The following is a 120,690-nucleotide window of genomic DNA, read 5'->3' on the forward strand; positions in this document are numbered from 1 at the left end:
TTTTCTTTTGATTGTTGTTTTTCACGCTCCAGAGCTTAATGCTGTTGTCATAATGACGGTCTTCATATCATAATTAGATCTAAACAGCTGAGCTCGCTCCTAGCCACAATGTGGATCTTGTTCTGAGGTGTTGAAAAACATGGAATAAATAAATAAATGGACTGCTACTCTCATGCATGGTGTATCCTGCTCAGTGCAACACAAAGTTACGACTCAAGGACAGTGATATGATTTTCATTTTTTGGCAGCACTCCAACACATTGGGTGTGTTTTGAAGACACGGAGTCAAAATACATATACATTTTCTTCTTTTTTTGGTTCATAATTACAAACTGATAACTTAGCTGAATTATTAGACTCATTTTTTTAAACAGGTTGTGATGCACTAGCCTGCTGACTAATCCAAAGACATTTCTGATTAAGACTAAAAGGTTAAATCAAGTCCAATTCGTTTCAAAACCTTGTCTGCAGAAAAACGGTCAGCCACAACCGCAGATCTTTTCCTGACTTTTGATACTGTTTAACAACTCAGTGAATATGTGACTGTCGAAGATATAATTAGAATTTTGAGGTGAGTGTATGACATTTGTGATCAGCTGTGGCTACCTGTTCACAGCGTTATGAAGACAGACTGCGAGTGAAAGAGGGAGCATCTGTGTAAATCTCAGAGAGCGTGATGAAGAGTGCACACAGCTGTTTGTAGGGGGGAGAAAAGCATTAAAATGTCCTCAACATCCCACTGGTTTTGGATGGTAATCTCTCTGCCATATTGTGTCTTCCATTTTCTTTTCCAATTCCCTCTATCTGGGTTTGGATCATGTGGGGAGGCTCACCTGTTTCTCCTTACTCCGTATGTGCTCAAATCCGGCCTTATCAGTTATTCTAAAGGCAGCTGAGCGATTTCTTCATGCTAATCAAGAGCATGTGTCACTTGCCACCAGGGTGACTGGGATTCTCCGTAACAAGACAATTTGGCTCGCCACAGCTCCCTGAATTAACAAAATGTTGAGTGACACTGCCAGGACTCCTCAGTGGATTCATCACAATGTCACAATGTGGGATACTCAGAGGATTCCTCAATTATTCAGACGCGGCCAGCTTCACCTTGTTTTTGATATCAGGATCTCGGTGATGTATTAGCTCATATTCATTGACCGACCAGCCACAACATTAAAACTACTGACAGGTGAAGTAAACAACATTGATTATCTCACTGCAGTGGCACCTGTCAAGGTGGAGGACATATTAGGCAGCAAGTGAACTGTTGGTTCTTTTTGCAAATGAGTTGGAAGCAGAAAAAAATGGGCAGCATAAGGATCTGAGCAACTTTGAAAAGCGATGGTGATGGTTACGGTACAGTAAGATACATCACAATAAGCCTTTATTAATCCCACAGCAGGGAAACTGTACTGTTACAGCGGCAAAAGCAATAGTGCAAACATGTGGGGAACATCAGTAAAAAAATAACGATTGACAGATTATATAAATATTAGTTCAGAGTGTCCAAGTTCCTCTTTATGTGGGAATAACAACATAACATATATCAATGGTATTGCACTCATTCTTTCATTAGTAGAACTAGTGATGGAGTAGTATTAATATTGTGCAGGGTAATGATTGTATATGTCAAAAAACTGATATTCCACAAAGTATTTAAATGTACAAAGTATTCATAATGCACAGGTTTGCATGTGTTGATATTGCACAGAGTACGGCCTACTGGGAGCAGTGCTGGTTGTAGAGTTTGACAGCAGCAAAAAGGAAGGACCTCTGCATTAGTCGACTGGGTCGGAGCATCTCCAAAACGGCAGGTCTTGTGGCGTGTTCTTAGTATGCAGCAGTTAGTACTTACCAAAAGTGTTTCAAGGACAGACGACCGGTAATCTGTCGTTGGCGCCTAAAGCTCATTGATGTGTTTGGGGAGCAAAGGCTCAGAGAAAAATGTCAAGGAGGCAGTGTGATGCTCTGGGCAATGTCCTGCTGGGAAAGCTTGGCATGCATGTGGATGTTACTTCAACATGTTTGACCTACTTCAACATTGTTGCAAGCTACATATGGCAGCAGTACTCCCTGATGGCTGTGGGCTTTTCAGCAGGATAATGTATCTGCCGCACGGTAAAAATGGTCCAAGATAGGTTTGAGAAACATTACAAAGTTCAAGGTATTGACTCGGCCTCTAAATTTACTAAATATCAACCCTGATCTCAATTTAACTGAACATGCATTGAAGTGCTAGAAAAACAAGTCTGATCCTTGGAGGGCCCACTTTACAATTACCATGAATTAAAGAATCTGCTGCTAATATCTTAGTTCCTGATACTAAAGGACTGTGAAGTCCCTGCCTTGATTGGTCACAGCTGTTCTGGCAGCACAAAATGTACCTACACAATAATACAAAAGGTGGTTTTAATGTTGTGGCTGATAGGTATACAGTGAAAATCATTATTTGTTGAAGTCTTTATGCTACTGTCACTCAATCTGTCAAGTTTTCCAATCTCTTGCATGGCATAAAATGCCATTTATAATGATAATCTTGGCAGATTTACCAGCTGAAACTGTTCTTTTACTGTGGTTATAACATGTTTAGGTGGTGGCCTAGTTAGGAAGAATAAGCTTGATGAAGTTGTTGTTGTCTCCATGTGACTTTTAATGTTTCCACCTGACACATTCTAAAGCAAGAGTCTTAATATGCATGCTTGACTTCTAAATGTGTGATATTCTGCCGCAACACTGAAGCTCAGTTTGTATGTCACAGACAAAATATCAGAATGCTCACCAGTTGTTGATCCATGTAGAAGACACAAAAATGAAAATGAAATAGAGTTGGTTTTGTATTGCAGTGTAGAACTACTTATTCCAGCATTAGAAGTTTAATAAGAAAAAAATACCATTGTTATTTTTTCTGGGATAATCCTGTGGGACTGATTATCTTTGGTAACATTGCTGGTGTTACTGAATGAAACTTGTCTAAATGTAATAAAGAGCAGCACACAGCTGTTAATGCTCCACTAAAATCTGATAATATCAAGAAGCAGCTAGCTAATTAACAAAGTTTCATCTTCTTCTTACACTCTTGCTCTTGTTCTTCTTAGTTTTGTAAGGGCACCACTAACCGAACCCTTTAAATGTACCTGTCATAGTAAATCTGCATCACTTTGGCACAAGGAGAAATTTAAAATGCTGACAGACTTGCTGCAATTGATTGGAAACGTGTGTTTGATAAAGGTCAAATTTGATCTTCTATTATGCAGCAAAAATGTGTGTTGTAGTGTTTGCAGTAAATTTCGTAATACTAGTTAGTTTATTCCTTGTTAAGCGTCGAGACAAAAGTTAAAAAAGAACAAAGTAGACAGAAGCGTCTTTTGTTTTAGCTAATTTCAGTTGCATTCAGAAAATCCCCTACATTATCTGTTTTATGTGGATTTTTCGACAGACTGTTATAGGTTTAAAGGACGCCCTGTCTCTGATGAAGAACTTGCAGCTGCATTAAAGCTCCTGAAAACAGGGAATGATGAATTTGTGAGTGTTTTTCTCCTGGGATTAAAAACTGTGGATTTAAACTTAGCACATGCAGAGATGGAATTATACTTTTCTGCCTTCGTTTTACCTCTATCTTGAAACTGTTAAACTCCCTGAGGAGACTCCTTTAGTTGTCTATAAAGATTAACTTCTGAAGCACAGACATCTGGGGAGACTTCCTCAGCAATTCTGATGAGAGCCGTTTGCTTTTGACTCTGCCTATACACAGCAAACACTCGACTGCATGAAAGCCAGAGTTTGTGAAGAGCCACTTATTATGCTGATCATCACCTATTGTAAGTGTGAAAGTCCAGACATGTCGCTCCATCTGTTGGGAGGGAACAGTGATTATTAGCTTGTGTTGTGGTTCTGATCACGGCGAAAGCTGCTGACCAAAGAAAGCCATGTGTTCAAAGATGAACCTTCAAGCTGGAAGGGTTTATGTGCCGGTATGAGGGGAGAAGAGGTCCTGCATGTGCTGTTCAAAAAGAGCAGTGATTTCATCCTCCCAAAAACAGCGCCACTGACCAGTTGCTCTACTAAAACGCTGTTTGTTTGATAGTGATAACAGCATTGAGAAGAATCAGATAACAAGCAGGGGCGCCAATACAGTCTTCTCGTCTGTCTCATTCCCGTCTTTTTCATCCCTCGAGTATAACTGTCACCAGTGGAGCAAGCTCAGTTTTGTAGCTTCGAAGATCTTCTTTCAAACTGTGCTGCCGTTTCATCTTTCACTCTCCGTCTGCACAGCCCTGAACCGGACAGCCGCTCAGAGATTTGATTCTTTATGTTACGTGGGTACAATTGTAAGTGTTCTCTACGGAGAGCCATGAGTAATAGTAACCTTCTATTGTGTCTTTCACTTTATGATCTGTCCTGGGAAAAGGAAAACAGAACGCTGCATTTATTCTAAGCAGAAATGACTGAAACGAGATTGACTATGTAAAGCTTATTTTTACGCTGCTGTCACTCTGCTTCTTTTAAGCCGTCTTGCTCCTCGTCGAGTTCTTTCCATTGGCTAAAAGTTCCCCAGTTTTTGAGCAGTATCGTTTTGCTGCTTACCAGTCTCAGTATTTTCATGGAGATCTTCCAATGATTTAATTTTTTTCTGTGGATGGCTTAAGGAGAATATAACACTCCAACAGACTGTGGCAAAACGCTCTTTCTTATTTACATACATAATATGTAAAATGCACCAGAGAGGAGAAGGCGCTCCAGCCCATTGATGCATTTGCAGCTTTTAATGGTGTAAACTCCTGCTTCTTCATCCAGATGAAAAAAAGGTGTTGCCTGCATTGAATTTAATTGAATATTGCCAGTCTTACATTACAGATGGAGCTACATTATATAAAGTAATACACGGATGAGCTGTGTAGTGCACAGCTTTGTATTATATTCTCTTGATGGTGAAATAAATATATAACTCCCAGAATCAATTTTCCTCAGAAGTGTATGTCACAGAGTTCATCATGTTCCATCTCTGACCTCAGAACTAGAAGTGAGTGAGCCCACTTACATAAATAAATGTGGCACAGCATTGTGCTTCAGCTGATCAGTTCTCCTTTTCTGTTCCTGTCTTTACATTTCTAATTCCTTCTATTTATCTATTATTTATAAATCTATCTATTGTCAAATGTGGCAGAAGCACTCTTAAGTTCTGCTGCACAAAGACAAAAAAAAAAATCAGCGTAATCTTCATTTATTTTTGCATCAAACTAAGCTGACTAACGGCAGGGATGTCATCTGAGATGTGGAAATCTTCCCCTTTCAGCCTGTAACTCGTTGTGAGCTAAAACCTGATCCCGCTTTTTTCTTCCCCGTGCTACTGGTAGCTGCTTTGTCTGCATTTTCTCAGCTTCAGGCCTCTACAGTGACTCAGATCAGTTCTCCTTTTATCCTGTCAGTTGTATTGATACCAGAGCTCTCCTGCAGTTTGTCTGGAGACTGCCTAATTTTAGTCGAAGGATTTGGTGCTAACAAATAAGACTTGCAAACAGGCTCACTTGAATAGCTAAGTGGATCACTGGCATGTAGTGGTAAATAGTTTGCTGATAATATTAGATTACTGGGATGTCGTCTTTACAACTTCATTATAAGTCAAGCCCAAGTCTTTAAGGAAACGCTGGAGGATCCTGCATGTACGGCCGAGAAAGTAATGATAGCACAAGCTGCAGCCTCTAAATGGTCTCTTGCACAATCCTGCCAAGACCACATGTCAAGCTGTATCTTTGACAGTTGGAGCAGCAACTCTCAAGGTATTTCCCTCACACGTTCAAATTTTCCTCATGTACTCGGATCTGTGAAAAAAGCTGGGCTAGTCTCTGGGCACATGGTGCTCCAGAAATACCTGCAAGTGATAACTAGCTGAGGTTTTGTAGCAGGTGTCCCGTCACCTTCACCATTATATATGTATCATACGTGTGGGTGGAGGTGGTAATTAACTGTTGTTTTGCCATTTTTAGAATGTTGCCATGGCAGCTCTTCCCCTCTCTGTTTTTTTCTCACCTTTAGTTTCTCAATAACTGTCACTGACTTCCCGTGTCTCTGTCTCTTCCTTTTTACCCCGCAAGCTGTGTGTTATGTTTTTTCTTTCCATTATCTCTATTTAGTTAGCATGCAGTGTTTCAATAATAGATAGTAGGAATGTGGCAGGCATAGAAACCTCTCATATTTAATACCCGTGTATATGTTTGTGTATGTTTTTATGAGGTCAGGGTGGTTCTGGTGGGCTGACAGTACCATCCATCATGGTCAGATCTGGTCACAGGCTCTATCCAGCGGGCTATGACCTGCAGGTAGCAGCAGCTGCAGCACAGTGTCTCAGCTGTCATCCATCTACAGAATGTCAGGGTGACGGGTGCTGTCCATGTCAGTCTGCTGCAGTTCACAGCCCATTGCTACACATAAAACCTCTACTCTTGTTGTGCTTCAAACCTGAAAATAAAAACAAATTTGTAGTTTAGCTGGCACTGATACCCAGGTCTATGACTATCATTTACATTTTCGATTAATTCATCACTTTATTTACCATCACATTTTTAAAGTTTTAAACCACAAAAATATTATGGTCCTCATTTTCTCCAAGTTTAACATTGTTAAGAGTAATTTTATAGTTATGTCTTATTCATGAGATTTGAAATGATTAATAATGATTTTGCTTGTTGATTAGCAGAAACACAGATCTTTTGAAGCACAATTCTTCACTTCAAGCCATTATGGAGCCCGAAAGGAAAAGAAAGGTTTCCGCTGTGGGAGCATTTTGATTTTATATTGGCAAATAAGGTGTTCGTTTTTATTCCCTTTTTGTTTCATCCTCTTCCTCTCAGTTCCACTTGATCTACCAGAACTCAAATCCTGAATGCCAAGACCTTGGAAAAACTTGTTTTGTTTTTTTTAATTAAAAAATATATTTAAAAAAAAATATCCCCTCCCTGCCTCAGAGACAAGTACATAAGCATCATGCCATTCACAACACTTTCACTTTAATTTTCATTTGCTTGCACTCATTCTGGTTGCACTATTCTGTTCTGGGAAAATGATGACAACCATTTTTGCTTGCTTTTTTTTTTACTATTATTATAATTAAATTTTAAATGTAAAATTTAAAAATTATTTAATTAAATTTCAATTTTACCTGTAATGATTTTAAGAGCCAGCAGGTGTCAGTGTGGAGCGACACAGTACCATAGACTGTATATAAAGATGGACGTAGCATCTGGCTCCAAAAATGAAGCCCACCCAGAAGTGTCAAAAACTTGCAATATCACGCCGTCCGCTAGGGTTGGCTCCAAAATGCTTTTGCTCCATAGACCCCAATTCATCACCGGAAAAAATAAAATTTGATACACTGATTTTCTACAGCTCAGGATTTTTTTCCCGTTAGTTTTCATGGTCAAAATGAGAGATCAGGTGGCCGATCTTAAAATAAATCAATACTGAATTTTAAATAAATCGTTAAAGTTGGCGGAGCCAGGGGGCGTGGCTATACTTGATAGACAGTCTTGTCTGGAATGATTGACAGATCCTTAGGGCGAGGCTTTCAGCAGCAACAGAAGCCTCTGCGGTAAAATGTGGGCGGGATAAGACAGTCTTCAGCTCTCAGTCTGGCCCACCCATAGACTGGTCCTGCCCCTAGTTGCTCTCCGGTCCAGCCTGTTTGATGACGCTTTTTATGTCACTGGCTCCAAAAAATCCAAAATGGCGACCAGGAAGTAGCAAAATCCGGGCTTCATTTTCTCGGCATTGAAACCAACGGGTGACATCACGGTTAGTTCACGCCTGCACAGTACCGACAACAGCATCCGCACGGCTGGGGGGGGGGGAGGTGCGCCGCAGCACCTGGTTAACCCACTGTTGGTAACACCAAGGCAGGAGAACAAAATAACAAGGGAAATCTAACTAAAAAAAACTAAGCAACCAGAACTCTGCACTAAAACCCAAAAGCTCAACCCAAAATGCTCTTGACTATAAGGAGCTAACACAACCACTACGCTAACCTAGAGAGACAACAGATGATTTTCCTTGACCCAGCCAGAATCCAAGGAGGACCAGGAGCAGACCAAGGAGCCATAGGAGTCATGTGACCAAAGGCCAGCATGGAGGGACAAAGACAGTCTGGCATCAAACAACGACTGACGACGGTTCTTATAGGATGCCAGAACCTGATTAGCTGGCCTCCACCTGCACATGATTTGCTAATGACAGATGACACACACCTGGACTCCTCATCAGCACAGCACACACCTGCAAAGAGAGAGAGAGCAAGGCTGAGGGAGCTCACAGCTCACAGCCTAAGCTGTGGCTGTAGCAAAACATGTGACTTTGCATGTTTTAACATGTTTTGCAAAGAAATGAAAACATTCTTGCTATCTGCAGATTGCACTTTAAAGAAAAGAGCCTTTATTTGTCAGGTTGAGATAAAACAGAATAAAATGTTACCTCTCCAGACTTTACAGTAGAGCCTGGAAGTTGCCTGATCTCTGTGTCCCAGCAGGGCCATACATTCATCATGCCTGTTTGCCTGTAGTGGAAAAACAAAATATATGTACACATGTTCCTAAGTGTTGTATGTCTTGCAATAGGAGCAAAAGAGAGCAATCATAGGGCTCTGATTCTTCTCTGTTTTTTTATTCTGTAAATTCTTCACACTTTGTGTTTAGTCCTGAAAGGTGCAAAATAAAATTCTTGTTAATAAAAATGAGACATAATCATCCAGAGGGAGCCTAGTGATGGGGTGTGGAGTGAGCTGCAGTAGTTCAGACAGGAGATGACGTGCCTGGATGAGCACCACGCTCTACCTCCCAGTGAGGAAGAGGTGAAGCTGTTTGCAGAGTAATCTGAGGGTTGCTGTGATGCGTGCCACAAATGACAGTTTATCATTGAAGGTCACTCCCAGGTTTCTTGCTGTCCAATTTGACACCACCATTGTGTTGTCTGTAGTGATGGACAGCTTTCTGTGACGGGATTCTTCACCCTGAAGGACCAGAAGCTCAATTTTGCCCAGTTTGGGTGGTTCCTTGACAGCTAGGCACGTATCAACATGTTGGAAGTTCACTGTATACAATTTACTAGACTGGTCCAGCAACACGAGGACAGAGAAAAGATGGTTGGCTCGGACGGAATGAAACGCTTCAGTCACAACAAGAAAGGACATCTCTGTTGTGTGGTCGGCTTTAAAGCCAGATTGCTGGACGCCCAGTAGATTGTTCTTTGAGAGGTAAGCAGACAGGTGGTTAAATCAGCTTGATCAAATGTCTTGGAAAGAAAAGGGAGAAGAGATACTCATCTGAAGTTTTTCAGGTCTGAGGAGCCAGGTGTGTGAATGTGTGTGCGTTGGGTTTTTTTCAGAAATGGGGTGACAGTGGCAGCTTAAAAGGAGTTAGAAAATGTCCAGTGACTGGAGGTGTGCTGATAAGGTTGGCTAGGAAGGAGAGGAGGTCAGAAGTGACAAAATAGACGAGGTAAAGGCAGCAGGTGGTGGGATGGCTGGAAGTTATCAGGTCCAAAGAGAGGGCGGGAAAAGAAGATTAGATAATATTATAGAGGTGTTATTTAATGTTCCCCTCCACTGTATGTAACAAGTATAATTTGTCACATTAAAATGATGATTGCCCTCTCTACTCCACTGCCACCACTGTCTGACAAATGAAGTAATAAAATGAAAACACTGCCAGGGTGAAATATTTAATATTTAATAACCAGAGTAGCAGATACTAATGTTTGAAAGTAGAAGCATGATAGCATCAAAAGGTGAGCAATAGTTTAAGAGGGAGATGACGGTTGAGTGATGATTCCTAAGATCTGTGGAAGCTCTTCTCTGTGTCTGTTATGACACTGGAGATGGAGAAAAGAGTGGATGTAGACCAGACATGCCAACATTAGCATGCTACTGTAAATCAATCATGCTTCTGCCTCTTTTCAGGTCCCATTTGATGATTGCATACGAGGTTCAGTCACCTGCTATCTATACTGATTTTCCACAACTTACAATGCACGATTGTATCTTCTGTATTTCATCTTCAAGCAGCTGCTCGGAGTTAATTTGATGTTATTATCCTCTGCGCTGAAATGAAAAGTGATCAGACGCAGGCCCTTTTTTAGATGGAAGATAATATTACAGCATATTCAGCCTATTTTTTTTTTGTTAAACGATCACACAAGCAGAACTGCAGCACATTTTTTTATTGTTACACAGTTGTCTGAATGTAGATGATCCACTCTACCAATAATAGATGCTTTTGTTTAATTAGACACATGGCACCTCGAGAACTACACAGTGACCTGCTGTCCTCACAATATGCAAACTCTAATTCTGCACCTGTTAAAAAGGCACATGTTGTTTCGAGTGGGGCTGAAAAAGCTGACTGATTGACAGAAAATGAGTCATAACAATTGATGACTATGTATCTGCAACATGAAAATAGCAAATACTCAACAACAGTAGCAAAACTGACAAATATTCTCTCTCCAGCTTAGAGATAAAATTCCCTACTTTTTGTCTTATATGATAGCTGTAGAGGTTTGTGAGAAATGTATATTCATTCACTTTTCTACTGACCAATGCACTGTAACTATTAAAACAAACACTCTTCTAAAGTCACTGAGAATTAATCCACAAATTCAAGTGATCACTTCTTTTGTTGTACAATCTGAAATGCAAATGGAACAAACTTCAGCCAGTGTTTTGGAGAGCTGGTTTTGGATGTAATACAGTACATGTGATGGGCAGAGCAGATAGCAAGGATTTGTTCATACCACAGGCAGGCTTAGAGCTGCAGCCTATTAGGTTTCTATTGATGTCTCTGAAGATTCAATAACAGATAAGGCGCCCAGATCCAAAGCAGTGCTTGCCTCTTTTCTTCTCTGTCCTTGGAACAGGCTAATTCTCACTTGTGTTGGCATATTTATGGTGTGAAACACAAGTCGGCTGCCAGGTTACAGTTTTTACCTCTGACTTTGGAAGCGTTTGTGTTTGGCAAAGCGAGTTCATACACCACTTTGCTACATGGTTGGGTAATCGGACAGTGTATGCTGAGAACATATAAACGTCAGTCATCAGAGATTTTTACTGCACATACTGTGGTAGCTATCACTTTAATATCTTTAGATGTAGTGGGTCTTTGTGGGCAATGTTATAAATTACTGAGCAGGCTTGTTTCATGGCAATATTGGATTTTCAGCCCTGCTACTGGCATGACTCTAGGAATGTCAAAATTGCTCAGCCTCCCACTTTGTTCTAGATTAAAATCTCAGAGCAATTACTGGATAGATTGAAATCCTGTGTAGAAATTCATGGTTCTCAAAGGGTAAATCCTAATGATTTTGGTGATCCGTTGGCTTTTCATCAAACCAATGAAATATGTAACTGCATTTCCCTTCTCCCTTCTTCATCTTCTGACTTTCTTCAAGCACCAAGTTTTCAGCGCGTGCAATACTTTGATTTGTGAGAAAATCTTTGCGGCACTGATGACATTCTCGTCAGATTCAGTCGTACGACGTGTTAATGAGCTACAGCAGCGAGTACCAAGTGTCTTACCCTGTTAGCATGTCTGTATGGTGCTTCATATGTGCAAGATGGCACATCAACACCATGCTGAGCACTTTAAAACTGCAGTGCACGAATGTCAGTCTCGCAAACATGAATTCAGACTTCCAAGGTTTTATATGCAACAAACTCACAGGATCAGCCTTGTTCTGTTTCTGGTTCAGACGTGTATGGCTGAATTGCTCCAATATTACAACTTGTCATTATGTAGCGCAGAATAGATTTACAGTGTTGAGTCCTTGGTGAGCTGGTGTACTTGAGCTGCATGAGGTTGAAAAAGATGCTTGTTACTTGTCCTTTCTGTATATAAGTCACTATCTGCTAATGGGTAAAATTAGATTTAGTATTTCAAAAAGTCATTTCTTCAGACTATTTTTCAGAAAATGTGCCTTAAAAATTGTTTAAACAAAATAATAAAGTTATAAGAGATAACAGAAGCAATTCCATGTGTCAGTTCTAATGATTTCTCGAGAAAAATAAGGTTTTATTTTCATAATTGACAAATAACGGTGGTGGTGAGTGTAACAATTCCGATTGAGCCACATTTGGAGTTCACCTGCTGCTTTACAATTTATATTTGCCACAAAACAAACTTTATTCTGAAAAACATAGATATTGACCTACTAAACTAGATTCATGAGCATATTTATTTCATAAAAAACGAAAGGAAATTACAGCCCTTACGCATGTTATTGCGTCCGTCAAAAAATCAAGTCAGCTGTCAGTCTGGATATCTCAACAAAAAACAGTACAACGAAACATTCTCTGCAATCGATCAACCCACTGAAATATTTCCGACTGAAAAATAAATCATTTGTGGCTAACAGCCCGTCTGTGATCAAAATATATCGATCATATGATAACTAGATCCTGTCTGTCAAAGAATAATGTACATAAGACGTGGTGGTATCTGCTAGATGTATGGGTCCATGTTGATAGGCCATTTGTCAAAAACGTGCCTAGTTTACTATCTTTTCATATGTTTCTATTGTTAAGGCAATCATCAAAGTGTAATAAAATGTCCTTTGATTAATCAATAAAAGAATTTGAATTTCTTGATGATTTGTTACACATTATTACTCCTTAGCAGATTTTGACTCTTATACTACAGCTGCCCTTAGCATACAACTGGGATATACTACTTTGTCATAATGTTTCTTAAGCTTTGATTATCTTAATCAACTGTATCTGTGGCAGTCTAAAGTGCAAAGTGAGCTATCGTCTGTACTCTCACGCTTGTTTATACTGACACACGTGCAGAGGATTGTGGGTCAGAATGGCCCAAAAAGCATTCAAGCTTTGTTGCTGCAAGATATGAGCAGATGTATGAGGACATCCTGGTATTTTTGGCGCACTCATTTTGACCTACTATGCACTGGCACATACTACATCTTTTTCTGGCACTGTGGGTATTTGAACACAGTCTGAGTTTAAAGCACTGCAGCCTCACAAAGCTGCTGACGAGGTGGTAGACTTTTTTTACGTTGTTTTATGACTCCCCTCCGTTTTTTAACAATCCATTAACGTTTTCATATTATTTTTATAGCATCTATACTATTATATCTTATGATATACTGTATATCAAAGCCTAAAATTACTCTAGTAGAGATTTAGTCCTCACTACCCAACCCTACTTTGTGAATAATTTAAAAACACTGCATACAAACACATGCTGCCAGCACACTACACTCACAGTCACGACCACTGACATTCCCTTTTTAATTCATATGTAAATTGCTCGGTCCTGATTGAGTCAGGATTAAGATAATGAAATTAAACAGCAAACATTCAGAGATAGTAATAGGTTTTGGAAGGAGCGTGTACGGCACCTGTAGGAGTTTGTTAGCATTAATGCCTGGCTGTGTCAGAGCAGCAGTATTATCAATAACCTGACTTATTAACCTTCTCTGCGTCTTCTCGGGCTTTTGTTTAAGATATTTAACATTATTATATAGATATACCCTTCGTCGATGACTAAAATAGTTTCGCACTGCACAGTCAAGTTTCAAACTCTGTTAGACACTTTCCAGCAGTGCAGTCAGTTGGGAGCTTGTTAACTAGTCCATCATGTATTATCATCTCATTATGTGCTTGTGTTTGTAACTCTCAAATACAAGCATGGCCTCATCTTGTAATGATCATAAAAAGCATGTCATAGCCCCAGTAGTGTAACATCTGCAGTGGGTGTCACGCCAAACCTGATGGCTTCTCTGTTTGGATGAATTAGCCGAGTGCATAATTGCAGATGTTTATTGGTCTGCTGACACCACTGCGACTCAAAGTGCACACAAAGGCTTCAGAGCAAATAAGAAGGCAATAACATTTAATGAGTGTGTAATGCTGACTTAATGAGAACAATCTAATTTATCTTTTAATTCACCATAAATTATGTGAACAATCACTAAATAATTTCCTGCAGACATCTCATTTCACCAGAATTGTATGACTCCCTATAGGATAAATTTAAACTTCCCATTCACACTCAGTGGATCACTGGAGCAGAATGCGAGCAGTCAAGTGTCTGATTCTGTCTGATGCCTCTCGTTGTCTCTCTCTGTCATGTCTTGATGTGTCATTAGTCCTCATTACCTGCGTGCTCCAGGGCTGTTGATCTCTAGGAGACATTAATTGGGTTATCAGAGCCTGAGTTGTATCTTTCAATATAGTAATCACAGGAAATGAGGATATGAAGCTGATTGTGTGTACTGTTTTCAGTCATGTACTGACTCGAGCCTTAGTCTGAGTATAATTGCTCAGAAAATAATCACTTAATGAGTGGACAGTAACAAAATCTCACCGCATCATATTTTATGACCATCGAATCGGCTTTCTTTTATTTTCATTATACAGTATTAAAAGTGGCTCCGAAAGTTATCTTCTTTATAGACTAATGTATAGTTATGTTTTAAAATAATCTTTCAGCCTGTTAGTTTCTAAGAATGCACTAAATCGACTTATTCTGTCTGAATACCACCTTACTCAACCCTGTATATTTGCCCTATGTGCCTATTGTATCTGAAAGCAGGTAAAATCTGTAATGCACAAAAACAGAATGCTGTAATGTTTCATCACTTCTTAATTACCTCCGCCAAGGAGGTTATGCGATCGGGTCCGTTTACTTATTTGTCTGTCTGTGTGCGTGTCTGTGGACAGGATTTCTCGGAAACTACTTGTCGGATCTTCATGAAATTTTCACCAGAGGTGGATCTTGGCCCAGGGAAGACTCCATTCAAATTCTGTGTTGATCCGGTTAAGGATCTGGATTCTGGATCCGGATTTAGATTTTCCAACTTCGTATCATCTTCCCTTGGTGGAGGTCAGAAATCTTGGATTGCTCTTGTTGTAAATGTGGCTGTTCATACACCAGACCTTTTTAGATTTGTGCAAGGATATTAACAAAAATATAACTGTGTGCAAATGTTCTTGGTTTCTGACTTTGACAAAAACTTAAACATCTCACTCTAGTGCTTTAATGCAACTGTGCACAACAACAAAAAAGAAAATTGTGCTGTTCAGTTGATGACAAAATTCTCAGGTCAGGTGTGTTTCTAAAGGACAATTATTTGACAATGTGGTGAGCACACAAGCAGTCTTTGACCAGTGACTGTATTAGACCACCTTAAAATGCAGCTTTCTTCAAATGACAAGATGCCACAGATGACAAGATGAAAGATCAGAATGGACTGTTGGCATAGTGGATGCTGGCTGTCAGTTCAGGCCCAGGAATGTCCAGCATTTGTTGCCGAAGAAATCATTTCAGACAGAATGGCAAATGGAATCAACAATACACAATCTGCCACATGACCGCAGACCACGTGCCACCACCCATGATGTGCACAACCAGAGAATGTCTGCTCTAACTGTGAGGAATCACCTGACAGAAGCTGCTTTGCAATCTCATCACCCACACCAGAGGCTTCATCTAACAGAACAGTGTCATAATCAACTCCAGTTGGCAACAACTCACATTTACTGGACACTTGCAAGATGGAGGACAATCCTTTTCACTGATGAATCCTTTTCTCAGCTGTACAGAAAAGATGGGAGACATTTGTTTGACGTTGTGCAGGGGAAGGCTGTATGAATGTCAGACTCACCAGAGAGAGGAGCATGGAGACAGAGGAGTGACGATACGGACAGGTATGAAGAAAGAACACGCATCCATTTTATGTTCATCACAATGATTTAGAGATGAAATCCTCACAGCAGTAATTATCCCATTTTTTTGCTGCTATTGTTTAATGATCCATCAAGAAAAAGCACGGTCTCATGTCAGCAGAATATGTGCTGCTCTTCTTTAGCAGATGAAAATGTTTCAGTCCTACCATAACCTGCACGATGTCTCCAGACACAGCCCTTATCCAACATCTTGAATGGTGTGAATGTCCTCCAAAATGTCTGCCAGCTTCTACAATTCCTTCAGGATGAGTCAGACAGCATTCCATAAGCAGCATCACATATATAACAAAAGAGAAAAAAGTAAATAATGAGTTAAAGAAGCTGTAACCAGCGTTTTTTTTTTAGTCATACTCGTGGTACATCTCTGAGGATGGCAATGTCAGTGTGTCTGGTGGTCCACAGTGTGTCCAGGTAGAGTCTGGATTTTCAGAAAATGTTGCTGTGGTTCATAGATGATCTTAATTACTTTGGTGATCCTCTGACTTCTCGTCTACACCCCCAACAGATCAAAGTTTTTACTTATCCTGGGGAGTATCTCAACATTTTATGGATGGATGAATTCTAATGACTTTAGTGATTCGCTCCGTGTTCATCGAGCTGACATTCTGCCATGAATGCTTGATAAACAACTTAAATGATGTACTGATTGTCAGAACTCTTGCAGATTAATGTTCTATTGAATTCTCATTGTCTAATCATTTCTACTTTGTGCGATATTGAGGAGTCAAGTCACACAGTTGTGACAAAACCTGGCCAGTTGGCCAAAATAGTCATTTGGAAGACGACAGAGCACAGACCTGTCTGGGATGTGTGTTGACTGCATTAGCTACTATTGTATATAATCCAGGGCAGCAGCTATGCTCTGAGCATTAGTGTGGATTAGTATGACACAGCAGTTGTGTCCCCAGATTCTCTCGAGCTTTGTCTGACTCTTAGGTGATTTTTGTCCTTTCGGCTATTCTGTTGTTCAGCTGTCAGAGCAAAGTGCAAATTCTATCAGCAGGAGTTTATTCAATCCAGCTCTCTCTCGCCTGAAACCTGTGGACCAAGAAAATGGAATGATTTTCCCTCCTTTCACAGTGTTCACACACCATCCAATTAGAGCTCCGAAACACAAGGGAGAGAGCAATAGGCTGGCAGAGATGTGGGCAGTATAAAAGGACAAACGAGGAACAGTAATGCGACAGGTTATAGAATATAGTTGGAAAAGGAAAGAGACAAAAGAGGAGCAGAATGTGCTCTCTTTGAATACCGTCATACGCGCTGGTGTAAAGACTTCACTGAATGCATTGTTCATTTGATTTCATATAAAACTATCGCTCTCTTCAACCAGTACTACTGCTGAGTCCACTCAAAATTAAAATGTGTTTTTTATTTTGTGCAGAAATGAATGCAGAACTATATCTGGTCACCTCTACTGGAGCCACATGTGGAACAACATGAGCCTAATACATATATAATGGTATGTGTATGATAAGAGCAACATATTTCTTTACTTTCTTAGAAAAACATATATATGCTTGAGGTCACTTACAAAGAGTGTCTCTATTACATTGTTTGTCAGTCAGTGATTCTATGGATATTAGTGTAAAATAAACTCAGCTCGGGTTAAGCTGCATGTGTAAACAGAAGTACAACTAGATGGATACTAAGAAGTGCGTTTTGTTGTGTCCGTGTTTGCTTGTGTTTTTAAATGGCAGCGCCTATATCAGATTCAGGAGCCTCTTGCCAGAATTTAAAGATGGTCAGTGATTGGCTTTTTCAGTGAGACCAGTCTGTTTTTTCAGCTGCAAGAAGAATGAGTGAGAAAGCACAGCTAATTTATAATTTATATTCAACATATCCACTACCGTCTGCACTGCACACATCTTGTACGACAATAATAGTGACCCGTCTTAAAAAATGGTCATGTATCCATAAGAAAATGCCAATTAGACATAGCTCAAGTATCAAATGTCTGACATAGATGAAAATCAGACCCAGACTAATGTATAGTGATATACTATTGTACCAATATTATGAGCTGATATTGGCCTATCACAGCATATGGTGCCCAGTGTGGGCCGTTTATTATATAGAATATAAGGCAGTAAAAAGGTTTATTCATAAATGGTGTCATCTCTTAATTGGTCTGTCAGAGTGCAGATTCCTTTGTTTACAATCCTTTCAGAGTCCTTTTCACTGTCTGCAGCACATGTAGCAGAGACGTATCACAGCTGAGCAGACGCTGCTCAAAACAGTGCCTTCACCATAAGTCTCTAGTGACCCCAAAATTTTATATGTATTTCTATAAAGAATATTGGCTGAATTTGAATCAATTTTTTTGCTGTCTAAAAATCTGTATTGGCGTCAAACCCCCAAATTGGGTCATTATTAAAAATGGCTGCTTTAAAAAAAGGTAACAGGACATATTCAGCTGCAATCGGTAGGTCAGTTGGGAAACAAAACAGTCATGTGAAGAATAGGTGGTTTGTAAGGTTGAGTGTTTTTCCTCTTTGCTTGTAACCTGCACTTCAGACAGATCTCCACCAGCATCCTGCCGCTGCATCAACAGCTCTCTCCTGAATGAAGGTTAACCTCAGTGAGCAGACATGATAGGTGTTGGTCCTTCCCACACAGCTGTGATGGGGAGGACCAACACCTTGCTCTCCCTGCAGTCGATTTTATATCACCGGGTGGCTGAGTTTCTACTTGAGTGATGAAAAGTGACAAAACAACCATTCACTGCTCTTTGCTGGCCTCTTAACAGGTCGAATGAAAGTGAACTATTGACAGATATTTTTTTTTAGGTTGAGCGTTTGGCTGTCCATCATTTTCGTACCTGAGTTGCCAAAAATCTCTGTTCTCAGCAGCAGGATTATGATTTACGTTATTATGCGTTTCAGGTAAACTTAAAATTGAACAAAGCACTGACTCGTCTCAATAACCACTACGGTGTTGCTTTTCATTTTTTGCTATTTACATCTTTATTGAATTTTTCAAGGCGAGAGCTGGTGCAGCATCAGAAACACTTCCACATCACTTAAAATAGATGAAAAATAAGTAGCACAGACAGAAGTGAGAAATTTAATCTGCGATAAAGGAAAAGAAAACATGCTCGGCACAGAGGATTTTTCATTTGCTAAAATAAACAGGATCTCCGTCAGTCTTTATATAGGTCAAACAACAAACAAACCAGGGGAGGGTCCATCTTCCAAACTGCTTTTTAATCTATTAAGCACAGGATGCAATCTCCACTCTTCCCAATCAATCTTACCCTTTCTTTAAAGCCCACAGCTTTAGCTGGTTGCCAAGTCAGAGGGCTTCTGTGTTAGCATTGCATTTTAAACCAGCAATCACAATTAGTGACAACACACACAAGTATATTCCAGGAAAACAAGCCACCATAGAATCCAAGCATAAGAGTTAGACTGTAGGACATAAGTGGCAAAAAGGACCCTTTTGTTGTTCACCCCTCTGCTACAAACTTCCTCTTCACCACTACTGACATCCCAGGGAGCCTCCAAAAAGCTTCAGCTCTCTTCAAATGTCATAGCAAAAGGGAGCTGCCGGTGAGGGCTGAGAAGGAGGGGGGAAAAAAAGGTTCACTTATCTGCCTCTCCTGCAGCCTTCTTCGTGGTGTCAGTGCCTTCCTTCTACTTTGTCACAGTATCTTGCACAGTGAGTTGGGACAAGTGACAAATGGACACGCTACGGTTCTTGAAGTAATGGGTAATATACTGACATTAAAATGAAGATAGCTACCGTCTGCACTGCACACATCTTGTACGACAATAATAGTGACCCGTCTTAAAAAAACGGTCATGTATCCATAAGAAAATGCCAATTAGACATGGCCGTCAGACACAAACATTTTGTGCTTACAAAAACATTGAGAGTCTGCTGTCTCTCAGCGCATTACCGAAGCTAATTGCCCCTAATTAGAAAGCCTTGATTAAGGTGCAGCTTCTGATTTAGGAGGAAGGCAGCAGTGATGTTCCCTGTCTTTGTTTCTCGCCATTCTAATTGTTCATTTTAGTATTCATTCCATCTTTGTTGTTCCTGTCAAGGGACCTTATGCATAAATGCAAGTCATTTGTCCAAAAATAAGCTTCTCCTGGATGGCTTGCCGTGCGAATTTCAGCTCAGTGACCTCAAATGAATTAGGTGATTACTTTACTTTGGCTATACTTAAATGCTCAATATAATTCTTTAAAAAAATTGCTTTCACATACTTTAAAATCTAACTTGCCACAGCTGGGATTAATCATTGCTTGTCTCTGCATCTTAATATGTTCTCTAGTAATGTTCACTGAGGTGACGTTAGTAATATATTTTTACATTTTTTAATACTTTATTAAAAATCAGCAGAGCAGCCATTAGAAGTCAGACATTAGAACTGATGTGTTTTTACTGCACTTCCCTGCATCTACACAGCAGCATTCATAAGTAAGACAGCTCCGCTTCTAGATGGTGAGATCTGCCTCCTCTGGCAGAGACACATTGTTTTAATTTACAAAACGGCGACAAGATTTGAAAAATGCTCTTAATTTCCAACCGCAATTACGGTATTGGGTATTTTTCCATTTAAACTCGCAATAGCGTTCAGCCAGGAGCACGTCAGACACAACTTCTCATTTCCCCCCCACCAAAATCCCATAAAGTATTAAACTTCGACCATTTTGGAGAGGCCTGCTGCCGATATGCTATAATTAGATTCCTATGCTTGAAAGGCTTGCAGGGTGTTGATCATTGTTATTTCATGAGGCATGCAAAGCTACAACGCTCATTCCTTCAGACTAGCCACTTTCTACAGGCAGCCAAGGATGGCTTTAAACATGGAAATAACAACTTCCCCTGCCTATTAATCATTTGAGGAATGGTCTTGTTTTGTTAGCTTACAGCAGGGTGAAAGCACAATTGTTTCCTGCTACCTTTCATGCAGCTAAAACATGGTGTACCGCCCTAACCTTAAGATGCTGTACCATCAGTTATATCTTTGTGTTGACCTTCATAATGACAATATCTTTTACAAAGGGGCATCGAGACGGGGGAGGTTTATGTCATGGGGAAAACGCATCATATCTGAGGAAAAATGGAGTGATGGCACCCTCTGGCTGTAGCAAAGTATGTGGCATCATAAAATTATTGGCATATGATGAGCAATTTTGTTTTCATAATTTATTAAAGCCTGTCAAAAGCTCTTAGCCAGAGAACTTTGGCAAATCTTACACGTCATTTCATCACCCTTTGTCCAGTTAAAACCTTATAATAATGTGTTCTTTCATTTTCATTTCCTTTGAGATCGTTTTGCATCTCCAAGAAAAGAGGCCAGGTTCCAGTGAGTTCAACATTCAGTTAAAATCTTCAACGTTGCTCTCATTAAGCCCAAGAATGACTAATCCTGTTTCAACACGATTGCTTCATGGGAGGCAAAAACAGAAGAATAAAACACACTTCGACTGTGTTGTTACCTGGAAGCATCAGGCATTACTGGTTGGACATTAAGATCAGTGGATATCAAGAGCTTTTAAAGCTTGATATAAAAATCTTCCTGTTTCACCGTTTCATTCAAGGACGCGCACTTGTTCGTGTGACAAACTGATATTCGTACAAAGCAAGGGGCAGAAAAGGGCAAAGACATGTCAACATATATTCAAACACAAAGCCAAACATCCCCATGATTCATGATTACAGTTTATGAAAAAGAACCAAACACTGTGATGAGAAGCTTAAAAAATTATTTATAATATGATACAAGGATATTTTGTGCAAGAGGTTGTTGGGGCTGTGAGACCTGTACATTATGAACAAAGCACTTAAAATTCATCAGCAACCTGAAAGCAGAGCATGGCTGCAGGGCCATGATTGTGCCAAACGGCAAAACTACGAAGATACTAGGTGTATTATACAAATGGTTTCCACAAGTATACAATGGCTGTATAGGATTAGATTACATATTTATATAAAGTGCAGGAGAAATAAACACTTGCAGTGAAACTCTGAAGTGCTTTGTGACTGAGCGTAAACCCACCACCACATGCTGAAAGCCTCCTCATCATATGGCCTGGTGGCTGGACAAAAACAATCGAAAGACTTGGCAGGACAGTATCACAAACTGTTGGCCATAGTTCAGCGGAAGATATATACTGTAATACAAAATGTATGAAAGGGTTACCAATCTGTGCAATATGTCGGATCTTACAAATATCAACTGTTGTGAAAAAGTTATTGAAAATTCCCCTTTTTACAGTTATAAATACAGACTTGTTTGCTGCTCCTACTACGCTGAAGCATAGCACCACAGGCTGTCTTTTTTCATTTTTTTCCACCACTGAATATGAAACAACCTGAAACAAATGAGAGGGTCATTCTTATTTCAGGGGAATAAGACGTCTTTGACATTAAAGATATAAGAAAATATATGCACTGTTAGTGACTAGATTACATGGTTTTGTATACATTTTATAATTCTGGTTTGTCACTATAATGTTTCAAGGTTATAAAAGCGAGTGAATTCAGCATCACAGTTGAGTCTCAAGAATACAGGAGAGCAAAGAGGCATCAAGCGGTCCATTAGACTCTGTCCAGCACCTCTCCATGCTAAAACACCAGCAGCTGGGGATTCTGGGGGATTATCTAGGTCTGCTGGGAACCCTATAGAAAGAGAACAAGAGTGCATGAGGGTGTGGTCACCTGTTGAATGTGTAAGTTGTCTAAAAAAAAAAAAAAAAAAAAAAAGCTACTGGATGGTAACATTGACTGAATTTGAGCCTTACTGAGTTGGTTCTTTTACGTTTCCAACAGTCTGGATTGAGTCTTTTCTGCTCCTCAGCCAGAGCCTTGGCCTCCATGGTGTACATCCTCCTCTCCTCACTCTTCATCTTCTTCCACTTGTCACCCAGGATGACACTAATGGCTCTAGAGTGAAAGGTAAGAGACAGACAGAGACTTAAGTTTTCAAGATTTTTGCCTTGATACAATCTGTCTTCCTTCACCATTTGATCCATTTCCTTTTGGTCTTGGGAATATACGGAAACACAGCCCTACAGATATTTAAACTGAAGCTCTGAAGAAATGACAAAGACAAACAACATCTAGATTATGATGGTGCAGGAAAAGGAAACTGCACTTAAGGTTTGATAGACTGTACCTGGAATCACTCCTGCTTTGCAACAGCTTAAGTTGGTAAGCCGAGTGAAAAGAAAATAAAGTTCAGGAGGGAAATCTTCTATCTTATGTGCTGACAGGGCTAACAAAATTGTCTAAATCTTGTTTAAAGATGAATGCATTGTTCTTGGCCCCTTAAATCTAGGTTCTTAAAGGAGGAGAGCATTTGTCCTTCAGGTTTGCTACCACTCCAGGTATTAGAATTGGTAACCCACTAGTGTAAGACCCGTTCTCTATCAATACATTTTTAATATAATAGCAGTACTGAAAGCATGGCCCAAAGAATCCCAATGTACTTTTTTTCTTGGTTACAGTGTTCTGCTTCTCCTTGCCCTTGGGCTTTCAGGGGTTCATGAGGAATTCTCTTTGTTAGGAACTACAAAGCTTCACATAATGTGTCATGGACTTTTAAAACATACTCTGGGTCTGACAGCTCTAGCCTGAACCACTCAGCAATTTTCAGCACAAGAAGTCCTTCATAGTCTTCATACTTAAAAACTACTTTTGTACTTGGCAGATTTCCAGATAAATAGTAAGCGTCCTTAAATTTCTTAACGTCCTTTCACAACAGTAAATGGATCCGATAAAGAGAGTTGTTTGCTTCATTGTACTGTTGTATAAATTTTCATTCAAGTTTTTGTCAACTGCTGTAATAGGGGCTGTGAATTGGAAGCTAACTTCGTGCACAATTAGCGTTTTTACGACAGCGAATGATCATCGAATGGTACGAGCAATTCAAAACAAAAGGGGATTTGGGTAAGTCCTGCATTCAACAGTGTCCTTTAATTCCATAAATTACCACACCAGTACAGTGTAAGAAAATGTAGGCTGCAAAGCTAATCATAGTTGATGTGAGTGGTCGACAGTCCCACTGTGGGTACCACTATGCTGGACACATGTTTGTGCAGGGCTGCCTTTTATATTCTCTGAAGTAACGGTGTTTCTTTCATTTACTTTGTGATGCAAACTGATGACGAGCTCCACACAAAGATTAACAGCACTGGAGCAGCATCTCTAGGTAACTTTAGATTTCATAATATCATTCTAGCAATTTTCTGTGCAATTGCTACGTTCATGTTCACTCATTCATGTCGGGAAAAGGTTGCTTTGTAATCGCTTTGTGCGATGTGTGTTACTGAAAAGGCCTATTCCAGCTGAGTCAGGGCGAAGGCAGTGTACAGGTCGCCAGTCTATCACAGGGCCACACAGAAGACAACCAAGCCATACCTATTTACACCTATGCCACCCCTCAAAAGTGCAACAAAAAGAGAAAAATTGAATCACAAATATCTGGCGGCATCACCTGCACGACTGCCTCTATGCAGTCACATCCTGATTCAATGATAGTGACATCATGGCTCTGTGGGGAACATAACATCTGCTGCAGGACTCCTTCATCGTTCTGTCACTGGTGATAGTGCTTTAGGTATGACTATTTGGGACTGTTTTCAAGCTGCAGAATACATTTGGAGCCAATCAGACTCCTCCCTTATAATACTGAATGATGGATAAGAATTTACATCTCTAAAGTGCAGTAAAGTTTTGCACATTAATGTATATTTTAAAGGAGAAATCTACAGAGAAGAATGCGTTAGCTTTAGCTCATGATTCCCAAATGAAAAAAACAGCTGTATGCCATGACCATTATGTGAAAAGGCCCAAGAAAATGATTCCTTAAAAAGATAAGGAAACCTGAACATTATACAAAACTGTTATCATCTTCTGTTTCCAGTCTGGCAACTCTCTGCTCAATATTTATCTATTACACACATCAGAGGTAAGACATCCATCCACTCTCAGGGCTAAATGTGGGGCAATTGTGTGAAACACATGGCGAGTATGACTCACTCCTAAGATGTTACAGAGAGGATCACTATTAAATTAGACCATCTGACTCGCTTATTGACTTTTGCGCACCTGTTGTCCTTCCCAGGATACATCTGCGTGTACTCGACTCTGTATTTCTTGGCAAAGAGCATGAAGGCATTCATTGGCCGCTTGCATTTTGTAGGCGTGGCACCACTGGCTGTCCCTGAGTTGTGACTCCGGTTTGATTTGCTACTGGAGGATTGTGGGGAGCACGAGCGCTCAAGTTTATCACAGTCTGGACTGACAGCACCACCGCTGGACAGGGAGGCCCTCCGCTGACGAGCCATGCTGCTGAGAACATACACTGCTGAGGAGTCTAGTGGGGTGAAGTCATAGCTGCAGGAGACAGGACGGAAAAGTGGGGCGTAAATATTAGATGTCTTTATTCTGTCATATTTATATAATACAATTAACTTTTTCTGGTGTCTACATTGACTGTTTGGTACCAAATGTGTCTAGAATTAATGTGCATGTAAAATATTGTGAATGTGTTCTTACTAAATTAATGCAGTGTATAGCTATTTTTGTTTCATTTAAGTGCATTTATATACAGTTGAAAGATTTTCACTTCTCCTGTGCGGCACAATTTTGCTCTGTAAAGTAATACTCAGGTTAAGAATACACCGGGGGTCTATAAGCTAAACAGGAGATGTAAGGGATGCATTCTGTATGTTAGGTAAAGATGTGCACAGTAGCAATGTATAGATATTTAATATAAGAAATATAAAGTAAGTTCTTTTTTCCAATCAACCCACTGCACCCCCACCCTCTAATCCCATTATGAGTCAATCCAACGCACACAAAAAAAATACTAAGTAATACTAAAATAACTTCCATTACAACAACTCAACACATTCCTTCCCGCCCCACCTCCACTGCTGCCTAGGGATCACATGACCATTACAGACATGAAGCAAAAACGGTGAGACACACAGGAATTCGATAATTATGCTAAGAGTGTACCTTCTGAAAGTGTCAAAGACGACTGAGTCGTCACAGTTAATGGCATCTGGGTGGTTTGGTGGCAGACACACATCTCCCAGCTGCATCTCATAACAAGGGATCCCATGATGCACCACAGTAAGGCTTGGATAAAAGGAAGACCACCCTAAAAGACAGATGGTGTACTACGGATTAGTTTGGGCCGAAAGCTGTTCATTTAAATACAAACCAGATGAAATGTTGCTTTGCTCCCATGCTACCAAAGCTTTAATGTCTGCTCTTCCTCAAACAACATGAAATCCGAAAGTCTATTTACATGAGTATATTTGTGTACAGACAGGAGTCAAAAGGTGTTATTGTACCTTTATTTTTGACAAAAAATGGATGATCCAGTCGGCATTCAGCAGTGAGAAGGCTTTCATCTGGTGAGCCCGGGTCAAAGGTCAGTTTAAGAACTGCCTGACCAAAAGATAGCGTCTCTTCGTGACTCACCAGCTTCAGTCCATCTAAACCGTATCTCTGTGAATAAAGGAAAAAAGCTAATAAAACAAGTCTGCATTCACCAGCAAGAGGAGCAAACAGTGGAATTGGTATAGAAACAGATTAGAGTCTGGTTGTGTGAAAACTCAGTTTCTGTTGTATGTCATGAGACCACCAGTGGAAATCAGTGAAAGAAATCATTTAAAACGTTAGGACTATTTTTGTTGTAATTTATTTGGCCACCAGTGGATGGCACTCAAGTTACATCTAATACACGGAGTTTTACATTTTAGATGAACTATCAATCCTGTATGTTCCAAATCTCAGAACATAAACATGTTTTCATAAACTTCTCTCTTGTCAGTCAAATATATGGCTATGGTTGGAGCTGGTGTAATGACTACTTCAGTAACCCAGTCACTGAACTATACTATCAGACTGTCACCACCTTGTGGCCAATCCAAGCCATTGTAATGTAATGTATATTATATACACACACGCAAACACAGAATCTTTTCTTTCTCTTGTCAGGTGAGTATGAATTATTTTAAGACATGCTCAGGCCATTATTGGTTTCCTTACTTTGGGAGAGGGTGAGGACGGCATCATGGTTTCATCATCTGAGTCATCATCTGAATCCCCAAGTTCATCAGCTTCCTGCCACTCCACATTCGGACCTCTATGGAAGCGCAGGCGAGTTCCTGAATATCAACACAACAATGTAACAGCGTGGATAAGCAGACTTGTGTTGATACGGGTAAGAGAATGCTCGTAAATGGATGCAATACTGCAGTTTGGACACCAGAGGAAAGATGTGCTTTTCAAGTGTTTTTGAATTCATGTTCATTCTAGTTGCTAAAACACATAAACAGTAGTTCCTGTCCATCCAAAAGGATTTTGATTGAGTAGTAGATTACACAATCAGTGTTTTTTCGGTCAGTAAAAATTAAAAATTCTATTCAGCTACATAACTGAATAGTCTGACTTATCAATAATTATAACATTGTGTGTTTCTCAAGTGATCATATTAGCAAAAAAATCAGCTGTCTTTCGCACTGATGCTTAGATGTCATGGAGAAAACATTAATGAATGATGTGACTATTTCTTATTGAAGAGTATATGCTTACACTAGACTTTGTGCCATTATGCTGCAAAGCATGAAATCTCAAAATAATTTTTCCAACATATCCTTCAAAAAGTTGTTTCTGCGTGCCTGCCCATGTGTCTGTATGCACACTGGTGGATGCTTATGGACATGAGTGTGTATGTATGCACCTTTAAGGAAGCAATGCCAGGCTGTGGAGGGCCAAGAGTGAGACCAGGCCATGTCTTCATCATCAGAAAATGAAGAGGACATTGAGAACACCCCAGACTCTGATTCACTGCTGGCCTGTTGTAGATAATAAAGAAAAAACATGTTACAATGACACTCGTAAAATAATCAGCATGCTATACAGAATTTACCAGGAAAAAATAACTAGGCCTACAGGAATGGATGATTCTTAGGTTTTGAGAGGCTGAGGTTGGAAGTGAAAGGTTACCCTGACACGCCTGCGCTCCCTGAGATGGCCTCTGGACGGGTTGGGTGCGCTACTGGCCAACGGGGGCCGAGCGTAGGAATGTAAACTATTACTGTTGCCAAAGATGTGAACTGGAGATGATCTGAAAATAATGACAATGTCATAAATATGAGTAGTTCCTTTGTTACTTGTAAATCAAGTATAGTTAGAGTAGTGATACATTTATCAGACATGAACAGAATGTTATCGTGAGCAAATATATATATATTGGAATGGATATTTGAAAAATAAACAGTTTAATTTAAGCCTATTAAAAAATGTAGCCAGCCAGTTTAGCCTGGTCATAATGATCATTAACAGCTGAATTTCTGGGGATATTTCACAACACATTTTTTAAGTTGTGTCTCTATCTTGCCAAGCCTGCTTTGTGAAATACCCCCAGGTGTACTGGTCTGTGCTTCTGTTTTCACGCGTGTCAGTTTTGCCTTTGTATTTATATTTATTACACTTCACTGATTTTTAAGCTGCTATGGATTTGCACAAACCTCTTGTGAGGGGCATCCTTTACCAGAGGACTCTGAGGACTGGTGGCAATGTTGGCCAGCTCAGCGAGCCAGTTGGTGTTCGGGGAGCTGCTGAGCTCCTGATGAGACACAGCTCCAACCTGAAACAACCCCGGAGACCTCTGGTCCTCCTCCACTTCCTGCAGCTCTGGCATGTCATCTTGGAAGAAATTGCAGTAATACTCAAATTAAATATCTAAAAATCTCAGATTGCGTAATTGTAGGTTGCTAATTCTTGCAGATCTTACCATAATCCATGTGGCACCCAGGTGAGGAAGGCAGGTCCTCATTACATTTAAGGGGATCAAAGGACTCGTCCATTCTCACAATGCTTTCCTCTGTTTTTCTCTAAACAGGCTGTAGTTCAGCTTACTCAGCTTCCATCAGCAAACTCTGACACATCAGCTGGTTTAGGCAAAACAAAAAGTCAAAATTAGAGCTTTCACAAGGTGAAACTGTGGCTGAGTTCTATTTACAATGTCATTTCAGTTAAATTATACAGTAACCACTTTTGATTAATGATGAAGACGTCTTTTTAATCATATACATACGTAGTATAGTGGTTTGTGGAGTTTTGTTCAGTAATATGTATTATTAAGACACTGCAAAATGATCAATGAAGAAAAATAACAACAATGTAATACACTTAAACTGTCAAAGGATACTAAACACGGCAAATAAAAATACTCCAAAAAGCATGCATTCATTGAATTTCACGTAAGGCATCAATATGATGGAAAATGTGGGCAGGCTTTAGGGAATCCTTTGTCTCTGAGTCGACACAGTAAACCTCTGTGACTAGTCATGTGACTCGCTGCGTGGAGGCCTTGTTTATAAACTTAAAAGGGCTTGGCGCATGCGTACCAGAGCTCATTCATTCATAACTGCGCAGTAAAAGTGATAAATAGCAGAAATCCGTCTTGAAAAGTGGCCAACGAAAGCTGGAAAACACGAAGTTCGAAAAAATATGTGAAAGAATGTCGATGACAGAATTAAATACTTCAAGCTCATTTGTTTTTTTTTAAGTTGTCTTTGGCAAATTACAATGGCAGAAAAATCGCTACAAACATAAAAGAAGCTGCTAAGAGCAAATAATCAGATTAGAAGACAAAACGAACGGTCATTTTAGTTCTGACAAACGATCCGCCGTCGCTGCACGTCCAGACAAACCGTGGCTTTGACTTCGTCAACGCGGATGCAACAGCGACATATCGTTAATAAAACGCTTCAAAAGTGTTATTTCGTGTAAAAAGACGGTTTGAAGGGCAGGCCTAGTCTCCCCCTACTCCCCAACAGCAGCAGCAGAACCCTCCGCTCAGACCCAGAGGCTGTAGGGTCTAACACTGTAAACAAAAGAATGTCAACAAGTTGAGGCATGACGCAACCTCTCTCTCCCCCGTTCAAAATGAATGACAGCAAAACCTATGGAAGCCTTTCGACGACACGCTCACATTAATGTAAGCATGCTTTCACCCATTTGAAGACTTGTTTTAATACATAAAACTGCTGTCGGGTGGGTTTGTTATCACCAAAACAACGAGCGTCACAGCGAAAAAAACATTGTCGAGCTAAACCTGCCAGTCGACGTCAAATTAACGCGTGACAACCTCGCTAAAACACAACAATAGAACTGCAAATGCACGGATCACACGACAATTAGGTTAAAAAATAGTTTGAACCATTATTTTTTTCGAAAAAAGTAGTCAACTTCCCACTTACCAGTCCTGTCGCCATCGAGAAACTCTGTGGCATTCAGTCGAGGGGTGGGAATGAATGTTTCCAGAGGAAGCTTCCTATTGGTGAATGAGTACGTCGATAACAACAATCTTAATCGCCTATTGGTCGATAGGTTTGAGAAAAACAAGGAAGGCGGGAGCTAGTTTGTTTATCATCCTATCATTGGATGAAAGTATATGCCTGTTACTACCCAGTAACAGCTGATTGGCAATAACAGTAACAATACATGATTATTTTTTTTCTCTGCAATGTTGCAACTACATAAGAACTACATGTACACTTTTTTTTTTAGATTATTTCCTCACCATTGTAAGTGAGTCCTTGTTTTAACTCTCTAAGTACAAGATCTACTGAATGAACATCTAATGAATGACTCTTAGGGTAATGAATGAATGAAAGAATGGTGAATGAGTGACCAAATATTGAATGAAAAGCCTTGAAAGTGTGCCTTTGCTTCATTGAAAAAAATAATTATGTGACACACAGATATAAAATGTTCTTTATTTACATGAAAAGTGAAACATACAGTACTTTTAGCCAGTATTGTGGTTTTGCCTTCAAAAATTACCAGTACAACGAGGAGGGGGAAATAAAACCAGCATGTTTAAACCGAGTTTTTAATTTAAATTTAAGCTGCAGACAAATACAGAAGACTTCAATTGTTAATTTAAAAAGAGAGAGAGAGAAGAAGAAGAAGAAAGAACCCACTTTATATTTCTGTTGAATGGAAACATTATATGTTGTTGGCAGAGGTAGACAGCAATAATGAATGTCTTAATAATGTATGTTTCACCCACACAAAAACAGTATGACCTAAATTTTACATTAAAACACAGAAAAATCAATTGTCTTCAGACATCGCATATAATGACTACAATCTAGTGGGGCAACTTATTCAGTTAAAAGTGGGCCTATATCGTAACAGTAAATACTCAGTTTTAAAATTGTACAGCAATGTGTTGTATATTCTTACAAAACTATCAGCTATCTCTCTGAAGTCTGCTTTGTTGTAAAAGCATAGTATTAGGCTAACAGCCACAAACACTTACCAACAATGAAATAGTTTATGAGCATGTATTCAAGGGATTCAATGTCACACTAAACAGAAACGTATTTTTGTAAAAATGTTAAGGTACTGCCAAGTCTACATTCTGTTGTAATCAAAATGAGAAAGATGTTGTTCATTTAAAAACTGTTTGTCCTTTCTCAGGTCGGGGCTCTCATACCAGTGCACAAGAAAATGTGACATAATCGCTCAAAATTGTCCAGTAAGAAATTAGCTTTGGCATCTGATTTGAACAAATGATGTTTAGAAATTTACAAACGATATCATACTGTAGGTGTAGCTATAACACTGTGGAGAAAAGGTGAAAAGTTAACAAAAGTGTTCAATTTACAAACAAATAATGCACCTGACACTGACAAGTAAAATGCACAGTTACATTTTTAAGGTGAGAGTCGTGAGAAATGTCATTTAAACAAGCTTTAAGCAACTCCGCTTTGGCTTACTTCAGTCTCAGCGTTCTGTGGCAAACTCTACTAAACTGAACCTCGCCTCACGTGGGAATCTGACCTAGTCTGTTTTAAATATCTGACACTCAAATGTTGTAGTGTGGTGGATATTCACATTTCTTGTAAGAAAAGCTGTTTTAGTGATTATGGGGAAAACATCCATACAAGCCTTTTTTTTCCCCATTTCAAGGTCCATTGGAATCACCTCATGCACTTTGTTGCTCAATCTCAGGGCTACTTCCAAACAGGGTCACCAGCTGCTCCTCGTAGTTAGCAATGTTTCTCTTCATGATGTCCATGCACGGGCCTAGCAATCTCTCGAAGGCTTTGACGTCCATGACTGTCAAAAGAAAACGAAGAACAGAGGCGGACATTATTTAGGGAGAATAATAACTGGTGCACTAGGAAAGGGTTGATTGAATGTAAAATTGCACAAAATGTACCCAAGCATTTGACACTCCCCACAGCGTAGGCAGATGCAGCTCTGGGTTTGTTTGTGACAAGAGCCAACTCCCCAAAATACTGGCCCCTTGAGCATGTGGTGATATCCACCTCCTCTTCCTCCTGGTCTTTTTTTGTCTGGCAGGAAAGAAGCACGCATTAAAGGATGTGAGAAAACGCCAATGTATTCTGGTATCATAGGGTTGTTTACACCCTTAAAAAATATTTAAGACCAATTTAGCAAACATACCCGGCTTCTTTTCATGGTGATTCTAACTTGGCCAGACTCAACAATGTAGAAGCAATCTGCTAAATCACCCTGTAAAACAAAGCGATAAGGTAGTTGTAAAAGACGAAAAGTGGATAAAAGGAGACAATTTTTAAAAAGCTATCAAAGAACCGATTCATCACCTGAGCAATAATCTGCTGTGAATCACTGTACACCCTGGTGGATAGCACGTCTACTACCTTCATTCTCTCTGACAGCTGTGGATGAAAGGATATTTGGTTGGCAACTTTTTACTGTAAATGTATCATGCACTTTGTTTATGCTGGACAGTGAAGCAAATCTTAACCTCTAACGATGTAAGCAGCGGTAGTGTTTCGATGAACGCCTCGTACATCTTTCTCTTCTTGGCATTATTCTTCACTATGATCCTCCTGAATGTCAGACGATCCTGAAACACAGATTTATACTTAAGAGCAGAAAGTCCTGTTTAAAGATACAATTCTTCCCCCTCAGTTGCGACATGTATCGGCGTAAATGTCAAGGAAACATTTTTGAGTATCTTTTATATCAAAAGCCCTCTCTTTTCTCCTGTATACTCCAATAATTTGTTCCTGCTATCTCTGTTGCCCAACCGAGCCAAAGTCAGTCTGATCAAACTGGTGCTTGGTGGAATCTCCTCTCGGGACTATTCGGTGTCACCAACAAGTAAAACCGTTTTTCTGATGACACATCATGAGCCTTGGTATCAGAGAAATAATAACAAACATCACAGATGAAAATCAGGCACCATCAGGATTTTTAGGTTTTAAATACAGTTCCAGACTGTTCTGGCATCCATTCACCAGACAATAATTCACATGAAACAACATTTTGCAGCAGGAGTCACTGTTAGCCAGATTTTACTAAGCAGAGCAACAGCAGCCAAGTGGCATTCTGCTGCTTTCAGAGACAAACCTCTAGAAATCGCTCAGTGATATATAATTTTGGAAGAAAACACAAATGATGAACGTACATAATGTGAGCTGACAGCATGCAGTGGCACTGTTGGGGACATATGCAGCTGACTACAGCGCCCTCTAGCGGGCAAATCTTTTCTCTTTTCCTAAACAAGCAAACAAGGCCCTAATCCCACAGCGAAGTGGTCAGACTCACACTGTTGCAGATTTAATATCCGACCAGGCTGTCATAAGTTTAACTACTTACACGTTTAATTACAATCTTAAAGACCCACTCCAGTCGACTGTTTGCTCAGCACAGTGCCTCCTCTGCCTCATCTGATTGTTGGTTGAACAGACCTTCCTGCTTGTTCACAGACCTAAACGCACATTACAAATGTTCAATTCAACAGGAGATACAGCAGCAACCTAACCCGTCTGCACAGAGACAACATAACAACGCTGGTACCCACGTTTTAAGGACACGACCCTCACTGAGTCATCAGCTAATAAACTGCTTCACAGAACCAAATCCAGTAGCAAAGGAATATTCACAGCAGCTGTTATGGCCACTATTTATAAAGCAGTTTTGTGCTGTTGAAACAAAATACCTTTTAACTGAAATTTTATTTTATTAGGATCATAGCCATGAAATGTTTTAACCTTGACATGTGTCTGCTCTGGGATGGTGTCAGCACATCTCACATTTTGCTAAAACAGACAAGTTTGTTTGTTTGTGCTGAGCCACAAAACCCAAATACTTTAACAATCATAAATATACATGTTTTTGCACTCACTAGTTTACTATAAGCACTGAAGAACATGCTTCATCATATCCAGAGGTATGATTAGTGTCCTCTAAGTTTTTGCTGCATCCAGTGTGTCCCACTTGGATATTGTGATCTCACTCTGCCACAGACAACCTGTGTGTTTATTCAAATCTCAACAACTGGCAGCACAGCATGTTATAAAATCCGAGTAAGGACCCAACTGTGCTCTTACAGGAGGATGTGACAGTTTACTCACTAGGCACCAAAGGGCTCCAGGCGAGGTGGCGATTATTGTGGCTGCCCTGGGGGTGTTGTACATCAACGCCAGTTCTCCAAAGCTGCCTCTGTTGTCATAGCAGCCTACCAGCTTGTCCGTGCCATCAACCTTCACGAAAATGTTGAACGTCCCACTGAATGGAAAGTGAAGAGAAAAAAAATAATCAATCAGAAAAAAATATCAAAGTGTAACAACTGCATATTGGTGTTTTCAATGATCTTTAAGAAAAGCTTTAGGGTTTACTTTACAAAGAGTCTCACATAGCCACACTATTCTGCAACACAGAACTCTGCAACACAGAATGGTCTGGCTGCACCTCTGTCTCATTCTGTTATGGGAGAAAAACACTCCGGCTCATTTGTATTTCTTAAAATCAATCATCCTGAGCACAGCTAAGCAATGGATGTAACAACAGTGCCACTGCAAAATAGCCACAGAGAAATTGTTCTGGCAGAACATTTGCATGCAGAGAAGCCAGTACTGTCATTAAACTGGCTAATTCATTACAGAAAAAAAACACAAAAGACAAGCAGTGGTGCTTAACAACCATCCAAGCCTTCATCAAAATTCAAAATTTTCAGCATTGAAGTTGTAGTCTGGTGTCTGTTGTTATTGTTTCCCCATGGCAAGTGAGGGAGTAACACAAAAATAGCAAAAAGGGGCAGAGAAAGCAGGCTTACATCTGTGATCTACATCTGTCAGTCAGACTATGTTACCGAGTTTAATTTGTAACAATCTATGATCTGATTTCTTTCTTTAAAAGAGTGAGTAATATTGTGAAAGCAACATGAATCATTACCTTTCAATAACATAAAAGTTGTCCCCATCGTCATCTTGATCAATGATGTGCTCCCCTTCTGTGCAGAACTTCTCAAACATGGCGTCCAGCACCTGAGACATCTCTTCCTATGATGGCAAAAAAAAATAAAATACAAATAAAAAAATGGCAGTCAGACATCTGAAGCAATTGTCCAGAATCCACCATGTTCTGTTTCAGCTACTGAAAACTCTCTACAAGTCATGCATAGCACACTGAGCATACAGGGGGAAAAAGCTGCTGGCTGTAGGCCATGTTCTCCTTTGTGTAATTGAAGAGATGGCAGGGCAGAAACCAAGGGAGTACAGAGTGCTTATGGAATAAACCACTCACTGGATCCAAATTCTTGAACAGAAGAATGTCCCTACATGCTTCCTGTAGTCTCTGTCTCTGCTCATCAGTTTTTGGGTAGGTGACCTGCAAGATAAAACACAGTCCTGTGAAGTGGTATAATCTCTCAGAAGGTGTCATACTGTTCAACGTTTTATTCCGATTCAGAGCTACCATCTTTAATGTTTGTCAGATTCAACTGAAACTGTAAACTAGACAATTGTGACAGGTGACTTCGTTTACCCTTGGCTCTTTGTCCTCATCATCTTCATCAGGATTGAACGCTTCAGCACAAACTGCAAGATAGAGATCAACAAATGAATGGCGTTTAAACTTGTCATTTTGATGAGCAGCATTTACTGTGTCTATTGTCTGTCTGTGTCTATTGTTTTTGTCTTTGGTTGCATTCTGAAGATATTTGAATATCTTGCATGTCTCATTTTATTAATGCAACTAGCGACAGTGTGAATGTCGAACGTGTCTGATTGGTGGTTGCAGCCTGTTGTGTAAGATGGTGTTCATAAAAATGCTTATTACTGTGTGAAACGTGTGTTTTGTTCAGAGATGGTGCAGCTGTCCACCATGTGTGTCACACAATATACACATTTATAAATACAGATTTTGGGGAAAAAAACAGACATCGTACACAAAGTCTGAAAAATAAATGTTCATATTCAGGTGGCCCACAGCACAGAATTTCATCTCAGTCAAAAAAAAGAATGATTTAGCACCAATTCATGGGATAAATCTTTCAAAAATACCACTTTTCTCATCTTAATAATGGGGATTTGAGGGGTTCTCACATCACATTTCCTTTCTATTGTTTAACATCAAGATATGGTAACAGTAACAAACTTACATGGAATAACCTAGCCATAAACTGAAAAAAATAAATGAACCCTACAGTGTGCAGTGTAAGCGAAGCTTATGTAGTTGTTGAGAAAAGGTAAGAAATATACTTAAATTATAATGGATAATTCTCACACTTTCTATATAAACAAACATGCATCCATCAATCCAACTACAGCAAATGTTTTCTTGTGAAGCTAAAACCTTACTATTACAATAAGTAAGATGTGATTTTTAGCAGCACCATTTGTCCTGATCTGTCTCCCAACCTGCATCGCTGACTGACTTTATTAACCAGACTCGTGACAAATGCTTTCACAGCTCCAATAAATCAGCACTGTTATAACATGAAGAAGACAGTAATGAAAGACAGATGGAAAAATACTTTAGTATCACTCCTGCTGGAGCAAATGTGACGCAGCCTCAGAGTTCATCTATCAAATAAGTTTTTTTGTGTTTTCAGCATTGACACTGTCCAGAGATTTCCTTTGGACAAAAGATGTTTTTAACAGCCAACTCTAATAGGCAGCAAATGATAACTCACCTGATGCTCTTCTGATGAATCTGTTTATCACTGGGGCTGCAAAGCAAAATGAAACACGCATTAAACTGACAGAAGCTCAGTTATTACTGGAAAGGGTCACTGTGTTTCTGAATCTACAGCAGTAGGCTCCATGTGTAGTCCTCTGCGCTCATTAAGGATCCAAATTAATCTGTGCAGAACCTGAATAAGGACAGCTGCTCTGAAGTGGATTCGAATGAAATTTAAATGAGAATAAAATTCAAATGTAAAACAGAGCTAAAAGTGCCAAGCTCCTACACAATAGGTCGGTATAAAATCTACATTAGAAAGGAGGTGTCATCCATTAATAGCTGCCAGAGACTGTTGACTGGGGTGCTCACTGAAATATCATAGAGACAGCAGAGGTGTGATGGGATATGACCCAACAAATAATTTAGCAATTGAATGTGGCATAATTGTCCTTATATAACCATTGCAGCCAGTCTTGCAGACCCCACTTCTCATTGGGATGCTGTGTCACAGCTCTGGGATGATGCTGCTGCTGCTGCTGCATCTCATTGCAATCCTTCACCGGCCATTGTGTTAAATACTTTAGGAAACACTAAATAATGTAGGGCTGTCAAAGTCACATTGTGCATTGCTTGTACCATACAGCAGAGCTTTTACTCTCTACCTTTGTCTGCTTTGTCATATTTCTCCTATTTGAGCTAATAAGGGTACAGGCCCGACAGGCCTACACCTGCAACAGAAAATATTCAAATGAGCCAAATGTGCTGGGATTTTTTTAGGGAAAAGAAGCAAACAGAACACTGTCGTTTGATTGTGCAGCCGCTGTCCTTTGAGGCAGTCTTTATCACAGAAACGTGTGTTGAGATGAAGATCAAGACATGGAGCATCAGTCAGCCTCTCTGACCATATAAGGAGAATGACAGAGTTGCTGGATGCAGGCAGGCGAGCGGCGGAGCATCACTGCGACCACTGTGGTCCTCATCCTCCGACACACAGCAGCCATACATGCTTAGAATCACAAATACATAAAAATCACCCGCATTCACGCTCACTGTCTGCCTGACGTAGTATAAATCTCATAGCCCACCTATGAATTCCTCGTCATCGTCGTCCTCCTCCTCCTCTCCGTTTTCCGAATCGATCTGCATGGCTTCGTCAATGAAATTGACCGCTTTTCCTGGTCGTGGGGCCGAATTTTGGTCATTGCCAAAGGAGGCCTCTTTGGTCTTGCTGTCCTTCAGCTGGGTGAAGTACTGTAACGCAAACTCGAGCAAATCCCTGGGCTGATTCCTCAATACTTCCACGGTAAAGCTCTGTAACAGCTCCGTCAGTCCTTCAGGAATTTCTATACTCATTCCTGTGATCAGTCTATGGATGTGAACAAAACCGGTTTGCTGCGAATTTGAAATGATCAAAAGAGGACACAGGAGATTTTGTTGTTTTTTTTCTGGGGGAAAAAAAAAGCCTGAAATGAGCAGACGGGTGTAGCCAGTCCACCCAGTCAGCAAGTAATCCACAGCGGATCCTCTCTTTTTCTTGAATGAAAATGGCTCTGGATTTTTGGTCCAAGCATCTTCTGCTGCTTCTGGCTATAGGAAACCCACGCATGTGACCCAGGAATCCATGGCAACCACCTATCCAGGGATTGCGTATGAGCAGCAGCAGCGCAGAAACTGCAGTCAGTCGCAAAATACAAATGATGGGAAAGAGAAGCCCTCCGGTAGGCTCAATCAGTCAGAGATCGATTTTCACTGAGAGAGACGAGATCAAATATCCTAAGAGCATGTCTTCTGTCTAGTAGTAAGCTTCTATTTGCACAGAATGACTTTACAATATTTCACAATATCATAATATAATAAAATGAGGATATACAAAGAAGACATATTTTTTAAAAAGCTGCATGTAATAATGTATATACAGACAAAAATGTCCTAACACAGATCAATTATGATAAAATATGGATCATATATATGATAATTATAATCTTATAACCACAGTATTCAGGATATATATACCATATACTACTCTTTGGATCAAATCATATTACAGCCTACTAATTTCCAAATTATTAATGAAATAAAAGAGCAATTAATAGCTTTCAGACAAAAGCTCATTATAAAGTGACTGTCCCTTTAACGGCACCAGCCCATTTTTCCTTCCAGCGGGAGAAAAATTAATAAATCTGCTGCATATTTTAATGTCATGGGACCTTTCAGAACATTGTGACTCTCGGGCATGTTCTGTACGCCAAGAGAAAGTTTCATTACAGAATGACATATTCAGTAAAAAAGATTGTGTGATACTCATCAGACTTCATATCTATAGTGTGTGTGCCTCATATGGAAAAGCAGTGACAAATAGTCAGATCATACATTTTTTTTTGAAAATAATGATCTGTGAATAGCAGCTAAAATTTAGACCTTAAACACTACAGTTCTCACAATACACTCTAAACACACAACAGAGTTGATCCAAAGCGCTCTACAGCACAAAGAGAAACAGAGCAAAATAAGGGGGGAAGGAATGATGAAATTAAGACCATGTGTTCGTGGCAAGACATACAGAGATAAACTGGCACAAAGAACAAATGGTATGTGGCTTCAGAAGGAATAACAGAGGACATTATGCCGCCATCATTTAGTCGTGGTTTGAAGGACAGACACGAGCCTTTGTTTGGATGATTTGAGCTTACAGTGTTTTGATCAGGACACACGGTGCTACAACTGCTACTGCATGCAACACCCTCCAGACTGTAAAACAGCCCTCCTGTATGTGTGCCATGTTGCACAGATTATCATGTTGTGTTGGAATTTGAAAGCAGACAGCAGAGGGCAGGTTAGCAGGAAGGAATCACTTGAGGAAATAAGACCCAGTGAAGGAGTACAGCTACTATCTGCCATGGTTATCAGTCCTCTGTGGCTCCACTATGAGACCCCTCCCCCTCATCTGGCCCATATCTGTCACCCTTTATTAAGAAGGCACAACATTTTCTCACTCTGGTGAACATAGGGGACCACGCCGATGAGATGACCTGTAGCTTTGCACTGCTGCTGGTTAGCTGCTAGCTTTCGAGCTCACCATTCAGCAGCGCTATGAGACTGTGTGTCGCAGAGGTTTTATTTGAATGTGTGCAGTGCAGACTCGTCATGATAGCTACAGTAAGAGTCAGCTGCAGAAAATATGCTCTGTGCATCAACCCTGCCCTCTGAACCATAGATCCTCAAGATTGTTTCTGCCCAATGCTTCTCAACAGACCAACGGAGCCTGCAGCTGATTACACTTCAAAATGCAAAGAATTTCAAGACTGAAGAGTGTAAAATGTAAAGTTGAACAATGTACACATGTGGTTCATATGCAAGCAGGTACTGGCCTCTGCTGTTCACCTTGATTTAACCCCTAAAAACTGATCTGTGTAGCAAAGTTATGCATTTGAAGGGTTTTTCTACAATGGAAATAATAACATTCTGGCTTAGATGTAACTCTACATTGTTGGTCGGCTCAAAAACATAAAATTAGTCTTAGCTGCACAGTGACAGGTTGTAATGTTGGACCAGAAACAGATTCTGAATAATGAAACCCTGCAAGCTGACAGGAGTTGCTCCTCAGGTTTGTTATGTATGAAACCGTAAAATCTGTTTTTGAGGCTGTCATCAGCACACTCCGGTTTCAAGGTGGAAATGCTCGGTGATGGCGCTGACTGCTTGTTTTGCTCATGATATGTCTTCCAGTAGGTTAAAAAAAAGCACCATATGGACATGCTAACAATGTCAAGAACTTGATTTTCATTGCAGAGGGTATTTAAAGGAGGATGTGTGGATGGAAGCGATGAGGTAACTGAAGTGTGCAACATGGCACACTGTCGCTGCCACTACAAGCACAGGGACAAGGCTGACATCTGTTGAGAGAGAGCAACAGATTTGTAATTATTTTTATCTCCATTGCATAGCCTTAAATAATGTGTGCCGAGTAAGTGGATATAATGCCGTGTTGATCTCTAAATGAAATATTCTTTGTTGGGTTATAGTACAACAGATGCACATTATGATCCAAAGGAGTTTCTGTAGCTGCTTCCACTAAAGATGTAGGTGTAAACTTTGGAAGTCTTAAGATATAAACCAAAATAAAGCCATTGTGTCAGCATTCAGAAGGCTGTACAGATTATTTTTCATACGTTTACAAAGCTTTAAATCTGTACATATTGTACTGCTGATACATGGTGAGTGTGCATTACTTTAAAACATTAACTGCTCCACTCATGTGCTCTAAATGTGGGCGGCAGTGCCACCTACTGGACATGAAGTTGTATTACAATGTATTGTTGCAACACTAAGATACAGTTGGACGTGTTTTCTCTTTACATGTTTAAGGTGTGATAAATCATTCTGATCTTCCATTAAATATCAGAGCTATGTACATGATCTGTGTTATTCAACCTTGTTAGAAACATGGAGAAACATGTTCCCTGTGAGCTTTTGGCCAACATAACATGAGATTAGCCCATGATGTAAAACGAACAATTCATTAAATCACTGCAGCAGGGAAGAGTAAAACACCATCACTCTTAAGGAGATGGTAAAGAGATAAAACATTTTTTTTCTCTCGGTATAAAAATGCAGTGTCTGGAGGTCATATTTCACATAACTAGCAAACGTGTGAAATAATCTTTATAGGTAAGTAATTCTGTGCTTCTATGTGTTTTATTGTAGGAAAGACATTATGTAAACCATGATAACACTGTTCTCTGCTGAGCTCTGCCTTTCAACTTTCAAGCAGAGAGATACTGAGATAAGTCCAAACTATTTGCTCTTATCGGATTTCAGAGTTGTTAACAAACCACACAGAGGCACTGCTGATAAAAGATGTTAACCGTACAGTTTCCAGCACGAGTAGAGATTAAACCTTTGCCTTTCTTTGAAGCTATGTTGAATGGAAAATAATCAGGTCAGTATAGTAACCCGAGTGATTCAGTAGAAGGGAACTGGACTTCACTTTCTCGTTCTTAAAGATGTTTCAATTCTCATCGAACAGGTTTTCTTAGTTTTAAGAGAATGAAGGGGAATCACATTTATATATTGTCACCCTCAAGTGTCATTGCTAATACCCCATTTATGGCCTTACATGCCTTGAGGTATGAATAGTTGTGAAATTGCCAGGCCAGGGATTAAAACAAGATGTTTACGGTGGTGAAAATTTCTGGGGAGAGATCTCAAGACTGCATTGTAAGTACGTGGTAAGCGGTGTCGATGCCCTGATGTGTTTACAGATGGTTGTTGCAGTTTAACAAAGATGGCTTCATTCATTTTTCTCTAAAACCTCCTGTCTACTTTGTCTACAATCTATTCATTGCTGTACTCAAAAAGTGTTCCTTATCTTTTAGATGCTGCTGAGCATTGTCTTGAGGAGCCAGCTCCCCCTTTTGGATCAGAGGTGAAATGAACTGAAAACCAAAAGGAAATGTCCAATTGTTTTCTACTGCACCTCTAAGGATTACCTGGATGACTGTCAATTTTCACAGACTGGTAAAGATAATCACTCTCTGTGGATAACAAAAACATGAATGGGTTTTGGGTTTCTACTATAAAGACAGATTTTTGGATCCACTAAGGCCCCATCCTTTCCTTCTCCCTTGGTTTGTGTTCACCGCCAGCTCTCCCAGTAAACTACTGGGTATAGCCAAAGTACTACTGGGAGCAGTTTGTGTTCTTTGGCATGAGAGCAGGTCTGCTCCCAGACTGTGCAAATAGATTATCCCACTAACACCTGGCTCCAGACTTAAGAGTTGTAGTCAGACATTCTCTGTGACTGACATGCAACAGCAAGAAAAGTGAAACCGCAGCATCCAACAATTCTGTCAATAGCTGAGTGAGTCTTACCTGGAGAAACTGCCTCCCCACTGGAAACAGTATTGATTTTGCTCACTTCCTACAAATGAAAGTAAATGTGTTGCTAAACTGCAACAGTCTCAGTGAAGACATATTGTACAGTATGCACTTAGAAAACATTCACTGTATGAAGCCTTAGCAGCAAGATTGCTCTCTATAGGGATGCTGTAAAGAAACCACAGGTGCAGTCTTCAGTTCTCTCTGACATGTGAGGGATTTTTATGCACATTTTCCCCAATTAAATCTGTGAAATAGAAAAGTAAATAGACAGTGGGACACAATAGAATGACGCGCAATGTCCTAAAGCATGTATTTTCCTTAAAAGCACCTCCGCATGAATCCTAAATCATTTAAGTCTGAACTCACACAAAATCACCAACGAAAAATTCATATTTCCATACAACTAAAAAATGGTTTACAAACTTACAGCTCTGCTTTTCCATCCTTTTGTGCAGGTCAGGAGCAGATGCATAGACACCTACAGTTGGGAGTCCAGCAGGTCAGAACAGCCAGCAGTAGCCCCAACTACTGGTATAAATTAACTGTATATACTTAACACTATAGATAAAGCAGGAGACTTTACTAGGGATGTTTTTGCTAGGTTCAAGCACAGCTGATGGAATAATGGCTTGTAGTAAGAATTCTGTTTAAAGTGAATGAGAATGAAGTGATATCTATGGCTAAATATATGGTTTTCTGTGGGGAGAGGAAAATTCAATGGAGGTGTACTGATTCAAGGTTGAGTGATTCACATAAAACATGTTCTCAAAATCCATTTTCAAAAAAAAAAAGACTTAAGAAAATCTGCCTAAAAGTAGGAAGGGTTCAGAGCACAACAAAAAAGGCAGCACAAACCACTCTGCAGTATTTTGCTTGTTCTCTTTGGCATATTAATCAATTCTTCAGTGGTTTTGAATCTGATCAAAAAGATTCTGTGTCGCATTAGGAGAAGTTGACAAAAGTACTAACTGAAAGTACTCCGTATCTGACAATCAGTTGTACACAGATGTTAGTTATCATCCAAATGTATCAAATCTAATTCACTTACGCTCAATTAAAATCCATTAATTAAGGATCACTGTGTAGCTAATGTTTGTTCCTAATTTACTCATCCAAGTCAAAGATCAATGTTTTTCACCAAACAGACACTGACAGATGTCGTTTTCCCAGGAAACATTTATTTGATCAATAGACAGGTTCGCATCTTTCCATAAACAGGTCAGTTAAATATTAACAAATTTACAGTCATGAGGAATGTAATAAAAAAACAAAAACAAACAACGTTCGCCTTAAAAAAGCCCCAACCCAGGATAACGTCGACCACGGTGGAACTGCAACAAGACTTGAGTCCAGGTTCCAGCTCCAATGTTGCACGCTCCTCTATTCAGTGCTTCACAGTTCATCCTTGTCTGTTGTTGCCTGCAAGAGAAGAAAAATAAAAGAACAGCCAGAGGAGTAAGTACTCCAGATATGAAGCCTCCATTTTGCATCCTCATCATGCAACAGTTGCAAAGCACTTCTTACCGTTTCTCCATCATCATCCTCATCTACAATTTCATCTTTGTCTTCAGAGTCGTCCTCTGCTGGCTCCTCCTCTGGCTCTTCGGGCTCCTCCTCTGGTTCTTCTTCAATCTGTAGAGCAGTCATGTGATGTTTAATGAACGTCTCCACACAGTCTTCAAGCATGACTGAGCTTATGGTTGAAGTGTTTAAGAATAAACAGAAAAAGGAAGTGGAACTATTTCCAAAGTAAAAGCAACATGTTAGATGGGTTCACCACTGCAATGAAACACACAGACGGAAACTGACAGTATTTGCTATGCAAATTTCTCCAAAGTAGTACAGTATGTGAGAGCTGACGTGGACTTGCCTGTTCGTCCAGGGGTACATTCATGCTGAGTCGGAGCATGCGCTCTATCCTGTCTCCATAAGCCTTTGTGTCAGCTAGCTGGTAGCCTGAGCGCAGCGTAGCCGTCTCAAACAGAACCACAGCCAGGTCTGATGCAGTCTGGTCCTCAGCATCAGCCTGAAGACAGGAAGAAAACAAAGTAGTAAGCTCAGTGCTCTGACCATTTTATTTTCAGTGTAGTCCAGCACTAATTTATTATTTTTAAAATGAGCAATTTAATAAATTACATGATATGACATTGTTACAAAAGATGTTTATATGAGTGAGGTGATGGTGGCTAAACTTACACTGACTCTGCTGAGCATCTGCTTGATGAGAGGATGTTTGGGGTTGATTTCTAGTGTTTTCTTCTGGCTGGCATAATAACTAAAGGAAGAGAGGCGAGTTGACATAAGTATATAGTAAAGCAGTGTTTGTAATAGACACAAAGCAGAGCATTATTACTCACTTTGTGGAAATGTCTTTGCCTGTCTGGTAAGCCTGTGCTTTCATGATCCTCTCCATGTTTCCTGACCAGCCGTACTGGCTGGCAACCAAAGCGCAAGGTGAGTTTGTTAGCCTCTGAGACAGAACAGCCTTCTCAATCTGTTAGGGGGAAAAAATCCAAAAAAAAACCAAACAGCTTCATAATAAATAATTTGACTGACAGAACAGACATAACTTGGCAGCTGCATCCAAAATTTATTGCTTCTGGTGATTTTTTTTCCCTCTTGCCATGAATATTACAGGACAACTGGCTCTCTACCTTGTCTTTGAGAGCCTTGTCCTTCAGCCAGGTGGTGAGAGGCTCATACTCCTTCTCCAGGGTTTCCCTCTTCTCCTTGGCCTTCTCACTCTCGTCAAATTTGACACCCTCCTTCGCAACGTTCTGGAAGCGTTTTCCGTCAAACTCAGGCAGTGCCTGGATGCAGTATTCATCCACAGGCTCTGTCAGGTAGATCACCTCATAGCCCTTCTTCAGCAGCCTCTCTACGAAGGGAGAAGACTCAGCCTGCAGAGGGACGATAAGAGATATGATGGGAATTTCAGCACAATTTGTATGTGACAAGGTTTAAACACAATCGCACATCTCAACTGGCCAAACAATGCAAACACGTTCACTCACCTCCTTCTTGCTGGTACCAGCCATGAAGTAGATCTTGTCCTGCTTCTCCTTCATGCGCTCAACATACTGCTCCAGGCTGGCCAGCTCTGTGTCACTGTTGGAGGTCTGGAAGCGCAGCAGCTTGGCGAGACGGGTCCTGTTGGAGTGATCCTCGATGACACCCAGCTTGATGTTGGTTCCAAACTCCTTCCAGAACTTCTCATTGTACTGTTCCTCTGCGATCTTCTTGATCATGTCCAAAGTCTTACGAACCAGCTTCTTTCGGATAACCTGAACAGGAACAGGAGAAGCAATGACTTCTTCCATCTTGTTTTTCCTTGTATTTGTCACATTCCTTATTACTAAACCTGACTATTGATTTTATAACTTTCACTTGATTCTAATCACTTCTATGTTCCCATTTTTCTGAACATACTCCCTTCTACATTATAAAAAGCCAGATGTAAATTATTTTCTTATCTTTTTGTATCAAATTAAATTCAAAAAAGCCTTCACAGATACAGCGAGGATCTGATTTATTATGAACTAAATATTGAATACAATATTAAACTATAGCAGCTAGAAATGCGGCATCAAAAGATATAAAAAATATATATAAAATCTTTGTGGTGAATTAACATTTTACTCATGCTGAATGTTGAACTGACCTTGAGCAGTTTGTGCTGCTGCAGAGTCTCTCTGGACACATTCAGAGGAAGGTCATCAGAGTCAACCTGGCAAAATAAATTTCATTTAATCACAGCGCAGAGGATATTAAAGCAGAGACCAAGCAATTCATATTAACACATGGAGGTCTCTTAATTATGATTAATAAAATAACTCACCACTCCCTTGATGAAATTCAGGTACTTGGGCATCATATCGTTGAAGTCGTCTGTGATGAAAACTCTCCTGACAAACAGCTGGGCAAGAAAAACAGCCATTGTCAAACCGTGTTTAAGAGAATCATTGAATAGCTTTTCTTTCAAAGCACATAAAATCCCTTAGAATGGATACTACATTCTGCTGCGAGAACACACCTTGATGTAATCGTTCTTCTTGGAGCCGTACTCGTCGAACAGGCCACGGGGAGCTGAAGTGGGCACAAACAGGATGGACTTGAAGGTAACTTCACCCTCAGCTGTGAAGTGGATATGAGCCAGAGGGTTGTCTGTGTCCTGTTGAAGAGTAAAACACAGTAGGAATTAATAACATGAAACATTTGGTGGAGCCAAAGCAAAACTCACACATTCTACACTGCTGCCGATGTGCCTACCTTTGAGAAGGTCTTGTAGAAAGCCGTGTACTCATCCTCCTCAACCTCCTTCGCTGGTCTCTGCCAGATGGGCTTGATATCATTCATCAGTTCCCAGTCCCACACCGTTTTCTCAACCTGCAACACATGGAATGAAGACTTTCACAAATCACAAAAAAAAAAAAAAACACCTCTTTTAAACAAACTACTTTATTAAATAAAGGCTGGGTAATCACCGTTGTTGCTTACTTTCTGATATTATCTTAGTGTAATAATACTCACACATATCTAACAATTCATGTCTGAATGTACTTGTGAACCTTTAAGATTATAACTTGTATATTTGGAAAATACTGGACACAATATGTGCAGAAGTCTTAATGACTTTAACACAAACATAAATGCAAACATAGTCCATCTTAACTTCTACAGTGACCTCCTACCTTCTTTGTCTTTGGCTTGTCTTTGTCTTCCTCTTCCTCCTCTACCTCGGCCTCGTCCTCGGCAGTCTCTTTCTCGGCTTCCTCTGCTGCCTCAGCGTCTTCCTCGATGGGCTCTTCGACTGTCTCAGTCTTGAATGTTGAGAAAGAAATTATGCAATTGGTCATTTCCATAATTCTCAGTTGCATAATACAAAAATAAAGTATGGAAGGAAATGTCGTGAGTAATCACCTTGCTGGCCCAAACGTAGATGGGGAAGTTGATGAACTGAGAGTATTTCTTGACAAGATTCTTGATGGTCTCCAGCTCCAGATAGTCAGAAGCCTCCTCCTTTAGGACTAGTCTAAAGTTGGACAAAAATTAGGGGGAGTTTAAAAGTCAATACTACTCTAACATTTGACAGTATTGTAGTAACAGGAATACCACTTTCCTAATTCTATAGTAGAGCCTGTAGTTAAACAACTTCTACATTCCAATAAACAGTGCTATATAGACAGTTGTTTGATAATTGCAATTTTACTCTAAGGAACAGTACATCTAACAGCAGCTGGCAACATTAAAAAAGAAACAAATGTGTGGGTGATTTAACATGCAAATAACTTACGTGATGGTGGTTCCTCTGCCAAGTGTGTCTCCACGAGGGTCATCAATGACAGAGAACTGATTTGAGTCAGACTCCCAGATGTGCTGGGTGTCATTATTGTGCTTGGATGTCACAATGACCTTGTCGGCAACAAGGAAAGCAGAGTAGAAACCAACACCAAACTGTCCAATCAGCTCTGAAGTAGACTGCCCCTCAGACTGCATCTCTGTCATCTTGTTGAGGAACTCGCTGGTGCCAGACTTGGCAATTGTTCCCAAGTTCTTGACAAGCTCCTCTTTGGTCATTCCAATACCAGTGTCAGTGATGTGCAGCATGTTCTTCTCCTTATCAGACTGTGGATGGGAACAATACAGATAAATTACTAACACATAAATATTTCTTTACATTTCCAATAAAGGCTACTATATACAATAAATGTTAACATTTCTTGTACATACTTTTATTTTGATGGTCAGCTCTTCATTGGAGGCCATTGCATCTTCATTAGTCAGAGACAACAAGCGGATCTTGTCCAGAGCATCTGAGGCGTTGGAAATCAACTCCCTAAGGAAGATCTAAAAATAACAAGGGGATGATTAGGTTTGTAGGCCATGCCATCAAAGTAATTCTAAAGAAATGATCTTACAGTACTGGTGACTGTACATAAATGTATTTATCCCCACTCACCTCCTTGTTCTTGTACAAAGAGTTGATAATCAGCTTCATCATACGGTTGACTTCAGCCTGAAAGGCATGTTTTTCAGACTTTTCCCTGAGTTCCTTAATCTGAGCAGCATTCAAACCATCCAGCTGGATAGCCTCCTCCTCTCTGAGAGAAGACAGGTGCACATAGAGGTGAGATCAGGGAATGAACAACAGCAAATTACAGCTGTCAACAAACAACACAAAAATCTGTTCTCCTGTCTGGGGATCTGAATCTAAATTGAAGTTAGGAAAACACATTATTCCTAATAAGGGATGTGCAGTAAACTCAGCAGAGCTCTGTCCCCATTTACAATTCCAGGGTTGCTCTGACCATTTGTGTGCTCAGGCTTGGTCATGCTGACCTTGTGCTGTTAACTTAATGTTGAGTAAACCTTCTGATACAGAAACAGTCAGAGTGCACTCAGCAGGTAGAATATAAAATAAAACGATATTAGAAGTGACACCTACCTCTGTACCACCTCATCATCTGTTCTGGAGCCATCCCTGCTTTTCCCCAGATCATCCTCTACGGTCCCGTCGACATCAATGTCATCGTCTGCCTTTACAGCAGCTGTCAGGACAAAAGTTATCGGGTTAAAAAACAACTCATTTACTATTTGCTGCTGTTGTGTCCAGTGCCTGCCATAAACGGATTGCTTGCTTTCATGCTAAAGGTTTATTGCCCACTTTAAACACATCTACAACTGCTTTGATCTGATCAACCAGTCAGAACATGTGAATATACAGAAATTTGTGTGTGGTATCTGCAAAAGCATGTCTTTGTAGCACTTTAACATTTGACTATGACCAAAATAGTAGTTGCAGTTTATAGCGTGATCCAGCCAGACATTTAGGAGGACTATAGCGAATACCATAGTACTGTTTGCAGTGTTAGGATATATGTGTTTTTGGTTCTTTTTGCAGTTAACCTATTCATGAACTTCAAATACAACTCATGAATGAAATCAAACCATTTTGAGGAATTAATAACACTTCAGTCACAATGCAGGGGCTGCAGTCACTTTTTAACATGTGGAAACTGCACTGTATGAACTGAATTGGTCCTGTAAAGCAGCTGGGTTGGTTCTGATCCAGCAGACGGAGCAGGTAACAGTAATGCAGAGAGATGAAACTGCTCCCACGGACTGCTTCCAGGGTTTGATAGACAAACAGTTTTTGGCACTACAAAGGTCCATCATGCAAGATGATTCAATAAGAATTATTCTCTGCAAACACATAATGAAAATGACCAAATAAGTCAGATGCAACGTTAGGCTGGCTGCTGTTTTGTCTAAATTTGGACATGCATCTCTACAACAGTAACACTTCATAATGGAGATGGTAGCTAACGTGATATGCTTCAACGTACGTGATGGGTCTGCTAGAAACTTCTCGAAAGGGAATTAGGAATAACGGACACCAGCGATGCTCAAAGAAACACGATAACGGTATATAAATACGCCCTCTATGATTCAGAATGGAGCAAATTTCGGCTTGGAAATCAATGAAGATTCTTGTCAGGTATGAGAAGAGAAGACGCACAAAAGCAAGTTCACGTTAGCATACTGGCTAATGTTAGCTAAACCGTTGAATGATAAAAAATGCGAGACGACACAGCAAATCTTTCCGCTACTTACCAAATGCTAAAAGTGCAAAGAGGAGACCTATCACCCAAACTCGTTTCATTTTGGATTACTGCTTGTATGACGACGTGAGTCTTCAGCACCAGAGACAAAAGCCGGGGAGCTGTGCATCCAGCACTGCTTTTACCAGAGAGACTGACAGGCTGCCTCTCCCACCAAAAGAGCCCACTCTCTTAAACCCGTGACAACCAACCAATGGCAGCGCACCACGCACAACCTTGGACCAATCACAGAAGAGTCTTCGGTACATGTTGTCCAATCAGCTACTTCAACATAAGTCAATACCCGAAAATCGTGGCTAGACACCATTGGCCAAGAATGAATAATCAACACATCACTTCCTAAAATTTACCTTCCAGTGTGGAGGAAAAACTCTGCCCACATGCTGGTTAAAGTTTGATTTTCATGTGCAGTAAAAACAGCCAAGTTACACAGTGAAGCTTTATGACATTGAAGATGACGAAGGTTTTGGTTTACTGACAATATATCTGGGTCTGTTTCAGTCTATGCTTATAAAAATTATATGCCACTCTGCATACCTGTTTATGATATGTTTATTTGAATATCTGCTTTGTCTTTCAAAGTGTGTATTAGACTGTGGAAGCAAACACTGCATATTATGTATATCTTATGTGCACCATTTATCTTTATCCACAAGATGTCTCTATTCAATTACCTGCAGTCAAACATGCACATGATGGCAAATGGTTATTTTAACTAAATACATTGTCTAATTAGTTTAAGAAAATATCCTGGAATCAGGTTGATTCAATTCTGCTAGAGGGCACCATTTTACGACATATGTTATGTCAGGACACTTCAAATAGTAAAGTGAAGGCATTACAAAAACACCCCTTAAACAGGAAGAAACAGCCTGAAGAACCAGGCTCAGGGAGTGTGGCTGTCTTCCTTGATCAGTTGGGTAGTGGGTAAATGCTATAGAGTATAAGATAAGAAGACAGAAAGGCACAAAATTTGCATAGATAGCAGTCAATATTGGGAAGCCAGTGACCAGAAATTACACCCAGAGATACCTACAGAGAGGTCAACACAATACAAAGTGCAGGAAAGTTCTGATCACAAAATAGTAGCAGAACTACAATTAATACTAGTAACCTTGGCCTATATATATTCATGTTGTTGTGCTGTTTGCTAGCCCGTGTGATGGGTGTGTACCTGGTTATATGAGGGCAGGATCAAGCTACAGGGGTCAAATATCAGTTATTGTTGGGTGTGTGTGTGTCTGTGTGATACTACAAGTATGTGTGCCAGTGTGGGGGGTAATATTCATAAAGATCGAATGACTGTTATCAGAAAATACTTCAAATCAAATTGACAATGAACTTATAAAATCATATTAACCTTGACTGAATAGTGTCAGCTGCTCCCAATCCTTCAAATAAAAGGGCTCAGGAAGTATTGCAGATGACTAATTATAAATACATTAAAATTGAGATAATAGTGCCATAACTTTGATGTACTAAGTCACACTTAAGAGGCAGTAATTCAGAATCTCGACTAAATGTAAATTTTTCGTAAAAATAAAGAAATCTCACAGATGATAAACAGATCCTAAATGTACAATCTTTTACCCTGAGAAATCATTGAAGGTGACCCTCATTTTCAATGATGCTGAGATTACATTATACAAAATCAATAAATGAAATCTCTTAAAATAGTTACAATAAAATCCTTACAAATCAATATGTAAAATCAATTTTAAACAGGTGAAAGGTAGGTATTGGTTGATTGTTAAGCACTTTCCAAAAGCATCCGGGAGGTGCAAGAGTAATTAGTTTTTGGTTGAACTACAAAAAAAAATAAAAATCCATGAGTCTGCTGCACCGATATTGAAAACAATCTTTCCTAGATCAGTCCTGATGCGAGGTATATGAAGAACCATCAAATTACTGGAACGACTTAAGAGTGGACGAGGGCTCCAAAGCAACATCAAGGTGATGTATGGTGGTAATTTTCCGACCAACGCTTTATAGATATACAGATACTGCTGCTTATCACGTCTCTCAGTCATAGAAGACCAATTGGCTGTATCATAGATGATACAGTTGTGAGCATTGTAGCCGTAATACACCTCAGGGCTGAATGAAAACAGAAACTAGGAGCCGGAGCCTAAATGCAGAGGTAGCAGCGTGTCTGTAAATTACATCCCTATAGTAAAGAAGTGGCAGGCAAGTTTATTAAACAAATCTTTTTCCTACAGATGGAAGGATAGCAGTTTTTTTTCCTGTGTAAAAAGACAATCTTTTATCATAATTTGCCAACAATATTCCTAATGTTGTATTTAAAAGTGAATTTATCTTCAAGCCAAATGCCGAGAGGCTTGTACTCTTAACCTTCTTACCGGCATGCAGGTTACACTAGACAAGAAAACCATGTGCTTTTGTTCTATTTTCATTAAGAATTAATTTAAGATTAATGACAGAATGCTACAGCGCTGGAAGGGGGAGTTGTAGTTTCTCTAGAGTTTCCAACTGAGTCGCCAACACAGTACAAAATTATGTACGGTAACAGGACAGAGCCCAGAATAGAATCCTGCAGCACAAATGGGAGAAATCCAGACTGGGCTCCTTCCATCCTCACACACTGATAGCGTTAATTCTGAAACCAGTTCCAAGAATCACTTTGAAAAACAGCAATGCTCAATTTTGGAGATATATACTATCTCAAAATGGTCACATTTCCTTAAAATGTTGGACTCATCAGTGAATAATCAGCTGAAGCTCTATCTTAAGTGTATGTCAAACTGGTTTTGGGGCTATTCACATCACCACCTCAGCTGTCACACTAGTATTAAATTATCTGATTGGACAGGAGTGTCACGATCCCTGCTCTAGCTCTCGCCCTTCCTCCTTTTCCCTCTTTCCTGCTCTTTCATTCCTCTTTTGTTTCATCTGTTTTGACCTGTCTGTTGCTTTTGCCTCCCTCTGCCTGTCTCTCTCTGCCTGTCTACTCCATGCTTCACCTGCCTGCACTCTGCTCCCAGCTGATTACTGCAACAAGTGTCAGCTGCAGTAATCAGCTCACTCAGCTCCCCTGCCCACAACATCTCTTGTTCACTATTTAAACCCTGCTCAGTCACTCAGTCCCTGTTGAATCATAGAAACTGTCTCCACCAAACCTGTCACCTCTGAACAGCTTCAGCCTCATGGCCTCTGTTGTCAGTTTATGGGTTTTCCCCAGCCTGTTTCCCCTCAGTTGTCAATTGCCCCATATTGTGAGTATCTCTCTTTAGCTAGCTTTGTTTGATTCAGCTCAGTTTTATAGACCTCCGTTTTTTGGTATTCTTGGGGTTTGGTTTTTGGTTTTGGTTTGGTTCCTTTCCCCTAATTCAGTTCTCTACGTATCAATTCAGTTATTTGGTTCAATAAATCTCTTTCTCTTATTCGTCTGTCTGCCTGTTTCTGTGAATCTGCACCTGGGTTCTCCTGCTCATCCTGTAAAAAGGAGGAAACATTGTCTCTATTTTTATAGATTTACTTCAAGTATTTGATAGAGCTAACTATTCTTTGAGCCAGTTTCCAAACATAGGGATTTCTATGCGATTTAATAGAAAGGCTGAACATATACATGATGTGCTGCTTCGATAGTCTTAAGAACAAAGGATCTAAATTAGCTCATCGAATGTCTCCCTAATATAGATGACCTGTAGCGCTTTGAGAACAAGATCAATAGAGAAAGGCTGAATGGAGAACAGGGACTCTTTAGGTCTATTCTCATATACGTGGGCAGCAGCAGCAAGATGTTTAATAAAAGCTTAACAAACAACATTGGTCCAGAGCAATTTGGAGACTTGGGTGAACATAAGAACTGGCTTTGTACTTTCTGTATGACTTCCTGAATATAACTTGGTCCAAACAGGAATTAGCAATAAAATGCAAATTGTATGTTGACTTTAGAGCTTTATTTCCTCTGGTTTGGCACCCTTGAAAGATGTTTCTTCCAGTTTTTTTTGTTTGTTTTGTTTTTTTGTACCTTTGTCTCTGTAATTTTATAAGAGGTCTTAAACACTGTCTGCTTTCCTGTGTATCTGACATGGAGTTGGTGTTGCACTTGGACACAGATTATGGAAACTCTCCCTTTTGGATCTATTTTTCAATAGATTTGAAATCCCTGTTCAACAATTGGCTAATGAACATTGAACACATGATTTAGGTTACATATATGTCTGCCTCATGTCTTTGGAGACTTGTGTGATCAAGACACTGCAGTGTTGAAATGCTTGTCTATTTTGTACAATAAATTGCTGTGAATTATTTTGCTGGAAGCTATGCAGAAAACTGTTTCTGCTAGAATATTTTGGGTTGATTTTTGCTGTCTTTTGTTTTTCACGGTCAGAAAAATATTTATTAGTCTCATAACAAATGAGCTATTCCCAATAAGTCTGATTAAAACTTTATATAGACAATGTTTTCTCCTTGTTATTGGGTGATCTGGAGAACCCAGGCGCATTCATAGAAAAAGGTACAGACGAATAAGGGAAAGAAATGTATTAAACCAAATAACTGAACTGATACATGGAGATCTGTGATTTTGAATTAACCATTATTTTTCCCATAGCATAATACATTTAATCTAAATGTATTATGTTCTTTAAGTTTTAAGTCATTTAACAGTAGCGGAAGAGGGGACTTTGTTGGCCTGATCATTGCGCCAGCTTGGTATAATGGTACAGTGGTTTTTTGAGCGGACTTGCAGACAAAAAAAAGAAAAGAAAGAAAAAGAAAAGAAGAGAAGAAAAAAAGGTACAGTGGTTTTCTGGCTGGTGCACATTTAATACATGTGCCTGGTAATTCATCCCAGCTGTCCAGGGGCAGCAGGGAGAGACAGCAGCAGACGCATTGGTGTCTGATTGGCTTGCCGGCTAGTACGTCACCAAACACGGAAGTAACGCGAGAGCAGCCGCACAGGGACAGTTTCGGTATTTACAGAAAGAAGGTCCTGTTCAGCGCATGCAGCCGGCAGGGATCCCGCCGCAACCTCCACACGGTACCCCGAGCAATGGCGCCCTTGTCATTGCCTATTTCTTCTCTCCTGAAGCAGACGGAGTGTCTGCAGAGGGCGAATATTTTTCGTAATGTGTTACAGGGCTTACGGCAGCGACCGGTCAGGTCTCGCCTATGGAAACGGAATTTCGTTGCGGTATCCCGAGGAGGCGGTCAACTACTGTCCCAGCAGCCCAGAGCCAAAAACTACGCAGCATCTGTCTGTAGCAGCTCTGCAGACGGTCAGGACTTGACAGAGAGGCTGTGGTCTGTTTACCATGAGACCAAAAGGCAGACTCAAGGTATGAACACTGTAAATACATTCACTGAGATACTGTACTGTTCTAAATACCAAAGTACTGCTGTTTTATTACCATGTTGTGCCTAATGTTTCCTGTTTACTAATGAACCAGTTGGCCCAATTAGATACTGTCAAACCCAGTCTGCACATGGAAATTATGAATGGTACCCTTTCTGTTACTCTTAGGTCTCAGTGCTAAAATGCACCTAACTATACTATAAGGTGTTTCCTTAACAATAAATCAAATCTTGAATATGCTTAGTTGTCAGCATTTTGAACATGTTTGAACATTGTGGTGATCACAATATAAAGACCTGTAAAATTTCATGCAAGCCAGTGTCCCATTCATTAATCCATAGTGAAGTCTGTTCTATATGTTGTATATGTTAAAAATGTGTCAGGGAAGGTTTTAATCAACTTTGTGGTGATTTCTTACAGGACTTGATTACATGCTAATGTCTTGATATTGTTCTGTCCGCTCCTGCCTGAATTGGAACTTAAAACATGACAAGATCGTAAACAAGCAGATTAATTTTTACGGCCCTCATCTTGCACAAAGACGTCTCTTTACAGCGTAGAAATGAGCAATTTGTAGTATTAATGATTTGTTTTACAGTTACAGGCATTTAAATGAGAGAGCACAGATCATACCGTTATATTTGTTTTGGCTCAGGCCTGTTTTTGTTCACTTCTCAGAATCCCTACACTGAGTATCTATATTCATTGAAAGTAGTGGTAAGTGAGTACTAAGTAACAGATGGACAGAAGTCTGGTACCGTTCTATACACCAAACAAATGTATCCATCACCTTCATGTAACTTGGTTATAAGATGCTCCAAAGATGTGTTCTGCCACAACAATATCTATTAGTTCCAATGAAAGAAAACTCCAAAATAACCTCTTTTTTTGTCTCTCCCTTTTTTCATATTTGATCCCAGCTATCTCCACCGACTCTGTCAACCCAGACACCATTTTTGCCAACAACGAGATGAGCCTGCGAGACATCGAAATCTACGGTTTCGACTATGACTACACACTGGCGTTCTACTCCAGTCATCTCCACACCCTCATCTTCAACATAGCACGGGACATTCTCATCACCAAGCACCGGGTGTGTGACTTTTTGCAACCTGGCACTGCAGACTAAACCATTTTTGTTTGTCACAAAAATCTGATCAAACATTAGAAGCACTGTTGTTGTGCTGCTGAGTAAAGTATTTAATCCTCAAATGTCTTTCAGCAGAGATTCGAAGAGATTATTTGTATAAACTTTCATGACTGAATGTTGGAAAGAGCTCTGAGGGAAATGTGTGGAATAATCGCACGACACTGTACGGTTTAAACAGGGCTATGACTGTTCAAGCCTCATTTTTAGCTGCGTAAGTGAATTGTGGATTATCCTTGTGGTTTGCTTCATAGATGTTAATTGTTTTCAGATTCAGTAGATCAATGCTTCTGATGTGTGAAAATTTGAAATTAATTTTTGATTTCTTCTTTCTTAGTATCCAGAGGGTCTGCGAAAGTATGAGTATATTCCAGATTTTGCTGTAAGGGGACTTCACTATGATGTCCAAAAGGTGAGATGAACCTTTGCTTGCTTAACTCAAAAACTGTTTTGACAATATTTTGCATATGTTGCACTTTAATATCACAATGAGGATAATTTTGTTGAGAATATTTGTTGATTGTCAATAGGCACTACTGATGAAGATAGATGCTTTTCACTACATCCAACTGGGAACTGTATACAGGTATCTGTCAACTGTATTACTCCTGTTATCAGGGTACTGGGAAATACATTAACAAGTGTAAAACTTACTTTACACTGTGAGTATAACTTACTTTTTAGTGTCATCTCAAAATTTTGTGAACTAAAATGTGCAACATAGATCTGAAGTGATAATGCGACATTTCAGTTTTCAGACCTCATCGCTTTTCTGTTGTTGATGTGGATCTGTGATGATTCCTGTTTTTGACTCAGGGGTCTTCAACCTGTTTCTGATGAGGAAGTAATCGCCATGTATGAAGGCTGTCATGTGCCTCTGGAGATCATGAGTGACTTCTATGGCAAGGTGATGATCACTAATATAGTTACTACAGATTCAAAAACTAAAAACAATTCTAAGATAGTGACAATTGCTGTCCTGCAGAGTTCACATGGCCACACCATGAAGCAGTTCATGGACATATTCTCCCTGCCTGAGATGACCCTCCTATCGTGTGTCAATGACTTCTTCATGAAGCACAATATCGACTATGAGCCAGTCCATCTGTACAAAGACTTGAAGGTAAACTGCCTTCTTATTATTCCACCTTATTTGATCAGCGGGGAAATTGTGATCAAATAATTCAACAGCGCTCTCCTTTTTCTTTATTGCATCTCCTGATGGCCAGTGTGTGTGAATACATAAAATCTAGCCACATATGTGGGTGTATATTAATTTATTTACATGCTTGTGGCGTGCGGTGATACCCAATGCCATCTTAAATTTAGCATCGTCTAATTTAGTCAGGCAAGCCTCCAGCCATGTGGGTCTGTTCTGTGGTGGCTCTGCTTCTTCACAGGGAGAGGGCCGAGAAATCAGCTCTGTGTTCTCCCTTTGAGGCCAGCTGTCACGCTGGTCCTGTCTATTCTATGTGACACTGTTGTGTTTTTGACAGATCGTTGTCTTTAAAAGCCCTCACTAGTTCTCTGTTCCATGAGTGCCTCTCATATCTTTTCAAGGACACCCTTCTTAATCTTTTTTTCTACTGGAGCCTGCTTTATTATTCAGTTTTGACCCTGTTATTATAAACTTTGTCTTTTCGACGCATCAAATAGTCTTTTCTTTTGATGAACTTCCCAGGTTTAGCCTTAAATGTGCAGGTTTTCACCAGAGAGCCCATTCACTCATTCACTTAATGAAAAGCTTTCTCACTGTCACCAAAGCAACTAAAATCCGGAGTCTGCTTTCTTTGTATGTAATTTGTATTCAGAGTGGTGCTTTCTTTGTACTTCTAAGTCAACTGCTCATATACAGAGTTGTTGTTGTAGCTGAATGTTAACTTTGTGTCACTGAAGACACGATTCCCTCGCTGGGGGCTGTTTACTTTCCTCTCTTCACAGGAAGCTATTCGAGATGTTCATGTCAAGGGCATCATGTACCGAGCTGTGGAGGCAGATATTGGTAATGCTCTTTAATTTATATTACTTTGTTTGGACTACTAATGAAAAATTATGATCTGACTTGTTGCCAAGAAATAAAAAAAATACAATATACGCATAATGAGGCTGTGATATTCAAATAAAAAGCAGAGTCTTGTTTGCTCAGATTATAGCAGTGCCACCCACCCTAATACCTAATATCCTTCCTCTTTTTCTCTTTCCAGACAAATACATTTGCTATGGTGAGCAAAGCCAGGCTGTGCTAAAGAAGCTGTCAGCGCATGGAAAAAAGATGTTCCTCATTACCAATAGCCCCTTTGACTTTGTGTAAGTGTGGGCAAACAGAGTACCAGAGTTTGTTGGCGTGATTATATAAAAATGTCATGTATTGGTGTACTCATGTTTAATTGGTTGCCACTGTCTAATGCCCCATCTTTTATGGATGGTTAGACACAGATCAGCGGGGTAGTATTTGTAATTCATTGTAAGTCATCGACTATAAAGTCTTTTGAAACCAGGATTGTTTGCATGAAGTGACCAGCTATGCGTATCCAACCGCAAAAGACTTATCAGAGCCCAAAACACTAAAGTGATGTCCTTGATATAATAATTTTGCACATTAAGTCATCACAGCAAAAGGAGGGGCTGTGTGCACACTGGAATTAAACTTCAAGATTTTAAATGTTTCAATAACTACATTTTTAAATGCATTGAGAGCTTGTAGATTTCAGTTTATATCTAACTGGTTTTAAGTGCACATTGTCTACCTTTTTATCACATTTTTTAAAAAGATTTTAATGAACAGCCAGGTTGACCGACATGAGTTTTATTTAATAGCACACTAGCATATTGATATATGGACATGTTACTGCTGCTGCATGGTTTCACCCTCAGCTGAAGTGCTTTTCAACCCTCATAATGAGCTGCAAGACGTTGCTGACAAAGTAAGATTTTCTCCTCTCAGGGACCGAGGAATGAGCTACATTGTAGGAAAGGACTGGAGGAATCTGTTTGATGTTGTTATTGTTCAGGCCGACAAACCAGGTTTCTTCAATGACAGGAGAAAGTAAGTGTTTGTGTGTACAGCTCATATGTTTGTCTCATTTATTGGTCTTGTGAACACATACAATATGGCTGCACTGCCTTTATAATAAAGCACATGGTTGTTTTGTATGGGTGAGAGTCGTCTCTCTGTGTTTTGTCCTAGACCTTTCAGGCGAGTGACGGACAAAGGTGCGCTGCTGTGGGACAGAATTCACAGGTTGGAAAAAGGGCAGATCTACAAACAGGTGCTGAGCCAGTACATTATTATGACAAGCCAGTTTGACTTTTTTATAATGAATTACTCTGAATACGCCTCATGAAACACATGGCTGATTGTTTTTCAATGTGTGTTTGATCTCTAGGGAAACCTTTATGAGTTCCTCAGGCTTACTGGCTGGAGGGGATCCAGAGTGCTCTACTTTGGAGATCACATCTACAGTGACTTGGCAGTAAGCAGCATTTAGGCGTATTTACACCAAAGGATTCAGTACAACTGCACAAAGCATTGAAGAATGAGAAATTACTGTATTACGAAAATGAACAAAGAGGGAAACCTTCCTCTGAAAATGCTCCATTTAAGATGGTATTTAAGATAAGTGTGTTTTCCCTAAACTTAAAGGGCTGAATAAATCTTTGTAGCTGTCTAAATCTTACTGTTTGAAACTGCACATAGTGAATGAATGCTTTAAATAGAATAATGGTAGTAAAATAACTGGGTTGAGACTGTAATACTTTATGCTTTAAATCCCAGTCACTGAACCACTGCTTTGGGTTTGTTTAACAGACATTTTAATGAGTGTCTCCTGATTTATCAAACCTACCACTACCACACTAATGACCTCATTTACCTTTGAATTCCTGTAACCCAGCAACTGATCTGCAGTGGTCTCTCATCTGCAGTAAACAAACTAACCAGCATCTTTTTTTTTTTTTTTTTACTGCATCACAAAGAAATACAGCGATGTGCGCTTGATCGGCTATTAAGGCTGATAATGAAAGATAGTTTACATCTTTTGGCATGATGCCTTGTCCATGGAAGGCAGCCAAGAATTAATTAGGTTGTCTTGCTTGTTAACTGAGATGGAACTTGGCGTTTGTGGTTTACACCAGCAACAGTTTGCAGTCGGACAGACTGATTAATTTTTCAGCCTCTGTCATGCTGGTCTGATGGAACACACACTTCTGTTTTCATTGTTGTTTTTACTGGTCGTCTCACTGGTGTGTCTTTATCGCGGCTCCAGGTGTGTAACTGCAACCAGGGAGTTTTCTTTTCAAATTCATTTTCTTTTTCTCATTTGTTCTATTGCGTTGAGTCCGCATTGGTCCGCAAATGCAATTAAATGTCACTGAGTTCGGCACAATACGGTGACAATGCAGATCTTGTGAGATGCTGCTGTTATGTGACATGCAGCGTTTGCTATGTGGACAGTGTAATAGACAATTCATATGTATCATAAGTGCCTCAACAGAGTCATAAATGTATGACATTGTGGTAATATCAGCGTTAATACACTCAAAGATAAGTTGTACTATACCATATGTACCAACAGCCTCTGAGGATCGAGCAGTTTTTTTTTTTAGCTTTTTTACAGACTTTGGGGCTTATTGTTTATTGTAACATACAATCCTCAACTTCTATGGAAACAGAACAATAGCTACAAACAGAAAACCTAAACATGTCTTTTATGCAGTGTGACAACGTTTTAATGCCATAAATCATGAAAAAGAAAAAACACATATAGAATTCCTTTGCTTATTTATTTTACAAAAACATGATTAACGTGCAACATTTTTCCAAGTGCCTACGGGTGTTATCAATAGCTTGGAAAAAATGGTGACTACATATTTTAGAGATTTTACTGCTCACATTTCTGATTTGCTGCTATGCTTGTCTTCTATCAGCTTAACACAGTTAACAGTTCAGCTGAAAATTCCCTGAATTTTTTATCTCATGATTGTTGTTCACATCTGAGTTTCTGTTGCTGTTGCCCCAAGGAACACAGAAAGTTTAGTTTACAGAATCTGGTCAGAGCAAAGGGTTTATTTTGGGTGAATTTGAACTGAGGTATGTAAGATTTTTTTTTTTTTTTTTTTTTTTAAAGGCTTTGATGAAATATTTGAAAGCTTGGATTTGATCAACTTTTCCAGTGGGACAGACGAGTAGTCTAAGGGCTGCCGGAAAGTTGAAAATTCTTTTAGATTTTACAGTTTCTTTCTCTGATAAACTGTTTGGCTGTTGCTTTTTTTTTAAGATAGCATGGCTTTCAAACTCTTCAGTACATTTTAGGGTTTGGAGGATTGAGCTAAAAAAACAGTAAATGGTTTAACACACTTCTTTGTGCTTAATTATTCATTCCCTGCACATCGATCCATAACTCAAAACTCCAGCCGCACAAGTACATTTAAAAGTCGTTGCCAGAGCATGCTGTATGCAGCAGTTTAGGTTCAAGATGGATCTTCTTTTCAACAGGATCTCACGCTGAAACACGGCTGGAGGACGGGCGCTATCATCCCTGAGCTGAGGAAAGAGATCAAGATCATGAACACACAGCCGTACGTCCACATGATGACCTGGTTACAGTCACTGACTGGACTTATTGAACAGATGCAGGTCAGGAGACTATATCAAACATTTGGGTTAATGCAGCATTGTTATTTTCTCCTTTTTGCCTCCATCCTTACATTATTGTGCTTAACTTCTGTTCACTTCTCAACAGGTGCATAGGGATCCAGCATCTCAAGCTGTAGTTGAGGACTGGATGAGAGAAAGAGACGCCATGAGGTAATTAAGATAACTCCTTTTGGATGATTTATTGAGCTGCTGTCAAGCTAATCTGACCGTATCTTACACGATAGGCCACAGACGAAGGACATCTTCAATGCTCAGTTCGGGAGCCTCTTCCGGACGTACCACAACCCCACATACTTCTCGCGCCGACTCTCTCGCTTTGCTGACATCTACATGGCCTCCATCAGCTGCCTGCTAAACTACGATTTCCAGCACACCTTTTTCCCTCGTCGCACTCCTCTGCAGCACGAGTCCCCCTTCTGGCCTGAGCACAGTCCTGCCTCCTCTTCGTCTCCGCAGGACCGAAGCAGAGTCTGATCAGAGAGAGGACAGAGTTTTGAGATAAAGACTGAGACTTCCAGTACTGATTTCCTTAACATTATTGTGTTTTTCAGGTTTTTAAGTTCAAAAAGATGCATGCTACATTTTAACATAAAAATGGTAAAAGTCCTGTAAACTGCTGATGTTTATTATGCTTTGACTATATATTAATTACTGTTCTAAATAACTTGAGTTGTTGTCTCAGAGAATTCAATCTGGAGAGGAACAGTGGATGTTGTGCTTTTGAGCCAAAGGTGTGCGTGTTTGACAGACTATACAAATTGATGCATTGTACACAATCTGAACAACAGGGGGCAGTCACACTCCAAGTTTATCGTTTATTTCTGTAGTATGGATTGTACGCAGGGTAACCATGCCTTTCCATCCTTGCATTTGCCGTTGCAGTGAGAATTTGCATTTACATTACAGACTCTGTTGCCTTAAACTCCTGTTGATGTTACTGCAATGTATATATTTTGTAATAGCCTGATAATATATGGTAATCAGGTTTTCTCAAATTCTTCTCGCTTGGTTAATGTCATTATGCACTGCACATTGATTCACATTGCACTTTGATGTTCTTAGATCTTTGTATTTGATAGTTTTAGTCATTTTCACACGATCTGTATGTGTCATTCTAGCAGGTGAGAAATGTTATTTCTCAGGAAAAAATAGTGTCATTGCTATATTTAGCACGAATGCTGCTATTTGATCAGTGAAAAAGGCACCATTGAGTTTTAGGTTTGCAGAAAGTGGGTGAAATGTTTTCCCACGTGCTGGATTAACAGCTTGTTAAGGATATAATTGTCAGATGAGCTGGAATCTTAGTGGTTTTTTAATGATATTGAAAAAGGGAAAAGGCTATAAATAAGGGGGGAAATAGTTGTCACAACCAAGACCTCGTAAGTTTTTGTGTTCCTGTAGTTTCAAATATGTGGTGAAGTGTATTTTTTACATTTTATTTCACTATTTATTAAAACAGAATTGGCCTGTACCTTGAACGCTGCTCATGTCATTCATTTGTTGTAATTAGATTTGATTAGCAGATATGCATAGTCAGTTTGTGTTTTATGTTTTTTCTGCCTTGCTCTTAGCTGTATAAACAACCAAATATTTCATATTTTAAATTACTTTTGAAACTAACAGATCCCTTGTTTATAACTGCTCAACTTCCCAATTACAATTAGAGCAGTGGGTTTATTGAAATTAATCCCTCCAAATCGTGTTACCGACCAATTTCCCATATTGCATTTGGGGCTCCATCAGACAGGTGCACAATCTGAGTAGGGATCAGAAATGATGAAATTGATTACGCTGGCTCCTGCGCTGAGCAGAGCGTCTGTGAGTTCATCTGCTTCACCAAAGCTGGATCATTTGGCCACGATGGACAGCAACAGCACGCCTTGGAGCTCCAACTCTCCTCCTTTATCCTTCCACGCTGAGGTGGTGACTGTAGCCCCCACCGTGTTCCCTCGGGTGGGCTACAGCATACTTTCTTTCCTCATGTTCATCAACACGCTGCTGTCAGTTTTCAACAACGGTCTCGTCATAATCGTGATGCTGAGGAACCCGTCTCTGCTCCATCCTATGAACGTCTTCATCTTCAGCCTCGCCGTGTCCGACCTCATGATTGGCCTTTGCGGCTCTCTGGTCGTCACCATTACAAACTACCAAGGCTCTTTCTTCATTGGACACACAGCCTGTGTGTTTCAAGGCTTTTCAGTCAATTATTTTGGTAAGTGTGTTTTTGAGAGGGGAGTCAGTGTTTTCTCTGTCTGGAGTTATAACAAAGGACGGCTTCCTCCTCCTCCATCGATCACTTCTTCGATCACTGCTGAACTCTGGCTTGCAGAAATGTTCATATTGTGCGTGCTTTTCTTTCAACAGAGTTGGTTTCTTAGTATCTCCCTTGAAACATTCATTGATATGACTGTAGCAGTTTATTGTTGACCTTAAATCACTCAACCTATATTTACTGCAGGGATTCAACCCACTATCACAGTCTCCTCAGCAGTGGATAGTGTTTGTGAACTTGTCCTACAGAGGTTGGAGATGTGCTTAATAATTTAAAAAAGTCCATCTGGTTTGCAGTTGAGTGCAGAGGAAAACATCTTGTACAGTGCCTTGCGAAAGTATTCGGCCCCCTTGAACTTTTCAACCCTTCGCCACATTTCAGGCTTCAAACATAAAGATATAAAATTTTAATTTTTTGTCAAGAATCAACAACAAGTGGGACACAATCATGAAGTGGAACGAAATTTATTGGATATTTTATACTTTTTTAACAAATAAAAAACTGAAAAGTGGGGCGTGCAATATTATTCGGCCCCTTTACTTTCAGTGCAGCAAACTCACTCCAGAAGTTCAGTGAGGATCTCTGAATGATCCAATGTTGTCCTAAATGACTGATGATGATAAATAGAATCCACCTGTGTGTAATCAAGTCTCCGTATAAATGCACCTGCTCTGTGATAGTCTCAGGGTTCTGTTTAAAGTGCAGAGAGCATCATGAAGACCAAGGAACACACCAGGCAGGTCCGAGATACTGTTGTGGAGAAGTTTAAAGCCGGATTTGGGTACAAAAAGATTTCCCAAGCTTTAAACATCTCAAGGAGCACTGTGCAAGCAATCATATTGAAATGGAAGGAGTATCAGACCACTGCAAATCTACCAAGACCCGGCCGTCCCTCTAAACTTTCACCTCCAACAAGGAGAAGACTGATCAGAGATGCAGCCAAGAGGCTCATGATCACTCTGGATGAACTGCAGAGATCTACAGCTGAGGTGGGAGAGTCTGTCCATAGGACAACAATCAGTCGTACACTGCACAAATCTGGCCTTTATGGAAGAGTGGCAAGAAGAAAGCCATTTCTCAAAGATATCCATAAAAAGTCTGGTTTTAAATTTGCCACAAGCCACCTGGGAGACACACCAAACATGTGGAAGAAGGTGCTCTGGTCAGATGAAACCAAAATGGAACTTTTTGGCCACAATGCAAAACGATATGTTTGGCGTAAAAGCAACACAGCTCATCACCCTGAACACACCATCCCCACTGTCAGACATGGTGGTGGCAGCCTCATGGTTTGGGCCTGCTTTTCTTCAGCAGGGACAGGGAAGATGGTTCAAATTGATGGGAAGATGAATGGAGCCAAATACAGGAGCATTCTGGAAGAAAACCTGTTGGAGTCTGCAAAAGACCTGAGACTGGGACGGAGATTTATCTTCCAACAGGACAATGATCCAAAACATAAAGCCAAATCTACAATGGAATGGTTCACAAATAAACGTATCCAGGTGTTAGAATGGCCAAGTCAAAGTCCAGACCTGAATCCAATCGAGAATCTGTGGGCAGAGCTGAAGACTGCTGTTCACAAACGCTCTCCATCCAACCTCACTGAGCTCGAGTTGTTTTGCAAGGAAGAATGGGCAAGAATTTCAGTCTCTCGATGTGCAAAACTGATGGAGACATACCCCAAGCGACTTGCAGCTGTAATTGCAGAAAAAGGTGGCGCTACAAAATATTAATGCAAGGGGGCCGAATAATATTGCACGCCCCACTTTCCAGGTTTTTGTTTGTTAAAAAAGTTTAAAAAATTTCATTCCACTTCACGATTGTGTCCCACTTGTTGTTGATTCTTGACAAAAAATTAAAATTTTATATCTTTATGTTTGAAGCCTGAAATGTGGCGAAAGGTTGAAAAGTTCAAGGGGGCCGAATACTTTCACAAGGCACTGTAAGTGGTTTATGTTAAAAATGTATATTTTTTTCTCCTTTCCTAGGACTGGTGTCACTCTGCACTCTCACTCTTCTTGCCTACGAGCGCTACAATATGGTGTGTAAGCCTAAAGCTGGTTTAAAGTTAAGCATGCGCAGAAGCATCATCGGACTGCTGTTTGTCTGGATCTTCTGCTTGTTTTGGGCTGTTACTCCGTTATTTGGATGGAGCTCCTATGGACCAGAGGGAGTCCAGACTTCATGCTCTCTGGCCTGGGAAGAGAGATCATGGAGCAACTACAGCTATCTCATCTTCTACACACTCCTCTGCTTCCTTCTCCCAGTTGCAATCATTATCTACTGCTACTTCAAAGTGCTGAAATCCATGAATAGGGTGGGCTCATAATGGCCTCTGCACATTTATTTCACTTTAACATCATTTAATCAATATTAAAAATTCCTACCTCTGTCCCTATCTGTTTGCAATCTACCACATACATACTGAACCAAGTAATTAGCTTTTAATGTGGGTCAATTTTGCTTTCTCCTAGCTAAACAGGAGCGTGGAGCTCCAAGGGGGGCGTTCCAGCAAGAAGGAGAATAATCACGCCATTAAGATGGTCCTGGCCATGATTATAGCATTTTTTGCTTGCTGGCTGCCCTACACGGCGTTGTCAGTGGTTGTAGTGTTGGATCCAGAGCTGTACATCCCTCCACTGGTAGCCACGATGCCGATGTACTTTGCTAAGACCAGCCCTGTGTACAATCCCATCATCTACTTTCTTTCCAACAAACAGGTAAACAGAAGTTCTCTGTCTAAGGGAGAGGCAATGTTGAGTTTGTGCCAAGATAGGAGAAAAAATATGCTATATTGTTTTTTTTAATTTTATGTCCACCAGTTCCATGATTGTGCTCTGGAGGTCTTGTCATGCGGCCGCTACATTCCCCACGAACCCAGAAGTGTCAGCATCCTCATGCGGCCGTTGAACAAGGGGAGCCGTCTGTCTTCACTAAGCAGGAACGTCAACATACACAGCAAGGTGTTGCCTCTGTGACTTTTACCTGCAAAAATATAGGAGCTGCCAGCGTTTATTGGTGCCTCATCAAGCACACAGGCCGGAACATCCACAGGCTTTTCTTTTTCACTAAGGTCTATACTGTTGCTCAGTGAGAATAGCATCAGCCGAAAGACTGATTGTCAATATTCAGTAGGTCTGTGAAATAACAGAGGCGCTTTAGAATGGACAATAATGCAATCCAATATAATATAATTGAATAAATGCTTATTTTGTTCCCTTTTTGTTTTGTATCTCTTTTTGAGATTAGTTTGTTTTGGCCTTCATTGTGTTTCTGTAGTCTTTGTCCATACATTTTAGCCTGGAATAATAAGACTATTCAATAAGACAGTTATATTTCTGTGGGTTATTTTAAACCATTCAACTTTTATTTTTTTTTCATATTGATGCTTGAAGGTGTATGGATGTAGGAAACTGCACAAAAAGAAGGGAGAACTTGAAAGGACTGGCTGAATAGAATGTTTTGTGAGAAATGTTGCATGGTTTCCATTTGTCTCTGGTTTTTACAGGGTTAGACAAAGTCAAAAACAACCAGACTGCGGAGAGACTGTAAGGAAGTGAAGCCTTGGACACTTGACTTTTTGTTCCTAAATAAAAAGCAGCAGACCTGTGTTCAACTAGTGTGGGAAGATGTTTCCTCACTTCAGAAAGTTAAAGATTTAACATTTCCAGGGTGTTGGATAATGAAATATCGATTTCTATATACAGTAGACTGTGCACTTTGTATTACATTATTATATAAGATATACTGCGAAGTATTTATTCCTGTGTAATATTATTATGCAAAAAATGGAATTAAAGTCAACGGTAGCCAGCTCCATCATCAAATCAATACAATTTGTTGTGGATTATGCAATAAGTCCTGCCCTTTTCTCAATTCTCACATTTCACTGCTGCAGTGTATAGGCATAATTCTACTCAAAAGCACCGATGTGAATACACAATGTGCTCAGTACAGTTGTTTTTTGGCTGCAGTGGCAACATAATATACTAAAATAAGTTCCTCGCTGCTCTTAAAATCACATTAGAAAAACACAAGAAATGTGCGTGCCCTCGTTAAGCAAGCTGTACTGCTTACCTTGTGTATGTTTTTACAAAAGGGAGCCGGTCAGGCAGTAAAAGGCTTTCATTTTTCTTACTTCGCCTGCTCTGTGGTCTGGCAATTTTTCATTTGTATTATTTTGTATTTTTCATCTAAACAGCTCAGAGGGGCATTAGACAGTTCAGAGAAGGATAACATAATAACGTTGTCTCTGGGCCTGATTCAAATGCAGGACATCATCCCGCACATGGCACATGCCTGAACCCACAATAAGTCACAAAGATTAATATGCATCACTGAATAAAGATGAAGCAAAACACGCAGCCAAGGAGAATTTTTAGCTGGTGAGCTGGTGTAAACAAATGGGATTGTGAGCTCAAGTCAATGAATCAAACAATCTTTCTTCATTTTTTTTTTGTGATTAATGTGTTACGTCTGAGTCTCTTGGTATGATCAGCTGGTCCTTTCAATTTCTGAACAGCAGATCAGTCTCTCAGAGGTCAGATAAAGTCCAACCATCCAGTGCCAGGCGTGAAAAAGGATTGTAAGCTTCAAGAAAGAGTGTATGTTCTCTCTGGCATATTGTAGATTAACAGTGTGGTGATATTGTGTGGTGACACAATATTTGGTTTTCCCTTTACATTGTGCTCTCACAAGTAATTTTTGTTACTGTGTCTGGCAAGTCACTGTAATACTATAAAATGATCGACATGTTTGCCCCATTAGATTAGTTTGGAATTAGTAGTAAAAATAGTCAGAATGAATATGCTTTGATTTAATGTGTATTTTGTTCAAATTCTATCCATTTGGCACACTTAGTGAAATATTGTAAATGAGAATCTGCTTCTAAATAAAGTGTTTTTTCACTTTGGTCCTGTCATTTCAAGTTGCTTGTTATTTTTTCTCACTTGCGGCTTCCTGGTGTTCCTCTGTGTGATGTGTGATTGTGTCTCACCACAGCTTCTTTTCGCAAACTTTCCGGTTTTCCTCCACATGATTTCAAGAGACATCTAATCACTTTCATATGTAGAATGGTCAGGAGCAAAACATGTTGATCTAATCCCAGATTTGGCATAGTCCATAAGCTTACACATTTGAAGCAAAGAGCATTTCACACTTTATCTCCAAACAGGATTACACAATGTCATGCTATAATCCTGCCGCATTGCTCCCTTTATTTCCTGAGCCAATTCAAGAACTCCCAAGTCATCCATCTGGCATGCTTAACGCAGAGCTTTTAACCTTTGTGAGGTACTGTATTAAATGAACCATACAGCTGTTCACACATATGCAACACAGTCCAATATTATCATCGATTCTGCTTTTCTGCTCTGAACCTGTGGTTGTTGTATATCAGGATTAAGACAATGGTGATGTATGTTCTATTCAATAAACAACCTATGTTTTTTATCCAGTTGTCTCTGCTGTGAATACACTGAAGGGTTTTTAATGGTTGTGAGCAGAGAGTACTCCCAGATGGCCCACTGGTGCTGTGGAGCGATAATGAAAAGGGCGGATACTTTGGCGTAACTTGTCCAAGCTACAGGTTTACCCGTTAATATCATTCACCGAGTGGAGATGCACAACAGCGGGAGCAGCAGGGTTGCTATGTGTTCGGCCAGTGAGGAGGGAATGAAGGCACAGAAGTGAACATGTTGACTCTCTGATGCTGGAGATGACAGGAGATCCTGCACCTGCATGGGATTCTGGGAACAGCACCATTTGGGAGGAATACATCGACATTGCCTTTGTGGCGGCAAACAGCTTGATTCTATTAATCACTTCTGCTGTGGGCATTACAGCGAATGTGTTTGTCATACTGGCAGTGTATCGGCAAAAATCACTGCAAACCTCCAATAATGCACTGGTGGTGAATCTGGCTGTGATCGACTTTCTGCGGTGTGTATTCGACTGCCCCATTCTGCTAACCGTCGTTATCACTGTGTATCAAAAGGGACAGTTGGACAGTCTGACCTGTGACACACAAATGGCCTCTTTCTCTTTCAGCTGCTGCATACAGTTGTTAACGCTGGTGTGCATAAGTGCAGAGAGACACCAGGCCATCGCACAACCCTTCAAAACTGGCCAACGAAAAGCACGGATTACGGCACTCATTCTTCTCACATGGATCTTGGCTATTCTCATGGCTGTTTTTTCACTGATGTTTTTCAGTGACTCACCCGTGCATGTGCGATGCCAAGGACGACAGAGAGAAACATCATCTTCCTATGACAACTTTGGACTTTACATGCTGTTCCCACTGTGGGCAGCTTGCTTCGGTCTTATCATTGGATTCTACACTCGCATATTTGCTCTAGTGAGATCACACAATCGCAAAATATTTGATAAAGGAACTTCTTCTCCTCCTAAAAAAGACACATCAGAAGATAAGCCAAAAAAGGAAGAGACAACAATCGTTGCAAATGGACATGGAAAATCTGAGCAAAACCAGACCCTGAGCATCCCTGCTGCTCAGACACATCCTGAACCAGATTCATCAAAGAAAAAGACTTCAGCTTCTCTGCAGACCTCAGGAAAAGCTCCTCAGGGTCTCTCCATCAGTCCAGAGAATAAAAAAGAATACAAAAATACACTGGAAATAAGTGACTTAGAATCAGACCAGCCTGACCCCGCTGCAGTGCAGTCTGCAGTGGAGACGACTAAGGAGAAACATTTAAAAACAGAGCAGTCCAGCCTCGGTGCCACAAATGTCACAAAAGGAGACACAGCTACTAATGTAAAGAACTCAACCACAAAGACGCAGAAGGTGTCGAGCAATTTCGACACAGAAAACCAGACCAAAGAGAGACTGAAAACCGACAAAGAAACCAGCCCCAGTGTTTTGTTGATTGCGCAGTCAGAAAATCCTGAATCTACATCTGTCTTACTGATTGAACCAAAACGAGCAAAGAACAGCAATGAAGGAGAAACACTGGCTGTTGCTGCAGTGAATCAAGTATCTTCATTACCTCCAGTCTCGAGCAATGTCCCTGAAACAGAAGCTGTAAAACAGAACATGGAGGTAGAAGGAGCTGTTTGCATGATGCCTTCAAAAGCAGGGAGAGAGAGAGCAAGGAAAAAGAAGGAAAGTAAAATGGCCAAGCGTGCTGGCTACATAATCATTACCTTCCTCCTATTCTGGCTGCCTCTAATCGCAACTATCCTGATGAATTTTGTTCACAAAAGCAAGAATACACAGGTAAGCCATGATGCTATGATTTATAAGATTATGATGATGGCAAATTGGGATTTTTGAGCATATGTTTGGAACTTGCATTTTTAAGAGAGCACATATTTGATTCATTATCTTCTGGTTAAGACATTTTTATGACTGAATCAAGAAACACATTTTGAAAGTTTACATCTCAGGATCTCTAACACTTAATTATTTTTTTTTAGGTGAAGGTTATTCAGGACTTGGAGATCCTGTCAGTGTCTGTTGCCTGCATCACTTCCTTAAGTGACCCAATAATATATGCAGCAGTGAACCCTCAGTTTCTGACAGAGTTCAATCGGCTGAAAAACAATTTTAAAGCAATGTTCGATAAGAAATGACACTATATACTCTTCTGTCTGCTTTTAAGTGGCACCAGACGAAGTATATTCATATTCACTGTGGAACTGAATATCAGACTGAACGCTATTTGTCTAGTCATTGTCCAAATATTAACTGTATTAAACCCCATTTGTCAAAGCATGATTTTTTATTTGGCTATAAGAAGCCCATTATTTTATATGCTGCTGTGTTATCTTAGATTTTATGCAGGCTGACTTCTCAGCAGTTACTAAACATTGCAGAGTAGAGGCAATGCATGCTGTGACAGGCTGCACCGACCAACGCAATCAGCTCGGCGGGGGGGACGCTGCTGAGCTCTCTGTCAAACAGCCACTAAGGCCTGCTTGTCTGTCTCCAGAGACCCTCCCCAAGACCCACCGCTGGGCCAGTCAGGTCCTCACATGTCCTCCAGCAGCACCTAATTATTATCCCATCCTGTTATAAGCGATGCTCTTTGAATAATGAGGGAAAACATCATGAAATCCGCCTAATCGTGTTCAAGCTTGGACAAAAAAAGACATGGGTCATTTAATGGATGTTTCAGTAGAGCTACAGTATTTATTCTATCCACTGCACCAAATGCACAATGTGTGATTATTTGCCACCCCTTTTCCTTATCCCTTATATATGTAGTCCATGACAAGTTTTGTATTTTCATTAAAAGCAAAATGTTGCAGAATTTACATCATAACATACCGGCGTCATTTTCTTTCCCTCCAACGAACTCATTTTTACTGACAAATTTCCAACAAGAAGCAGAGACATACTTTAATAAAACAGAATTCGGCAATGACAGCATGCAAATCCTTAATTCAACCAGTTAACAGACAAAAATAGTATGCCGACAACCGTCAACTTAATCTTGAAATGAGAGGAGCCAACTTCAAATGCAGTCGTCCTAACTGAGATATTTACAATATGAAAAATGTACAAAATGGCCTTTTTAACACAGTGGAATCTACCAAGTATAAGAATATCATAATTTATGGGAAGGTCAATGATGTTCAACACTCTTTCATGTGGGATTTCCAGGTCAATACTACGTGTCCACGTTAGGGTTAGTATTAGTTAAGTGTTGCTGAGAACATCCACTTATGTTTCTACCTTGTGACCTAACTAACATGTACCCTGTATAGTTCTCAATATCAGTTGTTAACTAATGACAGTGGCTTTCACACAGATCCATATCAGAATGTCAAATATGTAAGCTAACACAGATGTTGTCATTTGACTTTCACTTGCACATTTCACAAACATGTCAGGATGCGTAGTATATTTTACTCATCAAGCGATGACATCAACCAGTTTATGAGTCAGTTAATGGATATTCACAACAGCAATCCATTCCGGTGGATGTATGTTTTCTGAATTTACAACAGTGAGGGGAGTATTGGAAAGCATTTAATTGGGGGGAGGTTTCAAACAAATCTATGGTGGTGAGTGAAGAGAATGTCTCTAGTGTGTAAGGGGATTGATTGAATATTCACAAAGATGACCTTCAGGTAATGAATATGTGTGCTTTGTCATCAGAGGCCATCGAGACTGACCTTTAAACATCTGCCTTTCCTCCTTTGAATAAGAGACAACAAATACAACTACATTACATATTCAAAAATAAAGTTTTTTTTTCTCAGTAATTTTAGGCAACAACGATGACCAGGCATTCCCAACACTTCCTTGCTCTGCTGTGCTTAATGAAGCGAGATCTGCTGGTTCACTTCCAAGGCAGCTGTCCACGTCTTTTTAATACCATGCAGAGTTTGACATCAGATGAGATCACTACTTCAAAAACCTCCGACCTCTGCTAATCTTAAAATCCCTCTAGATTATGGCAGGTTGATGCTCGGTGGTCCCTCTCCTCAGCATCTGGTGCTTAGCGAGACCAGTTAGCTGATCAGATAGGCATGACATCTACAAGGCAGATACTCGGACAATGTTGCTCTGAGAGTATGCTGTGGTGGTGGAGCTGTCCCCGTCTGATGAGGTCACCACCGGGGCAGATAGGCTGACCATGGAGGGAGTGATGTAAGGTTCATCACATTTCAAGGGCACAGTCTCATCGAGTTTGGCGTTCAGGCTGGAGCGGCTGCGAAGAGAAAACACAGGATGAAAGAGCGTGAGAGGTCGGACCTTGTAAATGTACTACACAAAGCCGCTTTTACACTCCTTTTATGTACATTCTTATTCTGCATAAAAGCCAGGATGAAAAAAAAGTCTTTTTCTGGTGTGAATTTCTGAAAGAGCTTCGTCTCATGTTGCTCATTAAGGCTTATTTCGGTGTGCAATTTGGACTTCTGCAGTGTCTATAAAGAATATACCGAATAGAAAGACAGTGTGTATGAAACCTTGGGTTTGCACTGAATATACTGCATTTAAGACCAAACTCTTTCGAAACGTGGTTCCTTCTCTGAAACATATCCTGTAAAAGCCTCTACACCAGATGTGCTCATTTTCTAATTGACTGCATGCCTACAGTACTGTTCTGTTTTTACCTTAAATCAGATTCCACACTTAAAATGAAAGTTATCACATGTAATTGCATGCTCATCAAAAAGAATGGACTATTCTCACCCATGCATGAATATTTTCACACCAAGATATTAGACTGGTTCACCCACTTCATGAAATTACTCCTTTATTCCCTTATCCCTTGCAGTATCAAGAAATGCAGATCATTTTGGTTTTACTTGCATGTTTTTGTGATACAATACTCTGAGGATTCTGCTGCCACCCATTATAATAGAGGGAAATTAAAAATACAATATTTAATGTCCCTGCTACTCTGGATGATCCACTGTCAACTATTTCCATGAGAGCAATTAGGCAGAAAGTGGTTCCAAAGAAAGCAGAGAGGATTATTCAGACTAACAGGAGCATTGTGCCAGGAAGAAAAGGGATGAAGGAACCAACCACATCATTAACAACAACATTTGTTTCAACTCATGCCAGACCTAAATGTAGATCCGTTTTCAGCTTTACCTTCTGTATTTGCGTGTATACAGCAGCTATATGCTTATGTTTTCTGGCTGTTATTTGTGCCCTATATGTGTCTATATTCTTCAACATTTATTGAGGAATACAGACATAATATGTCATTTGTTCAAATGTGGCTCCTGTTTCTGTTAAAATATGTATCAATTTTAAAGTACAAGAAGAAATTTATATGCAAATCACAACAAAACTGAGATAGATATGGTGTAAATGCATAAATCAGTCATTTCCCAGTGTGGACTCCATAAAGTTGATCTTTTTTCATAAAACAGGATCCACTGTTTGTACGCGTATTTAATGTGTTTTAAAAGGCACCAAACAGAAAACCAGACGGACTACCTGTTGGCCACTGGCCTCTCCCTTATCTGTATGGTGCTGAGCTCCTGGTTGTTTGTGCTGGGCAAGCTGAAGCTGCTCTTCTTCCTGTGGCGTCGGGAGCAGCATGAGCTGAGGCCGTGCGGCGACGAGGACAGTGAGGAAGTGCGGGAGCCTGACTTGTTCATCACAGAGATCTCCATGCAGTTGGCCTGAAACGTCTGCTCGTCCACAAACTCATGATTCTGCAGAGGGAAGCGGCAGAGATTTGGATTCAGCGTCGCTTATGAATCACTCCATTACATCAATGATGGGCTCTGCTAAATAATGAGTAAAGATGTTTCACAGTAAAGACTAAACAGACTGAACCAAATCCACAGCAAAATTGTTTAATAATTGGAAAATGAATCATCAAGGGAATAGAAATATATTGGCCCAGATGTCCATATTAAGTGCCATCTGTGAAAACATTCACAACTGTTATCCCTGTGACAAATGAGCATGACTTGAAGGTCAGACTCAAAGTGTGTTTTGGGCCCTGCCAGCAGGTGGCAGAGTGACACTGTGTGAGATCTGACGCCATGTCTTGGCTCATGTCTCCGTTCTTATACCTTCCTTCTGTAACTCTTGTTCTGCTCCCTGTCTGCTGTCTATAATGTACGCCATGAAAGGCCCGATGCAAACATTTGCGCCGCCATCTGAATGGTATGAAGCCTTTATGGAGCTTTTCCCAGACGAGAGGCAAGCCTTTTACTGGGGGGAGGGTCATCCATGAGGAGAACCACTGATTTACTGCCCATCTATGTCCCTGTACAGGGTTTAGAGCTGCAAGTGTAAAACTCATGTCACAGCCAAACATTAAAGCGGCTCTTACATCTCTAAATTATAGACAGCGTAAAATGAAGTATGCTGGTTTGTTTGGGGGAAATAATCTTCTGGCCTGACAGAGTCATGTTATCTTTAGCATGTTGCTGGCAAGGGGACTCAACATTTCCCAACCCCATTTACATCAATCTATAACTCATGCGGCATATGTGTATGGACGAAAAAATTCACTTTGTTTCTATTTGTAACTCACTGTAACAGGCTGGAGCTACTGATGATACAGCTCAAACTGCCTGAGTGATGCAATTTTACATAAAAGGAACTTTCTCTTTTACAGAGAGCTATTTAAACTGTGCAAAGTCTGTTACTAAGATAGTAAAAATGTGATTGTTTTCTACTGGACACAGCCTTTCAGGTCTGGAAGCAGGACAAAAAAAGGATTTTTACCGTGGTTTTCTCCAGGCAATGCAGCAGATGATGATGTTGGCTCTCAAAGGGAGGGGTGGCGGCCTTCCCCACCAGGGCTTGTCCTGCCTCCTTAGAGGCCTTGGAAGACAAAAAATAAAATAAAAAAAGGGGGAAAAAAACAGCAGTGTAGATGAGCAGGATTAGAATCCGCATGCTAACAGCTTCAGGCAACAACTAGCAGCTCGGTGATGTAGTGGAAAGTAGGCAAAGCACTGAGAGTTGAAATGCTGATCTGTAGCACGGCAGCCAATCTACTGAACCTAGTGAGACGGTGATGTTTTAGGGAAGCACAGAGACAGTGGCTGATTACGACATCTTTCATTGATAGAATTGGTTTTTGCCATTTTGTTTTCAATGATTTGGTTAAGAGGACCAGAAAAGTCAAATTCAAACTGAGCTCATGTCAGTGCAACAGCAGTGGCACACCTAGACACAGATCGAACAGACTGTAACAAACACAGCACAGATTCTGGACCATAACAACACTACACACTTGGCACACGGTTGATGAAGCTCTGCACGGCTCTGGGATGGAAGGTATGTTGGATTAGTCTGCACTACAACCCGGATGCTCTAGAAATCACACACAAAACACACACAGCAGATCAGAAACAGAGTTTAGAGGAGATGCAGGCCGAGCAGACAGTCTCCATAGGCGACCTACTGTCCAGTAAGTCTTTGGTTCCCTCCTTCCCCTCCAAACCCTGTTGGACAGACATGCAGAGCTTGGTCATGAGTCAGTGTGACTGTAATGGCTGTGCTCCACCAGAAGGCAAGTGTGCCTGCCTGGCCCTCCTGCTGTATGGACAGAGAGAGAGTGTTGACGAAGCATGTCGATGCTGCAGCTGAGAAGTGTGATGTAAGAGAGAGGACGATCACATAGAAGCACTGGGATGACAGCAGACCCTGTGTGACAGCATGAGAAGCCCCCCCCAACCCCCCTCCCAGGTGTGTGGTGGCATGGCCCCCGAGCAGAGCGACATGCAAGCATCAGCGAGGCCCCGGTCAGTCAGCCCCCAAGCTGCTGCTTGGCCCCGTTACCTCCTCCAGCGAGTCGATCAGGAGCCCATTTTGTTTGTAGCGCATATAGGCATTAGTGCCCCGAATCTTCGCAGCACGGATTCTAGCAAGGCGAGTTTTCTGTTTGAACAAACAGACCTCTGTTTTAGCCTCTGACGGTTTGTCTGTCACACTAATTGGCTCTGTCTCCCTCTGGCAGCCGCAGTATTTAGCAGGCAGTGGCTACGCTTAAATCTACGATTAGGAAATTCTGCCTTAGCAAACATTTTGAGGAAGAAATGCACATATTGCCATTGAAAAGCTGCTGACACAATACTCTGAAGATCATTTGTTCAGTCATAGTCATTGCCTCTCTTATTTCTTTCACCCACTGAAATATACTCAAGCAAGTTTAGCGCATCCAATACACACACACACACATACACAATAGAAGATTAATATTCTACAAGATAGTGTTTGCCCTGTCATTGTGTTACGTGTGGATAAGACAGGGACAGAGAAAAAAGGGCAGATAGAGGCAAAATAAAGAGAGATAGAGGAGAGGCAAGAGAGATCCAAGGAAAGGGGAGATTCAATACCCTCTGGGCTCGTCGCTTCTCTGCCCGCTGGCTTTGGTGGTAGATACGGCTGAAGTTTGACACTATGACAGGGACAGGCAAGGCAATGACCAGCACCCCACTCAGAGAACATATGGACCCAAACACCTTCCCCACGATTGTTTTTGGCACCATGTCACCATACCTGAAACACAGAAAAACAGACAGCAGTGAGTACACAGGGTAGAAAAACAAGAAGAAAAAAAAACACTTCCTTTGAAAGAATCCACCCCGGAGGCTTGTTTTAGCATGTTAAGCTGTTGTGTGTTTAATGTTATTTTTAATAGTCTTGAAATAGTTACAATGACCTTGGAATATTTCACCACTTCAAATAAGAAGTCACACAATTGAAGTGGGTGAGGAATAAATAGGACTTGTCTGAAGTTTCTTCTTCTTGGCCTACTTTCTGCATGCCATCATGATGCTCCTCTTTTAAAGCCCTGTTTCATATATAATTACACACCTGCTGGCATCGGTTAATGCTTTCACGTCGCGACCAAATGCGCTACATATCCTCTGTGACCTCTGTTAGCCAAACAGCTTGTGAAAGATACAGGGAGTAGTATCACATCGAGTAAAAGCAAAATGGGAAGGGAACAGTGTGATGCCGAACCCTGGAGAGAGTGTTTAAGGCTGTGGGTCTCAGCAACAGCCACTGGTGTGTTTTGTTCCTCTTCCCACATCATTATGGGCCTTGAATATGGAGTGCAGATGCAGAGTGAGACAAACAATTCACATTCAACATAAAGAGAAAAACAGCTCTTTGCAAATTATGCACAACACTGATCTGATGGCGCACCTAAGCTCCAGAAACAGCGTGTTATTTTTCAAATGCTGAACGGGCTGCATTTAGCATAAACAGATTAAAGTCTGTGCAAAGCAACCTCAGAGATTTGTTAGGAAATAATTGCTAAAAAAAAAAACTAAACATGTAAAAACTATGAACTAGTACTAATTTGTGGAGTTAGATTGTTAAATGTTTTCCATTATTTTAGTGTTGAAACAAAATCCTGACACACTGAAACCACAATTATCTTAACCTCTCTCCCAATCACTATTAAAACTGGAGACTATTAAGATCACTGGTTCTTATTGTGGGTTACTACAGCTACTAACCAGCCAGCTAGCTTCATTTGCAAACGCATCCTCAACTCAGGATCACCACCATTACCAGCCTCTGCAGTAAATATTCTACACCAGGTAGTTTCAGGAACATTTATCGAATACAAGGGAGGTTTACGGATAATTTAGTGAGTGGGTCCAAACCTCTCATCCAAATGTACCCCAATGAGAAGAGCTACCATGTGTGGTAATATTATAATCATAGTAGGTAACTTAGTCCACAGTAACAGTCATTTTTATTGGTGGTACCTGATTATTATTACATGGTTTGGAATAATTTTCACGTACAAGGTACCCTCAAAAAGTTCTTCTTGTGCATCTGAAAATCTCTATCAACATGACCCAACCAGTATGCCAAGGATCATCGGTGGTAAAGCTGAGATCCAGAGTCTAAATAAAAGTCTTTGTAGTGGAGGAGCTTACAAGACCAAAGAGCACAGGGCAGGAAAGAAGTGTGGTGAGAGCGTCCGTGTCATTTTCTTTGACTACATGGCATTTTACACATTCTGTTCATCTTCACAGATCAGACTGTCATTTCCAAGTTCTACCTGTAGCACCCTGTGGCTTCTGAAGAAGAACATTTTTGCACAGATTACCTGAACTGTTGCACGATATCACTGCTTCAGGACAATGTCTAAGGAATGCTATCAGAATTACATCACCGCCCACAATCATCCAGTTATCCAATCCTCGCTTTCCACAGAGCCCGTGCAGTTCAAAACCAATCTCCAGGAAAACACATTAGCGTGTTACAGAGGCCGGTGTTTGGGTCAGTGGAGCAGAAGAACAATTCTTCCTCGGCATCTAATCGTGCGTAAAAGTCCGCGTTATGGGCGCCGTTTGGAATATAAAGGGAAGCTATTTTGCCGTCAGTGTCGGCAGCAGGATTGGAATATTTCCTTGTTGGAGTTTTCTAGGAATTGCTAGCGTGAGTGGAGCCAAGGCCGACCTGTTACCGACTGACTGGGCCACGGTGCCGTGAGTACTCAGTGTAAATAAATAATACATGCTGTCACTGCTGAGTTGTTGCACTGCGCTGATGGACGCTTTTCCAGTGACTCAATGTTTGATTTGCTGTTTTGGTTTTGTGGGAAAATATCCGCAGTAAAACCCGTTACGGATTTTTGAACCGCGATTCGCGTTGTGTTTGGATTGAACTGAACTGTGGGGAAACCGGGGCGGACTATTACCTGGATGGGTTGAACTCACGATTGCAACACACACATTCACCCATCTCCATTGTTTGCTGGTTTGTTTACCAAATACACTTCCTAAATGCTGAATTGAGTTGTGTTCTGTCTTTGCTTCAGCATTTAGCTTTGTTTTGTTTTTGTGCTTGGATTCATCCACTGGTTGCTTCCCTAGTTTTGGATGACGATATGACTATTTTGGTTGAGTTTTCTTATATGTCCAACTTGACTCTGACCATCAAAGCCTGCTATTAATGCACCTGCTTATTGCACACTTTCTGGCAACACCAACACAAGTGTCGCTTCCCTACTTGCTTTCCTCCGATGCTGTTCAGTATGAATTGTCACCATTTTTACCCTGGTGAAGCAGATGCATTGATGCAACTGCAAAAGTGGATGGGAGCCTTCCAAGAGTGGCAGGAGCGCTGGGAGCAGTGTGTCATTACACAAAGTGACTATTTATAGTATGGCAGCTGAATTTAAATCAGGCCCAGTTTTTGGTTTGGTGGAGACTCTAAACTTTTTGATCACATCTCATATTGTTGCTAATACTGTTGCATGTAATTTCACACTAGCCTTGTTCTGTTAATGGAGTCCATGGGGAAATACACTGCTGATCCATGGGTTATTTTTTTTTATGCACATCAGTACGGCTATAACGAATAATTATTGGATCTTTGCAATTCTGCGTTAGTGGATAATTATAAACATGGACTAAGGGACACCTCACCTTACTTGAGAGTGGGGGAGGAGGGGTACAATTAACATTAGCAACCACCATACACCAGTGTGGTTAGTAAGATTTGTTATGTTGGTGTGAAATCTGGCACTTGAACCCTGTGGCGGACCAAACAACCGAACCAAGACTGTTTGCAAAAGTGGGTCTTAGTGGTGCGCTTTGTGTGTGGTGTGGAATCAAATGATGTGCAGCCCCAATGAAACTGCTAGATGGAACATTTTTAGGGTGTAGTGGTTTACTGAGACTGAAGAGAGGATGCACCTTTCCTGTGACTTGGTTTGGTTTCATTGCCTTTAGCAGACACACTCCCAGCTAGTGATTTTTAAAATGTTTTTTTTTTCACGTAATTTGAAGTGGTTAATAACACATTTCAATGAATACATATTTATTTTGCTGCTTTGGGATTTTATCAGCTGTACATATGTAAAATGGGACTGATCCCCGATCCATCACATTAATGTTCCTGTCTTGTATTAGAAAGTCAAACCTGTCTGTTATCAAAGTAAAGCTACAATCAAACTGTCTTCACGTCCTCACCTTCTTTACACTAGCAGACACCTCCGGTGCCACTTAACAAGCTCTACCAAGCTTAACATTTTTCCTCAACCAGAGTGACATTCTGCTGCAACACACAGGGCTGATTATTGCTCAACATCATTACATAATTACGGGGGGGAAAATCCTGATTTCTCCAAGGCAATTAATTGAACTAAAACGCAACCCTGCAAATCCTTCACAAATAATTTGAACATAACCGCATGCTCACAGATAGCCCTTTGCTGACATGCTAGGCCACAGGTGCCATTTAAATGCAATGTCGGTGAATGATTCAGAGCATGTATGTTTTCTCTTGTCATCTAAACATCCCTCTGAGTGCTGCAGAGGATCAGCAGCTCACAGGATTGCAGGTGGGTGAGATGAATGATCGAGACCCTAATGCGCAAATGACCTGAGAAGACCATTACCTCCTGAGAGTAAGATGAATGCAGGTAGGAAGGGATATCAGCATTGCTCAGTGGCTGTGACAGCAGCGCGTCTCTCGAGTGAGGGAGGGTAATGTGAATGTATCGCTACACGGGAGGTTGACTATTTCATAAATGAAGTTGTCTAATGCCCACAGCCGTCTGCTTGAGTCATTAGCTTCAGGTTTCCATCACGTTGGGCCCCAACAGCCTGGGCTTTTACAGAGCTTGGGTGGAAAGATGTAAAAGTGGACATTTTAATATCACGCTTGATGGGTCTTCATGTACAACAGTTTGCTTTCAAGTTGACTAATCTCACACAGATGTCATTAGTTTTACAGTTCATTACAGGTCAGGTCATTTTTCCATGTAATCACAGACGACGCCTGACAGCAGGTGTCAATTATAGATTCTGGATGAACTGTTGAAAGCCTATTAAGAGATCCATATTAAAACGCAGGACAGCGTCACCTCACATGAGTGCAGCTGCTCACATGTGATTTATTCCAGTGGGCGGAGTGGCAGAATGCTGCCACGTCAAGTGTGGAATACAATGTGTTGCAGTCCTTCCAGCGAGTGTCGTCTTTTGAAAGCAAAGCATAGTTGTGAGAAGGTGAAAAAAAGAAAGGAGCAAGCGCACTCTGGAGAGAAGCACTAACAGTGATGGATTGTTCATAAGGGGGGAGCTGAGATACACAAAGCTCTGCCTCCTGGATGATGGCAGAGGTAGGAATTAACAGCAGCGACAGATTAAAGTAATGTTCCTGCTTTGTTCTTGTTGTCTCTGACTACCAGGTACCCACGTTTGCTACCCCAAGCTGACATGGGTGAGACACGAAGATGGATGGCCAGATTCTTATCCTCACTGCAGAGGAGGAAGAGGAATGTCGGAATGACTGAGTATCAATTCCCCAGTTCCACCCACCTGAAACCATACTGTGCTCGCACTCGCGCCGCTCTTAAAAAGCAACGCATTCTGTAGAATTGTCCTACGGTGAGACGACAGCATTGCAGATGAAGCCCGGCACGGTGAGGGAGTGAAACGGGGGGTTTGCCTCAGACGATGCAGGAGAAATGTCAGACTAAAAGGAATATTTGAATTCCAGAACCGGGGGATGAATGTCCCCGCCTGGCTTGGATAATAGACCAATCAAACATTCATGAGTCCCTGTATCAACCTGCGTGGCAGAGTTTGTGCGGTTGACCTTAAAAGCGGTGCGGTATTCTATCAGAGGTGCTCTGAGACAGATTTCTGTACATGACCTCACCGCCTCACAGCGAGCACTGACACTCCAAAACACGAATGCACCTGGACACACACACACACACACACACCCGCAGGCAAGTCACGATAACATGCACTGGTTTGTGTGTGTAAAGAGGCCTTTAATTTGACATCTAGTTAAACCAATCCCGCTTTCTAAAAAAGCAATCTTGTTCCTTGATTGTCTTCCAGAACCCTGTGTCTGAAATCTGACTGCCATCTGGTTAGTGGGAAGTGAAGGGAAAAAACCACACACAAGATATCTGGATGACTTTACAGACACGTCATTTGTTTACTTGTCTTCTCGGCGACAGGGCAGGTTCTTTTCTTCTGAAATCAAAGTAAACAAAATGAAATCTTTTTTTAGTTAAAATAAGCTTAGGTTGTAGAATCTGACCTTTTCTGGTCATTTGCAGCCCGTGTCTGCTGCACACAAATAAAGTGTTTGGGGATTGGTGAGAGAATGGAAACACTTACAAACGTAGGATGCGTAAACCCCTCTTAAGTGAGCTCAGGCTCAAGTTTCTGATATAAGCACAGCGGTCTAAAATAAGTCCTGCTGTCCCACCAACTCACATTCATTCCTAACAGCTTAGTAATGCTGACAATTAGGATCCAAGAAGGATTGTGGCAGATCGTTCAGCTGAGAGGACTTTGTCAACTGTATTAAAATCCATTCATCCACTGGCACCTCTGTCATGGTACTTGTAACTTCCACTTCCTGGATTTTACCGTGAAACTAGCTCACCTACTTCAGAAGTGACTGTTGTAAAGTGGAGTAATGAAAGCAACAGGAACGTCTAGCATTCAAAAGACCTCATAGTATTCGATTCCATTGTTGAGCAATCAAGGTCAAATGGAGAAAAAAACCTGTGATGAAGACATTGAAGCTGCTGGACCGTGAGGTAGCATCCTATTAAAGCCTTCATGGTAAAGACATTAAACCTCTCTTTCATCAAACTGCACTTTGATCTACTCCACTTTGATATTTCAATGAGAAGCAGTGGAATGAAACTAATTTAATTAATACATTAACCATTTTGATTCATCAGCTGATTAGAATGAAGATGAATTAAGCACACTGTCCTATCTCATGCGCCATCTATGCATGTTGTTTCATGGCAGTAATTACTGAGGGGCCTGCAATCTGATAATCTAAATCTCAAATTAATTTCAATCTCACCTCCTTCCACGAGAGTGATTTAACTTCACATCCCACTCAGCATTTGCCTCCTATTATCTGAAAGTGGGGATAGTCGCACTGAAGAACATTCGTTGGCATTTGTTGAGTCACAGTGAACTTTCTATGCTAAAACAAGACATTCATTCGAAAAAGCACTTTATCAAAAAAAGTACGTCTAGGTCAACCACTCTTAGTCTGATGCGGCATTAGCATTTTTTTTATCATTTCAAAAGGATGAGATTGGTAGCTTACAAACATGCTCTCTGCATCAAGTATCCTCAGCAAGTCTTTGAGAATTCTGCGAATGCATGATTTTCTGTTTGACCTTCATCGAACATCCCATCGCACACCGACTCCCTATCAGTGCTTCCTGAGGTAATTCACTAGCTCAGTTTCACAGTTCAATGGTTTCTACAGCAGAGACAAGCCCTCCAAACCTGTGAGACCAAAACCTGTCAGTTCATCTGAAACTCCCAAACTGTCACCGACTGTACCAATCAAAAGTTGATCGTGACAGAGAGAGGCATTAAAACTATGCAGGGACAACGGGATAGTGGCAAGGTCGGGAAGTATTAGATACCCTTAAAGTGATGACATCTCCTGCAGGCGTGATGTGAAATGTAAAGCTACTGCAGAGGATGTCAGAAGGGTGTCAGAGTGGACACGACACTGAAACCTTTTCTGAGGACTTAACATAGACTCTTGTAGGCATTGCTCTGACCGGCCGAGAAGGGCTTCATTTTTTACAAGTCATGACAAGGAGCAAATGGAGCAATGCAGCACAACAATACGGTTCTCTACACCTTCTCCACAAGGCTGAAAGAGCACAATATTCATCCTTGCTGACAGTTAAATAATAGATGTACCAGAAAAATGTAATTTTCCTCCTGAACTCCATCATGCTATGAACTATGAATTCAGAATTCGACGAAAATGGATTGCACTGCCTACATGTCATAAAGGCATACTAACATGAGTGACAAGAGGATATAAATTTTCTGGGCTTTTGTTTGAGTCGACTGCAAGATTTACGGAGTACTACAGGTGAGGTCGTCGGGGTGGTTATGTCATATTAATAGCGCTCATAAAAATTACTCTTCGTAAAAACAAGAAAGAAAAGGCTGCATGACCAACCTTTACTGCACCAAGAGGCAGTGAATCTGGCCATCGAGCGAGAAAAGAGAATGCAGTATTCACAGACAAACAAGGCTAAGAGAAGGCAGTTGAATAAAAGAAAAATCTCTGTGGTGCATCATATATTTATATTATTAATGCACCAAATGTACATCTGTTTTGTTTTTTGGTCAGCACGTTAAAATATTAAGCACATTCTGTATTTATCCGTCTCCACCATGAACAGACTGTAACACAGTGCAAATAAAAATCTTTGTATTGCCAGATAGACTGGCAGCATCACTAGAGGCTAGCACCCTGCAAGAATTTCTCAATGCAGTGGCACAGCTACTGAATGTACCACTGCAGTGCTGGGAGATATACTGCAAGCTTTCAGGATTGTGAAACACAATAAATGAACATGATCTCCAACATGATCCCTAAACACAAAATATCATTCCTGATGTTCTGCACTGCATCTCTGGCTACAGGCTGGGAGCACAACATCCAAAATGCTGCCTCTCTTGGGTCTGGACACCAAAGACTGATGGGATTAAGAGTGTGTGGGCTGATAGGACTCTGCTCTGATGCTATCCCTCAGATATACATCATTATAGAGAGGGGAATCCCACAGGCGCTGGGATTAGCCCGCTAGATTTTCACTGCAGGTGATAAGGGAGGGAAGGAGAGGCTGGCAGAACTACACAACATAATGGGGAGATGGGAGAGCAGAGATAGGAGGGAGTCAGAGGACCGCACTGCCTGGTGTAACACGTGTGGTAGGAAAAACAGAGCGCTCGTGTATGAGTAACTGTGAACAATAGCTACAGGGAAGGACAACTTTGAGATAGGTGAACATGGCAGACTCTGTGGGCCAAACTGCGCAGCCTGGATGTTAAACCGCAGTAAAATTAAATGGGAAGCAGATGTGATGGATCACTTCTTTATGCTTTCCACAGCCCAGCCTCTGCAGATTTGGGAGAGGGTGCAGCTGAAGGTTGGCATGTGAAGTTCACGGAGACGGCCATAGCATGTGTGGCCAAATGGCAATCGGTGTTAAAGCATTGTAAATGAAGATTTTGTGGTGCAGTGGTGTCAGTGCAGCTTTGATCGTCCAGCTGAACGTTCAACCCCGGAGTGTCAGGAATTACACAGACCCAATAAAGGCCAATACAGTTCCACTCTTTTAGCCATGCAGACACAGATAAACCATATAGAATAATCCCTCACGTATAGGTCTGGCAAAGGCACCTCAGCTCTCTCGCTCACATATCAAACATGAATTCCCCCAGCCTTCCAAATCCCAGCTTAACCCTCACCCCGCATGACATTAGCATGCATGCCCTTTCTCATTTGGGAGATCTTCTTAAGAGTCAGGGATGATAAAAAGCTTTCCTCTCTACCGCTCTTCCGTTCCTGACTTTGACTCACCCTTCCTCAGCCTGGTCCTGCCTGCCTCTAACTATGAGTTGGAGATGAAACGCTTCATTCTCTTTCTTTTCCTCCTCCTTTTCTATTATCATGCAGTGCTGGCACAGGCCTGCTTGACATTTTTCTTTTCTTCTGCTCCTCTCCAGTCTCTCAGTCTACACCTGCTGACACTTGAGAAACAACTGCTGTCCTATGCAAAAAAGCACCCCATCCCACCCATATTATGTCACGTCACCTTTACTTCAGCTCCCCGGCGTCGTGATTACAACCAATTCCTTGTGGCAATTTCTTTTAATTACTAGATGAGTGACTTGTCTGTATCAATAGAAGCTTTATGAGGGTTGAGTTTCTGCATGGACCCGTAAAATTGCATGTCACCCTGCAAATATGCAAATGTTGGAATAACAGTTTGCGATGTGTTGGTGGGAGGTCTGGCAGATGCAAGGCTTCGATCAGTCAGGATATGATGCAACCGAGGTAAACTGACTCAAACATTGCTCAGTCTAATTTGTCATTCCATGTTTAGATTTCTGCCAATCCTCCTTACATTACTCCAGAAAGCCAGGGGCTAAAAATATATTCCCGCAACGTCAGTATAATACTTTGATAATGCAATTACACTGCTTCGTGGCTGAATGGGGAGGGCAAAGGAACATGAGAGAAGGGTTGGAAGTATGAAGGGGCGCCAGAGCTCTGGATTATAGGAGAACGTGATAATAAAATGAAATCATCAGACACTCAAGCGATTATGCTAATGAACTCATTCCATATTCATCATAGGTTAATCGGCATGCAGGCGAGAGAGCAGTGGCATTTTGGTGAACACAAAAAAGCTTTGATCGGGCAGGCAGCACGTCGCCTCACCTGGAATGTAAAGTCCTGCGGCCGGGTTAAAGGTGACAACTCAGAATTCTAGAGACGATCAATTAGGAATAGCAGCAATGGCCTGAGTAATAGCAGCGTTAATAGGATTTAGCTGTGTTATTAATTGCATCGTCTTCATCTCTGAAATACCAAAAACATACTCGACAAAGCACAATAGGATGACGCTCACAAGACCAGCAGGCACCAGAATGGCCTCACACTGCAACATAATGCACATAAGAACGTGATGTTCTGTGCTGATGCTCAAGTACAATTGGCCAGATGAGGTTTTCTAAGTGACCCCTGTGACCTTTGTTGTCTGATCAGGTGATGGAGGAGTGAAAAAAAATGTGGAAGGTCTTGTGGATTAGTGCCTCTGTGCTGGAAAGGGGAACTGGTCCAGGAGCCTCATCACACTGACAGCAGATTAGTGCTCCGCAGCGCCAGAGCAGACGGTGCAAGATTAACTTTGATGTGCGATTCCACACAGAGCAGCCGCTGGATATCAACTTCCTCCACCAAATGGCCCCTTAACTCTGAGTTTGCAGCGTGTGCATTCATGAGTTGCAGTATCTAAAAATCTGCTTTTTTTTTTTTAAACGACAGACTACTGTATCACCAGATTTTGGACACATGAATTGCTCTTCCTGTTAATATAGCACCGACAGTAAAGAGACATTTACAAGGATTTTAAACTGAAGCATGCCACTTCGTGTTATTATTCATTTAGGCTTGCATTTAAATTTACTTTTTTTTTTTATCAAACAGTCAGTGTGTTTCTTTTAATTAAAGGGGCATATCAAAAATGTTATGCATGAGAATCAGTTTCCTCATAGTGAGCTTTAATACTTATCTTGTACAAACAGATGTATCACGTCTTCTGTGGATCTCGGGGAGCTTTAGAACTCTGTGGTGTCATCAGGGTTATCTGTGCTTGGGCTTGGAGACATCAAGGAGTTCGAAAGATGCAGAAATTTACAAGTTAGGAAGGATTTAATGGTCCGTGTAACAGGTTTGTTCAGTTCCGCCATCAAAAATGAATCACAAGAAAAATGTGATTGAAACTTCCATTATCCTTTTTTTGATTACTTCACATATGGATAATTGTCTCTTGGTTTAACTTTTAATTGTTCACATTTGAGTTGCTACGGAATCAGACTGTTGAACAAAAACTAAAAATAGTCCATTCTATATTTCCAGTTTCTTCAGTTGTTTTGCGATCAGACTGTACCATTACAGGTAGTCACAAACTAAGTGCTGCAGTCCCGTTATGTAGTCTACTTACCACATCTGACCATTTTTCCCTTGATTCATTTTGATTGTGCAAATTGAACAAAGAACTGCAGGGACTTTTGGGACTTCTTAATCGATTCTAATCCATTTTGATCATTCTCTCTTTTTTCAATTATGTGCCAAGTCACCTTTACTTCAGCTCCTCATCATCATGATTACAACCAAGTCCTTGTGGCAATTTCATTTAATTACTAAGTGAATTGCTGTACTTTATTGACAGAAGTTTTACGAGGGTTGACTTTCTGCATGGACCCACAAAATAGCATGCGACCCTGCTAGCATCCAACTAACTACTAACCTTAATGTGTATAGGAGGGAGCTTAGGAAGCGTTTGAAAAGTTGAGATGTGATGCAGTCGAGGAAAACTGACTCAAGCATTGCTCAGAGTCTAATTTGTCATTCTATGTTTAGATTTCTGCTCATCCTCCTTACGTGACTTTAGAAAGCCAGACTGTTTGTACAAAGTCTCTCAACTATATGAGAACATTTTTGGAATCAAAAGTTTAAACTATTAGATATAAATATGAAAACATAATTGATGACACTACCATTTACTGGAGCTGAAGGTGATGATTTGGCCGACTGTTCAAAACCCAAGACTTACTTAATTTTCATATTTGATGAGTTGAAATCAGTAACTGTTTTAAATAAAATTCAAAAAAACTACTGCGCCTGCATGTCAACTGATCAATCTTCATGAAAAGTGGAAAAACTCACTGAGCTGAAAGCTCCAAAAAGGCAGTAAATGGACTTGCGTGGATTGTTTTGTCAAACTACTGTTTCTTCAGTCAAAAATTAACTTTTATTGGTGACTAATTGCTTAGGTTTCAATCTGCAGCCTGTAGGCAGATTAATGTGACAGCAAAAGGCATAAAAATACACACAGGCAAGATTTAGGGGGAGCAATTCATATCATGCTCAGAATTTGTGTAAAGGTGGAAGTATCAGAATAATACATGAAGGAGGAAAAGGATCAACTTTCCTCATGCTCAACACCAGAAAAACTTCTAGATTCTATTTGAGCTGCAGCTTTAAATTGTCTATATCAGCTTTTTACACCAAACAGCTGCAGCCCCTCCTATTCAGGTTTGCTTCCTGTACATACAAAGCGACGCAGACATTCAGAAGAGTCGCTGCTTTCTATGGGATACTGTAAGTAGATACAGAACCCAATACAGATTCTGGCCTCCGAGCATTTGTCGCACTGATTAAGTATTTTACATCCCTCGGAGTGAGCGTCTTTGAAACAAACAACAAGGTACAAATTCCAGCCGTTTAAAAAAAAAAAAAAAAAAGACAGCTGCAAGTTCAAAGGGACACTTCAAAATCTCACTGTGAAACTGAGGGGAATAGCGGAGGTTGGGATGAGACAGAAAGAGTGGCGAAGCGTAAAAATGTACTGAGCGCTCTCTCAGAGAGTGTGGACAGCAGCCAGGCTGGCAACAGCAGCGAGCCCAGATAACAGCAAGTACCAGGAACCAGTGAGAACCTGTAGGGAAGTATTGGGAAGAGCAGCATCTCTTGTAACAGCTGCTGACTGGCCCCTGGGGCAGAGTGGAGCTACGAGCTGCAGCCATATCTGCCATCGCCACACCTGCATCACGCTACTTCATGCGCTTTGGGGACATCATTACTTTTCCCATTTCACTCCACGAGACTTCTCCTGTCAAATCAAAAAAGGACACGGAAAATAATAACTTAGGTCCGTGGCCAGAACGACGACGACAACAACGTAACCAAAAGGTCATTTTGCCAGTGAAAATTGGTCTTGCATCCACGCAGTCAGAATCAGTCATCAGCGGACGCACTGCTGTGTCTGCTCTCACAGTAGGGGTTTGCGGAGTCTGAATTAAACTGACCCCGGGCCAGTGTGTACCTAATGACACAACTGCCATTATATATAACTTCAACATCTTTGTCACTGCAGAGGACAGGCCTCTTGATGAATAATGATGTTGCACCTCTGAGGACAGGCGGGGTAAAGGCACAGCTTTGGCCGCCACCACAGAGCGCACATTCAAATGTACCGTTAACAATCGTGACTCAACGAAGGTTATTCATTTTAATCACACCACAGCACGCCCTTCCTTCTACTATCCCAGGGGGTTGCTATATTTAAGCACTTTTTCATTTCTTCGCCTCTATTTTTTTTTTTTCTTGGTCTTGGCTGATGGCAAGGCAATTGCTTTGTGGGACGTCTGCCCTTGAAGAATCAGACAACAGAAGGAGATATTTATACATGCTGTAGATGTGGAGAACGCAAACTGTATCATATCATTTCGTTCTTTGCATGTGCAGCGTAGAGTAATTGACAGTCGCAGCCCACTCCCCACTCTACCCTTTTAGTCTTTATTCCTCTCTTTTCCCTCTCCAAAACATGTGATGCTAGTTTAGTACCTGTACCTCTAAGATTAGCTGTCTATCCTGAGGGAGAGAGAAAGAATTGGAACGTTCATCTCCCATTTTTCTCATTCATTTGCCTGCTTTCTAATTGGACTTCTCCATCTGTTGAGGTCTACAAATTGTCTTCTGGGGATGCTACAGCTAAAACATCCTATCAAACACACCAATGCATTAGGGACTACCTTCTTGGAGTTCTGCCATAGCGGGCACCGAAAGAGTAGCCTGTGTGTGTGTGTGTGTGTGCGCTTGTGTGTGTGCTTGTGTGATGTATAATCAGAAGTCCAGCAGCATACAGCCTGGAGATAAGTAGATATCCAGCATACGTTGAACTCTGATTTGAAGCTGGCAGAATTGGCTGCTTGGGGAATTAATCTATCCACCGCACAGCAGATCTGTAAGCAGCGAGCGACATACTTTAATAAGAATTATTTCACAGGATGACAACGTTGATGGGTGCCCGAAACACAGCGTCAGTGGTATCGACTGCGGTGTCACATGCGCGTTTAATAAATGCCTCTCCCCTGCGATCCCCAAAGATGTTGAGCAAACAGAAGGAAAATATGAAAAAATGGCAAACTTTTTTCGTATTCTTTTTCCAATTCGCACTAGGAGCTGTTAATGATATGAGAAATTGTGTTCCTCATGCTTGTCACTCTTTACATCCCATTGACTGGGAGTTGAATACTCCGGGGCGAGCACTGGAACGTGTGACAGTGTATTTGTGGTGATGATTACAGCCCATTAACTTTGATGGATGCCATTTCATAGAAAAGACGATGGGAGTTGGAACAACAGCGGCGTGGCTTGTTTTCTGTCGTCAACATGTGTACACAGAATTGTGGAGAAGCAAACTGTAGCGCTGTCCATGCAAAATTGATTTTTGGAGCCGAATGAGACCTCTTTGCCTTTGGAGGTAATTGAATGTCACATTCAAGAGGTTGATGCTGGCTCAGTTTCCCAGGATGCTCAGGCATGAGTCTTCTGTGACCTACAGAGGATGGCAGGGACCCGAGCGTCTAACATCACCACATACGCGATACGTCAGGAATGTAAATCATGTGTGTGCCAGTTGTGTTTCCATGCATGTAAGAGTGAGCCTGTATGTGCAAGTAAATGAACCTAAGCTGAATCTGAAATTGATTGCAGAGTCTGGCATTATTAATGTTCACCGTGTGGGCAGCTTTCTTCTGTGCTGAACTCTCGTACTTCTCTTTACCTTTTGGCCTCAGTCAAAATGAAACATATTTCATTTCATTGCTGGCCGTTGAGTAAAGATACGGCCACATATGCCAGGAATCTAACTCCTAAGCTTCTCCATAGGGATTATGGGCAATTGGCTAAGGGGAAAATACAAATAATAATCAACTGTTTCTGGTTTTCCTCTAATACCTTGAAAAAGAAGCGAAAATCCCTCCATGGAAATGCAGTCCTTAAGCAGCTGAGATGCTCCTGTGTAGGACACCTGCAGTGAGACATGCAGAGAGGAAATCCTCTAGATGGGAGCTGAACCCGCTCTGCAGCACCACAGGGACAAACAATCCTACGGGAGCTATCATCCATCCTCTTTCAAATCGAGCTTTTAAATTGTTGCCATTTTTTAAGTCAATGAAATCCAGCCAGCACAGCATCAGAAGGCATTGACAAGATGGGATTAGGATTTGTCATATTTCTTACCTTCAACTTTAATATGCTTACCTGATTTAACCTTGTTAGTTTTTAGCCCAACTTACCCCCCTGGGGTGTGTATTCACTACCTGAATGCTAGCTTTGAAAAACTGCCTGAAGTGAATGCATTAAAAATGAAGTTTTTTATTTTTTTAAAACTTTTTACGACAGCTCAGGAAGATTTGGTCAGAAGTTAAGAAGAACTCTGACTCTTTGACAACTAAAAGATCAGAGGGTAATTTAGAGTAGTTCCTTTGTATCATTATATGTACATGTGTAATTATTAATGCATTGTTGTGTGAGAAGCATATTAAAGTTGCTGGTCATATGAGGACCATTTTATTCTATTTTATATACTGCTATTGTATATTTATTTCGTAATTGTATGTACATTTTGTATGAAAAATACCCAAAAAGTAGCAATAGCTGTCAAATAATTGAGTTCAATTAATAGAAGTACCTCAAAATTCTGATTTATTTTTTTTTTCTTCTGCTGGCCTCCAGAGGGTCCTGGTACATGTCACGCAAGTAAACGCCTCACGTGAAGCAACAACATAGTTACGGCACCACGGTGGGTGTCACAGGTGACCCATTAGCAGGTGAACACTGGCATGCTGCATGGGTGCTTTGAATAAAGCTCAGCAGGGTGATTAATGCGTCAGTAAAATGTGAATTGATCAGCACAGTAGCCGGAGAAAGTACAAAGGAAGATATCTTCCAGCAGTCATGTCAAAATGATCTGTGATAACGCAAAGTAGTTCAGTAGGATATTAAAGCAAGAATAAGAGGTCTTTTCATTTTTAGACTAGTTGTACAATTGCAGAAAAATCTCTATGAGGCATATTTACGTTACAGGTATTTTGCAGGTAAACCAACATTTTGGGACCAAAATTTTCAGCCTGTAGGATCTCCATGCTGCCCTCTGACAACGAATGTCTAAATTCAAATTCAATACCAATCCATCCAGGGTTGTTGTGACATTTCAGTCTGGACCAAAGTGGGGGACTGAGTGACAGAACAGCTTTGCCATTTATGAAGCCTCACCAGTAAAGTGGCTAAAATGTCTGCAGCGAGTTGTTTATTCAGAAACCTGGTAGAAAATACTGTGGTTTATCACAATGGGAAAGTAAATTATTCTGAAATACAGACATTGATATGTGCTGCCTTCCACTGCTCATGTAACTGCTCTGAATTTACAGTGGGTGGCCACAATAAAACCATCATCACCGTTTCCCTTTGTGAAGATTTAGTGCTCCCTTCTTGAGACTGTGACAGAAAAGTGAAGATTTAAGATCGCTGTAATTTTTTAAGACAAGAGTTTGTGTTAATTTAATTGTATCACCGCATTGTGTGATTGAAATTTTGATATAGTAAACACCTTTCTGACACAAAAGAAATTACACAAAAACAAGAATTCAATACAATTTTTACAAGCTGGTAGCTATTGCAGAGCTATCGTATTGGAATAGCTGATGCTGCAGTCATATATTGTGAAAACCACCAATATACAGGTTGTAATGGCAACTCTTTAGTCGAAACCGGCCAGATTTTGTATTTCTCACAAAAACTCACAAAAACTGAAGAATGATCATGAACTATTTGTCTTTAAAGAATCCTGTGCTCGGACAAGCTCAAGGTGTCTGAAGGTCTGAACTTGACATAAACTAATGGCACTATAGGATCACCACTTAATTTGTCATCAATCCATATGAGACTGCATAGAGACGGTTAACGAAGAAGAAAATATTAAGGCTGTGCTGATCACACACCTGTGCAAGGGAAATTAGTTTGAGGTGAAGGAGGAAAAAAAGTGCCTGGAGCATCTGCCCTGTTTAGTTTCTGTTTGACCAAATGGCCTACATTAGGTGATATATTTGGCTATTTATAGAAGCTGGGGCAGGCAGGAAACAGCTGCCATGCGTCAGGGTGACAGGCTGACATCCCTCATCTCAGCAGGACCTCCCTGCCAGGCAGACAGGAGGAAGCTCTTTATACCTAAACTGAAATGGGACATAGCCTCTTATCATTCACGCCGCATACAGAAAACTAATAATCTATGGAGCCCATGGCAAAGACTCGACAATGAAACTGGGTTAACAGTGGCTAGTATGGGCAGCTCAATTCAAAGACGCCCTTATGCGTTTTACAGAGCTCTCTGTTTTTTTTAACAGTGAATACTGTGGATTTCATTCAAGTGGGATCAGTATTGATCATGAGAAGCTTTTATTGTGGCATCCTAGCACTGTAAACTGGCACAAGATTCCTCAGCTCCGACAAAAATGAGATGGTTCGTGAAGAGTGAAACGGGGCTTTAAGCTGACAAACAAGCTGAATCAATATTCATGACTTTGCAATGAATCTGCTCTCGTTCAGGTATTATGAATGGCTGTAAACAAAGGTTCAATTAACGTGTTAGCATCAAAGTTTCATCGTTCTCTCTGAAACTGATGACAAGCTTTGCCTTCCGTTTGTCTCTTGAACATGAAAGTCTATATTGATTTCACTGCTCTCGTGGGATATAAGACAGTAACTGGTCTTAACATAACTCACTGTTATACGATGAAACTCTGCCACCAGGAAATGAATGTATGCTATACAGCATTTAAAAGTAGGTACTTTAAAAACTAGGGTAACTGTCAAGGTAATGGATTCCTCTCATTTCACCGCAGCTAATGTTTTGCTGAGAGGCTTTAAAATTAGCATAGCTTTCTTTTTAAAACCTTATCTACATTGATATCCTATCACTCTTCAAATGAGGTGTCAGAAAGGAAAAAGTTACATCACTCTTTGAATTCTTTTGTTTCTGTTTCGCTCACACAGCAGACTGATGGTTGCTGTTAGCTATAATCTCTGAATCTCTGCTGATCACAGATGTTGGCTTGTTGGCTGAGGGGTGTTTTTGATAAAGAGACAAATGTCAGGGGGAGGGATACTCACACTCTGGCATTATAAAAGCTGGCACCATTTCAAGAAATTGTGTTTGCTATGCTGTCCCATGCGCCTGAGAGAAATAATCGGTGGAGTGAGCGACACACACCCCTCCCAGACTCCTCACAGTAATGGGTGGGACCTTCTTCACGTTCCTCACAACTTTATCGTCTTATGTTTGCGCTGCTGGGCTGGATTTTGAGGTGAAGAAGGGGCCAAAGGCTGGTTCAGATCTAGGAGGTGCATTACAATGAAGGCTAGTTTAGTTTTCGCTATAGTAATAGTGGCACCAAAAATAAAATAACTGTTTTCTCCCTCAGTGCTCATTACATCCCAATGTGGGGAGAAGTGTAATGCTCATATAGGCGCAGTGGACATTAAAAATGTTACAGATCACCATGAAAGCAAACACAGCTTGTGCTTTGTATGCTGATTAGTTCAACACTTACACAAAAGTAACAAGTCCAAAGCCATTTACTTGCATATGCTAACCTCTTATTGCAGTGACTCTTTTCCACAATGCTAATGGGACTGTGTGGCTCATATGAATTAATTCTTTTGCTGTTTCAACTCTATACTGAGCTGATAATTAGCTTTCTGACCTTTACAGTAAAACCCAGGCTATAAAAATTTAAACAACTGAGTGGTACTATTTTTCTCCAAAGACACATTTAGTCGCTGTTCACAAATTTAAAAAAATAAAAAAAAAAAGTCTTCGCAAAATGTGAAAATGTTGCATTGAAATCTACAACTACTGCAATAAAAGGACATGAGTGGATTTGGAAAAGGAAGAAACACATCAATAACAGCAAATCCACTGAACATTTTACCTCATCGTAACCAAAACTGTAAATCAAAAATAAGTAACAGACCTACAAAAAGGAGCGAGTCAAGACTGATGTGATTGAACCTGTTCTCAAAGCGATCAGCTGCAACTGCTAAATCTGACGCAACAGAAATGAAACACAACAAATGCTGCATCCATTTTAATCATAGCAGCACTCGGCAGCCTCTTCAGTGAACGTGCCACGCTTGGCAACGTTTGAAAAATGGCACCAGTTGCATTTTTATAACAGATAACGGCCTGGTCCCGGTACAGGGACCTCAGGTTGGAAGGGGTTAAAATCTGTACTGTAAAAATGACACATTGCGGTTTTTATGGTGCTTCTTGGCCAGGAACGGCATCGAAATGACTGCAGGAAGCAAAACACAAGCAAAGGCAGGAATGACTGTCAGCATTTTTTGGCACAGAAAAAGGGAAAAGAAAGACTGCAAACAAATGGAACACAATCAAATCAAGAAACATATGGAGCAATTTAGCAACACTTAGGGAATACAACAAATAATACCTACAGGACTGGAATTACTAACACCAAGACTTGCTTTGGGTTTAAAGACTTGCATTAGTGGGATCGATACAAAAACAAACATAATAAACAGCCTTTTTAACGCATAGACTCTTTGCTTCACTGCCGCGGTTTTTATTTACCATTTAAAAAAAATAACTGTCTTGTATGTAGTTAACGTTGATGATGATGAGAATATATTGAAAAACACACCAATCAGCTTTTATATTAAAACCACTGTAGGTGAAGAGCAGAAAATTGATCGTCTCATTAGAATGCAATGTTCTGCTGGGAAATCCTGGGTGCTGGAATTTCTGTGGATGTTGTAGCGATACGCACCATCCATTTAAACATTGCTACAGACCAAACACACCCTCCTGACTGCAGCAGGGACCCCCAGCAGGACAATGCGTCCCACCCCACCTTAAAAACTGCTCAGGAATGAGTCGAGGAATGTGACAAAGAGCCCAAGATGGTGACTCTGCTTCCAAACTCCCCAGATCCCGATGTGATTGAGCATCCACAGGCACAAACCAACCCACGGACAGACTGCACCAGACACCACAGGACTTCCCTAGAGATCCATGATTCAGTGGGCCAGAGTTGGTTTGGTAGCATGAAGGAGACCTGTGCAGTATTAGGTTTTAATGTTGTGGCTGACGTATATTCACCAGATAAATCCTCCTCCGCTTCATATCACGTTACCTCATTCAATATCACCTCACCTTTTTTTTTTGATTAAAGTTCATAGATGAATATTGGTAATTCTGACCCAGTATTACACATTGTGAAATCAAAACCAAATTTTATGGTTCTGCATATCCTTAGCACGTCTTGTTCTCTTGAATTTATTTTTGCAGAACACATTTTTGATGATCCAGACACAATAACTAAATTGATCAAATGCTGAGCACGGTGTAAACCAGAGGACTAGACCAAAGCGGATCCATTTAGAATACTGTTATACATTTCAACAAAGTGATGAGGAGGCATTATGTGCGTCTGCATACCAATCTCCATGACCACGCAAGCCATTTCCATCTGTATGTAAATGCTGAGTATGTAAATAAGCCGTGCGGCACGAGAGGAGGCGATAGCTGTTGGACTTGGATTTATCATTTGCGCACTGTTTGATCCACTGATCTTGTGCCATACACTTCAGATCTGATATCTCTGACAACATATCAACTTTCAAGACAGGACACAGTCACATAAAATCCAATATTTCCTCATTTCATTCACTCACTCAAGCTGGGTCAGGGTTTCTGGGCTGTTAGATTGGATGGAAGTGGAGCCAAGCAGAGCAAATGCTTTCTAACAACAATGAAATCGAGGTGATGTGTTTTCTCACATATCTCCTTATTTCCTAATGCAGTGATGCTGCATTCATTCAGAGCAACTTTAATCTTGTTCTGGAAAATTCCATTAATCTTTGACGTTGCCTGCAATACAAAGAAGATAAAAAAAAATAAAAAAAATGCTGAGCAGAGGAGAAAACACTGATGCCATATTTTACATCCTCGCACTACGTTGCCAGGGCCCACGTGCAGAACATGCTAGTCTATCGCCCTGCTTAATGCAGCACGTTCAAAGTGAATTAATGAAAATCCCCCGCGTGGAATGAGTGTTATTGGTGCTGCCTCGAAGACGGGTTGTCAAAGAAATCAAATCAAATGGGAGGACAGCCATTTTGTCCTTGCCATATAGATTATTTATCAATCTGACCGTCCGCAGTGACGCATGCCTGCTTTTAGAGTCAGTTCACATACACGGTAACCTCACATCAACCTACCAGCTGGCCATAATCTGTTTTTCAGTTCAGGGTTGACTGACCACAAATACATTTTCTTTCTGACACCGTATTTTTCTGTACAAAATATACATCGTTTCATTAAAATCTAATTTACGGTGCAAATGAAAATCTTTGACGTTTATACCTGTAAAAGTCCATAAATATGATGTAATAAATCTGTAATATATGAATGCTCATAAAATGTTAATCAATCATTCAACTCGCACCTCCATAACACCCTTTTAAATCTCTGCCAGTGAGAAACTGTTTCAGCAAACAAAGAGGAAAATGAAAATGCAGGGGCTTGTGTATTTTCAATTTAGCAGGAAAAAAAAGGAGGATCTCTGTCTTTTTTTCTTACAGATTCTGTCTTTCACAATGATCTTAATCTCCTCTGAAGAAAGCTGCCTGTTACCGCCCCTCGCTCTCACTCCTCCATTTCGCAGTCATTTGCATGAGCAGAAAGGAGCTCGCACAGAACACATTTCAATGCCAGGTTCCTCTCATTAAGTCACCTGTCACTTCAGGACCATTATACTAGCCTCATATTAGCATCACCTCTCCTCCCCAATAAAGCACCTGGAGGGCCACTGTGAGCCTACAGGCTAATGGCAGCCTACACATCTCACATCAGCCACTTCTGTTTTACACAGTCATACATCACATTGCTCATAATGGCTTGCTGATTTTCATAATGTGCATAACGTACACAATGCCAATTGGTGTAATGTATTCATCTGAACGCAAAAATTACACCCATTGCACTACATAATCAAACACACCAAATGTTCTCGCTGACTGTCGCTCAGTAGAGAGAGAGGAAAAAAAGAGTGAAAATTCTCTGCATTGCCTGCCAGGGGCATGGTAACTTATCCAACCACATGAGTACTATATCATCAAGAATGCATTTGTTATCTCTTGGGTACAGATACAGTAAAAGGCCCTCCAGATTGTTCCTGTACATTTCAATTACAGCAGTGAAGAGTTTAGACTTCAAAAAGCTTCGCTCTGCACCACACTGAACCATGAAGTTAACGCTTTGCATTGTAGGCTTTCATTGCCATGGGGCTGAGGTGTCAAAACTGGCAAGCATGATAATGGTTATACTTCTGGTGCTTTATGGGCCCTACAGTGACCCTCGTGTCTGTTAACCTTGCTTCCTCTGTCTTATAAATCCTATCCTGAGAGGTTTATAGGGCTCACTTGTCAAGCCTTTGGAGCTGTATTTGGTGGGTGGAGCTGCAGCACAGACAAACGACATTGCGATAAATCCTGCATCTGTTGAGTGGCTACAATGTACAGGCGTGGTTGTTGCACCATAAGACAATGCACACAGTAAATGTCACGGCACAACAGTAATTAGAATGATCATTCCTCCCCAGCGTTATCGCTAAGCTGTAGATAAAAGGAGGAGATTGAAGTGAGGAATGGGAGCGAAAACCGTGTGAGTGCTTGAGAGGAGCATGTTGGTGTCAGAACCTGAGACCTATCATGTCTATCAAAGGTAATGTCTGTCTGTGTCCAGAGGATCGTGTGTGTCTCTATGCCCGGCTAAACCTTGTCCTCGCTGCTCCTCTTCCCTTGTGGGTTGCGCTTGACTTCCACCGTTTTCACAGCTGCTCTCAGCAGTGCACTCCATTACACCTTAAATCACTTAAAAGATCTGAAGCACCAAAAACTCCCTCGGCAGCTAATTCACCCTGACCGTGTGGATCATCTAGAGAAAATAAGAGCAAGAAAACACTGCAACATCTGATTCCAGCCAGATAAAGTGCTGTGCTATCTTTATATTGGAATCTATCGCTGCCTTAACTGGACAATATTAAATCAAGCCGCAAAATTACACTCTCTGACTTTACTGCAGTTTTAAAAGATACCGCAAAGCACAACAGCACAGATTTATTTATTTTTTTAAATCTAATATTTTTCACTCAGTCACCCAATTCTTTAGGTCCTTGGCAGCAGCATTCTGACGGAGGAAGATTCCTCTTTGTTTGGTATCCGAAAGCAGCCACAGAGATTAGGCTCAATAAATAAGGGGGGATAAGTGGGTCTTGTCCTGTGTTTGGTGGCACAGAGCAGTAGACACACAGAGGCATGACACGCAGCTGCACAGTGCTATTGATTCTCCGCTGGTCTCCAGGCACCCTTCCCTTTCATTCAGGCTGCCTGCCAAGTGCCTCTGAACAGGAGCCCCTGCTCTCCCAATGTCTGCACGTCTGCTTAAGCACAATCAATGGGCCATCAGCAGGGGAGAGAACGCACGCCACTGTCTTTACTTCCACAGGGTGTGAGTCAGGGAAATTGAAAATATATGTAGTGGAAAGGCATCATGATACCATGCAGGCATAGAGCGTCACTGACTATTAGAATGAAATCAAATGCTTTCAAAGGCTTCAGATGGAGGTTCCAGCCAGAAGCGTCCCCGTTAGTCTATAAAGAGCTTATTTGCTTCCGAATGAAAAAGACCGCCCCATTCACATCAGTCTAAATAACTATTTGTTGGACGTGGATCAATTTCTCTGCCTGCTGTGCTCCGAAACAAACTATCAGAATACCTCATTTCCCCCTGATCAGATAAACATTTGAAGGTTACTGGAGGAGAGCACAACAGATATTTTCCTCACTCCAGTGTATCGGTAGACAATGACAATCATGATTCAGCTCTACGTTGCAGGCTTGTAAGGGATGTGTTGTTTAAAAGCACACCTGAAGACAATGATGGATCGTGAGAAGGGGCCGACTTTGTCTCTCGGTGATGGGTATTCAGCCTCTCCAGCGGTGGTCCACTATGCAGCATTCTGCACCACTGTAAGGCTTCGTTTCAGGTTGCAGATCTGTCAGCCAGGCTGTCACGGTTCACAATGGACTGACAGAGACGTCCCCATTACCAAGGACGTTTCAGTTTTGTTCTCCCACGGCAAAAAAACATCTTTTTCAAATCCATCTTGAGCAACACAAAGGGTACTCCGAGCTGAATGCAGCAATATCTTTGTTGCTCCCCAAAGATAAATAATGTACCCTCTTACACAACTCGTCTTTCAACTGTGTTTGGAGTCGAGCACGACCGGTGCAGCATTGCATTCGAGATGGCAGCTTCAATCACCAGATCATGCATATTAGCCACTAATTATACGCTCATTGGTCATTTCGAGGGTGAGTGGTAGTTCGACTAGTATTGAGTGAGCGCAGGGGGGAAGAGTTGTATGCCATTAAGAAGACAGAAAATCCTGTAACTCAGTGTCACCCGCAGCATGAGAGCAAATAGAAGTAAGCATGACAGTCAATATTTGAAATAGCAATAATTGCAATAATAATAATCATCAAAGCAGCATATGTTGCCTGCAGAGCTGAAGGATAACCAGGTGCTGCTTGGCTGCATCAATGCAGATGTGAGGAAGGACAGTGGCTGGAACTGCTGTGCATCAATGAAAGCTGCACATTTAAACTTTACATTCACAGCATTATGCCTGGCACATCTCAAGCACACACTTACGCACATATTTCCTCACACTTAAACAAACACCTGCAGACAGAGGGGCGAGCACACACACATACAGACAGTGGCGATTTGTTTTTGCAATGTTTGATTTGTGGTGTTATGACTTTGAAATTAAGACGCAGCGTTATTTCAACAGGACCTCGTTTCTGTGTCATCAGTGAGCAGAGAGGAGGAGGGCGTGAGGACTAACACTGGCTGAGTGGCTGAGCGCAACACAGAGAGCAGAAGCAACCAGTATATTTTTACACACAAATCAGCAATGGTCTGATTGTAATTTCTCCATGTGCCAACTGCATGTCCCTGCTTATTTATTTGAACGGATAAGAACTGAAATGACTGCCAGACCATCTCGCAGACAAAAGTTTTTCAGCACCTTGGAGAAGCACATTGTTCCAAGGAGCCATGCAGGAGTGAATAATGGTAATAATAATAATAATAACAATAATAATAATAATAGTAACCCACACCGAGCAGATGAGCGGCTGAGTGCACTCATCAATACAAATTAACTCAATGTAATCGTCTTAACAGAGTTTAATTATTTTATGCCACATCAGCACACTGTACAGCTGACTGTATTCATGAGCATGAAATTAGCAAATATTTACTGTACCTCGTTGGAAGGGAGAGAGAGAGGAGCTGAGAGGATGAATGAGAGGAGGTGTGTGAGTGGGATGTATACATTTTATGAACTGCTCTGCCTTAATGTCACTGCTCTTGCCTCGGTTTCGCCTGTAAACGCAGAATGCGGGATCTTGGCCAGTTATGAGCCCTCCTTTGTTCAGTGAGGGGCAGGCTCATTGATAGGCAGTGAAAAGCTCACAGAAGCTTCAATAAAGCAGATAGTTTCTGCCCTTTGATTGGCTGAGCAGCGCTAGAGGACGTTGATATGACCAATAAACGCACACCTGTGGCCGCACTATAATTAATCCAAACAACGGTCAAACATTTAAATTGGGCTGATTGTAAGTGCAGCACGAGAGGAGATAAAAGACGGTGAGAAATATCATGAATCCGTGGTGTTGAAGTAATCAACCAGCTGAGATTTTATTTGAACTTGCTCAGTGTAAATATGAATAACCCAGCAGAGGTGCTGATCTGTGGTGTTTATGAATACGGTTGTAATGGGCTCGTGCAGCCACCTACCCCAGTGTTGTCATGGTGACAATGGTGTACCAAAACGCTGCGGGGATACTGGTGAACTTGCTGGCCGAGGAGCCTTTCTCTGCATAAAACATGACCGTCGCAAAGATAATGATGGCCATGGTGAGGGAGAAGAGGAGGAAGCCCAGCTCGGAGGCGCAGCTCTTCAGCGTGTAGCCCAGGATGCGCAACCCGGCGGAGTGCCGGGAGAACTTGAAAATCCGAAAGACCCGGAAGACTCTGAGCGTGACGAAAGCACCGCTCACCTGGTCGTTGTCGGTCATGACCAGGCCGATGTAGTAAGGCATGATGGCGACCACGTCAATGACGCTCATCACACTTTTCATGAACTTGTAGCGACTGGGCGCCGCGATCAGACGGAGCAGATACTCGACTGTGAAGATCATGACGCACGCAGTGTCCAAGCAAAAGAAGGCCAGCGCGTAACGGTCTCCACAAGAGATCTCCTTTGACCTGTTGGGCAAAGTCCCGCACGGAACCGTCTCCACCACGTTGGCCATCACTGATATGGCGATGAAGAATCCTGTGACATAGTAGAAGACCAGAGCTAAGGTGCTGGTGTGGGGGTTTTCAAAAGCCCGCCACAGGTACTCCCGGAACGTCAGGTTCACCGGCGTGACGTCATTGTTCATGTCCATCTCCTCGTCATCCTGAAGCCTCTCCGCATTTTCGCGCCTCCGGTCTTTGTACTCCTCGTAACAGCAGTCCCCGATGATCTCGGGGATTATGCCAAAGAAAGCGAGCTCCTCGTCGTACGCGGATATGCACTCTTGGCGTGGATAGTGTAGTTTCCCTGTGCGGTAGAAATTGAGGATGTGTCTGAAGATATCGGGGTCGCGGTCGAAAAAGTACTCGTTCGTCTCCTCGTGGAAAAAGAAGTCCCTCTCCGTGCTGCCCAGCAGAGTGTCGGGGTACCTCTCCAAAGTGGTTCGCCACGTCTGAAACTTGGTGCCACTCACGTTGAGGATGATGAGTCCGTCCTGGGCTTTCCTCTTGTCTTGAGGCGGGGTGGGCATCGGGGTGCTCGCCACGGGCATCCATCCTATGGCCGCCGCGCGGGCAAAGGGAAGCCATGCCGCTACACCTGCTGCCATGCTGACCTGTAGTGTTTAATACGACCCTGCTCCGGTGATCACAGTGCTACGGCTCGAAGATGAATTGCATCTGCAGGAAGAGCAGCACACAGACACACTGATGGTTACAGGCTCCTGAGGCACCTCGGCTTAACAGAATGTGATCAGAAAAACGCACCAGCCCCATTTACTTATACTGCATAGCACTAGCACTTGAGTATCACTCTCAAGCCTTATCCTCAGTGTAACTGTTCAGTTATGGAAGCCCACTTTGCGGCAGAATATCGTCACCCATCAATAATCCGGAATGTGTGTGTTTTTCACCTCCTCTCAAAAAAACCCAAGTGAAAGAAAAGCACCCACCTTAGAGAAGGTTGCTCTTTAAACTGCATCCACGGTGACTTCAGTGAAATCCCTTTCCTCGGAGAACACTTGCGATTCCGCCTCCCATCTATTTGTCACTGCAGCCAGACGATAGAGGCGAGAGAGAAAAAAGCTGCACGAAAACGTTGCATCAACAAGTTAAACAATTCAAGCGGCAGTTTCTCAGCACAGCGGTCATTTGTCCGAGCTCAATCCTTTCACCCCCTTTTTTTCTCTCCTCTAGCCGTCCGCCAGCTTCATGTGCATAGGTTTTTTCCCTCCCTTTGCAGCTACTCCTCAATAAACTCCTGTTCCTCTCGTCGACTGCACGACCACCCTCCCCCTTTCCTCACCACCGAGCCCCGACTGTTGGAGAGAGGAAAGGAAATCGTATGCAGAGAGAGAGAGAGAGAGAGAGAGAGAGAGCAACAGAGAGAGAGAGAGAGAGAGGAGTGGTCCTATCTGCACCCAGAAATTCCTCTGCTGCTTCACTGAGGGGGGAACTAATCAATGCGTAATGGTGGTCTAAGTAGGCGGCATCTCCAAAACCTCCCGTTGCACAGCACGGACTTACCTCCAACTGTATATTGCCTCATATATACCGCCGTTGCCATCATGAAACATCATATATAATGGGACTTTGTTTGCGTGGAGGTCGTCATAAATTTGGGTTTTCTATCCACGCGTTGACGCACGAATTCTTTCTAGTTATGTGCGCCTTTTTTTTTCTTTTCCTATTTTACAAATATATGCTGCAGGGAGAGAGAGAGAAAAAGTGTGATCAGTTTCAGGAGTTGTACATTTAAACCCTCGCCATACTCCCGCTGACTGGAATATTAGTTCTTTTTATAAATACAAAAACAAATTTACCGATTTCAGATCTGCAGCACATCATGATCAATATTGTTTCTGGAATTGCATTGTTCTGTGGGGCTGCCGGACCGAGTTACGCGGCTTAAAAGGTCAACATCATTGGGCTACACTGCTGTACTGACATTTTCCAAAATAACCATAATCAATGAAATGTCTCCCGTGCTTCATAGCGCAACAACACTGGCATCTACTCTGCGTCCACTGTGGAGCGTGTGTTTTGCGTCTTGGATCATGTTTGGATTCAGGTCCACGAAGAGCACGTTGCCACTGAGCTTTTAGCGCAGATTTCACTGGTTTCTTTCCCCACTTCCCTTTTTTTCAGCACCACGGACAGCAGCCGAGCTATCAACACCGCAGTTTGTGTTGCCTCCTTGCAGGTTACAGATTCCAGACATGTTTCACGCTGCAGTCACATAGCTGTGGAGCTTCACTTAAGCGCACGGGGGGGTTCAGAGCTATGCAGAAGTACACGCAGCTACTGAGCTTCTTGAAAAGAAATGGTTGGTCAGTGGAGATGAGGTGCAGATTCATTCTCCTTTTAAAATGCGCTGCAGCTGTTGCTCTTATCGAAAGTACTGTAATTTGCAACAAATGAGTAGGAAGGGGCTTCCTCTGTTGCCCAAGGACAGTTTGACAGTAAGTGGCTGCTGATGGACACATTAGATGTTGCACCAGTCAGACCTGTGGCCTTTTTTTTTTTTGCTTTCCAGATCTTCAGCCAGTGCTACTACATTCACACCCAGCCTCTGGTCCCCTCTGGCACAGTGCCGGGTTTTTGTAGGATGAATGCACAGGACTGTCAGAAGTCCCATTAGTGTATGCTGAGCATGTCAGAGCACACTCAGTGTTCAGTTTGAGCAGTCAGGCCCACGGGCTATGTATTCATCAGGGCATTTAAATATTCCAGCGGTTGCCAAATGGCACCAAACACAGGCATCCCTGCTGAGTTGGATGCCAGACTAGCTGCAAGCTTGTCAGGGCACAGATAGCCACTGTGTTTTAATTTAAAAGGTGGTGAAAGTGGTTATTTAGCATTGACACATTTTGTTAAAGTTAAGCAAAGCTAAGCAGTTTGACAAAATCTCTGATATTCCCGAAGAAAATGGGCGAATATTTGCTTTGTAAAATGAGCATATGCGTGTAATAAAGTGAATATAGAGCTTTTATCTTTTATTTCTCCACATATCCATTTGGTTTGGCCTGTAAATTACCAAGTATTTGTAATTTACCAGACCCTTCAACACAGTTTCCCCGTGTTGTTTTCAAAAGAACACGTGAACCAACATTTAGCACGGTCCATGGCGGTGGTCAGAATGACATCATCTGAGGTGCTGACATATGAATACACTCATTTCCAAGAAGTTCCAAGGTCATTTGAGATGATCAGTGTTGACACAGATGATTTAATTGCATCCCTTGTGTGTTTATGGATTTAGTCTTTGGATCAAGTAATTAGCATGTGTCCTTAACAAGGTTGAACACCTCATCCTGGCGTTGTTGCGTTGCTTTGTGTGAACATCAGCTCAAAGATGGAAATCATGGATCCGGGTCTTTGTATAAATGCATCGTTGTAAAACAAATATGCAGATGTTGTTGTTTTTAGTTGCTTTCGGTTATATCAATAAACACAATCAATCCCTTGTTCTGTCCATCCAAATTTCTGACATTTTGGACTTGCACTCCTAAAGTGACTCTGAAGCCTCTGGGATTAGGTTGTGTAACAGGATAAATTCTGTAAACAGGTCTTTAAGTGTGCTCAGTTTTGTAACTCAAAGGCATGCACTCAAACCAAGCGCACGCACTCTCTGTCTGATAAGCTTTTCGACATTCATGTGGGCTCTCACACACATACACGAGGCATATTTCTTGAATTTGATCCATTGACAGTAGCAGTCTGTCCACTGTAGTACACTGTTGCAGCCCACACTGCAGCCTGTTTTCTCTATGCTATATTTAGCCAGGTCTAGCTCAGTGATTGAGATGATTAAACAGATGAGTCCCCTTCGCTGGAGACATGCCAGGGCTTGTTAAGGAAGAAGCCAAGGGGCAGCCGCCATTTGATTCGGGTCATCAATGGAAAAACTCAAAATATTTTAAACTATTGAAGCAGTCTCATAAGTTTAGGCCAAAAATAACAAGTGAGCATGATGATTCATTGACAGTACAAATACATGCTACAGAGTCTGCATCGCCTTCAAAGACAATCCCACAGGCCGAAGGGTTGCTGGAGGGACATAGGTCTAGTTTAACCTCATAATAAACTTTAGTTTTATGGAGCACCTCGACGAGATGCAAGTTCATGACAAGCGATAAAAGGGCAATAAATAAAAAAACCAATAGGACGAGCAGTAAAAACCGCAGAATGGGAGAAAAAAAATATTAGAGAAGGGTAAAACAGGCAAATTACATGTAGTGCCCTATTTCAGGCTTGGAAACACCCGAGCATGTTTTATGAAATGCCGCTAATGAAGTCATGAATCGTCCTCATGACCTCTGGGCACAATGACATGCTGATATCCTCAGGTGAACAGCCCACAGCCTCGCAGCCCATCTCCCACCACGTCATCTCCCTCAGCTGCCTCTGCCTTTCCTCGGCTCTAATGAGTTATTGACCCCCTGCGGATGTGTAAAATAGAGTAGGTCTTCTTGGTTCTTTATTGCATATGGCAGCTGGTGTGTTTGTGTCTGTGTGTGTGTGTGTGTGTGTGTGTGTGTGTGTGTGTGTGTGTGTGTACACAAGCATGCGCTCATGTGTGAAGCTATTTATATGTGTGTTCATGTGCTGCAGGGAAGGGAGGCGCCTGGAGTGGGAGGCTGATGCTTGAGGAGGGTGTGCCGAGTTTTATCCCTGTCAGGACTGCTGGGATAATCTGTAGTTTAACAACTGCTGCTTGTCATAAAGCCACAATTTGGACACACGGGTATGCGTGGTTCACAGTATTTCTAGGGCTACCTGCATGTTAATTTCTGCAGCTTCACTCTCAGGAGAGGATGAAATATGCAAAAATAACTGTCAAAATAACAGGCAAGTGGCAGAACCATAAAATTACTGTTTAAGTATGTGCTTATTCAATTTTTGTGTCACGGTGCATTCTGGATGGAAAACAATGAGATGGGGACAGGAGTTCCACCCACTAGCGCGTTTTTTAATTGTTTTTCACCTCGCTGTGTCTATAGGGAAAGTAGCTCTTGTCGTCTGGTGAAGAGGTATAGAGGGGATTACAAGAGAAAAGGAGGTGTCTGTCACTGTGAGTGCTTGTGCCTATAGCTAAAGCACACACACTGCAGCATGTGTCTGGGGCTTTGAGAAGTACAGTATATCACTGCACTATCAGCCTCCAGTCCCCTAACTACCACTGCACAAGGGCACATCAGCGGTAAAATGTAAAGCACTGCCATGAAACTAAACCGAACCATACATTCTCGTGTCCGTTCAACCTTGCATTACTTCTTTTGGCCTTGTAGCGAGTGCAGCAAAAATACAGTACGCGTGTTCGTCTCAGGGCGTGTAATTAAAAACCAAAGGCAGCCTGGCGCCCCAACTGGCAAACACTTATTGAAAGAGTAATTCCTTGCAAGGACATCCGCCTCATCTGTTGAACACATTCCCCTCTGCATAGGTGCTGAGCAGATGCTATGTGAGAATCTAAACACAAGGCTTTTAGCAGGTTCGTACTGTCTGTGCAGGCCCAGTTTGAAATGAAGCTATTTTCAAATGTGGCAAGTGTTGAGGCCTTTACATTCCAGCTGCTTCTGTGCGGTGAAGCGAAGGCTAAGAACAGACTGAAATTAGTCGTCGCGTTTAGCTCAGAATCCGATCAGACATTAACCAGCAGTGAAGTTCATTGTTCATCATCAGTGCGCATAAATTCGTATGACGTTTATGGTGGAGCACATGGGATGGCATCCAAGGTAGAAAGAATTATGATCTAATCTACTCCACCATTCAAATCCTATTTGTTTGGCAGACATGAGGTACCATTTCATTGGATCACGATCAGAATTTCATTGCTATTTCAGCTGATTGATACTGGAATGCCACTGGCTTAAATACTGTTGGCTCAGATGTACTTGTTCAGTCTGTTTTTTTCTCCTGTTTGTTTTTTTTTTTTTTTTTTTGGATTTGCTTTCAGTTGTCTTTTTGGATTATCTAAATGGGGTGGCAGGCCATAAGTGTCCCTCTCCACACACACAGTCTAAAGTTCTCAGTACTCCCAAAAGATACATTTTTCTTGTTAGTAGGGATTCAGCTTGTTTCTGGAGGGATTGTCATTGAGTGCCACCCGAGGATAAACTTTAATTCCTAGATTACTATCGCCATCGTTACAAGCAACCAACAGTGAGCTAAGGGGTCAGGAGGGGGTGGGATTCGGTGGCAGGGTTGTTTGTTTGGGCAGTGACAGTGTAGGCCTCTCCTGACGTCATTTGTCGGGACTTGGCATTGGCTGGCCTGACCAGTGACATTTGCTTTCCCACCATGTGGCCCCTGTACTTTGAGGCCAGATGGCAGATGATGCCTCCGAAGCAGACGACACACAAATACTCATTCGAGTGTATCCACACACACACACACACACACACACACAGAAGCACACATTAACATAAACACGCACACACACGAAGCTCACAATCAAGTTTCCCTTCTCTCAGCAGAGAAAGAGAGGGGCAAAGCAACAGATCGATTTGTCACCTAAAATAATTTATAAAGTCTTGATAGAATGCCAGAAAGTAAACTTGGGGAAAAGTGGATGTATTATGATTGGAGCCGGGTAGATCGATGCCTTCCTCTCTCTGTGAGGCTCGGCTTGTTTGTTCTGGGTGAAATATCATCATGAAGGCACAGCGCACGGCTCTTACGCCTCCCCCTTTATGTGAACTGCAGAATTTGTTTCTCTTTTGCTCTCTGTCTCACGTCCCCTCGCTTTTTTCTTCGCTTGTGTCTGTGCCTTTGTCCCATCTAAGGGAACTGTCAGTCATCTGCGAGTAGTATTCACTGGAGCAACCAGTGGACAGGGATTTATCATTGAAGCAGGTATCTTGTTTTGTAGTCCAGAAGCCCGGGGAGACAAATGTTGAAAGGCAAACTGAACACTTGAGTGTTGTTGCTGAGGGTATATAAGCATGGCCTATTAACCTGCCGGCAGAAGGCAAATCAATTTGCTACCTTTGAAAGTTTTATCAATCATAAGCATCGGAGCTTGGAGGAAGACTAAATGAAGAAGGCCTTTCTCTAAATGCATCATATCAGTAAGCTGCGATAAGCATCAGCCCTTTAATCTAAAGCTCCTTTGAGCCGCTTTTGTGAAATGATTTTGCTTTGCTAGAAACCACACAAACCACTGCATCACGGAAAATGATATGGACAGAGGGGCCGATGACAGGGAACGCACACAGTCATCAATCCTAAAGAAAGTCAATTGCCAGCTGCTTTTCTTAGCATATTTCATTATTTCTGCATTCTCTTCCCGTTGCTTGTTTTGTAGCTCACCAGACTATAAATTAAAAAGAATTTTCTGTGTGGAATTGAGCCAGAGCAATCCAGGATTTGACTAAATGAATGCACACGGCGTCACATAGGGGGCTGATGTTCCCAGCAGCAGCGGTTCAAGGAAAAATTCAACATTCTGGGAAACACTCATATTGAGAAAATAATGAGAAGACTGATACCACTCTAATAACTTTCCTTAGCTTAGTTCCGCATACAGGATGGAAACTGCTTGCCTGTGTTCAACTTGTTGTAGATTCCGTTCATTAATCTTTGCAGAAAAACAAATGGGGGAAAAAACAATATGCCATAATACATGGTGGTGTGTAACCATTGCCTTGTGTTAAGCTAACCAGTTGCAGTCTGAACACACACACGCACAGAGTGATAGAAATCTCGTCTTTATCAATAAAACACATAAATGCATCCCCCAAAAATGGTTACATCTACAACTATTTCTTTCATTATCAGCATAATATCAGCAGCTATTTTCAGAGTTCCATGTCAGTGACAGAATCTTCAACATCTTTAGCAGTAAGAGTTTACACAGCGAAACCGAAAAGAGCAGCACAGGTATGCGTCATAAACTCAATTGAAATTCCGTTGAGGACACTATTGTCTTACCCTTTAACGAAAATCTTTACGTGGAAGAGCTTGATACAAAGACAATGATGCATTTCAGTCTTGCAGAAAGAGCAATATGGCAAATGAATGGGTGAGCCGCAACGAATAATGAGATAACCTGCCTATTAAAGATAAAGCAGAGGTGTTGAGGTCATCAGCAGCCAGAGCAGCTGCTATTGGATGGCGGTGCAATTTAAGAGGGGGTGGACTGTCCTCTGAGAGTTTTGTAATTAATCAAAGTCCCCCTTTAAACTCAACTATTTCACATTCAATTTTATCTGCTCGTCTCCCACGTGCAAAGCCCTTGTGTGATGTGAGCCCATATCTTAATTACTCTCAGATCACTGATACCCCCCCCCCCCACACACTCGCTGTATCTCTTGAAGAGACAGAAAATCATTTTACAGCTGAGCAGATAAGTCCCCGTGCTCCCTTTAACAGCCCCCCCTAGCCAAAGCACATCTGACAGGGTTGTAATGACAGACAGGCAGCGAAGGGCCTTGTTCCGATAATTCCTCCTCTACATACTAGTAATGAGCCCTCCCTACACCCGTGATGGATTTCAAATTGAGCCCTTGCAAAAATATTATAATTTCAAAGCAGACATACATCGTTAATATGTTATTAATGGCAAATGGCTGCTGGAAGTGGTCTGCTGCTGTATAAGTTTTTCAAGTTGAGTGAAAGATCATTATCGAATGTGTGTTTGAGCACGGCTATGTGCGTTTGTGAGCGTTTACTGAGGATGCGTCCTGCTTTATTTCTGGCCTAAACTCAGGCCACTAATCACTGAGGCTAATTTGATGTCGTGTTCTGCTTAATTCAACATTTGATCGTGTTTGGTTTCCCGCAGGAAAACAGTGGAGTCACACTCTGTGGTTCACATGCCAAGTGCAGATCAGTCACCCAGAGCATTAAAGATGTATTGTAGTTGGTTTTCTCTCCTCTTTCATATGTGGTTCTGCTGCTCTGATCCTCTCAAGTCCCTTTACATATCATGATCATAGGAATCCTGCTAAGAGTTTATAAAAAAAATGACAAATTAAAGGAAAAACGTGAATACGGTGGTGCAGAAAAATAACAAATGCTTCTACAAAGATGCACTACATGCTGCAATTAGGCAACTGACATCCAATCATATTTTGAGTTGTGTGTAAAACCACTGAGCAGGCCCAGTTGACTCTGATTTTCTATCAAGATGGTGAGATGAAAAGATCTAAGCGACTTTGAAAGAGGCTTCATTGTTGGGTCACAGATGGCAGGAGCTTCAGTCACAAAAACTGCTCAACTGACTCATGTTTCAATAGCAACAGTGACTAAAATGGCATCCGCATTAAATCTACGGGAAAGACATCAGTGAATAGGGTCGGAAACTGTGGTTGACAGCACACATTTAATGATGCCCATGCATTAGTGCGATATGTAGGAAAAAAACAGGAGAGCAGCTCCACTCAGGTGACTGAGAATGTCAGCGCAGGGACGTGATCAGACTGTCAGCAAGAACGGTCTGTTGACATTTACATAGAGAGGGGAGTGATAGTTGGGCTGCAGTGTATAAACCCCTCATTACTAAGATGAATGCGCATTTGAGAGTTCAGTGGTGCAAAAACCACAGGCACTGTTCTACAGAGATGTGGAAGCAAATGATATGGTCAGATGAGTCATCCTTCACCATATGCTAGACAAGTGGGTGAGTGCGTGTGTGGTGTACATCGAGACAGCGGTAGAGGCCTGTATGTTTGACCCCTACAGCGAGGAGATCTGTTATGCTCTCAGGAGCATTTTGGCAGCATAGTTTACGTCCACGTTTCCCCTTAGAGGGAATGGTCACTGCAAATCAAAACAAAGTTGTTCTAACTGATCTAAGACTTTAGTGATCTCTTCCAGGACGCTCCTATGCATCGGACACGAGGGGTCTCTGAATGGTTTGATGAAAATAATGTGAATCACATACTATGGCCTTCACAGTGAAACACCTATGGGAGATTTTGGACTAGTGTGTTTTCTGCCACCATCATCAAAACACCAAATGCGTGAATATCTGGGCGGCTGTGGATCAGGTGGTGGAGCGGGTCGTCCAACGACTAAAGGGTCGACGGTTCTGTTCCCGCACTTTACCCACCTTGCCTCCAGTGCCGCTACTCACACTGGAGTATGAATGTTGGTGGTGGTCGGAGGGGCCGTAGGCGCAGATTGTCAGCCACGCCTCCATCAGTCTGCCCCAGGGCAGCTGTAGCTACAAATGTAGTTTACCATCACCAGAGTGAGAATGTGTGAGTGACTGAATAACGGTTCCACTGTACGCGCTTTGAGTATGCCTTAATAGAAGTGCGCTATATAAATCTAATCTATTATTATTATCTTTCAAAAACATGGTGCTCTACCTTTGGTCATGGCCTAAACCCTCCATGGCACATTTTATGTTGATTTTTTTTCTTTAATTTGTTACCTGTCTCTATGTTTCGTGACCGATTAAATATTTCCACGCCCATAGGAGCATCCACACAGGTTGAAGTGTTGAGTGATTGCAAAGAGATGTGTTTCTGCACGTGAATATCTGAAGGGAACAAAGTTTGGACAGAAAGCATTATTGAAATCTAACCAAAACACTCTAAGAATTGGACTCTCGCTCACCGAACACAGTAAAGCGCCTGGAGCTGCTTGTCAGATATTATGATGGCAGGCAGTACATACAAGCTTTATAATGACACAAAGCGTGTCTTTGATGCTAAAATAATTATAAATCTTTCATTCTATAAATAAACCTGCCATGTTAAAGTGTGATATTTTGATATGCAACGCCATGAGTTTCTTTATCTGGAAAGGGAAGAAAGTGCCAGAGGGCAATGCTGGGGCTTTGAGAGTAGCTCAGGGGCTTTGCTGACAACACAAGTATGTGTTTAAATTAAACACGAGACTGAAATAAACACAAGGTGAGCAACCCAAACTGAACTGCTGATATGGAATACAATTCCGCTTTCTGATCTGCCTGAGCAGTATCATGAATGTGCTTCTATTACACTGCGCCTTGGTGTACTTTCTGTCTAAATTAGCGTAGTAAAACCACATTTTATTCCGATTTAAGACTCTCATTGTGGTTCGGGCTCGCCACCACCAGTATCAACATCGTTAGAGCAACTATTACTGCATACAGCAACACAAATATTCACCTGCAGCGGGTTGGTTTTCCCACCGGCAGATGAATCAGCGTGCAATTGTCTAATCACCTCCTTTCACTCTTCCAGCTTGTTACGGGCTAATCATGCTCATTTAAATGGCTCACATGTGTAATTACCGCTGTCAAGCAGTCCCAGGCCTAACAGGTCAGCTTGCTTAGAGGGCCAAGCCCATTATGGAGACGTTAAGTTATGATCATAGCTATAGGCCAGCTGCAGTAATATAACCCCAGGGAACAAATGCCAGCCCCTCTCATTGGGAAAATAAAGTGTTTGTTTAACATAGAACGAGGTGTGTATGTAGTGTGTAGCTTCGATTAGCATAAATGACCATTACTCATTTATGGCTCATCAGCGGCTGCTGTTTTCCAATCAGACCATTTCAGAGCAACTCAGCGGGCCCTAATGATGAAAACAGCGACTTTGTGTATTTGTTTTTCTTCTAATAGCAAAAAAAAAAAAAAAAAGAATTTTGTTGATCAAAGCTAATGATGGTCATGATGAACAAAAACTCATGCGGTTGATTATGAGTGTTTTGTTGTTTTTCCAAGGTGTGAGCGATTATCTGTGTTGTGAAGGGGTAGAGCCCGTCACGTCCTGTCTTGTCTGTACTTACCTAACAAAGAATTTTCTTATTTAGGATGCGAAGAGTGACACTTGGAGGATTAGCCGCGGCATTTTCCATATAGCAAAAGCCCTCTCAGGACACCTTCAAGTCTTTCTCACTTTCCCTTTAACTCCCTATTTCTTCCTCTCACTTTTCTTGTACTCCATCGCCACACTCCCAAGAGGTGAAAGAAATAAGCCCTGAACTAGTGGAAGAAAAGAAGAATAGGAAGTGAGAACAGGGTGAACATAAATTCATGTGGTGTTTCACTTAGACGTGTGTGTGCTGGCTGCATGTGTGGGAATACACAGACAGACATCTGGGGATGTCCTGCTTCCTGCAGGCTGTAAACCGGAGTTAAAAAAGCAGTGCAGATCTGCAGCTGAATTGAAACAGTGTTATGGCTGGTTTATGGACTGTGCCCATCCAATCAGAGCTCTAATTAAGCAGGAGCAGTGTGGGAATGGTGAGAGTGTGTTGTTTACTAGAGCCAGAAGACTGCACAGTGGCAGTGCAGCAGCGCCATGTTGACACGGCCGTTCTATTATGAGCAAATAGTTTTTTTTTCTTGCATCTTCTCTGCTTAAAAGAATCTTGGCGAGGCAGACCCAGGAGGCTGTACATTCTATTTCATTTCCATTTGAAAAACAGTGCAGTGGAAATGACAAATGTGTGAGGCCCATTGAGAAGCCTTCAGGGCAGTAATGTAAATAACAGAAATTAATCATCTCCTCCAAAGAGGGAGAAACACGCCTCACAGTCACAACAAAGGTCACAAATCCGGCCTACGCCTTCACATCTTCTAAACAAGAAATGACAGACTTCTGACACGCCACTAATGTTTGACTGTGTGGTCTGTGTGTCTCGCCGTGCGTGCGCTCACAGAGTGTGTGTTTTCATGTTTGCGCGTCAGTGTGTTTTTATTTCTCTTTCTCCGTGCATTTCTGAATCTGTCTTTGAATTTCTTTGGTTTGTTTGTGTGTGGTTTATTTGTGTGCTTGTGCATCCACAACCACATGCATATGCGCATACACACCCTCTATTGTCTGTTTGAGTGAATGTTTGGTCGCAGATTCGCAGAGTACCTTTTTCTCTGAGGCTGAACCATCTACTTTTAGCTGACAGCAAATAGTTGAGCAGAACCAATTTAATCTTGTTTTTCAGCCCAGGATGACATATGGGAGAATAAAGCAGTGAAGCTTGTCCTAACTCTCCTGGTGGAGCAGTCACTACGGGCAGCCATACTCTGAGGAATAGATGGTAATTGCAATGTGTTGATTTGAACTTTATAGGCATCATGGGAAGCTATGGCAACACAGTGTGGTATTACCATACACTCAGCAGAAGCATGCTGCAGCCCTCTCATAGTTAGTCTAACAGCTTGCAGGGAAACTAATTTGCAGCCCAGGAAAATAGTACCTGACAGATCGATTCACCAGTTGTACCCACAATTAATGGACGGCTGACTATGGTGGAAAGAAAGAATCCTCTGGGTGGCTTTGGCACGGGAGAAAGGAGCACAAATGTTGCTCTCCCACATCTCATAAATGTCACAATTAAAACCAACCACAAGCTCTGTGTACATTACAATTCCTCTCAAGGGACAACTTGACATTTGGACAATCATGTCGAGTTTCTCATCACAAAGAAAGTTGGATTTTATGTACCCTGAAGAGCTTGAGCATTGCAGCATTATTGGACTCATTTGCAGAGAAAGAGGGGCAATTGCATTGAAAATAAAGCACAGCAGAATGTTGCACATATATTCATAGCAGCAAGAGCCACTGAAATAGGTTTTTTCAGTGACAGCGATCTATACATAGAGCTGGTCTGAGCTGAAGTGTTGCTGGTGAAGAGCACACACCAGCTGTCAGTGTGGGGAAAGAGAAGAAAATAGCTTTCATCACGGAGGGGAGAGGACTGTCGGGCCACGGGGAGGCAGAGACTGAATCAGTCATACATTTTCAAATAAATTCACATGGGTAAACCAGACTTTGACTGCAGGAAGCCAGAGTGGTACGTAACGTAACCGAACTGCTCATCATCCCCAGAGAATCTGCAGATGAGCAGAGTAAAGCTACAAACAACAAATCCTTTCAGCTCCTAGAAATCTGCAGGGTCCAAACCAGATTATCAGTAGCTTTGCACCAAGCAGTCGATGAAAATTTCAGGCTAAGGCCTCCTGATTATCTTATATAACACCGGCGTGGATGTAACGGTACCAGTGTTGACTCCTATCTTGACTTGCTCCACTCTGAATGGCTGAAACTGGGTAGCTTAATCATTGCCCTGTTGCTTGTGTTTTTGTTGATGGACAAAATTATGGGATTTGACTAAGAGGATTAAAATGACAGCAGTTAATGAGACACAGCTGGGACTGGATCACAATAGACAAAACTGTATAGCACCCCTTCCCACCTCACCGTAAACACACAGGCGGACAACACATGGACACATTAACCTACACGGTAGCACGCAAGCACATGTGATCCCTCACTCGCTTTCTTTCTCTCTCTCACGCTCACCTAGGAGCCAAAAGACAAGCTGCCAATCACTTTGCTTATTACACAGGGTTTATTATCCCATTTAAATGAGCCAGATTAATTATGTCTTTTCTGATGGATTTGAAGTATTTAGCTTAACAGGACACACTGGGAATAATAGCATAATTGTAAGCTCTCCCTAACCCTGTGTCATGTAAAAAAAAAATAAACAAAAAGTTTCCTTCATCATAGAGTGATGGCTGATATATGTACATGACGAGACTCCTAGCATTGTAAATAAAGCTCACAAGATCAACTTGATTTATGTTATTCTGTCTTATAAAGTCATCTATCATGATAGAATTAAATGGAGTAGCTGCCATCTGTAAGACAAAATCGACAAACATTTTATTGCCCTGTTCTGATGTGGAAGTAAGACATAAGGCAGCATTGAGGGTGACATATTGTAATATTATTTTGGAAAGTTAATACGGCATACATGCTGGCAAACAGATGTCTGTTTCCTTGTACAGTACACTTGAAGCAACGTGAGCCTTCACTGAAGTTGTTTTTCAGTCCTCTCTAAGAATGCAAGTCCTGCTACCTCGGCAGGTAGCCTGTGGCAGTATACACTGATGTTCATAAAAAGTGTATCACTCTGTGAAAAAGTATGTGGAAATATTTCTTACAGATTGCATCAGACAAAACTGACATGCATTTGCAACTTAATGTAATTTGGTATCAGCTGTTACTGTCAGCTATGAAAGCAGGCTCTGCGAGAGTTGCAGCGGTTTCTTGATTGTGTCACAATGGCATCTGTTGAATTTTTTTATCTAGTTTTCTGTTAAAATGATAAACTAAAGCAACTGCTAACATTACAGTCATAAATACTGCATTTACCAAAACTGATGTTTAAAGGTCTCATATTGTGCCCCTCTATAACACTTTAATTTAAGTCCTGTTTGTCCCTAGAATGTGTGTTTTAGGTTTTATCTAAAAATACGGTACAGATCATTCTACCAAGCAATAATAATCCTAGTTCTAACCTTGTTTCAAATCGGCTACACACCTGAATGTCTGATTCACAGACACACTTTTGGATTTTTTCATGTTTTTTCCGTCTCTAGACACACTGTGGACAAAGAATTATAATCAAAAACAACAAAAACAGGCCTGTAAAGCACAGTGTGGCCTTTTAAAAGATTGGAAATGCTAATTTTGTAACATTTTGAGCGCACCTGTAACATGTTAATCAGCCTTGCCCTAACTGTAAATAAAATATCCTGCTTACATTGTCTTGTGTGATGGTGGTAATTAAAGGTAGAGTTAGCCATTCAAATCAAACACAAATTCAGTGAGTATCTCCTAACTATCCACCAGCAGTCTAGGTTTATGTGCACACTGAAAAAATTATTCTGTTCGTGTTCAAGCTCTGTAAATCATAAACAAATCGAGTGACTCTGACTAATTCACACAACACTATTCCAGCATGTCCTGTGTACGTTCGTTTAGAAAGGGAGCTGAAGGGCATATATGTGGTAAAGCAGACAGTAGAAGCGAGAGGGATAGTAAATCCACTGCATGCTAACTATATAAATATGCTAACTAGCAAAATATGAACAATCAACAATGGATCTCC

The 120,690-nt window shown here is 41.2% G+C and overlaps 7 protein-coding genes and 1 long non-coding RNA gene across 10 annotated transcripts; 4 read left to right on the top strand and 4 right to left on the bottom strand.

Moving 5' to 3' along the window:
- Window positions 1–21,445: 21,445 nt before the first annotated feature.
- hbp1 (HMG-box transcription factor 1) lies at window positions 21,446–30,075 on the bottom strand. Of its 2 annotated transcripts, none has more exons than XM_022206653.2 (11): window positions 29,986–30,075; window positions 28,515–28,671; window positions 28,249–28,426; window positions 27,725–27,845; window positions 27,459–27,573; window positions 26,765–26,883; window positions 26,065–26,221; window positions 25,724–25,868; window positions 24,809–25,096; window positions 22,501–22,642; window positions 21,446–22,378 (listed from the first exon to the last, which is right to left on the bottom strand). In XM_022206653.2, the coding sequence occupies exons 2-11, from the start codon at window positions 28,585–28,587 to the stop codon at window positions 22,361–22,363; spliced, it is 1,356 nt and encodes a 451-aa protein (XP_022062345.1). In that variant the 5' UTR covers window positions 28,588–28,671; window positions 29,986–30,075; the 3' UTR covers window positions 21,446–22,360. The 2 variants fall into 2 exon arrangements, with proteins under 2 accessions (XP_022062345.1, XP_051808362.1); XM_051952402.1 differs by lacking the exon at window positions 29,986–30,075 and adding an exon at window positions 29,131–29,607.
- Window positions 30,076–30,490: 415 nt separating this feature from the next.
- On the bottom strand, window positions 30,491–38,291 carry LOC110959689 (cAMP-dependent protein kinase type II-beta regulatory subunit). Its single transcript, XM_022206652.2, has 11 exons — window positions 37,783–38,291; window positions 36,708–36,743; window positions 35,558–35,610; window positions 35,318–35,401; window positions 34,967–35,073; window positions 34,147–34,300; window positions 32,532–32,633; window positions 32,368–32,442; window positions 32,207–32,275; window positions 31,959–32,094; window positions 30,491–31,855 (listed from the first exon to the last, which is right to left on the bottom strand). The coding sequence occupies exons 1-11, from the start codon at window positions 38,048–38,050 to the stop codon at window positions 31,722–31,724; spliced, it is 1,218 nt and encodes a 405-aa protein (XP_022062344.1). The 5' UTR covers window positions 38,051–38,291; the 3' UTR covers window positions 30,491–31,721.
- A 5-nt stretch (window positions 38,292–38,296) lies between these two features.
- Window positions 38,297–43,917, top strand: LOC110959690 (uncharacterized). The gene is made up of 2 exons (XR_002596245.2): window positions 38,297–38,415; window positions 42,073–43,917. It is a non-coding gene; the product is annotated as an uncharacterized LOC110959690 (long non-coding RNA).
- On the bottom strand, window positions 43,736–50,358 carry hsp90b1 (heat shock protein 90, beta (grp94), member 1). The gene is made up of 18 exons (XM_022206651.2): window positions 50,192–50,358; window positions 49,023–49,125; window positions 48,537–48,678; window positions 48,308–48,424; window positions 47,871–48,202; window positions 47,498–47,609; window positions 47,269–47,397; window positions 46,847–46,963; window positions 46,611–46,748; window positions 46,416–46,493; window positions 46,239–46,304; window positions 45,592–45,861; window positions 45,232–45,477; window positions 44,935–45,071; window positions 44,774–44,852; window positions 44,448–44,603; window positions 44,102–44,209; window positions 43,736–43,996 (listed from the first exon to the last, which is right to left on the bottom strand). Exons 1-18 carry the CDS (start codon window positions 50,238–50,240, stop codon window positions 43,970–43,972), a joined length of 2,406 nt encoding a protein of 801 aa, XP_022062343.1. The 5' UTR covers window positions 50,241–50,358; the 3' UTR covers window positions 43,736–43,969.
- Window positions 50,359–55,091: 4,733 nt separating this feature from the next.
- nt5dc3 (5'-nucleotidase domain containing 3) lies at window positions 55,092–63,800 on the top strand. Its single transcript, XM_022206650.2, has 14 exons — window positions 55,092–55,502; window positions 56,440–56,612; window positions 57,004–57,078; window positions 57,197–57,252; window positions 57,483–57,573; window positions 57,652–57,789; window positions 58,608–58,668; window positions 58,871–58,973; window positions 59,611–59,712; window positions 59,854–59,935; window positions 60,053–60,139; window positions 62,161–62,301; window positions 62,408–62,472; window positions 62,547–63,800. Exons 1-14 carry the CDS (start codon window positions 55,217–55,219, stop codon window positions 62,794–62,796), a joined length of 1,710 nt encoding a protein of 569 aa, XP_022062342.1. The 5' UTR covers window positions 55,092–55,216; the 3' UTR covers window positions 62,797–63,800.
- Window positions 63,801–64,081: 281 nt separating this feature from the next.
- Window positions 64,082–67,572, top strand: parietopsin. The gene is made up of 4 exons (XM_022206657.2): window positions 64,082–64,534; window positions 66,583–66,911; window positions 67,069–67,314; window positions 67,417–67,572. Exons 1-4 carry the CDS (start codon window positions 64,096–64,098, stop codon window positions 67,570–67,572), a joined length of 1,170 nt encoding a protein of 389 aa, XP_022062349.2. The 5' UTR covers window positions 64,082–64,095.
- Window positions 67,573–70,213: 2,641 nt separating this feature from the next.
- On the top strand, window positions 70,214–74,081 carry LOC110959694 (5-hydroxytryptamine receptor-like). Its single transcript, XM_051952084.1, has 2 exons — window positions 70,214–71,834; window positions 74,055–74,081. Exons 1-2 carry the CDS (start codon window positions 70,302–70,304, stop codon window positions 74,079–74,081), a joined length of 1,560 nt encoding a protein of 519 aa, XP_051808044.1. The 5' UTR covers window positions 70,214–70,301.
- Window positions 72,719–106,311, bottom strand: LOC110959685 (potassium voltage-gated channel subfamily D member 2-like). Of its 2 annotated transcripts, XM_022206648.2 has the most exons (7): window positions 105,804–106,310; window positions 104,350–105,531; window positions 78,389–78,551; window positions 77,832–77,930; window positions 76,770–76,868; window positions 75,522–75,742; window positions 72,719–74,277 (listed from the first exon to the last, which is right to left on the bottom strand). In XM_022206648.2, the coding sequence occupies exons 2-7, from the start codon at window positions 105,459–105,461 to the stop codon at window positions 74,103–74,105; spliced, it is 1,869 nt and encodes a 622-aa protein (XP_022062340.1). In that variant the 5' UTR covers window positions 105,462–105,531; window positions 105,804–106,310; the 3' UTR covers window positions 72,719–74,102. The 2 variants fall into 2 exon arrangements, with proteins under 2 accessions (XP_022062340.1, XP_022062341.1); XM_022206649.2 differs by lacking the exon at window positions 77,832–77,930 and having other exon boundaries at window positions 105,804–106,311.
- Between the last annotated feature and the right edge of the window lie 14,379 nt (window positions 106,312–120,690).

The sequence above is a fragment of the Acanthochromis polyacanthus genome, chromosome 8 (genome assembly GCF_021347895.1).
Source record: "Acanthochromis polyacanthus isolate Apoly-LR-REF ecotype Palm Island chromosome 8, KAUST_Apoly_ChrSc, whole genome shotgun sequence".
Classification (NCBI taxonomy): domain Eukaryota; kingdom Metazoa; phylum Chordata; class Actinopteri; family Pomacentridae; genus Acanthochromis; species Acanthochromis polyacanthus.

What these genes read in the sequence shown, in the direction of transcription:
- hbp1 (XM_022206653.2), bottom strand. Translation starts at nt 28,587, where the DNA reads ATGGACGAGTCCTTTGATCCCCTTAAATGTAATGAGGACCTGCCTTCC. An exon ending in ATTTTTTGTCAAAAATAAAG is followed by an intron (nt 25,869 to 26,064) that starts GTACAATAACAC and finishes TCTGTCTTTTAG; the next exon opens with GGTGGTCTTCCTTTTATCCA. An exon ending in GTCTTTGACACTTTCAGAAG is followed by an intron (nt 25,097 to 25,723) that starts GTACACTCTTAG and finishes TGTCTCCTGCAG; the next exon opens with CTATGACTTCACCCCACTAG.
- LOC110959689 (XM_022206652.2), bottom strand. Translation starts at nt 38,050, where the DNA reads ATGAGTATAGAAATTCCTGAAGGACTGACGGAGCTGTTACAGAGCTTT. An exon ending in AACTTTTATGTTATTGAAAG is followed by an intron (nt 34,301 to 34,966) that starts GTAATGATTCAT and finishes CTTTCCATTCAG; the next exon opens with TGGGACGTTCAACATTTTCG. An exon ending in CACAGCAGATTATTGCTCAG is followed by an intron (nt 32,276 to 32,367) that starts GTGATGAATCGG and finishes TTTGTTTTACAG; the next exon opens with GGTGATTTAGCAGATTGCTT.
- hsp90b1 (XM_022206651.2), bottom strand. Translation starts at nt 50,240, where the DNA reads ATGAAACGAGTTTGGGTGATAGGTCTCCTCTTTGCACTTTTAGCATTT. An exon ending in GGCAGAGGAACCACCATCAC is followed by an intron (nt 47,610 to 47,870) that starts GTAAGTTATTTG and finishes GTCCAACTTTAG; the next exon opens with ACTAGTCCTAAAGGAGGAGG. An exon ending in ACAAGCCAAAGACAAAGAAG is followed by an intron (nt 46,964 to 47,268) that starts GTAGGAGGTCAC and finishes CATGTGTTGCAG; the next exon opens with GTTGAGAAAACGGTGTGGGA.
- nt5dc3 (XM_022206650.2), top strand. Translation starts at nt 55,217, where the DNA reads ATGGCGCCCTTGTCATTGCCTATTTCTTCTCTCCTGAAGCAGACGGAG. An exon ending in TGAGTGACTTCTATGGCAAG is followed by an intron (nt 57,574 to 57,651) that starts GTGATGATCACT and finishes GCTGTCCTGCAG; the next exon opens with AGTTCACATGGCCACACCAT. An exon ending in AATAGCCCCTTTGACTTTGT is followed by an intron (nt 58,974 to 59,610) that starts GTAAGTGTGGGC and finishes TTCTCCTCTCAG; the next exon opens with GGACCGAGGAATGAGCTACA.
- parietopsin (XM_022206657.2), top strand. Translation starts at nt 64,096, where the DNA reads ATGATGAAATTGATTACGCTGGCTCCTGCGCTGAGCAGAGCGTCTGTG. An exon ending in CTTTTCAGTCAATTATTTTG is followed by an intron (nt 64,535 to 66,582) that starts GTAAGTGTGTTT and finishes CTCCTTTCCTAG; the next exon opens with GACTGGTGTCACTCTGCACT. An exon ending in ACTTTCTTTCCAACAAACAG is followed by an intron (nt 67,315 to 67,416) that starts GTAAACAGAAGT and finishes TATGTCCACCAG; the next exon opens with TTCCATGATTGTGCTCTGGA.
- LOC110959694 (XM_051952084.1), top strand. Translation starts at nt 70,302, where the DNA reads ATGCTGGAGATGACAGGAGATCCTGCACCTGCATGGGATTCTGGGAAC. An exon ending in ACAAAAGCAAGAATACACAG is followed by an intron (nt 71,835 to 74,054) that starts GTAAGCCATGAT and finishes CCCTCTCCTCAG; the next exon opens with CATCTGGTGCTTAGCGAGAC.
- LOC110959685 (XM_022206648.2), bottom strand. Translation starts at nt 105,461, where the DNA reads ATGGCAGCAGGTGTAGCGGCATGGCTTCCCTTTGCCCGCGCGGCGGCC. An exon ending in TGATCGACTCGCTGGAGGAG is followed by an intron (nt 76,869 to 77,831) that starts GTAACGGGGCCA and finishes TTGTCTTCCAAG; the next exon opens with GCCTCTAAGGAGGCAGGACA. An exon ending in ATTGCCTGGAGAAAACCACG is followed by an intron (nt 75,743 to 76,769) that starts GTAAAAATCCTT and finishes TTCCCTCTGCAG; the next exon opens with AATCATGAGTTTGTGGACGA.